Source organism: Acipenser ruthenus, chromosome 13 (genome assembly GCF_902713425.1).
Source record: "Acipenser ruthenus chromosome 13, fAciRut3.2 maternal haplotype, whole genome shotgun sequence".
Lineage (NCBI taxonomy): Eukaryota > Metazoa > Chordata > Actinopteri > Acipenseriformes > Acipenseridae > Acipenser > Acipenser ruthenus.
Genome location: NC_081201.1, coordinates 18,391,021 through 18,510,233, shown reverse-complemented (window position 1 = coordinate 18,510,233; position 119,213 = coordinate 18,391,021). Strand labels below are relative to the sequence as shown.

General features: G+C 40.9%; 1 protein-coding gene and 1 long non-coding RNA gene across 3 annotated transcripts; one reads left to right on the top strand and one right to left on the bottom strand.

The window, feature by feature from the left end:
- Nucleotides 1-3,869: 3,869 nt before the first annotated feature.
- col13a1 (collagen, type XIII, alpha 1) lies at nt 3,870-96,405 on the bottom strand. Of its 2 annotated transcripts, XM_059035696.1 has the most exons (40): nt 91,902-91,956; nt 91,402-91,437; nt 84,103-84,129; nt 79,491-79,541; nt 75,513-75,548; nt 71,011-71,037; nt 70,870-70,896; nt 70,248-70,274; nt 70,138-70,164; nt 69,876-69,902; nt 66,627-66,695; nt 64,316-64,414; nt 62,899-62,940; nt 61,029-61,064; nt 60,616-60,660; nt 59,532-59,558; nt 59,259-59,303; nt 56,439-56,483; nt 55,898-55,933; nt 45,529-45,591; nt 43,808-43,861; nt 35,416-35,484; nt 33,804-33,830; nt 31,233-31,277; nt 30,881-30,958; nt 30,726-30,749; nt 29,959-30,012; nt 29,304-29,357; nt 28,278-28,322; nt 27,344-27,496; nt 26,206-26,256; nt 25,480-25,506; nt 24,889-24,978; nt 21,799-21,834; nt 20,896-20,949; nt 20,437-20,490; nt 19,237-19,272; nt 14,424-14,510; nt 10,507-10,545; nt 6,634-8,556 (listed from the first exon to the last, which is right to left on the bottom strand). In XM_059035696.1, exons 2-40 carry the CDS (start codon nt 91,402-91,404, stop codon nt 8,554-8,556), a joined length of 1,839 nt encoding a protein of 612 aa, XP_058891679.1. In that variant the 5' UTR covers nt 91,405-91,437; nt 91,902-91,956; the 3' UTR covers nt 6,634-8,553. The 2 variants fall into 2 exon arrangements, with proteins under 2 accessions (XP_058891680.1, XP_058891679.1); XM_059035697.1 differs by lacking the exons at nt 6,634-8,556; nt 84,103-84,129; nt 91,402-91,437; nt 91,902-91,956 and adding exons at nt 3,870-4,846; nt 96,401-96,405.
- LOC131740207 (uncharacterized) lies at nt 48,206-49,803 on the top strand. Its single transcript, XR_009330832.1, has 2 exons — nt 48,206-48,279; nt 48,830-49,803. It is a non-coding gene; the product is annotated as an uncharacterized LOC131740207 (long non-coding RNA).
- Nucleotides 96,406-119,213: the final 22,808 nt, after the last annotated feature.

Sequence of the window (119,213 nt, the reverse complement as noted above, 5' to 3'; positions counted from 1 at the left end):
AATAATACACACAATGAAATACTGTGTTTGCAAAACATTCAAGATCAAACAGGGACTTGCACAGTATGCTTAAACAAATTATATGTCAATAGGTTACAATATTTGTAAATGTATGCTTGATGCTGCCAACTATCTTTTTTATTATTATTTTTTATTTGAATATTTTGCATTTCTTTCAATTATAGGCTTTCAATTGTTGACTAGCTTCACTCATACAATAACATAAGAAATGTTTGATAAAACAATAATAATGTTGCTGGATGACAAATTGCGGGACAGAATTAGTCTATCTGTTTGCTAAACTAAGGCTACGTATACACACACTGCGGTTAGCGCTACAGCCGTATTAACAAACTGCAGTCGCTGCGGTTGTTTGTTGTACATACACACCTTTCATTACTGAAGGGAGTGACTCCCTGTTTAAACAAACCACTGAACTCCGGCCATCATTACATGCCGATCGTGAGGTTTTGTGTGAGAACATGGACGCTGTGTTTTTGTTTACGCTTTTTGACGAAAGTACTGTACGTAATCGACCGAGAGCTCGTCAGGCACATCTGTGCTATTTTCTGCAAAACCAGCGGAAACGCAGTTTTGCTTTTTCTGCGCTGCTAAATACAGTGGAGGCGATCTGAAGTACCATGACTGTAGATCGAAACATTTGGGCGACCTTCCGACCAGAAGGCTGGTGGGAACGACTTCAGTGGTTTCCAAATGACTGGATTAAATGTATGCATGTCTAAGAAGTCGTATATGCGTCTTGGTCATTTACTGAGACATTTCCTGGAGTACCAAAACACACAGATGAGACGTTCGGTACCGGTGGAGAAACGAGTTGCGGTCGCACTGTGACGTTTGGGGACACGAATTGCTCATATTGTTATTGAAGTTGCAAAACCAAAAATATATTTTTTTTTCTTACAACAAAATATACAACTGTACTTTGATTAAATAATGCAAAAAAAATATAGTATATATATGCACTATTTACTATTGTTATGAATTTACTATTCATCAACATTACAAAATCAACTTGGTTCATCAGGCCATAGATAGATAGATAGATAGATAGATATTTAGAAATGTTTTTCACACGGAAATGTCTGATTAACAATGACATCGTTAGTTGTGGAGAAATCCACTGAGCACCTGCGGTCGTGTTAGTGCTGTTGTAATACACACACACAAACAGTGCTCATTAACAAACCAAACTGAATTAATAACCGCATTCGATACTTGCTCTGAAAAGTATTAAATCGGTTGTCGCTGCTCTTTGTAACCGAACTGTGTGTGTGTACAAACCGTATTAAGAGCAAAAGGTGAACTCACAACCATATTTAGCTTGTGTGTACGTAGCCTAATAGAACCTAAAGAAATAGTTGAAAATATTATAATGCAGGTTTTTTCTACTTAAGGCATTGAAGTACAGTATACAAGTTTGCCATAGTAAAAGCATAGCAAAGCGTAATAAAGCATAGTGAAGCATGGTCAAGCATAGGAAAGCAATGTAAAGAACAGTGAGGTATGGTAAAGCATATTAATAAACATGGTAAACCAGGGTCAATTATGGTTAATACATGGTATTACCATGGAAAAGCATAATACCGTGCAAAAATACCATGGTAAACTTGAGTAAGGGAATCTAATTGGAAATCTGTAACGGTTGTTCTAAAATATGATTTATATGAATCAAATAGTTATACTGCTTTATTATCAGATTTTCCAAACAGTTATATAAAAGTATTGTTTAAAACATACTGAAACATTTTAAGATCTGACCTGTCAAGAGAAACAGTTTGTATTCAACCGGATTAACAAGGAATCACTTCTGGAATCACTTCAATTTCAACAAAATACAACAGGAACACACATAATAAATACCAAATGAATGCAGGCTGTATCGGCAACATTGCAAATCAAACATGCAACACTTCCTTTCAGACCTCTTACAAGAACTGATAATGATGAGCCAGATACAATGGCAAGAGAGGATTCTTCAGAATGGGAGACCTACATGAATGCGGCCTTTTTCCTCCAAACCCTGCAGTAACCTCAGGGGAGTGAGCGTTGTTGTCATATTCCCTTATCCTTATTCCCTATTCAATAAGCAAAAAGGAAATAACACACATTTTTCCTTATTGCTTACTCAACCTGAAGAGTAAAATGGAAATAAACTACTGGTATTTCCTTATTCCCTATTCGAGTTGAATAGGGAAATAGTGTTTTCCTGCAAATTAGACACATCCGGTCAGTGTTCCAGGCAATAGCTTACATGACCATCATGAAGACCAGGCCTGCAAGGTAAGGTGCATGAAAACAACATTTTCCTGTACAGTTTGAATAATGAATAAGGAAGTACTAGTTGTTTATTTCCTTTTTCCCTATTCAGATTGAATACGGAATAAAGAATTATTTGTGTTATTTTTCCGTTATTATTATTGAAAAGCGAATAAGGAAACAATGTTATGGTTATTTTAAAGACAAGCTTGAAGGTGAAGCGGTGTCATGGTAGGCATCAGTTTTAAAGGCCTTCATCTTGTTCTTGTTGGGAAGAGTTTTAGCAGCGAGTTGCTGAACGCCTCTCACTTCTTCAGTATTGGGTAATAAAAAACAATCAGCAATCCCTTTTGAAATATTAAATACACGAGTTGCTATGAAAACACAAAATATAGGAGGCTGTGTGGTCCAGTGGTTAAAGAAAAGGGCTTGCAAACCAGGAGGTCCCCGGTTCAAATCCCACCTCAGCCACTGACTCATTGTGTGACCCTGAGCAAGTCACTTAACCTCCTTGTGCTCCGTCTTTCGGGTGAGACGTAATTGTAAGCGACTCTGCAGCTGATGCATAGTTCACACACCCGAGTCTCTGTAAGTCGCCTTGGATAAAGGCGTCTGCTAAATAAACAAATAATAATAATACAGCAAGATTATAATATTAAAAACATTCTTGTGTGTGTTCTGTGGAATACCCAAAATTCCACTCCCAAAGCATATTTAAAAACATATAAAAGATATACAAGAAAGTACAAGTTAAACGAAAAGCAAAACACTTACAGTTGCTTTTTACTTCTAAATAACAAACACTAGATTGTTTGAAAAGGGGAAACCGCTGCAGTTCTGTCCGGCCTCCAGAAAGTAAATACAAATAAAGTTTTATTGATTAACCCTTCCATCGCCTGTTTGGGATTACTGGCAACTTTGGTATAGGTCCCTTCAATCGTGATAAATATGAGAGAGAGAGAGAGAGAGAGAGAGAGAGAGAGAGAGAGAGAGAGAGAGATGTGTGTGTGTATTTATTTTTTCCTAAACCAAGATGTTTTGAAATCTAAGCTAACATTACAACATATTCTTTGTCATTAAATTATGTTTTCCTAGACGTCATATTCTTAATCCCTAAAGATCATTTAAAAGTGGTTTAATAAAGTTTGTGATTGTTCTGCAAGTACACAAGCTTCCTGCCACTGAACTAAACCAGCCTGCCCAGTCACCTGCAAGTCATGTTGCAGCTCTAAAAGGAAAGGGAATTATTTTAAAATAGAGATTTGCACAGAACACTACACAGCTAATCATTTTCACATGACCTTGTCCAGTTACAATACTGGTTTAAAGATGGTTTCCTGCTGCTCTGCAGCCTGCACCTCCATTGTGTTCACTGGCACCTTGATGCTTCTGAATTATAGGAGATTCAAAGAGTTTCGATGGAACTTAGAATCAATTAGTCAATAATTAGTCTGGTCTGTAAATACTGTGCAGTCATGATAGCATATATATATATATATATATATATATATATATATATATATATATATATATATATATATATATATATATATATATATATAACAGAAACACAAATTAAATGTCTCAGGGACACAGTCTAGGAGAGAGGTAACTGGGTGGTTTGTCTGGAGCAGTCTGCAATCTGGGGTGGTTCCTATTTCCCTAATGTTATTCATTTGGAACCTGCAAATTCACTGAGCTCATCCAGGCTCTGCTAAACTGAACTGGCCCCCAGTGTGAAACATGATACAAGATATCCGAGAGCTGCAGGAGACTGCGATCAGTGAAAGAACTGTTTGAAATGAGTTCCTGCTAAATAAAAAGATTGTTCATTCCTTTCAAGAGACAACTGGGCCAATCAAGAGTCTGAAGGAATATGTGAAATATTGTAAATCATACAATATTTGGCAGGCAGGTCTCAATGATAATGCATGGCATATCTAGATGTGGCGACAAGAGGGTTAAAATAAAGGAATCATCAAAAGCAATTAACTGATGGAAAATCAAACTCTGAATTGAAAGGAAAATTAAAATGGTGTTGCCTGTTTGTTCTTTGAGCTGCTCTTAATTGAAGGATAATAGTAATCATTATTACTATTAAAAAAAAAACTAAACAAAACAACACAAATATGCTATTAAAAGTTATTATTTTCCTTCACATAGTGAATTAAAAAAAAATGTAATAAAAAATAAAATAAAAATCCATAAAGGAAATGTGTCCATCTACCTCGGGGATGCTTCAAGAGAAAAAGAGTGATATCAAAGTCTTTTAAAGTCATCGCAAAGCCAGCCTGCTCGCTGCTGCCCCCTGCTGGGTCCTTCCAGAATGGCAGTGAGATCTTCGGGCATTAAGAATCCGTCTGAATTAATCAGCCCTCTCCCTACCAGGCAGCCTCCGTCCCGCAGACAGTCCTCTCAAACTCCGATCGGCGGTGCATCGGATGCATTGAGTTTGGTGTAGGGTGTCTCTGTTAAAAAGTACGGTCAAGTCTTCACGCTCGGGTGCCCATATTTTCAGCGTTTGTTTTTTTTTTATTTACTTCTTGGCGAGCTGAAAAGGCGCTTGACCCTTGTAGCAATAAATAAGAACATTTTAGTGAGGATTTTATTTATTTTAAAAATATATTTGTTGTTTCTTTGCAATTTTAGGAAAGCTTACAGCTAATCAGTGCAGCAAGTCAGAACAAATACAATAGCTTTTAAAATTCATGAAACTGCTCTAGGCTGCTATAAAAGAAGCCATCACAAGTTAAAACTGTTTCATGAATATCTAGCAGGATTCTATTCCTAAAATCAGGCTTAAAAAAAGGTATTTTGTAAACGGGGCTCAATGGCTGTTGAGCATTCTAATACATTTTAATTTGTTGATAACAGTATGTTTGCTTTTCCATTGTCTATTTAATTGATAACCACTTTTCAATGTGTTATTTATTCAAATGTGAAAATGCAGAATGTGTTTATAGCATATCCATTTTTAAAGTAACTTGTGGCAGAATATACTGAGTATACTGATGTTGAACTGCACTCCACTGTTTTATGTGATGACTGAGGGCATCATCACCCCCTCCCCCATGTCACGAAGAGCCTGGTATCAGCTGTAAGCTTTCCTATGACGCTGTACGCACACATTGTGAATGCAGATCTCAACCCCCGCTGTATAGGGTCACTCCCACTCTCATCATGCAGTCGCTGTCAGTGCCATGCAGTTTGACAAGGTAGAAACCAGAATAAAGGCCACACACAAACATCATGAGCAGGAAGCCCATCAATAACATGCAGCTTAAATGTCTTTTTCTGTTTGCAAACTCCAGTCTGTACTTCACTGGTGTTCAGTATATCATTGCATTCCTAAAGAGCACAGCACTTTTTTTATGATGTTATGAGAATAAATAAAAATAATAGTACTTATAATAAGATTAAAATAAATATTTTCCAATATTTATTAATCAATATATGTATTTTTTTATCATATGCCTTCCACTGTATTCATACTTCGATGGGGTGGTTTCTATCGCTCCCTAGTGGATGGAGCACTCTTAACTGTTCATGATGTGGGCATGTTTTATGGCAGCTTGAATTTGATTTAAAACAATGCACTGCTCCTAAGCTTGAGATATAAAATTAACTCATCTCTGGATGTTTCAGTGCTGAGATATCAGTGAAGAACCTCAAAATTCAGGGTCTTCAAATGATGCATCAAAGAGCAGTCTAACATGCAAACACATTTTGAAGCGTCTGGGCTAACACCATGTCACGATTCAGAGCTGCGCTCCACCCCATGTCCTCTGCTAATTAAAAAAGGAGTGCTAACCAAGGCTTTCCAATCCACTCTCCTCTTTAACTGCACTAGCATGTTCCCCTTTTTATGGTTATTTGTTTTGGACCTTTTTCAGTTTTTTTTATTTAAAGTTGCTGTTGCTTCCTGGTACCTAATCACTTTTTGTAGGTCATGTGACCTTCAGCACAGGAAGTGACTTAGTACCAGGAATATATGGTTCTGTAGCTTCAGCACAACAGGATGCTAATGGTGAATGTTCTATTTATTTTTAAAGTTCAGCACTCCATTAAGATAATATGTAAGTTATTGGCAACTATGCAAAGCATGTGAATTATTTGATGCAGTTTATCAACTTATCCAGCTTCCCTTTGATTTTAAGAGAAGCAGATTAATAGACACTGGGAGAGTAAACTGCACACACTGCATTCATTTGAAACATAAACTTGAAGCAAAACAGCAGCGCTGTGCTTGGAAACGGAAATGCATATATATATATATATATATATATATATATATATATATATATATATATATATATATATATATATATATATACACACACACACACTGTATATATACACTGCTGTGTAAAGTCTTAGACATGTTGCATTTTTCTACTCTGATGCATTATGAGCATCAACAATTTACTCAAAGCCTCCGCTTGAAAATAGCTCACATCATTTGATTTTCAAGGTGTGGTATCTGAATCATAATCAACAAGTACAGAGAAACATCATCTGTAATTGACAAACCTAGTACTCGAAGACCCAAAAAGCTCTAAGAAGGATAATCAATACTTGAAGATAATATCCTTAAACCTTTGACCTGGTCCGACATTGCGATCAAAAAGCCGAGTGAGTCCGAAAGGAGCCGAGAGAAGCCAAAAAAAAAAAAAAAAAAGGGCGTGTCTCATGAATACAGATAGACCCGGCATCACATAGCTAACACGGACATAAACAAACAAGATAGCTACTTCCGCATCCAGCGCTCAGAGAACATCACAGACATTTGCAGAGCTTTTTTTAGATGTTATAGTAATAAAATAATGACTTGGATCGCATTATTGAGGAGTTTGGTGATAAAATGAGTGATCAAGAGATGATTTATCGATATGTTCTATTATTAAGAGATATTTGAAAAATATAGCGAACGAGGGGTGGGGCGGTGCTGGAGATGCAGTACTGAGTGTCCTGTTGATATGCAGTGCCTTTTAAACCTGTTTTACTGTGAAAAAATACTTTTTTAAACAGCGCATCTAAAATAAACTGCGCGTGTGAAAATAAATTGGACCTGACGCGCCTGAGACGCGCTGAATAAATGGACCACTAACGGTTAAGGAATAGAAAGAAGACAAGCGTTGAATTGACAACAGAACTGGAAGAAGGCACAGGTGTTGTTGTCCATCCATCAGCAGTCCAAAACACCTTTGACCATTGTTCCATAGTCCAATTTCTGTGTTCTTGTGCATATTTTAGCCTTTTAGTCTTGTTCCCCTTTCTTAACAGAGGTATTCTTACTGCAACACATCCTTTAAGTCCTGAGTTCTGTTCAACTCATAATGCATCAGAGCAGAAAAATGCAACATGTCTAAGACTTTTGCACAGCAGTGTGTATACATGTTCACCAAGCCAGAAATAATTCTTCATATAAAATAAGTATGTTACTGGATGTTAATATGTTACATTTAGGCTGGTGGTTCAAACTGATATTTTATTTTTAATTTTTGCCCAACAAGTAAACTTCAAGACACTTTTATAAAGGCACATACAAAGCGATGATTGCTGCCTGGGTGAGAGCCGCTTCAGTATTAGTCAGAGCTCCTCAGTTAAAACCCTTTAGACAGGAACACCTGCAGACAAGGACCTACATTTGCGGTCACATGACTTGTGTTGTCCTGTACTGTATATACATGTCTGTTGCTCTTCTGTATGGTACTGTCGTACCTGCTTTTATCAGCACTGGCGGTGTCAGTTGCCTTTCAGAAAAGGTTACAACTCCCCCCCCCTTTCCACTCTCAAGTGCTCAAGCTCCATTTGACTGAAGGGAGGGATCCCCTTCATTTGTACCCCCCTCCAATATGGAGCTCTCTTCAGGCATTCGTATCAGGTTTTAACAAAGCAAGCTGCTCTTTCCAGCTTCACATATTAGTGCAGCATGGTCTCTCTGTATTTATTATGATACAATAAGTTAATATGCAGCATCCCATCACAGACAGTAATGCACAAATATCATGCAAATGATACAGCGGCATTTCTTAATCGATACAAAAAAACAGATTCCTATCGAAACATAATCCAGAATTCTGTACAACATAGGCACGTATTAAAATAGTACAATTCTGTACAAAATAGGCCCATATTAAAATACTACAATTGTTTGTTTGGTTTCTTCTTCTGCCATAAAACATAGAGAGCAAGCACAAAAAAATCAAATAAAAGAAAAGTAAAAAAATAAATATTCTCTGTACAATCACACATGCCATTCCAGGGTTAAATTCATCACTGCAAAGAGAAACAAAACAAAACAAAAAGGGGACAATGTTAGTTCAACCAGGATGTAAAAACAGGTCTATTCATTCTATAAATTAGTAAAACAGCAGCAACTAATTCATTTTGATATTTAAAAGTAAATGACTCAACATAGCCACTATATGAAAGCAGTAACACACAACAGGGCGCTCAATATGGCCCAGTATCCCCATGCCTAGGGGCTGCTCTGCAGTAAGCGAAGGCATGCACATATCCAAACACCCGGAAGTGTGTTATTGTGCTTAGGAAATGGCTTCTCCCACCCCACCCCACCCCTCCCTAAGTAAGGGGCTGTCCAGTGAATGAGGCAAAGGGCTTCTGAAAGCTCAAGCTGTGCTAATGTGGTGACATATCTACACAGGTGTGAATACTTGTTAGCCAATGACAGCCCTCTATTCTCTCCATTTTAAACCTTTACATGGCTAAACTGATACAGTTCTATTAATAGTAACAGTTACTTTTAAATGTAAGGATGCTGTATATATATATATATATATATATATATATATATATATATATATATATATATATATATATTCTTTCTTTTTTTACTTGGAACCTGTATAACTAATAAGCCCTATTTAATACCCAAAGAGAACTACACTATTCTTTGCTTATGCTTACAGTTAAGTGTAGCGGTTTACACAATACTAACCATAGGAATATAAAATAACTAGCCCAAGATGATTCAAAGTTTAACACATTCTTTGGTTGGCATGGCATCTAAATTTCAGTTCAAATGTATTTTGCAGGTCTTTGTTGTTGTTAATGAACTGTTAATAACTTGTTTACTCTTCATGTCAACAACACATGTGTTTGGTTGTTTGTTAATGGTGAGATAGCCCCCACCAGCTCTTAATGATTCACAATCAGATTGGTGATGGTTTCAAGTTGTCTAAAGGCATTGAAAAGACAACACTACTTATATAGATATAAATATATTAACTACAGTCATTTCTCATAAATACGAATTTCTAGGGACCAGCAAAACAATTAAGTCTTATCCGTGATTTGTATTATCAGGAATCCAAATGGGTACTGTCAGATTGTGTTGAAATTACAGTAACACTGAAATCAAATTTACAGAACAATGAAAAGTATTATACATTTAAAAGTACTGTGCATTTTATTGAAAATTTAGCTGTAAATTAACTTTAAAAAAATATACATTGTAAATGAACACACTTGAAACCTGCATGTCCCATTCTGATTACAGGGTTTTTAAATCCCAAAACAAGACATCCTCAACATCAGATATTGAGAAAATCAGAAACACATCCAGCTTGCTGTTCATAAGCCTGTATTGTATCCTGTTTCTTTAGAATGGCTGACAGTGTTTGTGGGAATGTTGGAATCTTTAGTAACATCTTTCTATTTCTTGTATGGTGGTGCATTATCCACCGTTTTCAACACCCCCACGTTTTCTCTGCAAGGATAGTGCATGCTTTTGCACTGCTTCATGGAAATAGTACTGGTGCCTAAGCCCTGTGTAACTCGAAATGCATCATAGGATCTGTAGTCCCCAAACTGCACTAAAATACAGTGCAGAGGCGCTAATCTGGATGCAAGTTAATACATTTCCCAATATCCTGTACACTCAACTGTTCAATATAGGGCGATTTGTTTCATTCACATTTTTCTTCCCTGGTGGGCTCCAAAATAATTTGCAAATAGGAAATTTGTGTTAAGTGAATTTGCATTATAACAAGTAATTTACCATAAGTGACTGCTAAATTTGTCCGGGACTATGTAGAAAATTCATTCTATCAGGAAATTGGCCTAATCCAAGTCCGTTTTAACAAGAACTCACTGTATAACCAACAAACAATGAAACACACTGCTGGGTATTACTGTCCATCATTGCAAAACACACCCATGCCACTGCAATCAGTCTCCCTGGTTCAAATCCATTTCCAGACTTACTTTATTCCAACATCCCTGCACCGGCAAGCCATCTTCACCCTGCAGAGACAAAGAAATGAAGAGTGAGACACAGATGATATAACAACATGCTCACAGCAGAGCCTTCATCTCAAGAGTCATCACCATGCAGCCTGTTCAATTCACCTTAGAGTCATCACCATGCAGCCTGTTCAATTCACCTCAGAGTCATCACCATGCAGCCTGTTCAATTCACCTCAGAGTCATCACCATGCAGCCTGTTCAATTCACCTCAGTAACCATGCAGCCTGTTCATTTAATCTCACTCATCACCATGCAGCTTATTTAGTTTCTCCCCATTCCCTCCAACCTGGACCCAGTCACTCGACATAGCAGCCGCCATGTTTGCAATCATGCAAAACAACCCATACGGTACACACACAACATGTTTCTATATACATGAGCTGTAGCATGTTTATTTCAAGAAACATTTTACAAACTGTAAAAACAATCCCCTAAACACTGCTGTGAATAATGCATATCCTGTAGTAGCCCTGTTATTCCAGATCACACTCTTGCCATTCTGTCTCGTCACTCGTATCTTGTAAAGGGCTCTCAATCTCAAATTATAAACAATCATTCAAATTACATTTGCTTGAATATCTCCATAGCAGGCTTTGCCACCACACTATAAATTCACTTCCTTCCTGTGAGGCTTGTATGAGGACCCCACATGCTGAGTCTCACACTCCCAGACAGGATGGGTCCAAATACTTGTTGCACAGGTATTGGATTTATAGTGTTGTGGCATGAAGAGTGGACTTGATAAGAGTCAAAGTAGAAATAAAGTCTGCCGTGATATTGAGAACTAATAAAAGGCTTGGTGGATACACCTTTAAGAGCTCAGGTCCCCTTGATCTTGTGGTGCACAGAAATATGAGGCTACAGTACTAAAGCTAACAGTAGGCTCCAGCCAAGTTGGACTCTTCTAGTCCAAATCAAATGCCAGGTGTCCCCTAAGTTACAAAAGCAGCAGCTTTTCCTTCTGATAAAATGATTCCAGGCTTCTTCCACAGGTTTCCATGGCATCTCATTGACCCACTGGTATGTGTGGTAAGTGTGTTTCATTCAGTTCGGAGATAGGAGTAGGAATGGAAAAGAGTTGATAATATACAGCAATGTGTTTGGGAAGACAAAGGTAGAGGGTTGCAGTGAGTTTAAAGCTGGCACACTGGTTGATAATAATCAGCAGTGTGTTTGGGAAGACAAAGGTAGAGGGTTGCAGTGAGTTTAAAGCTGGCACACTGGTTGATAATATACAGCAATGTGTTTGGGAAGACAAAGGTAGAGGGTTGCAGTGAGTTTAAAGCTGGCACACTGGCACTGACACCATTATTTTGGAATTATTTATGGTTATCTTACTTGTACATGGCCAAATCTAAAACTGTGATGTTCTAAAATGAATTGTGCATGCTTCAGTTGACATTGCAGAGAGATTTGCTACATGTGGCTTATTATTGGTCTTGTTTACTGCAGGTTTGGTGAGTCAATAAGCAGCAGCAGTCAGGGCTCTACTAATAACTAAGGGACAAATATGCCATGTATTATTTCTACAGAAAGAAACTGTTTCCTCAAAGAAAAGGGGGCTATTGTGTTCCAGCAGCATGGTGGGGTCTGGGGGAGCACAGATCAGTTCTTCAGATTTGTTTTGTTACTCAGATCTTTAATTATTGCTGTCTCACAGTATAATGTAATGTGGATACATAACAAATTCACACGTGCCTGTGCTGTGCTGGCTAAACTGCACGTACATCTTCTTTCAGTGGGACAGCTTAAGAGTAATGAACAATCAATCCTCACACTGTAATCCATGGAGGCACTGATAGCCATTCTTTCTGGTGTATGTTATTGTATATAAACTGTCTTCTGTGACTGAGTATTACGGATGTTATAAGTTAACACACCTGGGTCTATAATATCATGTAAGGTGTCTGTCTGGTGGGGGTGTGGGGTGGGAGTGTAGGTGAGAGCAGGGAATGTTATTTTGCATTGTTGAGCTTAAGTTATCTGTTGCAGCCAAGAAGGCAAACATGTAGTGATGGGCCATGGCTAAGTGAAAGCCATTGCAACAGAGCTACTGTTCTCCATTTAAAGAACTTGGCACCCTGTCAATAATATACCATACCAAGTGGGATCTCCATTAAATACTGTAGAATGCTATACCTTTTGGTATGGTAGTTAATTGTTTTACCATTGGTATTGCATGAATAACAGTCTATTCAACACCATAAGAATACAGCGCATTGGGCCCTATTAACAGCACTTTAACACACACTTTATTTTTACAAGCCTGCTCTGCTGAATTAAACAAGTATGTCGACAACATGCATAACCCCCTGCAAATCTATTAGTGCCACAGCCTGCATCCACAGCATGTATGTGTGTGTGAAAGACACACAGATGGACTGACTGACTGGCACCTCCATGCACCCTCAGGTTCCGATACTCTCAATAACTTGTGTAATAATGCAATTACCAAGTCTGATCACAATTGCATAGGTGGTTCTGCAGATACATGTACTGTGTACTGTGCTGTACTGTGGTTCTTGAAATGTATTTTTTGTTTACGACTGTAAGTCGCCCTGGGTAAGGGCGTCTGCTAAGAAATAAATAATAATAATAATAATACATGTGTGACATATGCCACAAGTGCTTAACTATACCCCCACTGCTTTGGGTAACACATTTCAAAAGAGGGTTTTATATAACAACCTCTCACCAAAGATAATATTTACAATCATTAAAGTGTTGTCAATAGAGCCCATTATCTTGTTAATTTTGTAAATACAAGTCAATACCATGGCTTTAGCACTGCTTAGCAGTCATTGGTTTATTTCATGAGGATATTGAAAATGGCATACTGGGGATCAGGGAAGCAAAGCAGGACAGCAGGGGTTCGGGAAGCAGAGCATGCAGGGAAGGGAAGGGGTTACCATACCACTGGGCAAGGGGCATCCAAACCATCCAGGCCTGGCAAGCCCGGTTCACCTTTCTCTCCTTTAAAGCCACGGAATCCCTGTTTGTGAAATCAACTGCGTTTGTTATTCAAGAACAGCTGAGCATGACTCGCTGTGCGCCAGGCTGCCCACAGAGACGCCCTGGCGCCTGCAGACTGCGAGGAGTCAGTGTGAGAGTGGGGCAGCGCGGGCAGCACTGGAACGAGGTACTGAGCTCAGCAAAGAGGGTTTGAGGTGCGAAATGCTGAAGGCTTTGGCACCAGTGCACAGTTTTGCTCAGTTTTTCTAGAAGACTAATATAATAGGAGCAGGCTGGAGCAGTCCAATCAGAGTCCTTGCTCTAGTTGTTCCTCCAGATAACTTTTCACGCAGTTTTGCAAAAGCTTTGACATTTGTACCCCACCTCTCAAATACAGTTTCCAGTCTGCCCACTGTTCCCATCAGTCACGTAAAGAATCCCCCAGACAAGAGGCAAGCTTTAGGCCAGTTGTTTATAGAACCGTCTGAGCCGATGCCCTATTTTTACAGCAGCTTCACTTCATAAAAACATATGAAGAATCCGCCCAAAAGCCTACATAATCCAGAGAATGGATTAGACAGCAATTTCAATGACGTGCCTGCTATTCCTGTTCAGTACAGACCTCACTGTGAGCATTTTCCTCACTGTGAGCATTTACCTGCCACGGTGTTTACTGAGTGAACGAATGACATTCAAAACCATTTAGCACAATGCAGATCAAACAGCTGGCCCTAAAAAGCAGCTTACTTGATTTAGGGTATTCTTGTGTTATTGTTTTTGAAACAAAAATAGGCAAAAGGAGGGAGAACTATAAATTACTTTTGTAAGGATTTTTACAGCCTTTAAAGTAAAATATTAGCAATGCACCTGCTGTACACCTGCCCTCCTTTCCCCTGGTGATACAGGTTTGAAATGAGACATACCAGAGGACATGGTGCATCCAATCCAGGTGCTCCTTGGTCTCCCTTATCCCCTTTGTTCCCCCTGTTGCCTCTCTTTCCCCTCTCCCCCTGCAAACAACAGCGCATTTAGAAAAACTGCTTCGGAGGCCTGGCGGCTCACCAGGGAAGAACACATTGGAAAAATACAACACAGTCTGTCAACAAATACAAATATGCACTTTTAAATATTAAGAATTGTTGGTAAAGAAAAATTATATAGGTCTGCAGTATGATATATAATACAACGTATTACACTGTGTAACACATTTTTTTTTTTTTTTTTGGTTCCTGGGTAGTAAGTGTTATTTCCTAATTGCTTATGCCTCAAAAGTATAGAAAATGGCTATTATTCCCCACAAACTTTGCTTTTGTGACCAGGACAGTGATATTTTGAAATGTACCTATTTTCCAGAACATTCCAGATAGATTCAGTGCTGAGTAAACTTGGAGTAACTTCTAGAACTTTCTAGAACTTTCCAGTAATATAAATAGGAGTATAAATACAGGGGCCTTAAGCCCACCAGTTCAGTTTAGTTCCAGCTGCCTAAGTGGATACATATCTGCATTTTTCTGAGATGGCATCAAGAGGCTGCAAGCATCCGGCAGACACATTTTGCTATGTCTGCGGTCAATTTATCAAGACAAGAGCGAAAAAGTACTCTGTGGAAGCATCTGCTAAGATGTGTGAGGCCTACAAGGCATATTTAGGCATGCCTATTGGGTATCAAGACAAACCCTGGGCACCTCATTTCACCTGCGAGCACTGCAAAAAAACTCTGGAAGGTAAGATGGACAATTGTTGCTCGGAATTCTATGTTATAAAATTTGTTAATTTTTAAAATTGTAAAAGTTTTTAATTTTAAAATGTTTTACAATTTTCAATGTTATTGAAAAAATATATCATATATGAAAAATGTTGCGAGAATCTCTTACACATTAGTCATGGGTGAAATAAATGTATTTTTGTAGGATGGTACAGAGGGGAAAAGAGAGCCATGAAGTTCGCTATCCCAAGAATTTGGCGGGAACCCACTGACCACTCAAGCAACTGCTACTTCTGCATGGTGGACCCTTCCAAGCGGACCGAGTTCTCTGTGGGGAGGAACAACGTCAAGTGGGAGCCACTGGTGGACCCCCGGAAGGTGCTGATGCCACCACTGCACATCAAATTGGGCCTTATGAAACAATTTGTCAGAGCTCTAGATAAGGAGTCGGCAGCCTTCAAGTACCTTCAAGACTTCTTCCCTAAGCTGTCTGAGGCAAAGGTCAAAGCCGGTGTCTTCGTCGGACCACAGATAAAGAAGATCCTGGAGTGCAATGAATTCCCCAAGAAGCTCACTAGTAAGGAGAAAGCGGCTTGGAACAGCTTTGTCGCAGTGGTTCGGGGCTTCCTGGGCAATCACAAGGCCGAAAACTATGTGGAGCTGGTTGAGACTCTGGTGAAGAACTACGGCACAATGGGCTGTAGGATGTCCCTCAAAGTCCATATCCTTGATGCTCATCTTGATAAATTCAAGGAGAACATGGGAGCGTACTCGGAGGAGCAAGGCGAGCGCTTCCACCGGGATATACTGGACTTTGAACGACGCTACCAAGGACAGTATAACGAGAACATGATGGGAGACTACATTTGGGGGCTGATTCGTGAAAGTGATTTACAGTATAATCGTAAATCTCGAGAAACTACTCACTTCTAAATCTTTTGTAGTCATTTTTGTATTACTTTAGTATAAATACATGTTAATTTGGATTCATATGTTGTTTTTTTCTGACTTTATGTGAACAAAAAGACACAAATTCGCCCGTTTTCTCATTGGAAATAGGTCAATTTCAAAATATCACTGTCCTGGTCACAAAAGCAAAGTTTGTGGGGAATAATAGCCATTTTCTATACTTTTGAGGCATAAGCAATTAAGGAAATAACACTTACTACTCAGGAACAAAAATTGTGTTACATAGTGTTATCAAGTATATTAAAGGGGGGTGGGGGTTATTGATAAGGAATGAGTGGAGGTGCAGGCAGATTGTACATTGGGAGAGAGGATATTTTTTGTCATTGGTGAGTGGATAACTGCAGAACATTCCAGTTTTCCAGTACTTTCAAACCTATTTTTTATTAATCATTTGCCATTTTCTTCTTAGCTTTATTAACATTGTTGTTGGTACCTCGATTACTGTGTAGAGATTGTTTTGGTTCTTGTTCTTTTATGCTAATTGTATCAATTTTAAAAACAGCGGTCTGGCAAAGCAACCAGGAGGATGGAGTAAAGGAAGGGGAGAGAGAATTTACAATAAACTCCAGATTAAATGTGGTTAAGAAATGTCATCTGTAATTTAAATCATTATCTTCACTGAAGTGTGCTTGAGAAGGCACTGGCTGAAATGTTTAAGTTCTTGACTCAGGAGATTTCCACTCACTAGGGACAGGGGAGTGTAGCTTCAGATTAAAATCAAAATAAAGGAAAAAAGGGGTTTGAAGGTTTGAAGGGGGAGGCAGGAGAGAAGGAGATTAACTCGAAGGGGAGGAGGAGGATGAGGAGCAGAGACCGGGGTGAGAGGGGAGAGAGAAAGGCCGGAGATACAGAGCAGGATGGAGGGGAGGAAAGGGGTAAGGAAGACCTGTGGAAACAAGGAACAGAAAAACGACGAGAGGAGAAAAGAAACGAGAATCTCAAATCCCTTTAGATTTTCACAGTTAGCATTTTCAGTTGGCCCCTCATTTGACTGATATGCCTGGTTGTATTTTACTTAATTTTATATGGTGGCCCAGTACACTTTTAAAGCAGGGATGTCACCTTTTCTGTCATTATTAAAATGACTTTCATTAGCCATACAGTCTGTACTAGGGTTATCACAGAAATAGGATGGTTCCACAATGGTAACATTTTCATAATTTGACATGCTAGTGGTATTGCAATGCTATGAATCTATACACACAATCCATTAACATTCCTAGCAGTGGCTGTGTGTTACTGGGTCAGGATTCCTGTGTTATTCAGTCCCACATTCTTTGTACTGCAGTTGCTCGTAACACAGTGGGCTTGATAACGGTTATCTCAGGGTTTCTTCAGGGTTTCTCAATGGTATTTTTCTATTGTTATGTATTAGCAGCTGCAACTAAAATAACAACTATTGCTCATCAACAATTCTCACAAAGTACTGCTTCTGACACCTAAGAAACCTACTGTATATTAAAGGCTTCTGTTAGCCCTGTCCTGTCCTTGCTTCAGTAGCATTTTGTATGCAAATGTTCCTTTTGAATTCTGTTAGCCCTGTCCTGTCCTTGCTTCAGTAGCATTTTGTATGCAAATGTTCCTTTTGAATTCTGTTAGCCCTGTCCTGTCCTTGCTTCAGTAGCATTTTGTATATGAATATTCGTATTGAATTACTGCTAAATTAATGTTACTCATATATTGCATACGGTTTATGAATCAAACATCCAAAGTTGTTATTATGTCGATATGGGGAGTTATATTGTATCATTAAAATGTGCTAACCTAACATTAACAAAGAACCCGAGGCCAGCTGCTACTGGGACTGCATGACTGTTTTGGTGCTGAGTTTTTAGACAGAAAGAGGCCAACTGAATCTGCTAAGAAATATTTTATTATTATATATCCATCAACGTCCATTTTTTAGCAGCTGAATTGTATTGAAACATTCTGTCCAATTAAAATTGTGTTTAATATTTCTATACTGTATGAAAGTTATTCATAGCTGAATGCTTCTCAGGTAAGAAAAACCAACAACACATTAGGTATAAAATGAGAACCCACCAAAATCTGCTGGCAATGCCTTTATCATATTGCTACAATGTATATCTGATGCACTGCATTGTGCTGGCAATGCCTTTATCATATTGCTACAATATATATCTGATGCACTGCATTGTGCTGGCAATGCCTTTATCATATTGCTACAATATATATCTGATGCACTGCATTGTGCTGGCAATGCCTTTATCATATTGCTACAATGTATATCTGATGCACTGCATTGCATACCTGGCACTGTTATTGATTTGGTCTTGGTTTAATAGGGTCAATGGTGCCAGTTGTGTTGCTGGTTTCCTTTGATAAGAAGCAGTGTCAACAGGGTTCAAACTCCCCCAACCTCATTTCTCCTTATAAGAACAATTTAAACATTGCCTTTTAATGTAAAGATATGTGCATTATCTACGTATAGTATTCATATCTTTATATGAAAAGGTCCTCCTTGATATTGACAGGTGTAGGCACTTAAGGGTTCAAATCCATTCCCATACTCTTCATTAGCTTCAATATTATTTTCACTGCTGCCTTTATTATTGTGCAGCTCAAGTTTTAATGATGAGTTTAGTTTTAACACGAACAAAGGGCACTGAAGTTACAGGATCGTTTTTTCACTCAGGCCCTTCTGATTCTTAGGTAGCCTGGTATTGTTTGAACTGGGTGTTCTGTGAAGAGGTGAGGCTAAGACTTTGTGAACCCCGGGTATGAAAATCATCATGCAACACTGCAGAATACAGGATGTCTTCTTATTCAGACCAGACAGGTTGAAATGCACTTTCCCCTGGAGTACCTAGCTAGACTGCCACCTACCATCCGAAACCTATGGAGCAGGACCATTGCCACAAAACTCATGCTCTGTGCTCCACAGTTACATTAACAGCATATTAATAATACTGACAGGATACAGCAATAGAGGTTTATAAAACATGCAACTAAGCCACTATAAGAAAACATACAATGCTCCTGGCAGCCCTGGACTCCAGTGAAAGGCAGTCATGGCAAGTGAATTAACATATTTGTCTTACCCGGTTTCCTTTCTCTCCCGGTGGTCCTACTAAACCCTGAGAAACAGAAGACAGAATGGATGAGTCAGTGAGTTCACTGAGTCCGGTAACACTTTAGTGTAAGGATCCATTTGATATATATATATATATATATATGAATTATGTAATACATATTATACCATTCAAATGATTTCAAACATGTACTGACATTCAGTGTTAATATTTCTGGTCCTTAGTTTATAACTGTTAATAGCATAATTGATAAAATGTTTATAGATTGTATTTGACTATTTATGACATATCCGTAGAATAAAGACGTGTCTTCACCAAACACTGAGAAATATAATATAGTGAGTTTCAATGGGAAAGTGTGAACTGAGTGAAGTATCTAATGTGTTGAGTAGCCAGTAACCAAAGCATGTACATGATCTGGGGGCTCTCCATAATGTTTGTTTGATCTACCAGGACTCCTTAGAAAGGAATACTTCCTTTTGCCTTCCATTTATTGAATTAAGTTGGTGATAGTCATGACTCTCACATTCCATTTAATTCAAGTATTCCCTTATAAAAGTTTACCATGCTAAATTTGCAGTTTTCCCATACTTTCCTGTGGTTATACTATCCATTTACCGTAGTTTACCATGCCTCTCTGGGCTTTACAATGCTTACCCATGCTTTACCATGCTTACCCATGCTTTACCATTCTTTCACTGTGCTTCATTACACTTTGCTATGATTTTACTATGGGAAGCTTTTATAAGGGTTACTCCTAATTCTACTGAATGAATAAGCGAGCAATGCTAAGTGTGGATTTATGGTTGTTTGAAGTGCATGTGAAGGCAGCTGGGTTGCTGGAGGTAGGTGTTCCTCAGCAGGTGTGAAGTGCATGTGAAGGCAGCTGGGTGGCTGGAGGTAGGTGTTCCTCAGCAGATGTGAAGTGCATGTGAAGGTAGCTGGGTTGCTGAAGGTAGGTGTTCCTCAGCAGATGTGAAGTGCATGTGAAGGTAGCTGGGTTGCTGAAGGTAGGTGTTCCTCAGCAGGTGTGAAGTGCATGTGAAGGCAGCTGGGTGGCTGGAGGTAGGTGTTCCTCAGCAGGTGTGAAGTGCATGTGAAGGCAGCTGGGTGGCTGGAGGTAGGTGTTCCTCAGCAAGTGTGAAGTGCATGCGAAGGCAGCTGGGTTGCTGGAGGTGGGTGTATCAGGAGCTGTGTATTCATCCTTACAGGGATTCCTGGGGTCCCGGCTGGTCCTGCAGATCCAGGGTCTCCCTTGTCTCCCTGAAACAGACATGGGCCTCATTATTCACCCTGAGGGACTATTAGCAACTGGCTTACTAACACATTAACAAATGTTGTTCATCTTGTGTTAAAAGTTATTTGAAAAACGAATAATGTTATAATACAAAAATACTACTACAGGAAATCTTTAGAAGTGCTTTTTAACTAATGTAACCCCAAAATTAACAATATTTTTTTTAACATGTTAATATGCTTGTTGTTATTAAAATAAAGCTTTTCTACTTTCTACATTGCCTGCCTTCATGACACCGTTTACACACAGTTCTGCCCGTTCCCGTCCCCTCACAGCTCTCCTCACTCCTCCACTGGACCCCCAGCTCATAGTGTTGTTGTGCTCTGGTCAGGCGTGGCATTAGCTGTGCACAGCTCAATCTCTGTACTCACCCCCTCTCCTTTTGGTCCTGCTGGCCCTGGTGCACCCATTGGTCCCATAACTCCCTTTAAAATATAACAGCAACCTGGAGTCAACATTTACACAGCAATGTGTTGTAAAAACAATAAAGAAAACAGCAGAATTAAAAGGCTTCTGCTTAAAAAGACAGTAAGGCCTCAGCTTTTATTTTAAATTTCAGAACAACATCCAGCTTACAAGAATGTCTCTGTTCTATCATTTTTCTTATTACTGTAATTAATGGTTGATTTGTATTATGAATAAAACCTGAGGCCCTACATTAAAAAAAATAAATAAATAAATAAAAACATTAAAAAATAACCACATTATTGTTTTGTTCCATTTTGATAAAAAAAAAAATAGTAATAATAATAAAAAAAATATATATATATATATACGTATTTGATCTCAGGCACACAGTGTAGTACTAGCCATGCATTCGTATCCCTCCATGCTCCATTGACAAGGACACAGAGTAATAGAGGGGACTGATACACAGAACTCCTCCTTCCTCAAAGCCCGCCGGAGATCCACTGAAACATCCAACTTACAGTGATAGAAAAGATCATATCACACAGCGTCTGTGGCCATATGCTGTAACTGCTGTTTCTTTGTTCTGAATTAAACCCAGCCTGCAGCACTGCCAGCTAACCAGTTGCTGTCAGGATTTCAATTTAAAAGAAAACAAACTGTTTCTTAGAAGATTTACCTTAGCATTTTAAATTAAAGTAAAATTGCACAAGTTCAGTGATTTCCAGTGTGGGTTTTGATTTAGGGGGCCTGTGTAAACAAGGCTCCAATAGGACAATGAGACAGAGACAGACACAAGCTGGGACGCAGGCAGCAGGCAGGCAGGCTGGGGGAGGTACAAGAGGAATCGGACACGTGCCACTCACCGCTGGGCCAGGCCTGCCGTCTAAACCATGAGCACCCTGGACAGTATGTAAAGGGTTAAAAGAAGCAGAGAGAAGAAACAGGAGGGGGGACATGGTGTGAGTGAAGCAGTGACTCTGGGACATATGCTTTGTCAAAAACATGTCTAATGAAAGGTGATGGTTTCACTATTAAGAGACGGTAACCCTTTTTAAATATATCTGGGTCAGTTCTATGATTTTTTATCATTGCCTAAGAGGGTGATAAAAATCAATGTCCTCTTGGCAGCTGTGCAGTGTGAAACAAACCTGATTTAAAAGCTGCGATGTGTTGTGCTATCTGCTGTCTCACACTGTTGCAATGACCAAACCACATCACTGTTTGTGTGTGCTGTATGTGTGTGAGAGGGAGCTTAAAAGGGGTTACTGTGCCTTTAAAAATGTAACTACAGTACATTTAACAATGGATGAGTTGACCTGCCACACTTTGGGGCTCACAGTGACAAAGAAGCAGAAACACCACTTCTGGATTATTTTTTTGTATTATTATTATTTTTTTTTTTTTTTTTTACAACATGCTGTTATACAAGTGGCTTCACAAATGAAAACAACACTTCCAGACATACTTGAACATTCTCACCCAGGCACACAGTCCCAGGTAGATTATAACACAACGTCAGGGATACGGGTTCGGGGGGGTGGTGGGAGGTGGAGGTTGCGGGGGTTAGTGACCAATCACTCTTGGCAGGTTGCAACAGTAGATCATGCCTGTTATTGCAAAGCAGACTTGCCCGTCGTGTTTGGATGATATGAAGCACTGACCGATCGGTGGTGCCACTGATAACAGACAGCCCACAGGTCCACCTTCCCACCCTGATCACCATGGTCTACTGTTGCTACCTGACCAGTGTGCCAGTGACACAGTTAGTGCTCTACACTGTGCACACTCTCAATGTTGAGCGACTGTACAAGCTGGCATGGACTGGGTTTATACGCCTCCCAGTTTCTAAAACAGCGCTGACACATCACTGCATCTTAACATAGCGACACAGGGCTCTGCACATGGGACAGGGGGAGTGCACACACCCAGGCCAACTGGTAAAGAGACCAAATAGGGGCTCCTGCAGCTACCAATCAGGGTTTGTTTTGCATTCAGGATGGATCTGCTGGGGTGCAACCTCAGGGATGTCCTGTACACAAGGACTGGGAATTGAGAGATGTGCTGTACACAAGGACTGGGAATTGAGGGGTGTCCTGTACACAAGGACTGGGAATTGAGAGATGTGCTGTACACAAGGACTGGGAATTGAGGGATGTCCTGTACACAAGGACTGGGAATTGAGGGATGTCCTGTACACAAGGACTGAGGGATGGCCTGTACACAAGGACTGGGAATTGAGGGATGTCCTGTACACAAGGACTGAGGGATGTCCTGTACACAAGGACTGGGAATTGAGAGATGTGCTGTACACAAGGACTGGGAATTGAGGGATGTCCTGTACACAAGGACTGGGAATTGAGGGATGTCCTGTACACAAGGACTGGGAATTGAGGGATGTCCTGTACCCAAGGACTGGGAATTGAGAGATGTCCTGTACACAAGGACTGGGAATTGAGGAATGTCCTGTACACAAGGACTGGGAATTGAGAGATGTGCTGTACACAAGGACTGGGAATTGAGGAATGTCCTGTACACAAGGACTAGGAATTGAGAGATGTGCTGTACACAAGGACTGGGAATTGAGAGATGTGCTGTACACAAGGACTGGGAATTGAGAGATGTCCTGTACACAAGGACTGGGGATTGAGGGATGTCGTACACAAGGACTGGGAATTGCTATTTTGGTAATTTAGCCAGCCCTGCACTTGGGATATATAGACAAGGCCTTTCTGGGACACTGGGCTGGGTTTGCAAAGCTGTTTACTCCAAGTTGTCATGAGCACATTTTTGTTTATTTCCTTTTGTGTTGCTCTACTGAGCGACTGTGCTTCTTTGGGAAAAAATATAAACCATCCTGAGGTATTTTCTGGAGTTAGGAATGAATAAGAACATAAGAAAGTTTACAGACGAGAGGAGGCCATTCGGCCCATCTTGCTCATTTGGTTGTTAGTAGTTTATTGATCCCAGAATCTCATCAAGCAGCTTCTTGAAGGATCCCAGGTGTCAGCTTCAACAACATCACTAGGGAGTTGGTTCCAGACCCTCACAATTCTCTGTGTAAAAAAGTTCCTCCTATTTTCTGTTCTGAATGCCCCTTTATCTAATCTCCATTTGTAACCCCTGGTCCTTGTTTCTTTTTTCAGGTCAAAAAGTCCCTTGGGTTGACACTGTCAATACCTTTTAGAATTTTAAATGCTTGAATCAGATCACCGCATAGTCTTCTTTGTTCAAGACCGAATAGATTCCATTCTTTTAGCCTGTCTGCATACGACATGCCTTTTAAACCCGGGATAATTCTGGTTGCTCTTCTTTACACTCTTTCTAGAGCAGCAATATCATTTTTGTAACAAGGTGACCAGAACTGAACACAATATTCTAGATGAGGTCTTACTAATGCATTGTAAAGTTTTAACATTACTTCCCTTGATTTAAATTCAACACTAATAACTACTGGGCATGCAAGGAAAAGGTATTTTATTAGTGTTTTACCAATGGCAAACTATTCCAGCTAAACTGTAGCAAGGAACTGGTTGACTGTACTTTTCTGACATAAATTGTTTTTTGTTTTTTCATGTCAGTTTCTACAGCTATAGCCAAAAGTTTTTCATCACCCTCGAATTTTAGGATTGAGACATTTAGGACTGAAACTTAGATTTTTTATTTAACATCATGTAATCAGAGAAACTACAAAATGATAAGTCTACCTGACGCCATAATAGTAGTACAGTATTTCATGTTAGTTTTCGAAATCTCACATTTTTCAGTTTGTCAGTTTTTCGTTAAGTATATGGAAACTACAAAAGCGGTATGTAATTAAATATGTTAATGTGACATTATTCGGCATGTCTCATTCAACTGTATGAAGCAACATTGGTTAATTCTTTAGGGTGATGCAAAACATTTGGCCAGCGCTGTGGATCTCCAGAACATTTCTGATTGTTTGTTGTACTCACGGGCAATCCCAGAGGGCCTCTGTCTCCTTTCTCTCCCTTCTCTCCCAGATCCCCCTTGTCACCCTTCCGGCCATCTCTTCCTGCCTCACCCTGAGGAAACATGCCAGAGTGTAACAGTGACTACCCAGAACTTCACAGTCAGCAGCCTGCAAACCTGCAGGTCTGTTCTGATGACCTGAGCATGCCGATGTCATTTTGAAACATGTAACTCTACTGTGAAGCGCTTGACACTGTTGACCCCATTCTTAGTATTGTATTCAATAATGTTAATAAAGGGTTCAGTGAAACTCCAGGGCAGCAACATTCACATCTGCAGTTGTCGTCATGCTTTCCCCATGGTTATACTGAGCTTTATCATAGTTTTCTATGGTTTGCCATGTTTTTGAATATGCTTTACCATACAGTACCTCCCTGGGCTATACAATGCTTCCTTACGTATTCTTTACTACGCTTTCACTATGCTTTATTACACTTTGCTATGCTTTTACTGTGAGACGCTTTTATAAGGGTTAAAATATATATTTATATAAATTGTCAGCATGCCTGGATAACACTTTAAAATACTGTAAAATATAAAGTAAGCCCTCTTACCTTTGACCCTGAAAGTCCTGGAGGTCCCTGCATTAAAAAAAAGCATAAAAAGCAATTTTTTATTGTATGATAGACATGCACATTATTCTAAGTATTAAGATGCTTCTGGGTTTCAAAGCATTGCAGTGGCTACCCTGCAAGACAATATCCCCAGCTAGTGGTGTGTGGGGAAAAATGCACCAGAATGTTCACATGAAAGCGGTGTGATTGAGCTACAACATGGCTGCATCCGATTTACAGCATGCTGACAGTGAACCACTTTAATAGAAAGGAACCCATTCCAGAGAAACTGTTATTGTCTGCAGGGTCAGTGCAGTGCCTGTAAGCGTCACAGTGTAAATATAGTCCTAGTCTATTAGTTTTAATAGTACTCAATTACATAGAGCCCCATGACACAGCTGGAAAGAACATGCATAGTTACATGAGGTACAGCTCCATGGTAAACAGGGCTATTTATGGATGTCTTTGGTCCTCCATGCTGTGCTTGTGAGATGAGACCAGGGTTTGTAAATGATTCATAGACATGGCTGTGACGATGAAATCCAAGGTTTTTATCCACACTGTCAACAATAGGGAGCGCCCCAGAGCACTAGAGTACAGTACCTTGATTGCCCATTAACTAGCCATGCCCATCACTAAAGGGGGTAGTGGTCTCGCCGTCAGGGCAGTACTGTATCACACGTGGTCTAGCTAGCTTGAACGAGGAGAAAGGAAGGTTTTACTCACCAGGGGGCCGGCTGGTCCCTCTGCTCCTGGGGGACCTGGGGGGCCACTAACCTGGAAGAGCAAGAAAAGAAAGCAGAGTTTCAAAACCTCAGGGAAGCACTAGTGCTCTGCCAAAGACATGCTTTCCCTTATAAAAGATTCCCACAGTAAAGGCGCAGTAACGTGTAATAAAGCATAGTGAACGCATGGTGGTAAGCATTGTAAAGTACAGAGAGGTATGGTAAGGCATATTAAAAAACATGACAAAAGCATGGGAAATGGTAAATGCATAATAGAACCATGGAAAAAGCATGGTAAAGGTGCAAAAATATCATACAAAAATATTGTGGTCAAATTTTACAATTTACAATTTTTTTAATATTGTTACTAACTATTCCACTGCTTTCATCACTTACAATAGACACTTTTGTCTCTGTATGTGGCATTTCAAATTCAAACTCATGACAACATTCCCACAATGTGAGAGACAAACATTTTAACTGTTTGAAACGTAACAAAAGACCAAAAAACAAATCTAATTATCAAATTAACAATCAATTGAATCTCCTTATCCAAATGTGTTTTTACATCCATTTCCATGATTTCACTGACTTTATTCAAATTCATGATTTTCACGATTTCCGTTACCTTGTGTACTAAGTACTTGTGCATGTTAACTTTATTTTATACAATATTAATGGTACAGTAATTGTTATTAATACCTCTTAAGCCCCCTTTTTATTTCCTGGGGGGCTCAAGCCCCTGAGGCCCCCCCATAGCCTGCGCCTATGATTCTAGTTGCCTATTAGTTACAGTTAGAGGCTATTCTAAGAAACAAAATGTTGAGGGATTCCCTTTTAATACAATGTAAAAAAAATAATGAGGGCCATTCAATTTAAATTGGATTGTGGTACAGTGTGTGAGATGTTGAAAACTTTCCATTGGTTCTACAGACAGTCTACTGTTTCTGGTAGAGACTGCGGAAAGAAATGCTTGGAAGTGGAAATGGACGATCACACTGAATTGAAGATCTTGTCTGGTCTGCCCTTCCAGACTGAAAGCCAGTAACGTACAGCATGGGTACTTCTCGGTTCAGGTTGTCAACGGTATCATGGTAATGTTGTGGTCAGTACTCCCGACAGTGTGATGGATCACTTACCGGAGAACCAGCTGGACCGACGTCTCCCTTGTCTCCTTTCGGCCCAGTGAAGCCCATGATTCCTGGCTCCCCGGTCTGTCCGGTTAAACCATCCCTGCCTTTGGGGCCCTCGGGGCCAGGGGGACCCTGCTCACCTGCTTTCCCTCGGGGGCCCTAGGAAACACAACCAGGAGCATGACTCACCAGAAACCAAGAGGTAAAAACGAAACATCCAAAACCTAAAGCATTTGTACTTTTCCATTAAAAACCTGTCAGATACAATAAGAGGTGGGATTTATCTGAACAGCTAGGTACTGCTATAGGAAAGGCTTAGAATAAGACATACAGTGAGCACATGCATAGCCCCTGACAAATGATTTGAAAGGCGAATGGAGCTACTGTAGGAACAATTACAACACCAGCATCCATAAAACCATGGTTTACAGCTGGGCAACCAGCTAGGACAATGAAGATCAGACAGGACTGAGGTTGTGTTGTGAGTGCACAAACCTTAAAACACAACACAGACTGTAGGACTTCTGTCCTGATAATGCTGTTTTCTACTTGGGGTTCCACTAGTGCTGGATGGACAGCAAGCAGTAAAAGGGTATTGAAAAATGAACAGCATTTGTAGCCTCACAAATATAACTCTCACAAATATAAATATAAGAGGCAGTTCACAGAGAGTAAACATACTGGCAAAGGCAACAGAGAACATTTATAGAATCAGTAGATTGTTCCTATACAGTACAATAACTGCCGTTTGTCTATGTTAATGATCTCAGCATGGTTTGACCTAAATGTTGTCTATATTACCTCCTGCTGGAGACTGAATACAATATAAATACAGCGGCAAGAAAGAGGTCTGTAACAGAGTACAGTGTATTTATACACAGCACTGTTCAGATTGTTAACATAGACTATGTGTGCCTGCTACACAGTATTGAACACAAACCTTCTCCCCATCAAGACCTGGTGCACCAGGTAACCCCATTTCGCCCTATGAAAGAGAAGGAACGGGTTCAACTCACAAGCTCATCACATCCGGCTGACACACAAGCATGAAGAGACGGAGTCATGGGAATTATCATCATTTTAAATGCCAACAATTTCTATGACTAATTACACATGTAATTGCAAGAAACTGTAAAACATTTTTTAATTGCATGAAGTTGTGTAGTTTGTTGCAGAGATGCTAGAACTACTGTATATGTGTAATCACAGTGAAGTTCAAATGTTCGGTTTTTAATTAGCATGTGAATTTCTAAATTCCAGCAAACCTGGAGCATGTTCTCAAAGGACAATTTGCAACATTGTTATTGTTTATTAACAGAATTGCTTTTTATTACATTCCTTGAAATAAACACAAATCCCAGATAGAACAAAATGCAAGCTAAAATGTGTAATAATTAGTTCTGAAGCATTTCTCAGGGGGTTATCAGATGTACAGTATGACTGCGTGTGACAAAAGCCCTGCCCTCCTCTGCCCTTCCCTGCCCTGCCTTGCTCTGCTCTGCTCTGCCCTGCCCTGCTCTGCCCTGCACTGCTCTGATCTGATCTGCCATGCCTTGCCATGCCTTGCCATGCCCTGCTCTGCTCTGCTCTGCTCTGCTCTCCTCTGCCCTGCCCTGCCCTGCTCTGCCCTGCCCTGCCCTCCTCTGCCCTTCCTGCTCTGCTCTGCCCTGCCCTGCCCTGCTCTACTCTGATCTTCCCTGCCCTGCTCTGCCCTGCCAGGCCCTGCCCTGCCCTGTTCTGCTCTACCCTGCCCTACTCTCCTAAACCCTGCCTGCTCTGCCCTGCCCTGCCCTTCTCTCCTCTGCCCTGCCCTGCCTGCTCTGCTCTGCTCTGTCCTGCCCTCCTCTGCCCTTCCTGCTCTGCTCTGCCCTGCCCTGCTCTGCTCTGCCTGGCTCTCCTCTGCCCTGAGCTGCCCTGCCTGCCCTGCCCTGCCCTGCTGTGCTGGGTGTGCAAGCATGTCACTTACCTTCATTCCTGGTGTTCCTGAGGGGCCGGGGGGCCCTGGTAGACCAGATGAACCCTGGAAATCAAATATCACTCATTAGAAACACACTATAATGTCATCCCCACATACTCAAGGACAACTGAAGTGGAGGACTACTGTGATCTGCGTTGCCCTGCCCTGATCTGCTCTGCCCTGCCCTCCTCTGCCCTTCCTGCCCTGTCCTGCCCTGCCCTGCTCTGCCCTGCCCTGCCCTGCCCTACTCTCCTCTCCTCTGCCCTGCCTGCTCTGCTCTGCCCTGCCCTGCCCTGCCCTGTCCTGCTCTGCCCTGCCTCGCCTTGCTCTGCTCTTCCCTGCCCTGCCGTACTCTGCTCTGCCCTGCCTGCTCTGCTGTGCCCTGCCCTGCCCACTCTGTTTTGTTCTGCTCTGCTGTGCCCTGCCCTGCTCTCCCCTCCTCTGCCCTGCCCTGCCCTGCTCTGCCCCGCTCTCCTCTGCCCTGCCCTGCCCTGCTCTGCTCTGCCCTGCCCTGCCCTGCTCTGCCCCGCTCTCCTCTGCCCTGCCCTGCCCTGCCCTGCTCTGCTCTGCTCTGCCCTGCCCTGCCCTGCCCTGCTCTGCCCGGCTCTCCTCTGCCCTGCCCTGCCCTGCCTTGCTGTGCTGGGTCTGCAAGCATGTCACTTACCTTCATTCCTGGTGTTCCTGAGGGGCCGGGGGGCCCTGGTAGCCCAGGGGGACCCTGGAAATCAAACAGCACTCATTAGAAAAACACTCTAATGTCATCCCCACGTATTCAAGGACAACTGAAGTGGAGGACATCTATTCTACAGCTTCTAATACTGCCACCCATGAAACTGGTGCATTTACTGCATAGAGTTTAAGGCTGATAATAGTTAGATATGATACTCTTTAAAATAATTGCAAAACAGGTGCATTTCAAAAGAGGAATAATATATTTGTAAAGGTACAAACTAGTAATAAACTGTTATAAAAATGTATAGTAACTGCTTCTTCCTGGTTGCAAATAAGTATGCCAAAAGGTTAGCATCACCTAGAATATTAGGATTGAGACATAATAAAAAAAAAAAACTATATGAACATAATTTAGATATTTTATTTAACATTGTGTAATCAAAGAACTACACAATGATATCGCAAAAGTCTACCGGAAGCCATAATAGTAATGCAACAGTATTTCATGTTCGATTTTGAAATGTCACATTTTTAAATTTTTGTCCGTTTTTCGTTAGGTGTATGGAAAACTATAAAGCAGTGTTTAATTTAATATGTTAACGTAACATTATCCAGCAGGTTTCATTCGACTTTATGAAGCAAAATTAGTTAATTCTATAGGGTGATACGAAACCTTTGGCCAGAGCTGTTCTCACAAAATATTGTGCATAATATATGAAAGAAAGACAATATAAAGTGTCATGCTTTAAAAAACCTTACCAGCAAAGCTAGTGTCCTTATTTCCTGAAAAAGAGAGTTAAAAATAATGATGCACAAGAAAAGCCTGTAGAAGTATGAAGGATACAAGTGAAGCATGTAAATGAACTGGCCGGGCTACACTGTTGCATGCTGTGAAGAGGGATGGAAAGCCGTACCTGCAGCTTCTCATCCACATTGCTGTTGTAGTCGAGCATCTCTGTCTTTCCAGGTTCCCCTGCTGGACCGGGTGGACCCTGCAAAGAAGGATGCGGCGAGATTATAGGGCATACATAACTGTGCAATAACATGGTGATAGCTGGTTAACGATCTCTCTCTCTGCTCTCACATGGTATCTACTGCTGGAATAAGGGAGTAATTACATGTAAACTTCAATGGGCCCAATTGACTATTTTGCAAATATCCAATAATAATTATTTGCATAATTTTGAACATAATCAAAGTTTATTTTTACATAATCTTAGTCTACGGAAGGTGAGGGTAATGTTAATGTTCACAGAAGGTACTTACTCTTGGTCCAGATGGTCCTTCTGGTCCAGGAACTCCAGGGTCACCCTTAAACACAAAAAGGGAACAGTCAGGATCCAACACCAGGGTATAGATATGTATATAGGAGGCATCTGCTGAAATGCAGTAACCTTGATTCCAAAGATCCCGCTTACACAAGTTAAATTGTAATGACATGTAGTTACATAGTTACATAGTGGTTACATAGGACAGCAGTGTGGAGTAGTGGTTAGGGCTCTAGACTCTTGACCGGAGGGTCGTGGGTTAAATCCCAGGTGGGGGACACTGCTGCTGTACCCTTGAGCAAGGTACTTTACCTAGATTGCTCCAGTAAAAACCCAACTGTATAAATGGGTAATTGTATGTGAAAATAATGTGATATCTTGTAACAATTGTAAGTTGCCCTGGATAAGGGTGTCTGCTAAGAAATAAATAATAACAATAGTACATAGTTAAACTGTAATCACATGTACTTACATGGTACATATATAGTTCAAATGTTCATATTGGAAGTGTTAGAATACTTTCATGCTAATTATTTTACTGTCACTGGTGTAGTCGAGCCGGTACTTTTTTCGATGGGCAGAACCTTGACTTAAGAATTAACTTAAGAATCTTTACTGATTTGTTATGAAAATGCTAATATGGTGCCCGACCGATCTAATTCCGGTCCATGGGCACCGATGAAGCAATTTCTTTTCTGTGGGGAAATTAAATTAGTCTTTCTGCAGTATGCAATTGAATAGGCAATAGGAACAAAAAAAATCTGTGTCTGATTCCCTATGTGCCACTTTTGTTGGTACACGAGTCTCCGACAACCGGCGCATACTTTAAATGTTTGCAGAGTCAAGAATGACACACATCTCCTGTTCCTGCACAACTGTCTGATTCAGTCAGTCGTCCTTGTGATGCAATGACGATAACATTAGGACACTATATTACAAACTACAGTACTACTTTAAGAAGGCTAACAATTATTTTGTAAAAATGCTGACGAAGAAGACAGCAAAAGTGCATCCTACGACTGTGGACATAAACACTGGTTTAAAGCTGCTTTGTATATCGGTTAGTGCAGAGGCCCAGGGCTTAGTAAGGCACTTTGTGCCCTGGGAGTAACATTGTAAATTTGCAGGGAAAAAAAGTGTTAAGCTATGATTTGGTGGGAGAGGAATGAGGTGCCTATGAAAAAGTAACCAAATTGTGTTTTTTAAACCAGCCAAAAACTGCTACACATTTATTTAAAATAAAACAAAACACAGAGTAATATTAGAAACTCTTTATTTATTTATCTACTTTGCTTGTTTTTTCACACAATTTACAGTATCAAAACCGCTGCTATTCAGAATGTAGTGTAAAATGAAATTGTCGAGAACTGTCAGCGGATACAGTCTTTAAAAATAAATGTAAAAACAATTCTAATTGTACTGATACAATTAAATTGGCGACTGTGGCAGAGAAAGAATGAATCTTGGTTATAAATCTCTCTCCCGACCTGTGAGGGCGCTGTGTAAAGGGAACAGTGTGGCCCGGACTGGATGGTTTGGCAATTCATCCCACTGAAAGGTGGAAGTCGGCCATCTAGAAAGGGGGAGGAGCCATAGTACACCAAGCCATCGCTCCAGATGGCAATCGTGGATTGAAGGAAAAGTGATTGCACTCGCTAACCAAGGGGGCATGGCTGAAGGTACAAAAGGGGATGTGGCAAAGAGAACTGTTCCTTTGTTATGGTTGCAAGAGAATCGCTGTAACCGTGAGTGTTTTGTGTTTGTTTGTTTGTCGTTTGTCTGTTCACTATAAATCGTATTTCACCACTTGCACGTATAGCACTCACACTGGACTTATGATTGTGTTTGTGTTCTGTGTGTGTTTATATTCTGTTGATTATTTCAGGACTGAACCCTGTGGTTTTTACTGTGCAGCACACATTGCTGTGTATTGCCAGTGACTATTATATACAGTTGCCAAACGACCAGGATTATAAACAAATAAATGATTGTTTGGACCATGAACTTTGTTGTTTGTCATCTGTTTTACACCTGCGCACTGCAAACCACTTTGCCACAGCGACAAATAAAAAATAACCGCTGCGTTTGTGTGATTACTAATGTCATTTGACACAGAGTTTAAAAAAAAAAAAAGACCGGAGGACATGATATACTATACAGGAAATTGTGGTGATTGAAGTTCTGTGCTGGTGATGACTTCATAATCAAAAGGAATAGAAAAAATCATGCACGACAAACCACCAAAGACAGTATTTACCCACTAGATGCATTTAAAACAAGCCAAATTTGGCTGGAAAACCACAAATCTGGCAGCACTGATCAGGGGGGAGTAGCCTATAAATGTCACATGCGAGACGCATGCATTTCCTATTAAATGTTACCTTTCAATGTAGAAATAAAACGTGAATTCATTTTTTGGAAAATTAATAGTGTTAGCAGGACAACAACGTGGTGAAATGACCAATTCAGCCCATGTACTGTATCTCTTCATGATAGCATCTCATTACAGCAGCTGTACAGCCGGAGTTCAATAATAAGCCTGGGTAAGATACTGAGAGTCAAGACTCACCTTTAAGCCCTTGTCTCCTTTCTCCCCCTGCAAACAAACAACAATAAATGTAAATGCACATGTCATGGTTATTTCACACTTCATGGAATTGGACTCTTATTGTCTCATTGCTGCCCACACTGGGAAGGACTGCTGAAGTTTTAGTACATAAAAAGCAGACTAGACTGAGGTTCAAGCTCTGTCTTTTTCACACAGAGTGGTAGGTGTATGGAATGGATCAGAGGGGGTGGGTGTATGGAATGGATCGGAGGGGGTGGGTGTATGGAATGGATTGGAGAGGGTGGGTGTATGGAATGGATTGGAGAGGGTGGGTGTATGGAATGGATTGGAGGGTGTGGGTGTATGGAATGGATTGGAGGGGGTGGGTGTATGGAATGGATTGGAGAGGGTGGGTGTATGGAATGGATTGGAGAGGGTGGGTGTATGGAATTGATTGGAGAGGGTGGGTGTATGGAATGGATTGGAGGGGGTGGGTGTATGGAATGGATTGGAGGGGGTGGGTGTATGGAATGGGTTAGAGGGGGTGGGTGTATGGAATGGATTGGAGGGGGTGGGTGTATGGAATGGATTGGAGAGGGTGGGTGTATGGAATGGATGGAGAGGGTGGGTGTATGGAATGGATTGGAGGGGGTGGGTGGGTGTATGGAATGGATTGGAGAGGGTGGGTGTATGGAATGGATTGGAGGGGGTGGGTGTATGGAATGGATTGGAGGGGGTGGGTGTATGGAATGGATTGGAGGGGGTGGGTGTATGGAATGGATTGGAGGGGGTGGGTGGGTGTATGGAATGGATTGGAGAGGGTGGGTGTATGGAATGGATTGGAGGGGGTGGGTGTATGGAATGGATTGGAGGGGGTGGGTGTATGGAATGGATTGGAGGGGGTGGGTGTATGGAATGGATCGGAGAGGGTGGGTGTATGGAATGGATTGGAGGGGGTGGGTGTATGGAATGGATTGGAGAGGGTGGGTGTATGGAATGGATTGGAGAGGGTGGGTGTATGGAATGGATCGGAGAGGGTGGGTGTATGGAATGGATTGGAGGGGGTGGGTGTATGGAATGGATTGGAGAGGGTGGGTGTATGGAATGGATTGGAGGGGGTGGGTGTATGGAATGGATTGGAGAGGGTGGGTGTATGGAATGGATTGGAGAGGGTGGGTGTATGGAATGGATTGGAGGGGGTGGGTGTATGGAATGGATATTGGAGGGGGTAGGTGTATGGAATGGATTGGAGGGGGTGGGTGTATGGAATGGATTGGAGGGGGTGGGTGTATGGAATGGATTGGAGGGGGTGGGTGTATGGAATGGATTGGAGAGGGTGGGTGTATGGAATGGATTGAGCCGAATGGGCTCTTGTCGTTCGTAACTTTTTTAATGTTCTTTTATTTACCTAAATTATTGCATATGGAAAAAATATATATTGTTGATGTGTTGTTTTCGAGATTAATTGGTATATATATATATATATATATATATATATATATATATATATATATATATATATATATATATATATATATTGATATAAGCTTGGAATACTACTACGACTAATATCAATAATAATACTAATAAACAGGCAAACTGAAAGGGTTGGCGATGTAACAAAGAGCTTCACCTGCATCCCTGGCACGCCTGGCTCTCCTTTGATTCCATTGGCTGCAGTGCTCGGCTCGCCCTTCTCGCCCTGTGGGAGGGATGGTTTGAAATATCAATTTAAACGACACCAAACGGAGCAGCTTTAAAACATACTGTACGTCACAAATTGCTTGTTTCTTAGAAACAGTTAATGGCTATGAGAAAACAAAAACAAACAGGAGTTCTGTGGTCTGAAAACGTTGGTGGAAATACAATATGCAATGCCAATAACACTGAATGCAAGTGTCCCTGTGGAAATGTGCCACTGATTTGCCACTTGATCACTCTTTCTAGTCCATTGTCATTTCTTCACCTCAGTGTATGTTTTTTCATCCAGTGCCCCAGTGCTATTGGGCTCTGTTTTTCACTGTGCTGTAAAAAGTGAGGCAAGACTTTTTTTTAATTTAGTAAAGAAAAATGCTATAATCACACTTTCAGTAATCATGCCCTAGTATTCCACAGTAAAAGCAGAGCAAAGTGTAATAAAGCACATTAAAAGCACGATAAAGTATTGATAATCATTGTAAAGCCCAGAGTGATATGGTAAAGCATATTTTAAAACAATGGGAAAAGCAATGAGGAAAACTGAAAAATTACCATGCAGATGTACTGTGGTAAACGTTTCTAAAAGGCTCCTGTCTCGTAGTATTCTTTTACTCTTATATTATATTTTGATTTCATTTTGTATTGTTCTTAAACTGGAATTTCTGAGTTCCGACATGGCTGTCAGCTTGTTCTGCTTGATAAAGGTTACTGCGACCCTTATCCACAATTTCAAACCTGCAGACAGTCTGTTACTGTAATGTGTGGGTGTGTGGGCACAAGCACTACCGCGAAGAAAAGGACATGCCAGAAATGATGGGTCTGCCTGTATGAGTCAGTGTGTTCTGAATCAACCAGGCTTCATTAATGTTTGAAGATAACTAACAGTGATATATTACTGAGAGGAAAGAAAAACAAAAAACTCCTTATTTAAAACAATAATGGAAATGAATTCACGACAGGCCACATTCTAAATGTTATTTACTCCAACTTGTATTTGTTTTTTTCAAAAAGAAAGAAAGAAAAAAGAAGTCCAATTGCAATTCTGAAACAAACACAAAACTAGACTACTTACAAACCCTCAATGAAATGTTGCAACGTTGCAATGTTGAAATGTTGAAATGTTGAAACGTTGAAATGTTGCAGTGTTGAAATGTTGAAATGTTATAATGTTGCAGTGTTGAAATGTTGCAATATTGAAATGTTGCAGTGTTGAAATGTTGAAATGCTGAAATGTTGAAATGTTGCAATGTTGAAATGATGAAATGCTGAAATGTTGCAGTGTTGAAATGCTGAAATGCTGAAATGTTGCAGTGTTGAAATGTTGAAATGCTGAATTGCTGCAGTGATGAAATGTTGAAATGTTGCAGTGCTGAAATGTTGAAATGTTGCAGTGATGAAATGTTGAAATGCTGAAATGTTGAAATGTTGCAATGTTGAAATGCTGAAATGTTGCAGTGTTGAAATCTTGAAATGCTGAAATGTTGCAGTGATGAAATGTTGAAATGTTGAAATGTTGAAATGCTGAAATGTTGAAATGTTGCAATGTTGAAATGCTGAAATGCTGAAATGTTGCAGTGTTGAAATCTTGAAATGCTGAAATGTTGCAGTGATGAAATGTTGAAATGTTGAAATGTTGAAATGCTGAAATGTTGAAATGTTGCAATGTTGAAATGCTGAAATGCTGAAATGTTGCAGTGTTGAAATGTTGAAATGCTGAAATGTTGCAGTGATGAAATGTTGAAATGCTGAAATGTTGCAGTGTTGAAATGTTGAAATGCTGAAACGTTGAAATGTTGCAGTGTTGAAATGTTGAAATGTTGAAATGTTGCAGTGTTGAAATGTTGAAATTCTGCAGTGATGAAACGTTGAAATGTTGCAATGTTGAAATGTTGCAGTGTTGAAATGTTGAAATGTTGAAATGTTGCAGTGTTGAAACGTTTAAATGTTGCAGCGTTGAAATGTTGAAATGTTGAAATGTTATAATGTTGCAGTGTTGAAATGTTGAAATGTTGCAATATTGAAATGTTGCAGTGTTGAAATGTCGAAATGCTGAAATGTTGCAATGTTGAAATGTTGCAGTGTTGCAATGTTGCAGTGTTGCAATGCTGAAATGCTGAACTATTGCAGTGTTGAAATGTTGAAATGTTGCAGTGTTGAAATGTTGAAATGTTGAAATGTTAAAATGCTGAAATGCTGAAATGTTGCAGTATTGAAATGTTGAAATGCTGAAATGCTGCAGTGATGAAATGTTGAAATGTTGCAGTGCTGAAATGTTGAAATGTTGCAGTGATGAAATGTTGAAATGCTGAAATGTTGCAGTGTTGAAATGTTGAAATGCTGAAATGTTGAAATGTTGCAATGTTGAAATGCTGAAATGCTGAAATGTTGCAGTGTTGAAATCTTGAAATGCTGAAATGATGCAGTGTTGAAATTTTGAAATGCTGAAACGTTGAAATGTTGCAATGTTGAAATGTTGAAATGTTGAAATGCTGAAATGTTGAAATGTTGCAGTGTTGAAATGTTGAAATGTTGCAATGTTGAAATGTTGAAATGTTGAAATGTTGAAATGCTGAAATGTTGAAATGTTGCAGTGTTGAAATGTTGAAATTCTGCAGTGATGAAATGTTGTAATGTTGCAGTGTTGAAATGTTGAAATGTTGAAATGTTGAAATGCTGAAATGTTGAAATGTTGCAGTGTTGCAATGTTGCAAAGTTGAAATGTTGCAATGTTGCAATGTTGAAATGTTGAAATGTTGCAAAGTTGAAATGTTTCAATGCTGAAATGTTGCAGTGTTGAAATGTTGAAATGTTGCAATGCTGAAATGTTGAAATGTTGCAGTGTTGAAATGTTGCAATGCTGAAATGTTGAAATGTTGCAATGCTGAAATGTTGAAATGTTGCAGTGTTGAAATGTTGCAATGCTGAAATGTTGAAATGTTGCAGTGTTGAAATGTTGCAGTGTTGAAATGTTGCAATGTTGCAGTGTTGAAATGTTGCAATGTTGCAGTGTTGCAATGCTTAAATGCTGAAATGTTGCAGTGTTGAAATGTTGCAGTGTTGAAATGTTGCAATGTTGCAGTGTTGCAATGCTGAAATGTTGAAATGTTGAAATGTTGAAATGTTGCAGTGTTGAAATGTTGCATTGTTACAATGTTACAGTGTTGAAATGTTGCATTGTTACAATGTTGCAGTGTTGAAATGTTGCAGTGTTGCAATGCTGAAATGTTGAAATGTTGCAGTGTTGAAATGTTGCAGTGTTGAAATGTTGAAATGCTGAAATGCTGAAATGTTGAAATGTTGCAGTACTGAAATGTTGAAATGTTGCAGTGTTGAAATGTTGCAGTGTTGAAATGTTGAAATGCTGAAATGTTGCAGTGTTGAAATGTTGAAATGCTGAAATGTTGAAATGATGCAATGTTGAAATGCTGAAATGTTGCATTGTTGAAATGCTGAAATGCTGCAGTGATGAAATGTTGAAATGTTGCAGTGTTGAAATGTTGAAATGTTGAAATGTTGCATTGTTGAAATGTTGAAATATTACAATGTGGAAATGCTGAAATGCTGAAGTGTTGAAATGCTGAAATGTTGCAGTGATGAAATATTGAAATGCTGAAATGTTGCAGTGTTGAAATGTTGAAATGTTGAAATGTTGAAATGTTGCAATGTTGCAATGCTGAAATGTTGAAATGTTGCAATGTTGCAGTGTTGAAATGTTGAAATGTTGAAATGTTGAAATGTTGCAGTGTTGAAATGTTGCAATGTTGCAGTGTTGAAATGCTGAAATGTTGCAGTGATGAAATGTTGAAATGCTGAAATGTTGCAGTGATGAAATGTTGCAATGTTGCAGTGTTGAAATGCTGAAATGTTGCAGTGATGAAATGTTGAAATGCTGAAATGTTGCAGTGTTGAAATGTTGAAATTCTGCAGTGATGAAATGTTGTAATGTTGCAGTGTTGAAATGTTGAAATGTTGAAATGCTGAAATGTTGAAATGTTGCAGTGTTGCAATGTTGCAAAGTTGAAATGTTGCAATGTTGCAATGTTGAAATGTTGAAATGTTGACATGCTGAAATGTTTCAATGCTGAAATGTTGCAGTGTTGAAATGTTGAAATGTTGCAATGCTGAAATGTTGAAATGTTGCAGTGTTGAAATGTTGCAATGTTGAAATGTTGAAATGTTGCAATGCTGAAATGTTGAAATGTTGCAGTGTTGAAATGTTGCAATGCTGAAATGTTGAAATGTTGCAGTGTTGAAATGTTGCAATGTTGCAGTGTTGAAATGTTGAAATGTTGCAGTGTTGCAATGCTTAAATGCTGAAATTTTGCAGTGTTGAAATGTTGCAGTGTTGAAATGTTGCAATGTTGCAGTGTTGCATGCTGAAATGTTGAAATGTTGAAATGTTGAAATGTTGCAGTGTTGAAATGTTGCATTGTTACAATGTTGCAGTGTTGAAATGTTGCATTGTTACAATGTTGCAGTGTTGAAATGTTGCAGTGTTGCAATGCTGAAATGTTGAAATGTTGCAGTGTTGAAATGTTGCAGTGTTGAAATGTTGAAATGCTGAAATGCTGAAATGTTGAAATGTTGCAGTACTGAAATGTTGAAATGTTGCAGTGTTGAAATGTTGCAGTGTTGAAATGTTGAAATGCTGAAATGTTGCAGTGTTGAAATGTTGAAATGCTGAAATGTTGAAATGATGCAATGTTGAAATGCTGAAATGTTGCATTGTTGAAATGCTGAAATGCTGCAGTGATGAAATGTTGAAATGTTGCAGTGTTGAAATGTTGAAATGTTGAAATGTTGCATTGTTGAAATGTTGAAATATTACAATGTGGAAATGCTGAAATGCTGAAATGTTGAAATGTTGCAATGTTGCAGTGTTGAAATGTTGAAATGTTGCAATGTTGCAGTGTTGAAATGTTGAAATGTTGAAATGTTGCAATGTTGCAATGCTGAAATGTTGAAATGTTGCAATGTTGCAGTGTTGAAATGTTGAAATGTTGAAATGTTGCAATGTTGCAGTGTTGAAATGTTGAAATGTTGAAATGTTGAAATGTTGAAATGTTGCAGTGTTGAAATGTTGCAATGTTGCAGTGTTGAAATGCTGAAATGTTGCAGTGATGAAATGTTGAAATGCGGAAATGTTGCAGTGATGAAATGTTGCAATGTTGCAGTGTTGAAATGCTGAAATGTTGCAGTGATGAAATGTTGAAATGCTGAAATGTTGCAGTGTTGAAATGTTGAAATGCTGAAATGTTGCAGTGATGAAATGTTGAAATGCTGAAATGTTGCAGTGTTGAAATGTTGAAATGCTGAAATGTTGAAATGTTGCAGTACTGAAATGTTGAAATGTTGCAGTGTTGAAATGTTGCAGTGTTGAAATGTTGAAATGCTGAAATGTTGCAGTGTTGAAATGTTGAAATGCTGAAATGTTGAAATGATGCAATGTTGAAATGCTGAAATGTTGCAGTGTTGAAATGCTGAAATGCTGCAGTGATGAAATGTTGAAATGTTGCAGTGTTGAAATGTTGAAATGTTGAAATGTTGCATTGTTGAAATGTTGAAATATTACAATGTGGAAATGCTGAAATGCTGAAATGTTGAAATGCTGAAACGTTGCAGTGATGAAATATTGAAATGCTGAAATGTTGCAGTGTTGAAATGTCGAATTGCTGAAATGTTGAAATGTTGCAATGTTGAAATGTTGAAATGTTGAAATGTTGAAATGTTGCAGTGTTGAAATGTTGAAATGCTGAAACGTTGAAATGTTGCAGTGTTGAAATGTTGCAGTGTTGAAATGTTGCAGTGTTGAAATGTTGAAATGCTGAAATGTTGCAGTGTTGAAATGCTGAAATGTTGAAATGTTGCAGTGTTGAAATGTAGCAATGTTGCAGTGTTGAAATGTTGCAGTGTTGAAATGTTGCAATGTTGCAGTGTTGAAATGTTGAAATGTTGCAATGTTGCAGTGTTGAAATGTTGAAATGCTGAAACGTTGAAATGTTGCAGTGTTGAAATGTTGCAGTGTTGAAATGTTGCAGTGTTGAAATGTTGAAATGCTGAAATGCTGAAATGTTGCAGTGTTGAAATGCTGAAATGTTGAAATGTTGCAGTGTTGAAATGTAGCAATGTTGCAGTGTTGAAATGTTGCAGTGTTGAAATGTTGCAATGTTGCAGTGTTGAAATGTTGAAATGTTGAAATGTTGCAGTGTTGAAATGTTGAAATGTTGAAATGTTGAAATGCTGAAATGTTGAAATGTTGCAATGTTGCAGTGTTGAAATGTTGAAATGTTGCAATGTTGCAGTGTTGAAATGTTGAAATGTTGCAATGTTGCAATGCTGAAATGTTGAAATGTTGCAATGTTGCAGTGTTGAAATGTTGAAATGTTGAAATGTTGCAGTGTTGAAATGTTGCAATGTTGAAATGTTGCATTGTTGAAATGTTGAAATGTTGCATTGTTGAAATGTTGCAGTGTTGAAATGTTGAAATGCTGAAATGTTGCAGTGATGAAATGTTGCAATGTTGCAGTGTTGAAATGCTGAAATGTTGCAGTGATGAAATGTTGAAATGCTGAAATGTTGCAGTGTTGAAATGCTGAAATGCTGAAATGCTGAAATGTTGCAGTGTTGAAATGTTGAAATGCTGAAACGTTGAAATGTTGCAGTGTTGAAATGTTGCAGTGTTGAAATGTTGAAATGCTGAAATGCTGAAATGTTGCAGTGTTGAAATGTTGCAATGTTGGAGTGTTGAAATGTTGAAATGTTGCATTGTTGAAATGTTGAAATGTTGCATTGTTGAAATGTTGCATTGTTGAAATGTTGAAATGTTACAATGTCGAAATGTTGAAATGCTGAAATGTTGAAATGTTGCAGTGTTGAAATGTTGAAATGCTGAAACGTTGAAATGCTGCAGTGTTGAAATGTTGCAGTGTTGAAATGTTGAAATGCTGAAATGCTGAAATGTTGCAGTGTTGAAATGTTGCAATGTTGCAGTGTTGAAATGCTGAAATGTTGAAATGTTGCAGTGTTGAAATGTTGAAATGTTGCAGTGTTGCAGTGTTGAAATGTTGCATTGTTGAAATGTTGAAATGTTGAAATGTTGCAGTGTTGAAATGTTGAAATGTTGCAGTGTTGAAATGTTGAAATGCTGAAATGTTGCAGTGTTGAAATGTTGCAATGTTGCAGTGTTGAAATGCTGAAATGTTGAAATGTTGCAGTGTTGAAATGTTGCAATGTTGCAGTTTGAAATGTTGAAATGTTGCAATGTTGCAGTGTTGAAATGTTGAAATGTTGAAATGTTGCAATGTTGAAATGTTGAAATGTTGCAGTGTTGAAATGTTGAAATGCTGAAATGTTGCAGTGATGAAATGTTGAAATGCTGAAATGTTGCAGTGTTGAAATGCTGAAATGTTGAAATGTTGAAATGTTGCAATGTTGAAATGCTGAAATGCTGAAATGTTGCAGTGTTGAAATGTTGAAAAGCTGAAATGCTGCAGTGATGAAATGTTGAAATGTTGCAGTGTTGAAATGTTGAAATGCTGAAATGTTGAAATGTTGCAATGATGAAATGCTGAAATGTTGCAGTGTTGAAATCTTGAAATGCTGAAATGTTGCAGTGATGAAATGTTGAAACGTTGAAATGTTGCAGTGTTGAAATGTTGAAATGCTGAAATGCTGAAATGCTGAAATGTTGCAGTGTTGAAATGTTGCAGTGTTGAAATGCTGAAATGCTGAAATGTTGAAATGTTGCAGTGTTGAAATGCTGAAATGTTGAAATGTTGCAGTGTTGCAATGTTGCAGTGTTGCAATGCTGAAATGCTGAAATGTTGCAGTGTTGAAATGTTGCAATGTTGCAGTGTTGAAATGTTGCATTGTTGAAATGTTGAAATGTTACAATGTTGCAGTGTTGAAATGTTGAAATGTTGAAATGCTGAAATGCTGAAATGTTGAAATGTTGAAATGCTGAAATGCTGAAATGTTGAAATGCTGAAATGTTGAAATGTTGTTTATTTCTAGTTCTGTAACTTCACTGGGTGTTGTTTTCTTTGCTGAGGAAATAGAGCTTTGAGAATCTTTCACCCATAACAATAAAAACATTCATAGTTCTAATTTAGAAATACTAAATTAAAGTTATTATAAGAAACTTAAATGTTGAAAAATTAGGCATGGAATTTACTATGTTTCTTTTATTATTTCTTGCCCCATGATTGGACCCAAACCCTTTTCATACACAGCCAGCCATCTATCAGAGTTTAGTACAGCGCTTCTGTATGATGGTTCTGTGATTGTCCTCTCATTAGAACAGTCCAGATATGGAAGGAGGTACTGACCTTCGTTCCAGGGAAACCAGGCAATCCAGGCTCTCCAGGACTCCCTTTATCCCCCTGAGAAAATATTAAATATCTGTTATTTGACGAGCTTTGAGAGAATTCCCAACCCCTGGTGATTCTCCAGCATCCCCTGCATCCTGCGTGCGCCGGATTGTTGAACGAACGTTGGAGACAGTTTTTTGATATACATGTTGTCCCCATGCTCCACGCTTCAATTTAAAGTGTGATGACAATATGGTTAATGAACCTTTGAAATAAAAAAATATTTAAAAAAATGGTTAGGATTAATAGTTAAATGGAAATGTGACATGCTTTAGATTCTTATCGTGAAGGACCCCAACAACAAAGACAATGAATTAAAACAAAGAAAACCTTGTAAATGAAACCCAATGCAGTACACAATAAATACTGAAATGCAATGACATGGAATGGACGTGAAATTGTATAAAGCCAATGCTGACTTCCTCAAAGCCACTGCATACCTGGATTACACTAAACGCATGCAAGTAAACAACAATAAACAAAGAGTAAGTGCAGTTGACCAAATATCTGCAAAAAGGATTTCAAACAATGCTGCTTTTGCTTATATAGTTGTAATCCTTACAGCAGCTTTTAAAAAGTTGCAAAGTGTCATAAATCCTCAGGTCCAGTTGCTTGTTCTGGTATTTTTTAAGTGCTGCTACATGAATTATAGGGTTGGTCGGAAAATGTCAGGGGTGGCAATTTCAGCCGAATGTCCCAATATTATGCCAGTGGTCCAGCCTTCAGCTAGACATCTAGTATGAGTGTGTAGGAAAAAGACAGCAGTCCACATGCTTTTCCATGTGAACTATTCCAGTTGATGACCATGCTGTCAGTTGTTAGCTGAGGATGGCTGGTAAGGATGAAAGGCTATCTGTGGTGGGGAACAAAGACTGTGAGTCTCAAAGCTATTTAGTCCTAATCGTCATTCTACATTTCTAAAACAAACAACTCTGTACAAGCCTGTAAATTAGTTATTTCTGGTTTGGCAAATGAATTAGTTGCTTTTTTCCTTTAGAAAAAAATAACAATGATTTGGAAAAAATAACTTTATACAGCCCTGCCATTAGAATTGAATTTGAATTTACTATGACCATTTCTGCAGTAAAGCCCCTGAAATCAGTGTTTTCAGGATACTTCCTGAGAGGGCATTTACAAAAGATTTACAAATAAATGCATGGATGTTGCTTTTCTCAAATGCTCATAAAGTAATAGCCCACTTGCATTGACGTTTCACTCCTTGTCGGGTGTGATGGATTTGAACACACATGTTTTATGAGTGCAGTATGAGGACAGGATTTAAATCAGGGCGCTGCTTGTTTTCCTAATAGCATAATTTCTTGCTATTATCGGAATCACAATTCTTGCAACACCGTACAGTTGACGGGTGAAGCATGCAGGGGATAGTAAAGGTGGAGTGTGTGTTTGTGTGTGTGTGCCGGTGACCAGTGAAGCATGCAGCGATTGTTAAAAGGTGGAGTGTGTGTTTGTGCCAGTGATGGGTGAAGCATGCAGGGGATGGTAAAGGTGGAGTGTGTGTGTGTGTGTGTGTGTGTGTGTGTGTGTGTGTGTGTGTGTGTGTGTGTGTGTGTGTGCCGGTGACCAGTGAAGCATGCAGGGGATGGTAAAGGTGGAGTGTGTGTGTGCCAGTGCTGATGACGGATAGTAAAGCCATGCCCACATCAGGTCAGGTCTCCTACCCTATAACCTCTCTTCCCAGGAATACCGGGGATGCCAGCCTCTCCTGGTTTTCCAGGGTCTCCCTTTATGCACAAAAAGGAAGAAACGAAGAATCCAGTTACTATTGCCACTGCTAACATTGGATCCCATTCTATCAGGTGACAGCAAACCACCTCTTAAAGAAGAAATACAATGTTTCAGAGTGATCTGGTAGACAGGGTCAAAAAGAGGTCTATCAAAATACTGTATACTGTGTCTGCCCTTGTCTACTAAGGGTTCATCTGAGAACACAAACATTTCATATGTGACCCCTATGTGGTCCACTGGGCCACCTAGCTTCCTATTTGATAGTTTTTTTAATGGATGTATATAGAATAACAGCATGGGTGGGGGTTGGTCTAGACTTTGAGGAAACCTCTCACTGTTCCTCACGTCTTCGGAGCACTAGTGTAAAGCTGGATACCAATCTCCACGCTCCTCCACCCATATCTTCTACAGAAAGTGGCTGGCCTGCAGCACCTCAACAAGCACAATGGGACTGCATGCACGCGATTGCCATCTCTGAGGAACCCCTAATTTCTGTCTGGAGCGTGTCCCTCATGCTCAATCTCACCTCCTGCACACAGTCATTTTTTTTGCAAAAAACTAAACTGTAATCGTTTCCTCTTCTTTTGTTACTAAGTGATTTTTAAAAGCTATCCAGTGGCACTACAATGGCAGTACAATATGGTTGTGTGCTGAGAGGAAATGGCAGCACAAAGACAGCGACAATGATATAACAATGTTATTTTGCATCTGTTGCAGTAATATACATCATGGTTTTTTTCTTATTGTTTGCATTGTTTATTCAGCTTCTAATGAATGCAGTATCTTCTTTTTTAAAGTAGAGTTTTAACTCCTCATTGTCCAGTCCATTTTGTGTTGCTGAGTCACACACACAGACACTGCAAGAAATTAACTGTTGTGTCTGGATTTGCCTAATTAAAAAAGTTGGAAAGAAAATGCCTTGGCTGGAACGCGTCTCGCTTTAGTAAATTCCATCGCTACCGAATGGATCTTAAAGTTTATTAATTCTGAAAAGTCCAAAATCGCTACAACAGTAATATAAATATACAAGAATGAAAGAATAGTTCAAATATTTCCCACCGACTCTGTGCATTGAACAGCTGAATCAACATGCTTCTGTATGTGTATAGATTTTAATGTATATTCCAGAAGCTTGCTATCTGCCTGGACCAGTTCTCTGGGCTCAGCTGGGAAGAGAGCACTTGAGTGCCAGTGCTAATGTGGGGCTGGAACTTCCAGCAGCACACAATACAATCCTGTGTAACCCTGTCACACAGGTACAGTGCAGGTCAGGGGAGTATCCTGTGTAACCCTGTCACACAGGTACAGTGCAGGTCAGGGGAGTATCTTGTCTAACCCTGTCACACAGGTACAGTGCAGGTCAGGGGAGTATCTTGTCTAACCCTGTCACACAGGTACAGTGCAGGTCAGGGGAGTATCCTGTGTAACCCTGTCACACAGGTACAGTGCAGGTCAGGGGAGTATCCTGTCTAACCCTGTCACACAGGTACAGTGCAGGTCAGGGGAGTATCTTGTGTAACCCTGTCACACAGGTACAGTGCAGGTCAGGGGAGTATCCTGTGTAACCCTGTCACACAGGTACAGTGCAGGTCAGGGGAGTATCCTGTGTAACCCTGTCACACAGGTACAGTGCAGGTCAGGGGAGTATCCTGTGTAACCTTGTCACACAGGTACAGTGCAGGTCAGGGGAGTATCCTGTGTAACCCTGTCACACAGGTACAGTGCAGGTCAGGGGAGTATCTTGTCTAACCCTGTCACACAGGTACAGTGCAGGTCAGGGGAGTATCCTGTGTAACCCTGTCACACAGGTACAGTGCAGGTCAGGGGAGTATCCTGTGTAACCCTGTCACACAGGTACAGTGCAGGTCAGGGGAGTATCCTGTCTAACCCTGTCACACAGGTACAGTGCAGGTCAGGGGAGTATCCTGTCTAACCCTGTCACAGGTACAGTGCAGGTCAGGGGAGTATCCTGTCTAACCCTGTCACACAGGTACAGTGCAGGTCAGGGGAGTATCTTGTCTAACCCTGTCACACAGGTACAGTGCAGGTTCAGGGGAGTATCCTGTCTAACCCTGTCACACAGGTACAGTGCAGGTCAGGGGAGTATCCTGTGTAACCCTGTCACACAGGTACAGTGCAGGTCAGGGGAGTATCCTGTCTAACCCTGTCACACAGGTACAGTGCAGGTCAGGGGAGTATCCTGTCTAACCCTGTCACACAGGTACAGTGCAGGTCAGGGGAGTATCCTGTCTAACCCTGTCACACAGGTACAGTGCAGGTCAGGGGAGTATCCTGTGTAACCCTGTCACACAGGTACAGTGCAGGTCAGGGGAGTATCCTGTCTAACCCTGTCACACAGGTACAGTGCAGGTCAGGGGAGTATCCTGTCTAACCCTGTCACACAGGTACAGTGCAGGTCAGGGGAGTATCCTGTCTAACCCTGTCACACAGGTACAGTGCAGGTCAGGGGAGTATCCTGTGTAACCCTGTCACACAGGTACAGTGCAGGTCAGGGGAGTATCCTGTGTAACCCTGTCACACAGGTACAGTGCAGGTCAGGGGAGTATCCTGTGTAACCCTGTCACACAGGTACAGTGCAGGTCAGGTGTGGCGACCGCCACATAAATGATGTTAAAAATACATCATCATCTGTTCTTTAATTAGAATGGATTATACCTGGCCAGGTGTGGCGGAGTGTCCCGCCCCTATTTATTATTATTTGTATTTTTGTTTGCGGCGCGGGTAAAAGCACCGCGTCTTTTATTATTATTTAAAAACCCCGTGAGGATGCATGGCTGATCAGCTACTGATTACTTAAATAGCTGACAGTCATGCATCCTTACCAAACGCGTGCAGACTCTGGCCGGGGGATAATAAGATAATTACCAACTAGTTAATCCCTCGGCCAGAGTATATAAACCAGCAGCTCTCTGCACTTGATGTTGGGGTGTTGGAGTAGAGAGTACGGGGAGCGGAGAGAAGGAATAATATTTAAAAAACAATTGCTAATACGTGCTGGATAATCCAGCACGGCACTTACTTGTTTGTTTATTTATTCGTTTGGCCCTCGTGCCCTTTTGTTTGTATTTTGTTTAAATCTTTTGTTTATTTATTATTAAATACGCTGAGTGCTTTGGCACTCGGTTTCACCCGCCCATCCACTGTTTGGAGTCAGTTACTTCCTGGTCCGTGACGTCATCCACCACACCACTGCGAGCCAGACTGTCACACCAGGTTAGAATAAATTGTTCATTTCTGCCTTGTTTATTAGCCTATCTCCCGTTTGGCTTAGTGGTCCAGGCTTGGGGGGGATTCATCGGGGTTCATTTTATTTCTTTTTTCTATGTGAAGGCTCTTATATTCTGCCAGTTACGGTAATTGTTTTAATTCAAGCCACCTGGTTTCATTGATAAAGAGCGTATTGTGGGAAATGAGAGGATGGCCTGAAAGGAGAGCTGAGTGTCGTTTGCAGTTTTGTTGCGGTTTCTTTTTTGCTTTTTAAATTATTTAAGCTTATCTAGAAACGATGTAACATTTTTTATGGAGTGTCACTGAGCTAATTGTCCCGAATACAGCTTTGGAATACCGTTCGTTTTATATGGATTATTTGAAACTGAAGAAAACAGATTGATTTACGTCCCAGGAACAACGCGCAGCCGGTCCTCGGACACACGGCAGGAAGGGGTGAGACGGTCTGTTAAAACTTTCTTTTTTGTGCTGGACAATGCTGGATTACAATTTTTTTTTTTTTTCTTCATAGTACTATGGGCGTTTATTTTGATACTTTATTTTTCTCTGGAATATGTTTTTTGCAAGTTTGTTTTGTTTTGAAGCACGTTTGACTTTGTTTTTTGGATTGACTTTGTTTGGTTTGTTTTTTTTCTGCAATAAGGAACTTTATAACCGCATTAATTTACATGGACTGGTTAATTTTTGTTAATACTACTTCATTGTGTTTCAAGCTGTTTTTGCGAATCGTTTTTACCAGTAATACCCAGGGTTAACAGGGTCATTTTGACTGTTTACTGTATTACTTGCTGTTTCACTGCCAAAATATTTATATCAGTGTATACACTATGCATTCTATTGTGCTATGAGGTTTCTTAGAGCAATGTTTAAGGTATATTTTGCTTCCTTTGTATCGACATTGTACTGTTCTACAGTTTTTTGCCACTATAAAAAGGTTACTGAAGATTATGACACTCTTACCCACGAACTTTTGGTCCCATTATTTGCTGTCAATCAGTCTTTAATTATCTGTTTTTGAAAACAGTTAGTCTTGGCTTGTGTCTTAAAAGTCTGGTTGTTACAGAATTGGTGGCCCGTACGGGGACCTGGGTTACGTTTAGAGTGGTGTGTTATTGTTTACAGGCTTTTTTAATTGTGATTTAAAAGTAAAAAAAAAGTAAAATGTCTGTATTAGGAAGTGAAACATTAACTCTTGAGCATTTTAATTTTGCTGCGGCTCCGTTTGTAACCAGACGTGAACCAGTGTCGGAACTGATTGATTCCCTAGATGAGCTTTATTTAGATAATTTAGAACGAGCAGAAGGAGAGTTGGAAGGTAACCTGTCCCAATTGGAAAATGAAGGGGTGTTAGATCAGGCCCTTAATTTATCAGTTGATGTAGATCAAGTGCGGGAGAAGCTTGATGATTTAAGCAAACATTTTAAGGAGTCCCAGGAAAGTCAGATTAATAGAGAAGAGTCATTAAGAGGCTATATAGATCAGAGATTTGAGAATGTAGAGAATTATGTAAAATCTGCCCTTGCTAAGCTGGAGAGGTCTGTGGTGAAATGTTTGCGTCGTAGAGAAGAAATATGGCAGGAGGAAATGAAGCAATTAAAGAGACAGGCTAGTACACCCTGCGTGTCATTTGGATCATCGTTAGCATTTCCTCGAACCCAGCCGGTGGCTTCACATGCCAGAGAGGAGGAACGTCAATCTACGTCATCGATAGTACAAAGAGAGAACACCAGTATGATGGCTGGTAAGCTCCCTATTCGAATTAATTTCCCAGAGTTCGGTGAGAAGGCTGAAGAGAAAGATGCGATTGGATACATTGAAAGGTGTGAAGAGTTTTTAGCTCTGCGTCCTTTGTCAGATCTTGAAATAATTGCTACCCTCTCTTCGGTTCTTAAGGGTCCAGCCAAGAGTTGGTGGTTGGCCGAACGTCAGACCATAAAGAATTGGGGTCAGTTTAAAACTATGTTCCTGAGAGCATTTCTACCTGCCGATTTTCAAACCATGATTGAAGACAAGCTCCGTGACAGAGTGCAAGCGCCAGGGGAAAGCATACAAGACTTTGCCTACGATTATCGCGCTCTCTGTATAAAGTGGAAGGCGGATATGGAAGAAACAGAAGTAATACGCAGGATATTAAATAATTGCAATCCAAAGCTGGCCAGCTCACTGCGTGGTACTGTCACTTCTGTTGCTGAGCTCGTAAAAGTTGGAACAATGGTAGAGAGAGATTGGTCGTTTCAAAAGGAATATTGGGCTAAAGTCAACAACCAGTCAACTGAACGTTCAGACAAGAGGGGAGCTAAAAGTTTTATGAAAAAGCAAACTGAAGTAGGAGTGGTGCAAAGCTTGAAGATTCCCGAAGATGATACGAATATTCTAAAGCTTTTGGTCGTTCAGATCAGCATGGGAAACATGCAAAGTCCAGCTTTGTTGGATACAGGCTGCACTTACACCTTGATGAAGAATCAACTCTGGCAGCAGATTCGGAAACCTGGAGAGTCGCTCATACCATGTGAGGAGCAGGCTTTCGTCCTGGCAGATGGGCGTACTTACGGGGCTGTGGGGAAGATCCTGCTGTTGTATAATTTCCATGGCGTCAAATGGAAAATTGATACTTATGTCATGGAGGACCAACATCTAATTTTTCCTTTGGTTTTGGGGCTTGATTTCCTTCAAAGAACTAACACAAAAATTGACATGTACAGAAAATCATATGGAGTTTGGCAGCGAGACGGCTATAAGTATTGTCCATTCCTTGCGAAGCCCGAGTGGGAGGCAGTCTGGGATGCACAACGAAGCTCTATACTACCTAAGCAGTGCATATACTTTGCAATTTCACGGCCATTATTGGACAGAGGGGTTACACTTCCAACTACGTTGCTGACTGTGAGGGAAGAATCCTTGTGCCAGGAGCCGGTACAGGAACTGATAGAACAGTGGCCGTCCGTGTGTACGTCCAGTCTGGGAATGACTACGGTGACTAAACATTCTATTATTACTACTGATGAAGTTGCCATACGTAGTAAAGCTTATCGGGTATCGCCACTCAAGAAAGAGTTGATTGAACAGCACTTGAAGAAAATGAAGGAGAAAAACCTCATAGAACCATCATCTTCAGCATGGGCAGCTCCTGTGGTCCTTGTGCCAAAAAAAGATGGCACTTACAGGTTTTGTGTGGATTACCGGCGTTTAAATGCAAAAACGGTGTTTGATGCCTATCCCATGCCCCAAGTGCATGACATTTTAGAGTCTCTGAGTGGTGCTGGAGTCTTTAGCACACTGGACTTGCGCTCTGGTTATTGGCAAGTTGCTATGGCTGAAAGTAGCAAACAGAAAACCGCATTCATTACACCATTTGGACTTTATCAATTCAAGGTTATGCCATTTGGACTTAATAACGCAGCTGCTACTTTCCAGAGGTTAATGGAGCGTGTTTTAGGAGAACTGAAGGGCAATTGCTGTTTTGTATACATTGACGACATTATCATTTATTCACCAAATAATCAAGAACATGTAAAAGACCTCCAATGTGTTTTTAAAAAATTACTTCAAGCCCATCTTACCCTTAACATGGAGAAATGTCAGTTCTTCAAGAAGTCGTTGAAGTTCCTAGGACATATTGTCTCTGAAGCGGGAATACGGGTAGATGCTGACAAGGTCAGTGCCATTCAAGAGTATCCAGCACCAACTAACATCAAAGAAGTTCAGCGATTTTTAGGACTCGCCGGGTGGTATCACAAATTCATTCCACAATTTGCTGATAGAGCTGCCCCACTGAATAACCTAAAAAGGAAAGGAGTGCTGTGGGAGTGGACACCAGCCTGTGAAGCTAGTTTTGAAGACCTCAAGAAAGCTCTTCAGTCATCTGACGTGTTGGCTCACCCAGACTTCACGTTACCTTTTCGGATTTATACTGACGCCAGTGAGGTGGGGCTAGGTGCTGTTTTAACACAGGTGCAAAGGAACGAGAAAGTAATCGCTTATGCATCACGCCTTCTTAACGGGGCTGAAAAAAACTACTCTACTTCCGAGAAGGAATGTCTAGCGGTGGTCTGGGCTGTAGAAAAATGGAAGCATTACTTGGAAGGTCCTCATTTTGAAGTAGTCACTGATCATGCTGCTTTATCATGGGCTTTTAATGCACCTAAAGCTTCTTCCCGGTTGACCAGATGGACATTGAGATTGCAGCAATTTAATTTTACTGTTCTTTATAGGAAAGGAACGCTCAATGTGGTACCTGATGCTTTATCACGAGGTCCATGTTCAGATAAAGCTATCGTGTCTGTCTGTATGGACAGAGAACAATGTTCTTCTGATATACCTGCCACTCTGGATGAAATTGCAGAGGCTCAGGCACGTGATATTTCTATCAACACGTTGCTAAAGGAAGGACTGTCACGACAAGGTGGGAAACAAGAACGCATTTCCTTTGTGGAGACTCAAGGACTAGTATATAGGAAAGCACTCATGGGTGATGGTGGAGTGCGATACCAGCTGGTGGTACCAACTTCGATGAGGCCAACATTTCTGCAGTATTACCATGATAATCCACTCGGAGGACATCTAGGACGGATGAAAACTTTACTCCGCATTCTGAAAGTGGCGTGGTGGCCGTCTGTGCGCAGCGACACCTGGAAGCATTTAAAACAATGCATGATTTGTCAGAAATATAAGCCGTCCAATGTGAAGCCGGCTGGGTTGCTTCAATCTACCCATGTTTCTGAGCCTGCAGAAATGATGGGTGTTGATTTGATGGGTCCATTCCCAAGAAGCAAAAAAGGCAATACATTTCTTCTAGTAGTCATTGACTATTATTCGAAGTGGGTGGAAATGTTTGCTTTGAAGGACAGTAAAACCATGAAAATTGCTCGCATTCTTATTAATGAAATTTTTACGAGATGGGGAACACCTCGTTTTTTGGTTTCTGATCGGGGACCTCAATTCACAAGTCAGCTTCTAGTTGATGTCTGTAGGACCTGGAGGGTTATTAAAAAGTTGACCACAGCTTACCATCCTCAAACCAACCTTACGGAACGGGCTAATCGCACAATCAAGAGTATGATCGCCTCCTATGTAGGGGAAAACCATCAATGTTGGGATGAGTTCCTGTCAGAATTCCGTTTTGCTATTAACTCCGCCAAACAGGAAACCACGGGTTACTCTCCAGCTGAGCTTGCGGTCGGGCGTTGTCTTAAAGGGCCTCTTGACCGTCTCATTTCTGTGCCGCCTTTGCCTGGTTCAAAACAGTATTCTGTTTTGGAGCGCCAGCATCAATTAGCAGAAGAGGTGAGAAAGCATGTGCAGGGAGCTCAGGCCAAGCAGGCTAAATACTACAATGTTAATAGGAAGCAGACAAGTTATCAGGACAATGATTATGTCTGGGTTAGAGCACACCCGCAGTCAGAAGCAGCAAGTAAATTTTCAGCTAAACTGGCACCTAGATGGTTGGGCCCAGTTAAGATAATAAAAAAATTGGGCCCAGTAAACTATGAAATACAGTGGATGAACCCAACTCAGAAGGTTGATGTGGTGAATGTGGTTAATTTAAAACCATATTTCGGGGGCAGATCCCCCTGTACCCACGGTGGGGGGGGGGGGGGGGGGGACTATGTGGCGACCGCCACATAAATGATGTTAAAAATACATCATCATCTGTTCTTTAATTAGAATGGATTATACCTGGCCAGGTTAGAATAAATTGTTCATTTCTGCCTTGTTTATTAGCCTATCTCCCGTTTGGCTTAGTGGTCCAGGCTTGGGGGGGATTCATCGGGGTTCATTTTATTTCTTTTTTCTATGTGAAGGCTCTTATATTCTGCCAGTTACGGTAATTGTTTTAATTCAAGCCACCTGGTTTCATTGATAAAGAGCGTATTGTGGGAAATGAGAGGATGGCCTGAAAGGAGAGCTGAGTGTCGTTTGCAGTTTTGTTGCGGTTTCTTTTTTGCTTTTTAAATTATTTAAGCTTATCTAGAAACGATGTAACATTTTTTATGGAGTGTCACTGAGCTAATTGTCCCGAATACAGCTTTGGAATACCGTTCGTTTTATATGGATTATTTGAAACTGAAGAAAACAGATCGATTTACGTCCCAGGAACAACGCGCAGCCGGTCCTCGGACACACGGCAGGAAGGGGTGAGACGGTCTGTTAAAACTTTCTTTTTTGTGCTGGACAATGCTGGATTACAATTTTTTTTTTTTTTCTTCATAGTACTATGGGCGTTTATTTTGATACTTTATTTTTCTCTGGAATATGTTTTTTGCAAGTTTGTTTTGTTTTGAAGCACGTTTGACTTTGTTTTTTGGATTGACTTTGTTTGGTTTGTTTTTTTTCTGCAATAAGGAACTTTATAACCGCATTAATTTACATGGACTGGTTAATTTTTGTTAATACTACTTCATTGTGTTTCAAGCTGTTTTTGCGAATCGTTTTTACCAGTAATACCCAGGGTTAACAGGGTCATTTTGACTGTTTACTGTATTACTTGCTGTTTCACTGCCAAAATATTTATATCAGTGTATACACTATGCATTCTATTGTGCTATGAGGTTTCTTAGAGCAATGTTTAAGGTATATTTTGCTTCCTTTGTATCGACATTGTACTGTTCTACAGTTTTTTGCCACTATAAAAAGGTTACTGAAGATTATGACACTCTTACCCACGAACTTTTAGTCCCATTATTTGCTGTCAATCAGTCTTTAATTATCTGTTTTTGAAAACAGTTAGTCTTGGCTTGTGTCTTAAAAGTCTGGTTGTTACACAGGGGAGTATCCTGTGTAACCCTGTCACACAGGTACAGTGTGGAGGGGAGTATCCTGTGTAACCCTGTCACACAGGTACAGTGTGGAGGGGAGTATCCTGTGTAACCCTGTCACACAGGTACAGTGTGGAGGGGAGTATCCTGTGTAACCCTGTCACACAGGTACAGTGTGGAGGGGAGTATCCTGTGTAACCCTGTCACACAGGTACAGTGTGGAGGGGAGTATCCTGTGTAACCCTGTCACACAGGTACAGTGCAGGTCAGGGGGCGGGGGCGGGGGGGATTACCGTACCTTTTGTGCTGGAGGGCCCCGCAAACCCGGCTCCCCCTGGATAGATAAAGGAAGAAAGAAAAGAAAAAAGAGAGTAAAATAATGAAAAGAAAGACAGTGAGAAAGACAGGGGGTTGGTGGTTTGGGTTGGGGGGATGGTAACAGGTTGGTGATTTGGGTTGGGGGTTGGTGGTTAGGGTTGCAGGGTTGGTGGTTGGGTTTGGGGGATGGTAGGGGGTTGGTGATTTGGGTTGGGGGTTGGTGGTTGGGGTTGGGGGGATGGTACGGGGGTTGGTGGTTGGGTGTTGGGGTTGGGGGATGGTAGAGGGTTGGTGGTTGGGGTTCGGGGGATGGTAGCAGGTTGGTGATTTGGGTTGGGGGTTGGTGGTTAGGGTTGCAGGGTTGGTTGTTGGGTTTGGGGGGATGGTACGGGGGTTGGTGGTTGGGTGTTGGGGGGATGGTGGTTGGGGTTGGGGGTTGGTAGGCGGATTGGTTGCTGGAGTTGGGTTTGGGGATTGGAGTGGGCATTGGGAGGGGCAGGGGGGTCACCCTTGTGGAGTACCTTCACTCCTGGTTTCCCTGGCATTCCAGGCATTCCCCGCTCTCCCTAGAACAGGGCAAAGACAACAGTCTCTTTAACAGGGAAAACTGCATCTATCTATCTATCTATCTATCTATCTATCTATCTATCTATCTATCTATCTATCTATCTATCTATCTATTGTTTTTAAATGGGTGTCAGTTTTATTTTTCTTGCACTGCGGTGGGGAAACAACTCCTAATAAAACAAAACAAAGAAAATAAAGCTCGATCTCAGCTGGAGCACTAACTAAACAATACTTCGGGCGGCCACTGTCTGACGTCAGGATGGATAAGCCGTTTACCCAACTAAACAATACAAATCAAAACAGTTCATACATTCCCCTTAGAAAATACACATATACTGTGACTACTTTAATTATTGACAAGTATAGTATTAATACAAACATGTCTCTCATTTTTTGGTTTCTTTCTTTTAGTTTGGCTTCCTCAATGCACGCACGGTTCCACTTCCACTTCCACTTCCACTTCCTTACTCCTCTATACCCCAACATAAAGCTTTCGGCTAAACCCTTTTTATCGAGGTGTTGACCATTAACCTTAATTTGTTAATGAAACAAGCAACGATGGATTTTCCAAAGGCATGCACACATGTGGGAACTCATGACACCTAGTGGTCACTCACTACACTGCAGGGAACAAAGTTCTTCTCATTCTCAAACTGACATAATGATTCTGCAGCACTTCACCAAACTATCCATCTATCTATCTATCTATCTATCTATCTATCTATCTATCTATCTATCTATCTATCTATCTATCTAGCTAGCTAGCTAGCTAGCTATCTATCTCTAACACACTGGTATTGTAATAGCAGCTCTTAAGTGTTAAGCTTTAGAGTTCAGTGGCCTATGAAGTGAAAAGTTCTGCTGGGATGAAGCTCCACTCCTGTTTACACGACATTTCACACAGCAGAAGAGGAGAAAGGGGAAACAATAAAAGTCCTAGTGCCACTAGAAACATATGACTTCATAAAGCTGGAACAAAGAGTTTCATAATAGGAACCTCATGATGGATGGGTGAAAACTACTGGCAGCTTTTCAAATAGCTGGGAGCTTGGGAGCATAGCAAGTGGATTTCCAGATCTGTGCTTTTTATAAGTGCTGCAGCAGGTGTGTGCCGGTCTATGAGAGAGGAGCGGGGCTGACAGGCTGTGCCAGACGCATTGCTGTGAACCTGTTAGGGGGCTCTGGTTTCAGGGTCACGAGGAGATGAAAGGGCTTCTGCTGTCGGTACTTAACTGGAGATGGGCAAGGCTCTCTCCCATTTCAACCCGATCTCTTCCGACTTTCACATTTTATTGACACAAACCCAGCTTATCAGAATTTCATGCTGAGAGCTTTGGATAAAGTAGAATAAATTGCACAAACAGGAAAAGGAAGCAGAGCCCTTTGATCGCAGGCTCCCTTTTCATTCCTCGTGATATCATGTCCACGCACAGACATGGGCCCAGGCACTGAACACACCTCCGAGACGAGAAACCAGAGAGCACCTTCTTCAGGGGGCGCTTTGATCCTCCGCTTGGTGTCTCAAAACACTTTAAATTATTGATACTTTCTTTATGGTGGCGTGAAACTCAAGCAGGGAGTGGGAGTGCAATCTGCAAACCCACATTAGAGTTTACCATGGGAAAATCACACAGTTGTTTTTGCAGTTCACTGTGCTTTATGCAGGTTTTTTTTTTTTTTAATAATGTACAGTGCTTTACAGTACTACAGTGCTACCATTTTACCAGTCTATAATCCATTAATAAGGCTTCACCAATATAAGAACAGGAGATTAAGAATATGTGGCTTTCAAGAAGGCAGTGGCAATGCAATGCAATCTAATGAAATTAGATATTTATTTTCTTTTTTTATTGAATTTTTATATACATTTTGGATATACACATCATAAAGGATATGTGGGTTGTACTATACAAACTGTTGATCTATGTTAGATAAGGTACACTAGTGCTGGTATTTTTGTTTCATATATAATGTGGTGCGCTGGAGTCAAATCATAGTAAATCTGATACCCCTAATATAAATAATTTGGGTAAAAACGAGATATATTTAGTTGATTTGTAGCACTTCAAAGATAAGCTTCATACACTCTGTATCTTGACCTGCCCACACTTCTAACAAGACACCAGCAGGGGGAGTCTTGTGCCACAGGCAAAAGACAGACAACCTCCAGATTCTGAACAACTCAGTCTACTGTGCAATACTGTGAAGTGTTTTTTGTGAGCAGTAATGCTACAAAACTATTAACAACTTCAGTGGATTTCTGAAACAAAATGAACCCCCTCAGTAAACATTGTAGGTTGTATTCACCTTTATAAATAGGCGCCAACAATAAGGGAAGTTACTCATTTGGGACATTTACTACACAGCATGAGGAGAACAAAGGAGAAATCAGTTTAAAGGAATTACTTTCGACCACTGGAAGAATACAAAAACCAAAGTGCACCCCATCCTAACAGCACTGCAGCGTGCAGTAAGGCTGTGGGAAAGCAAACTGTGAAACATGTGTAGTAGAGTATAATGAAATGCAAAATCACCGTTTTCTTTCACAATGTCTACATCTACAGTGCTATACTTCTCTTTCTTTTCTACACAGCACAACCTGTTACTGCACCTTCTCTTTGCTTTGCAAAAAAAGAAAAAACTTTACAGAGTTCTGACAATGCAAGTTAAGATTCTGAATTCCAAATGCAACCAGTATCAGAGAAAGAGCGTTTACACCGAGCAGATGAAAACTAGACATGACAAAACACCAAATGCTGAGCACTGCAAGCTACCTTTTCTCCTCTCTCTCCTTGCTGGCCTGTTTTCCCTTCCACTCCCTGCAGAGAGAAGGATGCAGAAGCAGTTTAGAGGGCAGGCAGACAGACAGATAGACAGACTGTCAGGTGCAAGCTAGTCATAGCAAGCTGAGAGATTATAAGAACAAGGAACAGTTGAAAGAAACAAGCCACTTCTGATACCCTTTGGAAAACAATGAACTGCTGGGTTAAAGCAGCACAGAGACACAGAGTGGCAGCGTGAGTGATAAGCTGTGCAAGGGTTCCTACCTTGAAGCCTCTGTCTCCCTTTGAGCCCTGCAGAGACACAAGAGATACGACATGAGGGACACTGGGACTGGGATACAGTCATGCTGAAAGAAACTTCAGAAATTCAATGACAAACACTTCGACCACAAGTCTTTCTCAGTGTCTACGTTTAGCACTATTTAGTGTTTAATAGTTGTGGATGATATATCTAAAGCAAGGAACTTGTACAGATAGACTGCCTTGTTGTGGATGATAGTACAGACATTAAACCACAAGTCACTTAGGCCAGTAAAACTGTGCTACACACTGGTGCCCAAAAGTATGGACACCTTCTCTAAGTTTCATTGCAAGCAATACCCATGGGTTGTGATTGGATGATTTAGCACAGGGTTGAAAACCTGTGGGCTGTGATTGGATGATTTAGCACAGGGATGAATACTCGTGGGCTGTGATTGGATGATTTAGCACAGGGTTGAATACCCGTGGGCTGTGATTGGATGATTTAGCACAGGGTTGAATACTCGTGGGCTGTGATTGGATGATTTAGCACAGGGTTGAATACCCGTGGGCTGTGATTGGATGATTTAGCACAGGGTTGAATACTCCTGGGCTGTGATTGGATGATTTAGCACAGGGTTAAAAGCATCAGGTTTTCGGAATTCAATCGGGCACTTCTGGAGCGTGCTGAAGAGAGTAGTGAAAAGATGAGAGTCGTTAATTCGGGTACGTTTAGAAGAGTGGCAAAACGCTTATAAAAGTTTACCATGATAATTTTGCAATTTCCGCCCATGCTTTTCCCATGGATATACTATGCATTTACCATAGTTTACCATGGTTTGCCATGTTTATTAATATGCTTCACCATACCTCTCTGTGCTTTATAATGCTTACCTATGCTTTACCGTGCTTTCACTGTGCTTTATTACACTTTGCAATGCTATGGCAAACTTTTACAAGGGAAAACTTGCAGCACCTCTTTTTAAGATTACTTCTTTAATCATACACAGCCCTTCAAGTATTTACGCTAGCTTCCGTAGCTTTGTTACTAGGCCGGCTAACTAATCCAGCAGCCTGGGGGAAATGCAGTACAGGGGCTTCAATTTACCTGTGGGCCTGCAGGTCCAGGGGGGCCTGGCTCACCACCATCTCCCTGAGAGACAAAAAAGAAAAGACAATGGAGACAAGAGAGGACAGGAAAGCAGAAGAACAGGAGAGCTTGTGAAGGAACAGTCACAATACTGAACAGGGAAACAGTCATGTGAAAACTGCAATGGCTCAAACTGGGCCTTCTGTGGCAATCCAGTTTCCATGAGATATAGTGACCTCCCCTTCCAGGGGCTTGATTGTTTAGATTGTCTGGCAGCTTGTAGGTAAGCTGCTATATCCAATTCTTACTGCAGGTGTTAATGCTCACTCCATGCACATCTTTCTCGTGAATCAATAGAATCGTACCCCTTGCCAGTGCATCTCTTTATCCCTAGTTCAGGTATTTAAATCTCATGGCTATTTCGATCTTACCTTTCTCCCAGGTAAGCCTGGAATTCCTGGTTCACCCTGAAAAATATGTTATAAAGTTAATAACAGCATTAAAACAAAAAATTACAAATAGTATTTATCAACACCGTGCCACATATTTATCAAACCTGTTCTCTTCTCTTAAGGTTTGTCATTTTTTATACACCCCTTCAGTCACGTTTTTTAAATTACATTTGTAAACATTTTAAACAATTTGTGTGAACTCTATGGAGTTCGAGAAGTTGCCCTCCCAAAACTTTGAAAAAAAAACCAAATAGGAAACTTAACATGGTACAATTATAGATGCACCGACAAAAGGGCTGTATAAAAACACCCCCAGGTACAATTATACATGCAGCGACTAAAGAAAACACCACCAGAACAATATATTTCCAGTTTTGTCTTCCTTCTGGAGTTAGAAACTTCAATAGGGTCATTTTCTTGAAATACAGCTTTCTAATATTTGAACTGGAATGCCTGTTCATTTGCCAAACTCACACTGTACCGCTGTTCTGCAAGGCACTCTACAGTAGCGTTTCCTGACTGCGCCTGCATGGACTATCTCAAACTCACATTTTGAGCTGCCTCAGTGAGCCGAGACATGGAAACCAGCTTTACAATCCCTGCTGAGACCTGAACTCATGTTACTACTACTGGACAGATGTTACACCCGCCACTGCCTACAGCACCTCTGTGCTTTGGGTCCCTGTGTAAGCTTAACATTCTCCAGAAAAAAATGGCTCATTAAGCAAATTCATTGAGATATCTGAATATCTGAAGGCTGAATGCCCTGTAAAACAAATTATGAATTTTTGAAAACCTACTGCTCAGGTTCCATTCCCATTGAAACAACAGACACAATTCCTTTATAATGGACTGCTTTAGGTTTACACCACCTACTGTACAGCACATTCCCCTTGTACTCAAACCAAGCAGTATATCGGGGAACCCAGGACTAGCTTGCTTTAGCACTGCTAAAACTAAGTGGATATTAGCAAGTTGCCACTGGTGTCCCTCTTAACATCAGACTGTTATATACTATTCTATTAAAGAGAACTTGAATTAAACCCTCTGGAAAATATTGGACTTCAAGCAGGACAGCTCAATTTCAGGTAATCATAATTTATTATGTAATCCTAAAATTCCCATCAGTCCTGGCATGTTCCTTTCATTTCCAGGCTGCTCTGTTACTTTCTGTTTCTGTAGTACAGTCAAACATTTTTGTGGGTAATATAAAACGTCTGTCTTAAAGAGTCATTTTAAAATGACACTGAGAGCGTCAGCAAATGAAAGCAGGGCCTCTTTTTAACCTGTTCAATAGCAGTTATATTAAAATTTCACCTGTCTGAACTCTGTCACTATCAATGATACTTATTGGCTGTGTTATAAAAGTTTACCATGGTATTTTTGCACTGTATTTTTTCAGTTTTGCCATGCCTTTCCTATGGTTATCCTATGCATTTACCATAGTTTATCCTTGTTTGCCACATTTATTAATATTCTTTAGCATACCTTGCTATTCTTAATGCTTACCTACCCTTTACCATGCTTCCACAATGCTTTATTACACTTGCTGTGCTTTTACTGTGTGAAACTTTTATAAAGGTCAAGCCTCTGTATTATAATCAGACAACACTTTCAATAATAAAATGTATTCCAGCATGGATATATCAAGAATTTTTTTTTTAAAAAAGAGCATTGAAGTTTCAAAAATTAAAAAGTTGAGTAGCCCAACTTTACGACTGCTGAAGAAGAAAGAATTAGCGAAAACGTTTTTTTTTTTTATTGTTGTTCTGACCAAGAACTTTACATATCCAAATGAGTAGGTGTTTATCAGCTATGTACACAGAGTAAAATGAAAGAGAAAACTTACCTTGCCATCTTTCCCTGGCTTCCCAGTTTCACCAGGCTTCCCCTGAAACACAAAGTCGGTCACTGTCTTGTCCTTGTGTGTGCCAGTTAAACAGAGAACATGTCACTGTCCTGTCCGTGTGTGTGTCAGTTAAACAGAGAGCATGTCACTGTCTTGTCCTTGTGTGTCAGTTAAACAGAGAGCATGTCACTGTATTGTCCTTGTGTCTGTCAGTTAAACAGAGAGCCTGTCAGTGTCCTGACCTTGTGTGTGTCAGTTAAACAGAGAGCATGTCACTGTCTTGTCCTTGTGTGTGTCAGTTAAACAGAGAACATGTCAATGTCTTGTCCTTGTGTGTCAGTTAAACAGAGAGCATGTCACTGTATTGTCCTTGTGTCTGTCAGTTAAACAGAGAGCCTGTCAGTGTCCTGTCCTTGTGTGTGTCAGTTAAACAGAGAGCATGTCACTGTCTTGTCCTTGTGTGTGTCAGTTAAACAGAGAGCATGTCACTGTCTTGTCCTTGTGTGTGTCAGTTTCCAGGGCTACAGGCTTCATGTGACAGACTTCTAGTCTGTTTGTGGAGTTCATTTTCAGCCAGTTAGAAAATGGGTTTTGTTTGTAGGGAAGCGATGAGGCTTGGTGTGATTAAAGTACAGGTAGTGTATCACAAATAGTATAAGAACAGATCAAATGATGTGAGCCAAGCATCGATCCAGTTCACCCTATTGGTCTTACACTAGGGCTATAAGTTTGGTAAAGGCACATTACACATCTCAAACCAGATCACAAGTATTTGTTCCAAATAGAATCATTCAGAAATGGTTTCCTTGCATCCCAGTTCAGATGTAAGAGTACTGGTACACAGGTATGTTGAATTGGAATTTAGATTTTTAGAATTTAGAAGCTTTAAGGAAAGTTTAAATACCATTTTGTTGCATACTGCACTGAAACATGCACATCCCTTCCATCGTGTGGGTACTATAGGCCTGCATTGCGATCCCTGTCATTGAATTAAATGTCTCCTCTATTCATTCCCACGCATGCAGTTCTAAGCAGGGCATGTATGCCAATAGCGTGTTTCTAGACCTTCTTCACAATACAGCACCTCGGACCATATTTTCAAAGTGTTTCCTCCATTCTTTAATTAACTATGTTACAAAATGATAAATAAAACACATTGAGTGTGTGGGAAAATGAAATTTATAACTTATTTGTTTGGTCCTGGTTTTGTAAAATGAACAGGTGTTTTAACAAAAATAGGAGTTAAAGACAGGAGTAAATAATTGGATTACAATTCCCTAACTCGATTTTCTCCCACACTGTTTAATAAATCATGTGTTGTGAACCGTGTTGGGTGGTGGTCTCAGCCTTGGTTTAGTAGTTCATTAACCTGATTCTGCAAGTCTGGGCTAGCTAAACTGAACCCCCTGTTACTTACCGGAGTTCCGCTGGGCCCTGATGGTCCTGTGGCCCCTAGGGGCCCAGGGGGGCCTGGGGGTCCAGGGGGTCCTTGAATCCCAGCCTGCCCCTGCTCACCCTGCACACAAACACAGGGTTACATTCATAGCAGGTGAGACAAAATGACACACCCACAGCATCACACACATTCACACACAGCATCACAAACACACAGCGTCACACACAAAGCATCATACACACACACAAACAGCATCACACACACACACAGCGTCACACACACAGCATCACACGCACACACAGCATCATACACACACACACAGCATCACACACACAACATCACACACACAGCATCATACACACACACAAACAGCATCATACACACAGCATCACACACAGAGCGTCACACACAAACAGCATCACATACACACACAGCGTCACACACACACACAAACAGCGTCACACACACACAGCGTCACACACACACAACATCATACACACACAGCATCACACACACACAACATGTCACACAAATAGCATCAGACACACAGCATACACACACACAGCATCACACACACAACATCACACACACACACACAGCATCATACACACACAGCACCACACACACACACAGCGTCACACACAGAGCATCACACACACACACACACACACACAGCATCATACACACACAACACCACACACACACAGCATCACACACACACAGCATCACACACAGCATCATACACACAGCATCACACACACACAGCGTCACACACACACAGCATCATACACACACACACACACACACAGCATCACACACACAGCATCACACACAGCATCAAACACACACAGCATCACACACACACAGCATCACACACACACAGCATCACACACAGCATCATACACACAGCATCACACACACACAGCGTCACACACACACAGCATCATACACACACACACACACACACAGCATCACACACACAGCATCACACACAGCATCAAACACACACAGCATCACACACACAGCATCACAAACACACATAGCATCACACACACACACACACACACACACAGCATCACACCACACACCTACATGCACACACACACACACAAAAAGCATCACACACTCACACACTGTCTCTTTGGAGATGAGAGTTAAAGCAAGCTAACATTTGTGTTAAAGAGAATGGTGCTTCAGGAGTGTGCCAGTTTATATGAGTTGATGAAAATACTGTGTTGGGAGACAAATGTATGTAGTTGTTTTTTTTTATTTGTTATTGATAGCTTTCCCTTTCCTGAGCCTCTCAATGTAATTGTGCCGAATCGTGTGGCATTCGTTTTGTAATGGCGGTAATATCCCCTAGGGGTCTAACTGAGACTATCAACCTCAATTTACTTGTGACTAGAGCCAGATTCAAACTCAGGCCTCCATCAGCACGAAAAGCTGGTGCATAAGCCCACTAAGCCACCTAGCTGCATACTAATAATAGTACTAATAATAGTAATAATAACAATCATTATATCATCATCATCATCATCATCATCATCATCATCATCATCATCATTATCATCATTATCAACATCCTTTTTAATATTTATGAAGCTCTTTCCATGCATTAAATCGAATTGACTGCAGTAGCATTCATAATCCACACATGGTCTTCATCAAAATACATTTTAAGCTTAGAAATGAATTACTCTGCTATGGCAGTAGAGAATGACTCATTATAGCTGACTGGTTATATATGTAAAAAACACTACTGAATAGTCTCACATTGTCTCCAAACATGGTATTGGATTCTGGCTGCATTCAGTATGCACACCTGCAATAACAGCATGGACGATGGATGCCAACTATCTGAACATCTGTGCCACAGCATTCGGAGTATCGTTTCATGTAGTTTTTCAGCTGGTACTTTCTTTAAGGGTTTGTTTCTTGCAGCTATCTGATAGAAACACTGCAATACGGGGGAGGAAATACCTCCCCTTCTAAAACTGCCTTTTACCGTGGTTGCATTCGTTTATGCTTGCAACAGCTCATATTGCTTAATAAACTTACCCTAACAGCCTTCAAATGAGGGCTACAGGGCTGGACCGTATTCAAGCTCGATATACTGTCGCTATCACTATAACAACTCATGCCTGTAACATTATAGCATTATCTTTTAGACAATATTGAACTCATCTATATGTTGTAAAGGAGCATTAGCTGCACCTCCCCTCCCCTCCCCTGATCCCACTGATAATGCTTAAACCACAGTTAACTCTGCACCAAGCTTTCCATGAAGGAGACGCATTGTCAAGTGCCGGAAGCAGAGAAGCAGAGATTATACCTGGTACCGCTTTCTGATTACAGGCGTCAGTGGAGACAGCGTGCGCACAGTGTTCAGGATAGGTAATAGCTGCAGAGGTCAGAAGGAGGCCAGGGCAAGATGGAATAAAAAGGACAGGGCCGGAAAAAAACAGAGAGGGAAAAAGACAGAGAGAGACAGTGAGAATAACCAGGGGTACCTGACAGGGTGAGACAGAGGCAGAGATAGCAGCAACACCGATCTGGTTCTGGGAGTGCATTAATAATTTACAAAATTGTAAATATTTACTAAATAAAATGTTGGCTGCTTGAGACCCTGTGGTTGCTCCTCTCTTATGATGCCTGAAATGTAAGACCAGACCAGACCAAACCACATCCCGAAACCCCAAACCCCACCCCGAAACCTCCTGATCATTGTTCAAATGCAGGGAGAGCTGGGAGAGAGTTTAATGTATGCAATGCTCTTCATAACAATCTGGCGCCAATATCTGTATGCAAGTTAAGGGATTCTGTAGTCAGTGATGGTATTTTTGGAGCCACTGCAGTTCAGTCACCACTGAGAACAGTGAGGGCTGACAGGAAACATTACAAGTCTCACTGGCTAATGAACTCCCATCTCCAGATGCTGCTGTATCAAGCTAAGCCTTGATCCAGACTTGCCATAAAGAGAACAGACAATACTGGTAGCATCCAGAACTGGTGCATATACCCTCTTATTGAGTTTGCCTTTCAAACTATAAAAAGTCATTAAAGCAGTGACAATCTCAGAAAATTGCTTTGATTTCAAAGGCATAAAGGAGCAATAGAAGTACTGTGTACTCCCTATGTAGTATTACCCGTTCCTTGCATTCTATTCTGACTCAAGTTAAAGACAGAATTGCACGGTAGCATGTGCAGTCTGAAGCAGCAACACTAACAAACTGAATGCATTACTCCCCTGCATTCATCTCTTTGTGGCAAGACTGGATGCGAGTGACAGTTAGGTAACCACAAACCTTGAGAGCCAGGATCTGATTGGAGTGCAGTGCGGCTAGTGTCACCCCTGGGAACTCCTACAGAATGTTAAACACACAGGAACTGAGTGACTCCCTCTGCACTCCAGCAGGAGAAGCCCAACCATGTCCAATGGGCTTCTGTCTACCTCACACACACAGGAACAAGGGGATCCAGCAATGGCCCCAGATCACACAGTGCAGCAGGGCTGAGTTTGGAGCTGGGAACTGGGAGCTCCTGCCCATTAGACTACATACGCTCTTCATCTGTGTAGAGCAGGAAATCTCATACAAAACTTAAAGAAGCTTACAGGATATCAAAATACAGCTTCCAGGGTGCCTCCCAATCATTAACAAACATCCTCACTGCTTACTGTCACTGTCAACTCACAACCTAAATACTGTCACTATAAATAATGAATATACCAAGGTTATGAAACTCAAACAGCTCGTATTTGTCTCTGTCACTATAAATACATAAAATGCCAAGGTGTAATATATCACCGATTAGAGAAACCTTAGATTAATGACCCAGGGCATGTGGATAACAAATATCAAAACAGTTGTGTTTAAAAAGAAATTTGCAACAATATGTTGCAGTAATCAATGTCAATGCTATTAAAATGTAGGTATGCAGTTACTGCAATGGTCCTTTGAACAGAGTTCGTGATGTTTGAACGCAGGCCGGTGTCACCCACTACCTCACATTGTGGCACCCTATTTATATGTCACCTTGCGCAGTGTTGGACAGGACGGAGCCGGGGCCTGTAGGGAAGCAACTGCAGGCCTTTAAAAGGAATTCCACTCACACAACATTCCAGCTGCATCAGAACAAAGCGCTGTATCTGACTAGTGGTGAAGGGGCGTGCTGGGAGGCAGGAGACTGGGGCTCTGAGCTGCACTGCTGGCATGGGGCACATCACTTCACTTCATTATGCTTCTGTCAGACAAGCTTCCAAACTGAACAGAAGCATGCAGCGCCACACAGGAACAAACACATACTGAGTAGGTACAACAAAATCTGAAACAAAGTGTCCATTGCAATCTACAGAACAGGCTAACCTGCCTACACAATATAGATTTTAAAAGACACTCTCCGAGTTTTGATTGGCACTACAGTATCTAAGATACCAGTCAAGGTGGTGGTGTAGGTATTAACCAGCTCATCTACTGATGAGGACTCAGAGAGTGGTAATGAGCTCAAGACATCAGAAAGCTTAACAGCAGTTGAAGAATTAATTACCCCGGATTTAAAAGTATGGTCCACAGTCTTTGTAGATACTGGCAGATTCAGCTCAAAAAGAATGGCAGGATGATCAGAAATAGTAAAATCTAGGGTTATGATGTTCTTAACAGCTAAACAAAAGAAATTACCAGATCTAAAGTATGGCCACGATTATGCGTAGGACCTTTGACATGCAGGATATACTCTAAGTAATTCAGTAGCCTCAAAAAATTCCAAGGAGTTAGAATCAGAATCAATGTCAACATCAAGGTTAAAATCACCCAATAAAAGAATCCTATCATATTTTATTGTCAATATAGATAGCAGATCCCCAAATTCAGTCAGAAATAGCGCGTTTGACTTGGTTGGTCGATAAATAATTACAATGTGAACAGGTAATGGACTGTTTAATGTCAAGGTTAAAACTTCAAAAGATGAATAACCTTCAACAGTGTCCTGTTTTGATTCTAAGTTCACTATGGAAAACAATAGCGAGTCCACCTCCCCGCCCAGTAGAGCGAGCTTTCTGAGAAAATGAATAGTTAGGTGGAGAAGCCTCAATCAGGGAAACATTGGCATTCGGTCCAAGCCATGTTTCAGTTAAAGAGAGAATATCAATGCTGTAATCCCGAATAAAATCACTAATTAACAGAGCCTTATTAGACAGAGACCTGACATTAAATAAACCTAGGTGTAAATTGGTCCAATCAAGAGCATGTGATTGAGCAGGGGTAATAGGAGTTTGATGAAGGTTACTGTAACACACACCTCTGTGTTTACTCAGCGGGTAGTGGGAATGGCAGGATACTTTAACCTGAATTTTACATTCTGCATCCTAACATTTTCAGCTGTCTTGTTAATGATTTAAAATCCTCTTTCAGAATCTCCGATTTTCTGTTCCTTATGTCATTTGTACCAGCATGTACAATGACCACAGACTCTTGAACTTTGTCTCAGTGCCATGTTTAATTCCACTGCTGTCCAAACCAACTGAATATCAGAACCAAGTTTAGAAATTGACAGTAAATGGATTGGTCAAAACCTGTGTACTTACCCTGTGAGCATAGTCTCCACACACACCCTGGAACAGAAACACAATGATTGTGGATTATTAAAATGTGAATAAAAAGCTGATAGGCGGTCATTTACAAACAAATGGTTTGCAACCATAGCATGATCAACAAACTAAAATAAAATAGATAAAAACACATCTAGTAACAGTCCTTTCAAAGCAGGTAATCAAAGACTTGGAAAGGATCACTTTGAAATGGAATTCGGTACAGAATTTATTATACAAATGTTGAGGTGTGACTCACCTTTTCACCTTTGAGGCCAGGGTCACCCTGTTTAAAACAACAGAGAGGTTGAAATCAAACAATTCAGAGAGTGAGTGAGTGGGATTGCAGTACTGTTAAAACATACTTACATAATCTCCTTTAAGTCCCTTTGTACCCTTTTGAAACACAAAACAAAATATTAGACCCTGCATGCATTCTATAGAAATGTCCATTGCATTGCACTGTAAATACCAAATTACTCTCATTATGGGCAGCAGTAATGTTTAAAGTCACTGGTACAGCAGCGAGTTGTCTGAATAGTTACTGTCATTTTGAGCTCACAGATTCCAGTACAGGGTTCTATTGCAGTAGAAGATGCAAGCTACCTTGTCATAGTTACTCCCTGTAGGCCAATATATTGCAGTGTTTAGATTGACTATTTATCACATATAATGTTAAATTATTTTAAGTGACAAAGCAATTAAAGGACAAAGACACAGGAGAGAAATTACATAATTATAAATCTGTACTGTATGGTATGCTATGCTATGCTATGCTATGGTGAGGTGTGCTATGCTATGCTATGCTATGCTATGCTATAGTATGGTATGGCATTGTACTGTACTGTACTGCATTTTGCCTGTGTTGTACAGGGCAGTATTACATTGTTTTGTATCTACATGCACCATGGTTTTAATGCCATGGCTAATGAAGCGATCCCCAGGTAAACATAGATTCAGTCTATAAGAAAGCACATCAACTTCATCTTACCATGTCACCTTTCAGACCTGTCAGACCCTGAAATCAAATGGAAAAAAGTCAAACTCTTACAATACATGCATAGCATATTTCAAGACTTCACTTTGTATGATCACATTTTATTAGTATTATTATTGCAGTAAGTACACTTACCGGTTTTCCATCCATACCAATTGGGCCCTGAAATAATACAGACGTCCTGTTTACATGTAGCATTGCAATGGGTCAGCTAAAACATACATTTTCTTTTTCATTATAAGTATCTTTCAGCCACACAGCATTAAAGTTAGATGGGATTTGCACTCATGTGATTAATCTTGGTACATTTTGTGGTTTATTTTCTTGCCAGTTAAACTGATTTACAATGGTTTCGAATGCCACATCAACAGATCTGACAAGAACGGCATCTTGCTCAGGCTTCAGTGAACAGTGCACCAGCATTTTTTACTGGCATTGTTATCATGCATTGCAAGCAATGATCTCAGCAAAATATACATAATAGGTTTGATGAGGCAGGACATTAATCCATAACTGTACAAAATGCAGTGGTAGTACACAGGGAAATATTAAGAAAAACTTGATGACAACAATAGTCCCTTCACAGATCGGCTACAAGGTGATTCATAAGGCCATTACGTTTCCAACAGTAAACTTATAATAGAATCCATTGTGAGGCTTGAAACCTTTATTTCTTCTTGGGGTACGTTAGACCAGAAAACATCCTGAAATCCCGTGAGTGGTATATGTAAAAGTCATGCAGGTTACAAAACAGTAGATTCAGCCAATCACAGCGTTTCTGCTGCCTCTGCAGCCTTTACTGTGCTTTGGAAATGAAAATCTTTCTGGTCACTTAATTCCAAAGCTATCCCAGTCACTTCCCTCCTAATCCCCACATCTCCTGGCTCTCTTTATCTGCTTGTTGTACAGTACATGAAATCCCATCTGAACTGTCTCCAGAGCTGCTGGAACAGCTGCCAAAGACATTGACAGAGGCAGGCTTGGCTTCTCTTAAAGACACAGCACCTCTTTACACTTTGCAGACACAGTAAATGTGCACAGTAATTTTGCATTTTTCCCATACGTTTCCCGTGGTTATATGATGCATTTACTACAGTTTACCATGATTTGCCATATTTTTTATATGCTTTACCATACTTATCTGGCCTATGCTTTACCATACTTTCACTATGCTTTAATATAAGCTCTGCTGGGAGCGCTGCTCGATGAAAGGAAGTGACAGTAACGTGAACAATTAAGAAAAAGAGAACTGTTGATACATTACTCCCCTGCAGCATTTACTCCTTCCAAAAATCAGCAGCTATTCAATTCTGAAATGCGTTTATTTTGCTCTTATCAGTCTTGTAAATGCCAGTATTGGAATCTGTGTGGGTTTTGCCCACATCCTTTTTAAAACAGCCAAAGAATTCAGGGGATTTTCCCCAGAGGAGCTTCATTAGCCAAGATCTGACAGCTCTGTGCAGAGCTGTGGTTTGCATGTCCTCATCAACAAGCAGAAACAGCACAGTTATAGTTTGTGACACACAGACACTTGGCCGTCATGTTTTAACATATCTGCTGCTTTACAATTCCATCAATCATTTCTCGAAGCTTGACTTGGAGATGTACAGGAATGTTCAGAATTGAACACGCATACAGCAAGGCGCATCTCTTGTATTCCACCACACTGCAGTTTACTATATAGAATAACATAAACTGAGCATACTGTGCAGAGGTTGCAACACACAACCTGCATAAATATATATATATATATATATATATATATATATATATATATATATATATATATATATATATATACACACACAGTTATCATTTCAGGACGTCTTAGCTGAATATATAGATATTATATTTATTTAAAATAACGTGTGCTATACTCTCAACTTTAGGAAAACGCTTTGCATCAATACCAGAAAATAAATATTAACCCAAAGTCAATGACAAGCCTTTGGTAAGGGATGCAATGTGCCATACAGTAACTTTTTAAATCTCTATTAGTTTGATGAAGCACCCCCTCTATAGACTAGTTTATAAATGTTGCTGGATCAATGCTTGTGGTGGTGCTCTGTTGGGTTATTTCTATTGAGTTTGATTAAACCTACTCATATGCAATTACTAAATGTGACCCATTGGAAAATTTAATAAAGTATCATTGTAGTATTGTATTGCAATAATCTGCTACAATCTGCACTGCACTGCACAGCTTTCCACTACACCTTGTTACAGAAAACTTCACGTAGACACCCACTGGTGCCGTTGTTTCTTTGGTCATACAGGTAGTGTTGTGCATTTACATTAGACAACAGGGAAGAGCCTAATTCAGAATGTAGACTCTGAGACTCTTAAAAAGGTTGGTGCACTATTGCTGATCTCATTTGTTGCCCTCATTGAGCTCTCTGTACACATTATAAGGTATTAGTGATAAACACTGGAAGCCAATTGGAGATGCAGGAGAGACAGGCATCAAAGCCTCTCCCCACATTCAGCCCAGGAATTTGAAATGCTTGGGGCCTGTCCAACATCCACCACGGCTCACAGTGACCTAGGATGACCGCCCAAGCGTCCGAAACATTTCTGAATAAAACACATCCGATTGCTATTTATATTTACTATAATAAAATCCAAAAAGATGGCAAAACCAGAAATGTTATGTACAATTATTTCTATTATTTTAAAATGAAATGATATACTTCATCATGAGTATATTGTAAAAAGCTCAGTATTGACACACTCCTCCTAGCCAGATCCTGGTTAAGCACTATGTATCTATACTGTAAGAGGGGTTCTGATCAAGCTCAGTATTGAAACAGAAATCAAAGTGTGTGTTTCTTTGGTATGGAATCCAGTTCCTATGAACACAAGTTCATGAAGGAAGTGTTGATTTCACGGGTCCTGTGCAACCCGTGCCCAGCAAATAAAAGTGGAGAACTCATTTTACTCAGTTTATCATGGGGATTAGTTTGTGCACGGTTCAGAGACCACTGGGAAAGTGCCAAAGATATTCTTAGAGCATGCAGTCTATTCTGAAGATTATTTACTATTGTTCACATGTGTCTGTATGCAGTAGTTTGTGAAGCACTGGTTTAATCGATCCATGACTGACAAAACGTCAATTTAAATGAAATGCGATTGTGTCGGACATTTTTCTCATGCCAGAAGACAATGAAATGACTCAGATGTTATGACAGTCCCACACCATTCTTCAATGAGTGATGGAAATGCAATTCTTACAATGTTAAACGTAAAACCACTCTTCACTGAAACTGTATGTACAGGTGACCCTGTTTTCTATGGTACTGTGTAAGTGTATGTTTGGGCTCAGCTGTACTCTTGCCCACCCTAAATGCTAATAAGAAAACACAGAGAGTCTATTTAATTGATATACAGAGCAGCAGGCCTAAGTACCAACACTGTTTGATGAATAGTAAAGAACCCACTGCGTAACAAGCAAGGTTAATAAGAATCCTGTAACAATCCAAGCTTACACCAAGTACAAGCAGACCCCAACGTCAACTGCAAACTGTTAGAAAAGTTTAAGAACATTTAAGAATGTAGTCTTATTGGGGAACAATGCAAGATTTTATCATTTTTTCTTATACATTCTAAATATGAGTAGAAAAAATATAAGGAAACAAATATAAGTTAACTTATAAATGTAATATTTGTAATAGTGTAAAAAACGAAACTTAAATACAATATATAATAAAATAAAATAAAACACCAGACAGAGAAGGGACAGTCTGTCCCTCTGTGAAAGAAGCCATTGTGTTTGCTCGTGGTCTGGAGCTGCAGACACAATCCCTGCCCTCTGTCTCCAGCTTGCTTGACCCCCATGCACACCCTCCCCAGTGCTACTATGCTATTGCATGTACCTTTTGTTTTTATTTTACCCCTAGGGGTTTAATTACCTTCAATTATCACCCCACCCCTGGACCTGTTTTTTCAAGTTCTTTTAACCTTTGCTCATGAGTATCTCACACCCTTTAGTCTTGGGATTAGCTTAATAGTTGTCTTCTACAATAATTCACTTTTTGTAATGATGTACACAGTGACCAAAGCGTATATATATAATTGAGTGGTATTTAAAAGTATCTGGATATGATCAGGTAAAACAGCGACAGTCATCTTTTGTTATATTTTAGTCCTGAGTTGAACTGGTTTAAAAAGTGTACCCCTTTATGACACTGGGTTTATTGCAGCATATATCCATTCTGTATTTAATAGCAGGATACAGTACAGACTTGGAATCCCCATTGGAGTAAATAACAGTCAATTCCACTGCTGCATTGAGCTAACATAGCTTGTATTCTACACTGTGCTGAACAATTCAGCATAATGTGGAACAGTGGCATTCACCCGTATATTCTAAAATGAGATCCCGTAGTGTAATCACACAGTGTTGAATACAAAATAGTTATTCAACGCTACAAAAAATATTGACCAAACATATATGCAAACATCCCTGGACAACAACCGCAGCCCAGGAGTGAACATAGTGTAAATGCAAACATGTAAAGTGCGGCTGCATTTTAAGGTTAATATTACCAGTGGCAAAGACACCGTGCAGTGATAGGATTAGCACTGTATTGGATTATTACATTTATTTCACTGATTGCGTTTCAGAAACGGGAACTCACCGGGAATCCAGGGAATCCTCTCGATCCTGGCTGGCCCTGGAATTGGAGAGAAAGGAGATTTAAAATGTAGGCTCTATCCAACAGATCTCAACACAGCCACTCTTTAAATAATGAGGAAAGCTTGAAAAGCAAATAAACAGTCAACATTGCATGGTAGTCTCTTTGCTTTATTTTCTGTCTGGGAAAATATGAAAACAAATCAGGAAGGTTGGTATTTTAATGATTGAAAGGATGGAGGTCTTTAGAGCGGCCTCTTAAATAGATCGCTAGAACTACTTATTAGAACACTTGATTATTACAACTATTAATCCATAATCAATAACAGACCTCATCCAGACACTGTCAATGAATCAAAATCTGATTTGGTTTTCTTATCTGCAAACCAATATTTTATTAGCATGGAAAGAGTGTTCTTTTTTATTTTCGAGTGCAAGCTCATTACTATGAAACCACCAGGGAAGTATCTGAAACCCTCCACAGTGGAGCTGTGATTTCTAAGAAGAGTTCTGCTGTGATTTGATCATTTTATGGTATTTGTAAGTTGCACCTCGTAAACCCCCATGTTCACGCCTGTCTCTTTCACACCTTGCTCCAGTGATTTACTGCTCTGTTGGCAGAAATGTTTCAGCCACCTCTAAGATCCAGCTTTGGATTTAACGGTAAGCAACATTCACGTATTGAAAAAAAAAGAAAACCTGTTCTCAGTAATTCACATTGTTTATCCTCCTTGTAGAAAAAAAGGAATATATTTTAATAACAGGCCCCAAGTTTTGAAAACCTACATTTTCTATTGTAAAGGAAACTCTTTGTTTAAGAGTGACACAGAATCTCTGTGCAACAATGACCTTTGATGTCTTCAATTATTTAACTATAATACCACCTTTTGACGATTCATGCATAGAACTACAATTGGCTATTGGCTTTGCCTGTTATACACTTTCTACAGGGGAAAGGAGAAATTTAGGTGACAATGTTAAGCGTTTGCTTTTCCTTTGAGAAAATGTAGTATAGGAGGTCTCCTGTTAGTTCACAACTTAAGTTCCATTGGCGGCGTGTAAATAGAAAGACCTAGTTCAATCAAAGCCCTCTGTGTAGGGCATCACTACATTTTTATTGTCCTTCATTTACAGTAGCTATTTCAATGAACTCATATATCTGTGCATGAAGGCACAGTGTAGCACTGCTGCTGTACCCTTGAGCAAGGTACTTAACCTAGATTGCTCCAGTAAAAACCCAACTGTATAAATGGGTAATTGTATGTAAAAATAATGTGATATCTTGTAACAATTGTAAGTCTGCTAAGAAATAAATAATAATAATAATAATAATAATAATAATAATAATAATAATAATAATAATAATAATAATAATAATAAAGTGTAAGATATTCTTAAAAACCCTTGCTAAGGTTGGCCATGCTAATTTTTTTAAAAATAATTCTTACAAAGCTTTCTCCAATCACATTCACCATGCACCACGGAAGACCAAAGAAACTTCTTATATTACAGCAGACTAACTTGGACAACTGTTTTACAATAAAAAAAATGGAAAAAAAAGTCTACTGATGTTTATTTAACTTTGACTTTTATTATTGAGAGTTTTACTCAGAAAACTGTTTAATTAAAAGTCAGTTTTTTGTAATAAAATGAAGTTTGTAGTTTTTGAAAAACGTCTTTTCAAGGGTTACAAGTTTTCCAAAGCACTGAATGTTTAAGAACACGCTTCAAAATAACCTTCCTTAAAAAAGCATTTTGAAAAAGTGTTGTGACCGGTCCCTGAGTGTTGAACGATGGATGCTTTAAGATGCTTGGCAGAATGCTTTACTACACTTTTCTATTCTGTACCATTCCTGCCTCTGCTTTATTCAGTGCTGCTTTCTACAGCCATTATTATATCAGGGAGGACCTGTTCAGTAAGACGTTTTCATTCACTGTATATCCCAGCTTGGAAAGTTACAAACATCCAGTCAGTCCAATTGAATACACTGGGAGATATAACGTGGAAATCATATATCATGTGCTCTTCAAGTGCTCTGCTTAGATGGAAGATGTGTTTTTTTATTTGGCTAACATCAGTAGGGTGTGTAAGGAAGGCAATGCTAACTTCCAAACCTGTACATTGCATCTTTACATTCTTTCTGCTCTGACCCACGTCTTCTTGACAACGAATGCTGCATAAGGGAAAGGCATGCCCATGGGCGCACAGACTGTAACTCTGATAAACTAGCTGTGTGCCTGTTTTCCTGTGCTGGTAGTGGAGGTATAGATGGGGTATGTACTGCAGGCAGTTTGACACACAGGCATTTCAAACTGTCTCCGCAGAACGTGGCGACAAGCACGACACGACTCAGATATTCATCTGCTGATGTGTATGGGCTGGTGAAGGACTCTTAAAATAACATATAGCCCCCACCCCCTATTCTAATTACTGCTGCATCCTTCTACTGCACCTGAGTTAAGCTCACTCATCCTAACTTCTTTTTTATTTCCTAACCTCCACAAAATCCCCCAGGATTACCATTCAGTTAGACAGGAAAGAGTAAGGACATCAAGTTTGGACATTATCCCCACTTCATGAAATAAACAGTGCACTCCTGCTCCTATTTAAACAGTGCGATGTGTCACTTTACAGTAAAGTGGAGCAAGATGTTCTTTTATCACACATGGGCCACTTTAGAAAGCGAAAGCAAGGATTTCCTCCAGTGTGTCTGAGAATCCCGTCTCCTAACCCCCCCCAAGCCAAGGGCATGATCATTTGGGTTGGCCTCTTCACCTCCAATACGTGCTACCCTTGAAAGAGCTCTTTCTTATTTGTTTATCATTTATCACACTAAGCCCCCTCCACAATGTGCTCCTCATTAGTGATGGCTTATTACTGCGAGCAATTAGAAAAACAGATGTCAGGGCAGTTTCATTCTTCACGGGGTAATCGCAAAGGAAATTGCACACTTCAGGAGAGAAACACAATCCTTCGATCTTGCTGTTTGTGGTTCCCTGGTATTGAAAGAAGGTGTGTGTGTGTGGGGGGGGGGGGAGTCTGGTCCTTTCTGTTTAAGATATTCCTTTTTAGTGTGTGACAGGCTTTTCTGTTTTATTGTCAAGGGAATTATATATCCTGCAGGATTATTAGTTGCATGTAATGTGTATCTCCACAGTCAAACCCTTCAAGGGTGCTGAGCACAACCCTGTGATAGTTTGACTTTAGACACTGTCGATACTGTAGACTTCTAAACATACACATTGCAGTGCTCTGAATGCTGTATTGTACTGCTCACACCTAAAACTTTTAATAGTATTATTATATTTTGTTACGTGAGGTGCAAATCAGTTGTATGATTGATATATAAATGTGATTGATAATAATAGCCGATAGTGATATTATAAGGAGCTGGTCCCCATTGGCTCCCATTAAGGTCATTTCAATGTGGTGATAGTAAGAGGGGACTGATATTACAGGAATGATACTATGCAGGTTTACCATTAAGACAGACCGAGAACATTTAACCTAAACTCACCTCAGTTTATACATGATAACCTTCAGATTTCTTGGTAAAGTGCTACTGTTGTATGCACTTCCCTCTCCCATAAATGACTATGCATGTATGTTTGTTAGATCCCCAAAATAGTCAATTAAAAGTAAAATACAATTTAAAAAAAACTGCCCTGTTGTCAATCATCCAATTACATTAAAGAAAAGCCATAAATATAATAAGGCCTGTTCCACGACATGCAAGTCACAAAAGGGCCACAAGGAACAGAGTTTAGAATCACTGTATGCTGTACCTCACAGAACCATTTCGACAAGCTGCTTACTCCAGTCTGGGATTTAACTTGAAAGTGCGTGAGAAACCTTGAGTTCAACTGATAGGATGTTTGGTGCTGGTTTTGTAAAATGAAATTGAATGTTTGTGTTGTCTCTATTCTTTGCATTAGAAAACCGAACCAAGCACAAGAGTTTTAAATATAAAAAATTACTTACAGGAGGTCCGCGCGGCCCGATGATGGACATGCCCGGCTCCCCTGGTGCACCCTGTGGAGGAGAAGAGAAGGTGGCATTAAAAACAGAGTGGCACAAACAGAGTGACACACGCACGCACAGAGACAGACACATACACATGCACACATGCATGCGCACACACACATCACACAGACACACACACACAGGCTGTGTCTAATCCATACCCCCAGAGAAGAGGATAATGCACTGAGAAGTGATCACATAATTAGCCCAAACTTTAGTTCACGTCTGTGTAATAAAAAGCTATGGAGACAGGCCCCCCTACAGGGTGAAGGAGGGCAGGGTGGGGTGTGCTCCTCCAGTCCTGCACTGCCCAGCAGCACAGCGAGCCCCTCTCTGATGGGACAGCAGTGAGAGTGACACCGAGGGGGGTTAAAGAGGGCAGGGTGGTTGAGCTCTTTCCTCAGGTCCAGTGGACCCTCTTCACATTTGTCATTATCAACCCATGAAAACAAGGCAACAATTAATTTAAACTGAGGAAACCACTGCAGTCTACATGATGCTTGAGGCTCCATGCACAGGTATCAAAAAGACTATTTGATGTAAATTGTCCTAACAACAAAAATACTGCTAACTGAAACTGTACACCGTTACTATATAACCACTTTGCTCACAGTTCACTCGACAAGAGTGCTTTATGGTATTACAGTTATATACATGTTTACAATTTTTCAAATATTTTCAATATGGGTCAAATATTTTCAGAAATTGGGGTTTACCCAGTTGATCAAAACTGTTGTGGATTTACATACTTTTTAAATCATAAAATAGGAATGTTACAGAATTTAAAGAGCACTGAAATACGATAGAGACTTGCATCTACAGTGCTCCCCTTTTATAAGGCAGCCCTTTATAATAACTGCCATTTGCCCCATTATGCCATTCCACTAGCACTTGTGTTCTTGTTTTCAGAAGTAACACACAGTGCATAGCCTCTTACCTATGGCTCTGTATATGGGACTACGGTGTTATAAGGGTGAGCCCTGGAATAATAATAATGTGACAAACCGACAGATGGTAGTGCTGAGCACCACAAACTTGTCAATGGGAAAGCGAGTGGCAATGCTGATTGGGTATGGTAGGATTCTATACAAATGAGGGGCTGTTGAATGTTGTATTTTTGGGGGGTTGTGGGATGTTGTTGGGGGAACAGGAGGGGGCACTTAGAGAGTTCTACAGGTCTGACAACGGATGGAGGGTTGGAGCCGAACTGGGCTTTTTGTAATGTTGGTTGTTCAGTCACCAGTACGGACTGGCTTCAGCATATTCTGGGTGGCTCAGTTGTTTTAGGAGCAGCCTTAGTAAAGCACTAAGTGCCTAAAAAGTCTCTAGTGAGTTTTATTCTCTGAACATACTCAATAACAACAGTAATAATTTGATAGATTTAAAAGACGGATTCAGACTCATATGATTATTAATTAAAAAAAAAAAACCAAAAAAACATTGATGTCAGTTGAGTTCTCTGCCTGCTTCACACAATGGCTATGCTGTTGAAATAAGTGTCATTTCCAGCTCAAATGTCAACTTCTCATAATGTCATCCAAGGGGTCAGACAACATATTTTCTCCCAGCCTTCAAGACAAGTCTTTCCCTACAAAGCAGCTGATTTATAAAGCACCACTTTCTGCTAACCGCAGTGAACACCATGCCGTGGGCAGCCTGCTCCCTTCACAAACCCGACAGACAGACAAGGGTGTCTCGGATTTCTAGCACTTTTCCTAATTGGTTTCCCTGGAAACCCAATCTCTGCAAATCTGAACTGCTTGACAGCCATCAATATATCACACATGGCTGATTTTAATTTGAAAAAAATATCATTTTGGAGGAAGTATTTGATATCATATATATTTTCTATACCTCCTTAATATGAAAATACAATTAAAAACAAAAGTTCCCTAAGTTCAGACTTATAAAGTTACCCAGTGGTTGTAATCTTAATTAATTGACAGAAGGTTTGAAGATTCAGAGATAAGTTCAAGTTACGAGTGGGGGGAGAGGAGGGAGAAGAAGAAGAAAAAAGTAGTGAGTATTTGAAAAATGAAAGAAAATCAGGTTTTCTAAAGGCTCTATCAGAACATGGGAAAGATTAGAATCACTGTTAATTTCTTTTTGAGAGAAAAAGTAGGATGACCAAGAGCAGCATATTGCTCTGTATGTAAAGAGGACGCAAAGCACTTTCTCTTGGATTTAATTTTAATTAAGTTGCTGTTATAGCAGCTTTTTAAACCAATAACACTGTAACACTTCCCAAAACGGCATCTTATTAGCTGCTGTCAAGATAGTAAAACTGACCAAGTGCAATTGCAGCTACAGTGCAGGCTTTCCTCGAGAGAGCAATAGTGCTGCCATTCCTAACCCCAACCAGCTTCCCCACTGAGGTTATTAGTTTCAGCCAATAGTGTGCTTATAAACTGCCACTGTTCTTCCCAGTTCTCACATAACCCTTTTCACACCTACTAAACATCAGAACTACAAAGAACTAAATTATTGCCAGATTACCAGATAAACACTTTCAGACAAAATGTAGATTTCTGTCCTTTTTCTTTATCTACACAAAGTATGGAAACGCCACTTGAAGAAATCTCCAATTCTACGACTTCTGCTCCCAAGTCCATTCACCTGACAGACAGTCTTTACTATTCTTCCAGCCTTCCAGACACAGTGTTTAATAATGTGAGCGACACTAGCCATAACATTGAGCTTTGGAGAAATAAATACATCTTTGTTAAAGTTAACTGCAATTCTGCTACTCCAAAACCCTGACTTTCTTCACCACAGCTTTTCGTTTGTTTTGTTAATTGGTTTGTCTTTCATGCTGTACAGCATTGACAGTCTGGCAAGTCATTCTGAAACCCACTGTGACCACCTGCTTTCTAAACTGCAGCTCCTTGCAAGTTTCTTACGGTTAAAATGGTTCCTGTCATTGCTTGATACAGCCCAATAAGTTCAACATAATACTGTTCACTTCGATTGCAAACTATCCTGATCAAACTTACATCAGTGAGTTGTAAGATTGTAAGGACCGTATGCAATTTGAAAAGGGACCTGGAGACTGACACATGACACAAGACCTGATCTTATAATGGTGGCCTGAGCCACCTTGCTACCTTGAGTGGTTGTGGCGGAGTGTCCCGCCCCTATATATATTTGTATTATTATTTGAATTTTGTTTGCGGCGCAGATCAAAGTGCTGCGTATTTGTTATTGTTTTGTATTTAAAACCTTGTGAGGATGCGTGACTCATCAGCTACTGATTATTTAACTAGCTGACAGTCACACATCCTTATTTAAAACAAGTATATTTAAAACAATTTAAATATACTTGTTTCTGTTTATTTGTTTGGCCAACATGCCCTTTTGTTTTGTGGTGTTTTGTGTTTGTTTAAATCTTTTGTTTTTGTTTGTTATTTAATAAAATCAGCTGACAATATAGGACAGTTCAGCAACTATCAATGAACAATGAATTTCATTAAAAACTCTAAGTTTTTTACACACTCACCTTAAACACTCAGTTAACTAACAGTTCAACAAAGTATCTTAAGAGTTGATGAGAGCATATTGCAATACCATAGACAGTTCCACTGTAGATTCATTACATTTAAATACTCAGTCGTATATTCTGAATGCACAAACAAAAATGTCAAACAGTGCCTCTTGACTTATTGTTCAACCACACAATCACAACTATTTGGCATATAGCCTCGCCCCCTTGGTGACATCACTGGGGGGAGAGGTTGTCTGTGATGGAACAGAAAGTATGTGAGTTTAAATATAGCTGGGTTCTTTCTGATCGCTTTGCCTGTCTGAAATGTCATGTCAATTCTTCTATATATGTATATTTTTTAGGGGTGTGCCGATTCTCGTATTTTCCAAGTAATTACCTTTAAGAAACTGGAAGTTGTTAAGTATTAATTAAATGGAATAAAACGTGTTAATTACTCAACACTAAACAATGTGGTTGCTCCCAGCTTTGCACAATTATTGAGTATCAATCAATAACAATCAGTGTTATTTAATATAGAACCTGTTGTGATCAAACTAACAAAAACTCATTTATATTTAAGCAATTATTTGTCTTACCTTTATTTTATACGTTTGCCATGAAATCATTTTTATTTCAATTTCCTTAGAAATGTGGAGTCTCTGCAGTGAGTTGTGGGATTGTACCCTGGGTAAGATGTTCTCTGATTAAACTCAAGGTTCTACTGTGGTAGCTCATGTTAGGGTTAAGGAAAGGTCACGAGTAACTTGCATTTGCTAGTTTTGCATCATCTTTTCATTATCAGTTAATGGCCTCAGCACCCAGGATGAGAGGAAAATTAGCTTCCAATTGGCTTCTAAAACACTCAATGCAGGAATTTGTTGCCATTGATTAGTACTCAATTGTAAATGGGATGGAAAGTCAGCTTTTCTTGTTTTTAAATCAACACATTAATGAATGGTATTATTTAATACCTGCCAACAAATACTTCTTAAAGGTAATTGCTCTGAAAATGCAAGTATCAGCTCAGCCCTAATATGTATCTGTACATACATATCTTACTTTATACATATATCTATATATCAGACTCACCTTCTCACCAGACTGGCCCTTTATGCCCTGGGTCAGTCCCAGCAGACACAGTCACATGCAAAGGTTGAGGAGAGAGACACAAAGAGAGGATTGGGGTTAAAAAGGAGACACATACAGTACTGTAAAGACACTCAACGTGCACACACAGAAGCAGCGTCCTCTTTGAAACAGAGATTTCAGACTCCGTGACTCCACTCATTTTGTGAGTTGTGAGAGCAGGTTATTTTACAGTAAGGTAGTTTCAATATTACCTCCGTGGGATCCAACACAGGAAGGGTGCTGCATTATTCTATTTCGATCGTGTTTCAATGATTGAGATTCTGTGGCCATTAAACTGGTCATTTTGTAAAATGTGTGAGTCAATGGACCATTTACAAAGCATTTCCTCCAGTCTTTCATTAACTCCTAGTATTTGAAAGGAGAAAAGAATCATGGCGGTATTACAAAAAGCAAACACCTTCTAAATGCTTAAGAGAACCTAAATTATATTACTTTGTTTTTTGGTTCTAGTTTTGTAAAATGAAAAGGCGTTTTACCTCTTTCAATTAAAGACTGGAGTAAACGCTTTGAGAAAATGGCCCGATATAACTTAAGTCTTTTCTAGGGAACGCAATCTGGAAAACTATTCTTTGTTGTCAATCTCATCTTCATAGTCATTGTGTAAAACAAATATCCCATCCAGCATTGCTGTAACAGGGTGAAGACCCTGCACATACAAACATGTAGAAATAGTGTTTAATGTGTTTAAACCACAGCTTCTTTGAAAGCATAGATACTGGCAGACATTCATTCAGACTCTATTCCTGACAGGTGTGTGTGTGTGTGTCTATATATTTTTGTGTGTGTGTGTGTGTATGTGTGTGTGTGTGTGTGTGTGTGTGTGTGTGTGTGTGTGTGTGTGTGTATGTGTGTGTGTGTGTGTGTGTGTGTGTGTGTGTGTGTGTGTGTGTGTGTGTGTGTGTGTGTGTGCAACATTCCATCATCCATCAGAACCTGCATTGCAATAACTTGCTTTTTTTGTTTTGTGTCAGTAAAAATGGGTTACAAACATGTGAATTAAACAAAGGGGTATTGCAATTGTTTGTAAAACCCCTAAAATGTGTCTAAATATATCTGTGTTATGATTGTCACTTCAGCTAGACAAGTATTGCTTTGAGATTCATTATGGATTGGGTTTGGTTATTTTAAATGCCTATTGTGTATAGATAAATATAAGTTAACATGTTTTATTTTTGGGTTAATTTAAATGTGATTTCAATGTGTATTGTATATTTGATATGTTAAAGAGTAACAATACCACCCTAAGAATGTACAATGAATGTTTTAATTAGTGTGTTAAAAAACTTGCCTCAGTGGTTTCCATTTCTTTGAAAGCTGGTTTGTTTTACGGTACCACTGTACTTATGGGACTGCTTGCTCATTCAAATCTTTTGCCTATATCTGAAGAGTGTATTCAGGTATACCAGGATGTATGATAAGTAAGCGGTCAGACAGGGTGATACAGGCAACACACTGCCCACACGGCAGCGCCACACGCAGCCCAGGAGTTTGTTTAGTTTAGTTTAGTCTATTTTTTAATACTTCTCAGTATGTATTGTATTGCGGTGTATGGAATGTGGTCCAGAAACTCTCCAATGACTACTCTACAGTTTACAAGGCTAAAAAAAGACTTGGAAATGATCAAAGCAGCTCTCAGCTGCAGTATGTGCTCCGCAACTGACTTTACTTCACATGACCAGACCGGCTGTCTGGCATCATCCACCAGTCTGAGCAAGAAACAGAGGCATTAACTGCAGTGAAAGTACACTTTAACTGCACCGGATCCATATTATACAAATGTAAGTAGAAACTAGCATCTGAAATGCATGAGCACTAGCAAGATGAGCACTGCTCTCCCTTAGCTTAGTGTCGGGGAAATATCCATGTATCCATATGCATTGCTGTATTACATATCTACATTTATATGTAGATACTTTGAAACATCTATTAAAGCTGCTTGTAACTGTAATGCAATGTGGTTATCCAGTGTTGGAGACGGGAGAGAAATAAATAATTTAAGTAGACAATCCTTGCCATTCCAAGACACCTGTAAATGTAAAATAATTCAATGATCTATTGTGACAAAGTAAAAGGTAGTAACATTTCATCCCAGTAGAAGACATAACAGACCCTTTCTGGAAAATGGAAATATCCCACTTGAGTGCAATACAGAGTTACTAAATATACCGGCACAGCTTACTTGTTTGGGACAATATACACATTTAAATACTGCACCTGCTTTTTGTGCTATGGCTTTGACTACATTGCAGTTTAAACTTGTAATACACTTTATTTGAAATACCCAGGGGGAGGGGCACCATCTGAGTTCAGTGGAATAGAGTTGAAGATCATTAACTATGCCCCCTTTATTTAATAAAAGAAACAAACAAAAAAAACTACTGTTGAGTGTGATTTGGGCTGTGATGAGAGTGATTGTACAGAGCCCAGCACTTTGTTACCCTCCCTAGTCAATTGCTCACAATGCGCACAGCTTATGAAGGGTAGCTCCCTTTCAATTCGAAGACGACCAACAACAATACGCCTGCCACAGGTCAGATATTTACTGAGCATTTTATGTCAGAGCTGTCGATAGGCCCCTCCACAACTGCACTCCATTTAAAAAAAAATAATCTTTCTTTTCAATAGTCTACATCGCTTGGTGACTGTAGTCTGCTTTTCTAACCTACAGCTCTGCTGTTTGTGTGCATTTTTCCTATGCTTTTTGCAGCCAAAAAATAAATAAATAAAAATAAATAAATAAAATAAATAAATAAAAGAGAAAAAAGAGAGACGCATATTCCTCCACCAGGTCTCGGCTCTGCCACGCATGCTTTTGAGTTGACGCCACTGGGCTGACTCGGCCCGCCCACTCAGTGTGCGCGGCCCAAAAATAAATTAAAAAAACCCTACCCATTAGCTTCTGCTGTGTGTGAGTGTGTGTGCTGTCTCACTGCTTTGTAGGTTTAAAAAAAAAAAAAAAACCAACAATGTGTGCTTCCTCCAGTGGGCCTGATTCCAGCCCTACTGTAGAGTAGATTCCACGGATGCATTGACCCACCCACCTTGGTGCGCTGGGTCTTCAAAAAAAAAAAAAAAAAAAAAAAAGCCTCTCTTTCTTTTTCTCTATACTGTCTGAAGGCTGTGCTCCACTCCGCTGTAAGCTATGCATTGCTTGGGTTGTGTGACACCCGGCCCAGTACCCTTGGTGCTTTCGCCCTCGGTGCCCTCAGCGCCCTCTGTGTCCTCAGTGCCTCTGTGCCCCCAGAGCCTCTGTGCTTCGGCGCCCTCTGTGGTTAAACGTTCTGTGCCTCGGCGCCCTCGTGCCCTCTGTACCTTGGTGCCTCTGTGCCTTAGAGCCTAGGTGTCTCTGTGCTTCTGCGCCCTCAGTGCCCCAGAGCTTCAGCGCCTCGGTGCTTCAGAGCCTTCAGTGCTCAAACGCTCCCCACATTGGTACCCTCATGCCCATGGTGCCCTCGGTGCTTCGGCGCCCTCGGTGCCACAGAGCTTCGGTGCCTCAGTGCTTCGGCACCCTCGGTGCCACAGAGCTTCGGTGCCTCAGTGCTTCGGCACCCTCGGTGCCACAGAGCTTCGGTGCCTCAGTGCTTCGGCACCCTCGGTGCTCAGATGTTCCGTGCTTTGGTGCCCTCGGTACCTCAGGGCCTCAGTGCATTGGTACATAGGCACCCTTTGTGCTCAGACACTCCATTCATCGGTGCGTCGAGATGTCTAAAGTGTTAGGTGTCTGGGTATGCAGCACACCTCCTCCGCCTCCACAATCTGCACAGCGTACAAGCCACAGACCCGCTCGCAGAGTTCACTGGTGTGGCTTCCTCAGCCAGTCCAGCTGAGCCCTCTGGATGCGATTTTAATCACGGCGTCCTGGGATGGTGTGGCAATGTGCCCCACCCCTGTGTGCATGTGTGTGTTATATGTTGTATGTTACGTGTTGTGTGTAAATGTTGGTGTATAGAGATGGCTGCACGGGATATAAATGGGTTTGTGCAGCACGAGTTATTTAAGATGTAATTGTATTTAGGCACGGGATTGCACTTCACGGGCATTTAAAGTATAATATGTGAGCACGAGGTTGCACGTAATTAATTCGCGTGCTGGGATTCAAGTGAATAATTAATTAGTAATTGAATCCCAGCACAACAGTATATATAGATGCACGTTTCATTCACTCGGGGTTGGGTGTTCGAGAGTGGAGAACGGGTGAGAGAGAAGGAGAACGTAAAATTAAGTAAAAGCGTAAATAATAAGTGTTTTTTTACTCACCGTGTTTGTTTGTCTCCGTGCACCGTTTGTTAAGTGTTAGTTCGTTTTGTTTGTCTGTTTATTTTGGCTACAAGTGCCGTGTCCTGTTTTGTGTTCTGTTTAAACCTTTTACTTTGTTAATAAACGCTGAGTGCTACCATTTGCACTCAGCTTCTCATCACCACCGTCTGTCTGTGTGTTTCTCTCTCTGGTCTGAGTTCCTCCCTGCACCAGCCTGTCACAGATGGTGACAGAGGTCCAAGAATTTACTCAGGAGACGGGCCCTGAAATTACCTCAGAGATTGGTACTACCCCTCCCTCAAGCTCAGTTTGGGCGCTTATGGAGTGAGCCTCCAAGTTCCTCCAGGTTCCCTGGAAGGCAGCGCCTGAACAGCACCACTCTGTTTTCAGAACGGCACAGGCATGAACCCCCCAGCCATTCCTGGTGTTTCTGGATATTCTGGAGGAGGTACAGTCTCCTTGGCACTGACTGGCATCGGCGCCGAGTGTCTCAAAGCAAGCAGCTCTGCTAGCTTCCTTGGAATATGCGTGGGGTGCTGGGTCTAGCAGAATTCCCACCGGTGGGAACGGTCAATGCAGAATAACAGTGGCCCACCTTAAAAAGGCATATGCAGCTGTAGCGCAAGTAATGCACCGTCCAACACGGCAGGTCTCCTCACGTCCTACCTGGATGGCATCTTACAATCGGCACCCCTCCCTGAACCAGTAGCTTCAGAGCTGCGCTTGGTTTCAGGCACGCTGCTGCAGGTGTCAGGCTTCCAAGGACAAACCCCGGGCTGAAGCCTGGCAGGCCTTATAGTGGCACGCAGACAGCTTTGGCTGTCCCAGGCAAGGGTCCCAGATACCTTGCTGGACGTACCTATCTCCCCTGGCCATACATTCGCGCTTGCACTGGTGGGGATCCTGCAACACTCCCACCGAGAACGGGAGGCATCCCGACAGGTGGCCTCGATGCTCCCTTCCTGTGCTCCGGTGCGGGAGAGGATGAGATGCTGGTGTCTGCTCGTGACACAAACTGTGACACGGATGGTTCAGATCCCCACTGCGCCGTGTGACGACCTGAGGCATCGCCTTCAGGCTTCCGCAGTAGTTAATAACTGGGGCCGACCACAATGACGGGGAAACGCCAGACGTAGGGCCCCAGCACAACAGCACTCTGGGAGGCAGTTCCAACGCCGCCCTATGCAGCCTCCAAAGCTGGTTCCACCCCAGTCTCAGCCGCCCCAGCAGGGCCCCTGAAGGCTTGCAGCCTCAGACCCACCGCTTCTCACAACACCAGCTACAATACTGGCGCAATTGCACTTCAGACTCATGGGTGCTCGCCACCGTACACACCAGTTACGCGCTGCAGTTACACGTGGGCCCTCCTCCCTTTCGAGGGATCACGGTTACATCCGTGACCGACCCTCTCCAGGTCTTGGCCCTCAGGCAAGAAGTAAATGCATTACTTCTCAAGCAAGCCATCCACCTCGTAGTACCCACCTCTCAGGAGGAGCGGTTCTACTCAAGGTATTTTGTGGTGCCAAAAAAGGACGTTGGCCTTCGCCCCATTCTAGTCCTAAGACATCGCAACGAGTTCTTGAGGGAGAGGAGGTTCCAAATGGTCACACACCGTCACATCCTCCAGTCTGTCCAGCAGGATGACTGATTTACCACTGTTGACTTAAAGGCCGTGCATTTTCACGTCCATATTTGTCCCGCACACAGGAAATATTTCCGCTTCGCCTTTCAGGGAAGTGTCTTGAGTTTTCCGTGCTGCCATTTGGCCTCTCCTTAGCCCCTTGCACGTTCTCAAAGTGCGTAGATGCCATCCTAGCCCCTTGCGGCTGCAGGGGACCAGGGTGTTGAATTACCTTGATCTGCTCCCAGTCGCAGGAAGGAGCAGTGGCCCACACGGTGATTGTGACGGAGGATCTGGCGAGACTGGATCTCATCCTCAACGATGCCAAAAGCCAATTAATACCGGAGCAAAGTACGGTTTACTTGGGTCCCTGGATGGACTCCCTTATAATGCAAGCCTACCTGTCAGACGACAGAGTGGCCATCATTCACAACTGTCTAACCCTGTTTCAACAGGAATCCACAGTACAACTGGTGTTTTATCAGAAATTACTAGGTCGGATGGCCACAGCTTCATCAGCTATCTAGCTGGAATTACTCTATATGCACCCAATTCAAGCGTGGCTCAATGCCTTCCAGCTACATCCCAAACGCGACAGATAACGTCGACTGACCATGTCTCGCGTATGCTGGGAAGCCCTATGCTGGTGGAGTCAAGCCTCTCACCTGCACAAAGGTGTAAGGATGGGAGTGATCCACAGCCGTCAGGTGGTGATGAGAGACGCATCCAACTCGGGTTGGGGTGTGGTCTGGGCAGGCAGAGGTGTCTGGACATCCATGCACATAAATGTGCTGGAACTGTGAGCGGTTCACCTCGTTCTCCCGCATTTCCTTCCAGTGCTCCAGTACAACATGTCTGTAGTAGCGTATATCAACCGCTAGGCAGGACTTCGGTCCCCGGTGTTGCACCGCATAGCCTTTTGACTATTGACCTGGGCAAAGAGATACCTGCTATCTCTCTGGGCTGTTCATCTCCCAGGAGTGTTAAATTGGGCAGCGGACCAAATGGTATGCTCTGCTCCAGTAATGCACTGCTCTAGCTGTCTAACATTGTATTAATGGTGCTGCTCCAGTAATGCACTGCTCTAGCTGTCTAACACTATATTAATGGTGCTGCTCCAGTAATACACTGTTCTGGATAACATTGCCAGATCTATTTTTTTGGCTGTGAAAATCAGGGGTATTGTGAACGGAAGTACTAGGCCCAGTGAAAAACAAAAAATACAGTAATAAGAAGATAATACAATATTATTCCTTTGTCATTTGATGTTTCTACTGCATCGCTATACTTAACCCCTAAACCCTTAGGCACCATACATTATCTAATGCATGTTTCTTTTAATGTGGACATTTACAACTCACCATTCTTCCAGGAATTCCCAGTGATCCTTTGTCACCCTAATAATCAATGCAAAGTCAAAAGGAAGGTTGTAAAAAAAAAATTCAATTATAATTACAATCATTTTTTCTAATGACCCACTCGGAATGCTTGCTGTCCGTTTGCACTGTATGCAGTTTCACTTCACTACTTTTTGTAATGCAACATCAGCAGCCAGTTGTTCATTCTAAAGAGCAGCTCAACACTCAGGCATTATAAGCAAGAACAGCACAGTTATCTGGCTTGGGCACTGCAAGCAGTCAAGCTGCCCTTTCAGATCTAACTGAAAGCAATACATTCTCCAAGTGGTTTCAACTACTGATACAGGACCATGTATGAATAATCAAGCTGGCACTGCATAGTCAAGCCAGGACCCTCTTGTAATATCTCTTTTCAATAAATACAATTCAAATAATCTAAAGAAACATGGTGCTTAGCTTCTCTAGTCTGTATCATTCTACCAACATATTTGAATACATCTTACATCTTCTTCATCAGTAGTGTGTCTGCTCTCCCCCGCTCATCACCACACATTGTTCAGATGCTACAACGTGACGTTAGTGTCAGATCTCATTAACATGGATGCATGCCGGATCAATGTGTGTTAGCATTGGGCTGTGGGGATAAAGTTCATTCACCATGTGTTAGTAGAAGACATTACTAAGAAACTACAGACTTCCTGTTCCAAAGCTGGGAGGAAGTGTATTATTCTAGTGAGTAAGATCAGTTTTTAATTCATTAAGCGTTCATTTTTTGCAATTTCCCTAACTGATTTCAATGACAGAAAAGGAAAATAGAAAACTAAAATGTATGATTGTGTGGAGCAATACATAGAATGAAGTACTGTAATCAAAGCCATGGAGGGTTTTGAGTAAATATAACATCTTTCAACGTATTCATTGATTTCACCACCTTGTTGAGTTCTTGGGTAAATTGTACTCCATACTGACTACTCATTAGAAATACCTTTTAGACACATCTGAACAGACCATATGAAGAACCTTTAATAGACCCTTTTCTAACCGAAGCCTGTTTTTTGTTTTAGCCAAGTTGCAGCACAGCATTGCACTGAATACGGAATGACTTTAACCACATTACAATCCAGGGCATCACTGCACATTGAGTTCTAGAGTGCAGCTCAATGCCTTATTAAACCAAGCATAAATCAACCACATGCTGGCTTGCTTAAACCAAGCTTGTATGGAGGCCAGCTCTTAGATGAAGAGCTCCTAACTGTAGTTTATTTTTTCAGAACTCAGAAACAGGATTTGTATGTTTATACCCTCAAGTCATGCTTCTATTATTATTATTATTATTATTATTATTATTATTATTATTATTATTATTATTATTATTTTATTGTCTTATTATTAATTGTCTTATATATATATTTAAATTAAAATGAGGCATTTTCTTTTCACAATTGGACTCTAATGTATTAAACTGTGGATATTGAAACTTATTATAACAGCCTGGATATTGTTTGGTGCCGGTGTATCCAGCCAATGAAAGCGCAATATTAATTCAGGGCTGAGCGCAGGACGCAGCAGGAGTCCCATGGCATTCCAAATAGAAGCTGGAAGTGGAAACTGGTACTGAACACTGCCATGAGTCTGAGGGATGCCTACATGGGAAAAAGGAATGGTACTTAAAGATAATGATAGATATGTGTCATTGGCCTCTTAGATGGAAACTGATAGCAGTGTTCAGCACGGTATAGATGATTTGTAGCTGCTTTCAACTGAAATCACAGCTTGATGCAGTTATTTTTTTCCTGCTTTTCAATATAAGCACAGTATGATGCACTCTGAATCTCAGTAAGGTGCAACATATTGTTCTGCTACAGTTTGCTCACAACAGTTATTCAGGACTTGTGCTGCTAACTTGTAGAACATTGCTCAATACTGAAGATCAGTTATATTAGGTAACACACATGCCAGAAATGACAGGATGCTTCACAAATATAAATGTGCCTTATGTAGACTGTAAAATGGTGCTGGCAATAATTCCTACAAATTATTTTTCAAATGTGTAAACAAGTAAATGCCATATAAAAAAGCCATGAATCAGCTTGATTAACTCCAAGCCCAAACAGATCTTGGTAGGCTTGCCCTTTTTTTCCAGACCATGTGTTTAATGCTGTGCTGTACAGATACCTGTTACCACAGTATAACAGAGTCTTGAAGTGGCATTATTAATTGGTGCCTGCTTGAAGCAGCAGAGTGTAGCTGTGCAGCCAACCAAATGGGAAGCAGGTTTCACAGAGAAGGCTGTGTTCAGCACATTGTCACGGGTGACCCCGAACTAGAAACGTGACAACATCACAATGACTGTGGGGAACAAACTGGAATGGGAAGCAGGTTTCACAGAGAAGGCTGTGTCCCTGCACATCACAATGACTGTGGGGAACAAACTGGATTGTAAATGCAGTCTTCCTTCAAATGAAGGCTAAACTCTGGAAGACTGCAGTAAAACGACACCAAAGAATAAAGAACAAAACTGAAATGGGGGCTCTGCAGTTTCCATGAGCAAACTACCACCTACTGTATTTCAGCAAAGCATGGAGTGGAATGAATGCTCATCCCTGCATGAGTTTCATTTAGGCAAAGGATATTCTTCCTTCTTGTTTTGCTATTAAAAGTTATCTCACCCTTTAAAATAATCTATTTGTTTCAATAACAAGTGTGCCCCAGGTCCCAGCCCTTGGGAAATGAAGGTGGGTGTGCTTGATGGTTAGTACTAATAGCAGCATTCACCAGAGCAGGTGAGAGACAAGACATGAGCTGGAATGAAAGCACTGGGGAGGGCAGACGCCATACAGGTATAACATGCACTGGACTGGGCAGCCCAGCATATAGGGGCTTTCTGCTTAGATATGAGCCAACTAAGACTCGCTATGTTCTCTGTGTCCCATTTATTTATTTACCTTAAGTGACAAGCTAAAAAAAACTGCGAAAAACAACTAATATTGACAGTCTGCCGGAGATCTGTGACGATTACTGTGTAAATGAGCCCATGATGCCGGTGTCTGCCCTGCCCCTTTTAAAATGGGCTCTTCTAGAGTTCTGTCTTTCTTTCTTTCATCTGGGTATCTTTACATTGTACCAGCTGTCGTTTCTGTCTCAGCCTGAACATTGAAATATTGGGTTTTATATTTGTCACCACCGATAACTGGATTCATTTGGAAAAGATAGAGTTCCATCAAATTGTAGCATTTGCTGTGTTACATCCAGAACAAACAATCCTGCTACAGTAACAGGCTGTCATATGAGTGTGCTCCTTCCACAAGTGCATGGTCTGTGCCCTAACTAGCCTTTAGAAAACACTTCCAAAATGAAGCAGCCCGAAAAAATCTCTATTTAAACGGATTTCTGGATGTAACAAAGCACCAATCACCAAAGGTTCAAATTGTCAGAAGGTACCCAAAATGCAAGACTGATCCCCAGAAGAGTCCAAGATCAAAAGAGGTGAAACAAAGTCGCTGCTACCACCACCAGCAGCATTACTACCAGAACAGGGACAGAAGTGAAAAGACAATTACCGGAAAGCCAGCTCTCCCAGGGGGGCCCTGAAGAAAGGGTGAGAAAAATCAATACAGTCCAACACAGAGAGAGTCAACAGCATCTAAGCACTTTATACAGTATACTTAAAGAAAACGCACGCACACGCACACACCAAAAAAAACACAAAGTTAAGGACATTGTTACCAAGCTTAGTGTACAGTAGCTGCTAGAGAGAATAAGCAAAGCCAATGGGTAGCTGCTCCTGCAATTTGACCACTCCCCTTAGTTCTCTGATGCCAGGCTAAGTTTTATTCAGCAGTTTTGTGACTGTGTTATACATTTCTAAGAGTTGGCTACCTATCTTTAGTTTACTTTACACTTACAATTGTAGTAAGTTCACCAGTAAAGTGATTTAGCCTTGGTTACACAGTAATTCACCAGGTTTTTAATATGTGTGTTCTCACTTGCTTCTGAAATGTCAGTCACAGCGCTTCTGACAGGACTGTCATTCATTCAGTGCAGGGAATGGCTGCCACACCCTATGCCTGCAGGCTGATTAATGTCACAGTCACAGCACAGGCTTGGCCAGTCCTTGCCGTGCTCACTGCAAGCAGCAGCTGCCACATCTGCTCTCAATTTGAGGAAGGGGGCTGCTGGCTTTCATGGGTCCAGGAGGATTTGGGGTTAGGCAGGTTAACCAAAGTCAATGGATCACACAGACAGCGTGGACGCACATGAAACCGAACAGGGGGGAACATGAACCCTGACCAGTCCCGTCTTGGAGTTCGAGTTCCAATCCCCCTGCTGGAAGTTTAAATCTTCAAGTTATTTTTAGTTGAAAGTGGAAATTTGATTTCAATTCCAACCTACGGGTCTGTGTGCATTAGAAAACTACAGAGCCTGCCAAATACCTTACAATAACATCCTGAAGTAAAAGCATATAGATTCATGGATTTCTTTTTTTTTTTACACAAATACTTTAGACACCCTGATGGTTTATTTTAATGACCTGAACAGTGGCGGATCTAAATATGGGCTTCTCTTTAATTCTGTATTAATCCTTCTTTTTTTGTTAGTTTATTGAGCTACATGTTAATATTACTCCATAGTAAAAAAAAAAGAAAGTGAAATGACGTCCTTAGGCAATCGGGTTTAGAAATATAAGAACACTAACATAGAGCCACCTGTATACTTCCTTAGTGAAACTGATAGTGGATGGATTGAATAATCACTTCCAAATTAAAACACTTAACAAACCATCAAAAGAAGAGTCTTGAGGAGGATTACCAATTTCATTTGCTCTATTTTCACCATATCCCAAACCCACAATGTAAGCATGGGTAATGCAACCACACAATAGTATTAATGATTTAGCGCCACCTGTCCTGCACAGCAAACACATACTGACAGCATACAGAATCAACAAGCTACTTTACCACAACCTCATGAGAGAGCCACAGACTTAGATTCTTCTACTTACAGGTGGTCCTGAAAAACAAACACAGGAGAGATAGAGAGAGAGAGAGAGAGAGAGAGAGAGAGAGAGAGAGAGAGAGAGAGAGAGAGAGAGAGAGATCGTTAAGGAATGCACACACATACCATTTAAAAGACAGCATTACATTAATTATATGCTAAGCAAAACCAAGTTAGTCCAGAACAGGCAGAGGTCACTCTTAACCTGTGATTTACTGAATATTTCCATTGAGGCTTTATTGTGATTGCTGCGCTGTTTTTCGTCGCCAGTTTCTAAGATCTCCACCAGTCCTACTAACCTGTGAGAGGCTGCTGCTGGTTGATCTGAACTGTATTGGGTCCAGAACAGGGGTAAGGCACTTGTAACCTATGCTATATTTTACCTTTTGTTTTTATTTTGTAGTTCTCACCATTTTTCATCTGCTCTCTTCCTTGTTAAATTATTATAAATCCTATTTATTTATTGTCCTCCACACACTATGAATTCCGAAATGCATTCTTTGATCTGTATCTTTTGTGAAATGTATATATTGGTCAACACATCTGAATTGAAGGAAGACTTTATTTGCAAGAAGTGCTCTGTCACGCATTCTTTGATGCAGAAGGTTGCCGAACTTGAGAAACAAACTGGAATATGAAAAATGAGCAGTTCATTGAAAACAGTTTTAACAAAATGAATAACACTTGGTTAGTTTTGGATACTGAAGGTGAGACTGAAAACGACTGACTGATTTTAGCTTTATAAATGTGCCTGCTCCATGTGACGTTTCAGTGCCTCAGCATGACAGTGGAACTGTATGTGCAGAGGGACCTGAGAAGGTAAATATGGATGAAAGGCAGGAAGTGAGTGGGTAACTGTTAGAAAAAGTATGAAGAGGAGGACGACACCGAGCCGTCAACATAGAGAGGAGATTGATCTAGCTAATAGGTTCCAAGCACTGAGCAATGATGAACTAGTGCTGGATGAACACAGGGGTGAGGTAGTGTTAGTAGGTGATTCAATTCTACGCTATGATGACCTAGTGCAGGATGAACACAGGGGTGAGGTGGTGTTAGTAGGTGATTCAATTCTACGTTATGAAGAACTAGTGCTGGATGTACACAGGGGTGAGGTGGTGTTAGTAGTGATTCAGTTCTACACTATGATGACCTAGTGCTGGATGAACACAGGGGTGAGGTGGTGTTAGTAGGTGATTCAATTCTACGCTATGATGACCTAGTGCAGGATGAACACAGGGGTGAGGTGTTGTTAGTAGTGATTCAGTTCTACGCTATGATGACCTAGTGCTGGATGAACACAGGGGTGAGGTGGTGTTAGTAGTGATTCAATTCTACGCTATGATGATCTAGTGCTGGATGACCACAGGGGTGAGGTGTTGTAGATGATTCAATTCTACGCTATGATGACCTAGTGCTGGATGAACACAGGGGTGAGGTGCTGTTAGTAGGTGATTCAATTCTACGCTATGATGATCCAGTGCTGGATGAACACAGGGGTGAGGTGTTGTTAGTAGGTGATTCAATATACAATATGTTGACAGTGATTTTAGCTGTAAAGATCCCGTAAATAGGGTTGTTACCTGCCTCCCTGGAGCAAAAGTAAAGGATATTAAATCAGGAGTGCACAGATTATTAAATCACAAAAAATAGTCTGTGGTCATTATACATGCTGGTGCAAATGACATGAGGAACAGAAAATCTGAGATTCGGAAAGAGGATTTTAAATCCTTAACAAGACAGCTGAAAAAATTAGGATGCAGAATTATTCTCTCAGGTCTACTACCTGTTGTTAGTGGTGGGGATGAAGTATTCAGTAGAATTAGGGCCTCAAATACTTGGCTGGCTGGTTGGTGTGTGCAAGAAGGGCTGGGATTTATAACAACTGGGATTGCTTTTGGAAAAGAAATAGATATTATTAGGAAAGATGGACTGCACCTAAATAGGTCAGTGGCAAGCAGGCTAGCTGATAACATTGAACATCACCAAGCAAGGTATTTAAACTAGGAACTGGGGAGGGCAGGGAATCTAAAGAGGCATGTAAAATTCAGGTTAAAGTATCCTGCCATTCCTGCTACCCGCTGAGTAAACACAGAGGTGTGTGCTACAGTAACCTTCATCAAATTCCTATTACCCCTGCTCAATCACATGGTCTTGATTGGACCAATTTACGCCTAGGTTTACTTAATGTCAGGTCTCTGTCTAATAAGGCTCTGTTAATTAATGATTTTATTCAGGATTACAACATTGATATTCTCTCTTTAACTCAAACATGGCTTGGACCGAATGCCCTGATTGAGGCTTCTCCACCTAACTATTCTTTTTCTCAGAAAGCTCGCTCTACTGGGCGGGGAGGTGGACTCGCTATTGTTTTCCGTAGTGAACTTGGAATCAAACGGGACATTGTTGAAGGTTATTCATCTTTTGAAGTTTTAACCTTGACATTAAACAGTCCATTACCTGTTCATATTGTAATTATTTATCAATCAACCAAGTCAAACCCATTATTTCTGACTGAATTTGGGGATCTGCTATCTATACTGACAGTCAAATATGATAAGATTCTTTTATTGGGTGATTTTAACCTTCATGTTGACATTGATTCTGATTCTAACTCCTTGGAATTTTTGAGGCTACTGGATTACTTAGATTATATCCTGCATGTCAAAGGTCCTACGCATAATCGTGGCCATACTTTAGATCTGGTAATTTCTTGTGGTTTAGCGGTTAAGAACATTATAAACCTAGATCTTACTATTTATGATCATCTTGCCATTCCTTTTGAGGTGAATCTGCCAGTATCTACAAAGACTGTGGACCGTACATTTAAATCCCGGGTAATTAATTATTCAAACTGCTGCTAAACTTTCTGATGTCTTGAGCTCATTACCACTCTCTGAATCCTCATCTGTAGATGAGCTGGTTAATACCTACAACACCACCTTGACTGGTATCTTAGATACTATAGCGCCAATCAGAACTCAGAGAGTGTCTTTTAAAAAAAGCTCACTGTGGTTCAATGATACAACTCGTAAAATGAAATATGAGGGTCGTAAAATAGAACGAAGATGGCGGGAATCTAAACTGCACGTTCATTACATCGCATGGAAGGGACACCTGGTTAAATATAGGAAAGCTCTTGCGTTGGCTAGATCATCATATTATTCTAATTTAATTGAAACAAATATAAATAATCCTAGATTTATTTTTGCTACCCTAGATTAATTAATCCTTCCCCTAATAGTCCTACCCTTGACATTGGCTCCTCACACAGCTGCAATGACTTCTTACATTCCTTTAAAAACAAAATACTAGACATCAGAACTGAGATTCCACAGACACCTTCTATTAAGGAGGACTCCAGCACAATTTTACCAACTACACCTATTAAGCTACTATGGGGGGCTTTTTCTTTGATTACCTTGCAGGAACTGACAGAGCTAGTTCGGCATGTGAGAGCTGCTACATGCTCTCTTGATCCTATTCCTACAAAACTATTAAAAGATTTTCTTGGTGTTATTAATACCCACATTTTAAAAATTATAAATGGTTCACTTTCCTCCAGTATAGTTCTCTCAGCACTTAAGGTAGCTGTGGTAAAGCCTGTGCTTAAGAAACACAATTTGGACCCTAAAGTCCTCAATAACTATAGGCCAATCTCCAACCTACCATTCTTAGATAAGGTTCTACAGAGTTGTTGCAATTCAATTACAAAAAATATGTTGATGATACCCAGCTATATTTGTCCCTAAAGCCAGGAATTTCTTCTGCCTGGGTGTATTAGCTACTTGCCTTACAGACATCAAGCATTGGATGTCACAGAATGTTCTAATATTGAATTCAGGTAAAACAGAGGTTATGCTAGTGGGCTCACAGAACCAAGTAAAAGGAAATGTGGGATTACATGAGCTCTACCCTTGCAGTCTCTCATCAAAACTTAAACTAGAAATTAAGAGTTTGGGGGTTATTTTTGGTCCTGATCTATCATTTGAGACTCATATTAGGGAAGTTACTAAAGTATCTTTTTACCATTTGAGAAATATAGCCAAACTTAGATCAATTATTTCCGTATCTGATGCCGAGAGACTGATGCATGCCTTTGGTTAATCTAGAATTGATTATTGTAATGCACTTTTTTCTGGTGCCCCAAAACGTGTGGTATCCCGCTTGCAGCTTGTTCAGAATACCGCTGCTAGAATTCTGACGAAAACCAAGAAAAGTGAACACATTACCCCTGTTTTGGCCTCTTTACACTGGCTCCCTGCGCAACATAGAATTGATTTTAAGATTTTGCTGTTAACTTACAAGGTCCTGAATGGATTAGCACCTAGTTATTTGCAGGAGTTACTGACCCCGTATCTTCCAAACCACACTCTAAGATCACAGGATGCGGGGCTGCTGGTTATTCCTAGGGTCAACAAAATCACCACGGGAGGTAGGGCTTTTTCTTGTAAAGCTCCTAAATTATGGAATGCTCTGCCTTCGTTTGTCAGGGAAGCTGGGACTGTTACAGTTTTCAAGTCAAGACTAAAACCGCACCTTTATAACAATGGCTTTCTTATCTTAGTGGGTTTTTTAACTTTAAAATCCCTGCTTTGTATTGTGTGTATACTATTATACTATACTATTATTTAAATGGTCTGACTAAATGGTGTGACATGCTATACAAATGTATAGTGCTTTGTTCTTTTTTTCTGCTATGTACTGTACAGTGCTTTGCGATACTGTATCAAAAGCGCTATGTAAATGCAATAACTATATATATAGTGTGAGACAGCAGGGAGGGGGTTAAATCCTCCCTGCAGAAAACATGTGCAAATGCACATTGGTTGATGTAATTGTTTTGTTTTATTATTTAATTATCCCCTGCACCTGGTGATCATTGTAAATCAGAGCCAGGTGCAGGGTATTTAAAGAGAGCAGCCAGTCTGTTCTAGGCTGCTGAGAGAGAAGGAAGCAGGATAGGTGCTCTGCTTCCGAGCAGTCGGGTGAAGAAAGGTAGTGTAAACCTGTGTGGTTTGTTTCGGGGTGAAGATTTTGTTTTGTGTTCCAGGTAAACAGCTTAGCTGTCCTGATTTATAGTTTAGGTTCCTGTGTGTGTAGTTAGTGCTCGATAAGAGCTAGGTGTTTATTTGGTTTTGTGTGTTTGATATTTGTATTATTAAAAATAGCGCACCAGCGCTGAAAAATCCATTTCATTGTTCTGGGTCGTATTTTTAAAGGGGCAACGAACCCGAGTGAGTTGTGCTTTGTCACATATGGTGGAGAATGCGGGCAGAGTGTGTGGGCACCCCTACGACCCAGAAAATGGATTTTAAAGAATTGATCGCAATGATCAATCATAACACCGCTGCTCAGAAAGAGCAGACAAAGAAGTGGAGACAGGAGTTGGGGCTACCGGATCCGGAGCCGACGGAGCTGGACCTGCTGCTCCAAAGGTGGGAGCAGGCAGGGGGTGCCCCACTGACTCAAGCCCCAGAGCCCAGAGGCGAGGAGCCGCCGCTTCCAGAGCCCAGAGGGGAGGAGCCGCCACTTCCGGAGCCCAGAGGGGAGGAGCTGCCGCTGCCGGAGCCCAGAGGGGAGGAGCTGCCGGAGCCCAGAGGGGAGGAGCTGCCGGAGCCCAGAGGGGAGGAGCTGCCGCTGCCGGAGCCCAGAGGGGAGGAGCTGCCGCTGCCGGAGCCCAGAGGGGAGGAGCCGCCGCTGCCGGAGCCCAGAGGGGAGGAGCCGCCGCTTCCGGAGCCCAGAGGGGAGGAGACGCCGCTTCCGGAGCCCAGAGGGGAGGAGCCGCTGCTTCCGGAGCCCAGAGGGGAGGAGGTGAAAAGCATACCTCCACCACAGCCCCGACCACCACCCCTACAGTCCAGTTCGGCGCCGCTGCGTCCAGTCCCTCACCCCTTGCTCCTGGACACCCTGCCGGTCTTCCTGGACCTCCCTGTGCTGGACCTGGAGCCCAGGAGTCTGCAGCACTGGCCACAGCTCTGCCCCTGGTTACCTGCTCCGCTCTCCCCGAGCACCCAGACGTCGCTGGGCTGCTGCCAGACGTCGCTGTTGCTCCCCCTGTTAGCTGCTTCGCTCCCCCTGGGTGATCGGACATCACTGCGCCAGTTCCCAGGGGAAGACCTGTGTCCACTGCGGCATCCTCCAGTGCCCCGGCCTACGCTTCGGTCGGCCCTGTTAGCCCGGTGGGGTCCTGTGTCGCCGGTTTGCGGTCCCTTCCTGGCAGCGCCGGAAGGACCGACCCATCCTCAAGCCCGCCCGTGGAAGAGGGCGGCAATGGACATTGCTGGACTTGAGGCTGGGTGGTCTTTTAAGGGTGGAGGGAGGTGGCCGTGGTATGGCCGGTGTCTTGAAAAGACATGGGGGGGGATGTGTGAGACAGCAGGGAGGGGGTTAAATCCTCCCTGCAGAAAACATGTGCAAATGCACATTGGTTGATGTAATTGTTTTGTTTTATTATTTAATTATCCCCTGCACCTGGTGATCATTGTAAATCAGAGCCAGGTGCAGGGTATTTAAAGAGAGCAGCCAGTCTGTTCTAGGCTGCTGAGAGAGAAGGAAGCAGGATAGGTGCTCTGCTTCCGAGCAGTCGGGTGAAGAAAGGTAGTGTAAACCTGTGTGGTTTGTTTCGGGGTGAAGATTTTGTTTTGTGTTCCAGGTAAACAGCTTAGCTGTCCTGATTTATAGTTTAGGTTCCTGTGTGTGTAGTTAGTGCTCGATAAGAGCTAGGTGTTTATTTGGTTTTGTGTGTTTGATATTTGTATTATTAAAAATAGCGCACCAGCGCTGAAAAATCCATTTCATTGTTCTGGGTCGTATTTTTAAAGGGGCAACGAACCCGAGTGAGTTGTGCTTTGTCACAATAGTTTACCATTTCCTTACCCACCCTAATAATTGCTATTTTGGTTTATAGACCGCAGCATGTCAGTCCTAAAGTAGTTCAAATCAAATTAGCAAACAGTATTATTGTTCGTAAAAAATGTTCATACTCAGCTACCGTCTGCTGTTGTTTCTGTTTAAATCTCTCTGTACCAGAACAACTTTCTTGTAAGTCATCTTTTTTTCCTGTAGACGACCCCCAGTCCATTTATCCTGCCAGCACACTATAGATTTACATCCTGTGCATCATGTATTAGGCCCCCCGAGTAGCAAAGACAGGTGCTGCACAGGGCATGCATCTATAGTGTGGTGGTAGACTACATCTAATTGATGTAAGAAAATGACACAGAAATTGCGAGAAAGTTAGTGTGCTAAGGAGTGGTAAGTTGTGTTGAAAACCTTGATATGACTCCATTGAACCTGAGAAGTGTGTCGTGACAGTGTTGGCGTCAGGCTCCTGAACTGCCGCTCTGACACGTCTTCGTGAAATGCTTTACTAGCCGAGATCTCAGAGAAAGGAGATAGACATGCAGACAGCCATGGCCACGTTTCATCAAGACACGGGCTGTTGTTTATGGATTTCAGCACTGAGAGCCAGCACTCAAATGAACTGCATTAAATGAAGGTAGTGATGTGAGCCCATCTCCTTATAAATGTTTACCATGGTAAATTGGTATTTTTCCCATGCTTTTCCCATGCTTTATACTATGTGTTTACCAGGGTTTATACAATGTGTTTACCATGGTTTGCATGCTTTATACTATTTGTTTCCCATGCTTTATACTATGTGTATAAAGCATGGGAAAATCTCAAATCTCGGCTCAGCCGCTGATTAATTATGTGACCCTGAGCAAGTCACTTAACCTCCTTGTGCTCTGTCTTGTGGGTGAGATGTTGTTGTAATGATGCATAGTTCACACACCCTAGGCTCTGTTATTAGATAACCGAGCCCCTGTGATCAGTGTCTGTCAAGTTCTGTCAAATCTACTGTCTAGCCCATTGTGACCGAAACTTACTTGCAGTAATGCAGCCTTTATATATTAAAGAATGTGTGTCAGGGATACAGTACCATTTGTATGGATCAGTCTGTGAGGGACTGGCCAGTTGCACAGAAGTGTGTTCTACATATTGCTGGTTTTTCCAATCCAACTGCTACAGATTTCATAAGTATTGATAATGTCTGGAAGTAGGTGAACTGCTGGTCTTCCTCAATGTCATGTTTTATTTTCTATCTCTCTTTGAGAAGGAGATATACGACCTGTCCAGCAGGCCCCCTTTATTAAAACATCAGCTGGAACTCATGAGACTAATCTGCTGAAGCAGCTGGAGCTCATTGTGATAAGTGCCCAGCCTGGCAGAGAGGTGTTGGGCAGGAGAAGCATACCTGGATCCCCATTGCGACCTCGTTTTCCTCGTGCTCCTGGTGGCCCTGGGTTAAAGATATCCGGCAGTTAGTCAGGTGTTAGACTACCGGTTCCAGAGAGCAGTATCCCTTCATACCGGCTGTGTTACTACAATACTACAGAGCTGGCTTGTGCATCTCTATGGAGTCTGCCGTGTTTGAAATCTCAAGTGCACATTCAGTGAACACAGCAGAGGGTATTTAATTTAAGGCAGAAGTTAGGGTGTTTATTTACTATTCTATAACGTAAAAGGTTGTTTTATTTTCAGTTTGATTTGGTCACACCTATATATCCTGCCACAATAATATAAGTTCACCTCCTTTACAGCAGGCATCCCACACTCACACATGGGCACGCTGAAGGAATGCTCAGAAGGGAGGGGTTAGGTGTCTCGCCTGGGCGTAGTCCAGCACCATGGCAACTGACCAGGTCACACTGAATTGAAGACCTGCTTCTCTCTGCTCCTCCAGGTTAACAGGTGTAGTGAGGTGGGTTTCTAATTCCTGCTGCACAGGAAGTAAGTGTGGTGGCAGGATACTTTCACTTTAGCAGAGGGAAAATGGAAAACTAAAATATCTTCGACAAAGTTCTTATACGAAATAGAAAAACATATAAGCCTTACTTAGGATCATTTGCACCATGGGAGCAAAAGCTAAGTGAATCTGGTCCAATAAGCTACCTTGGAAATGGAAATGCACAGTCATATATTTGTTGAATTCTTGTCAGCCTGTAGTGTGCCGTATGTATTAGAATGGACTATGCTAGCAGAAGACCAGCTCTTGTTACCTTGCTAGCAGTGCTTTTCTGTTGAAAATTCTTCATTTCCGCTTGAAAAGGGATACTGCCCCCTGTTGCTGAAATATGCTGCGGCTTAATTTATAATGACTCTGTTTGTCATACACAAGTAAACCAGTGAATGGGACATGCTCATGCCAAGCAAGCATTGAGAGCTGTGCAGTAAATTAAAGGCATGCAGGAATGCTCACATTAAGTATAATATTGAGGACTCCAATAACTCTTCAACAGGAAGGCTGCGCATGCAGTGACACAGGGTTTCAGAGATTACTCAGGCTGCAGACTGTGGGGGCTGCAATATCACAGGCTAGAGGCAGGAGAAAGGTCCTTCTAGTGGGAAATGGTTAAACCAGGTTTCTAGAGACAAAGAGTCCATTGCAGTGCTATTCACATCTATTAGAGAACACTGCTGCTTAATCACACCCCACTTTAAAATGCTATTTTGTAACTTTAAATAAAAGAGACAGCTGCTCAGTATTTTAGGTTCAAAGCACACAGTTTAGGTATTTGTAGGTTGTCTGACTATTGAATCAAAGATGATGAGCGCGTGACTTCATATCCACTCACAGCAATTATGTTGAAAGGTCTAAAAGGTTCAGCCCAAGTCTGGATGTTTTATATATTTACATATATTTGTTTTTTTTAAAAACCCTCGGTGGAGGAACCAGCTGCCGGAGAACTTCAGGACTGCTCCATCTCTCTCTGCCTTCCGCCTCCTCCTCAAGACCCCCCTGTTTAGACTGCATTGTAGATCTCTTGATCTACCAAGCATACTCTGCACTGGACTTGCCTGACCTCAGAACCATGTTACTGGATCATTATATTTATAACTTGTTGTAATCCTAACTTGTTGCATCTTATTGTATTTTAGTAGTATTATTGCACTTACTGTAAACCATACTGTATGTAAATATTAATATTGCTGGTAATTATAATTGTAATCTAGGGCATTAAATCTAGACTTGAGAATATAAAGTAGCCTGTAACTCAAATGTAATTAGAATCCCCCATACATACATAACTTGAACACATTTCTTAATTAGAGTACATTCATTATTTAAACAGTTTTGCTCTTCGCAACACCATCTTGAGTGGTTTTGGTATCAGGTTGTGTTGTGCCAGTAATAGCCTGTGGTATTCAGAGCTGTAAAGAAACCTGAATGATGCACATTCCCTTCTCCCTGAGTCCTCCTCACTCAACTGTAAACATGGAGGTTCCCAAACAGAACATGAATCACATTCAAATTCCCATTGAAACTTGAATACAACTTTACTAGGAACTGTTAGATAATAAATAATAATAGATAATAAGTGTGTCATATTACAGCATGCAAGGGAGCTGGAACACATCACCGGCCTCATCATAGTGCAGGTTTCAGTTCTAGAGCAGGTGGCTGTAAAAAGGGTAGAAGTAAATGTTTGATAGTGGGACCAACTGTATCAAAAGTTCAGATGTGAGTGATATGGGAAGGCCATGGCTGCAGAAAACCATGACATTCCTGAGCACAGTTGGGCACAGTTATTTATGTGACTGTAGTCTGATATTAAAACGATTTTGAGTTTTACAAACACGTTTTATTGTGTAGATGGAATCGCGACCTAACAATATTACAATCTATCTACCATGTACTGGTGACTCTGCATGCTGGTGCACTTCAAAGGGGCATTGGCAGGGTTTGATTGCTTTCAGTATCCAAGATCCAGCCTTCAAACCCAAATGTAAACATTTGGATTGGCTACAAGTACATGTAGCTTATAGACATGGTGTACATCTAGTTTAAAACAAACTGAATGTTTCAGCCAGCAATGTGTCTATGCTTACTGTACATCTATATTAGCTGGGACTTGGAAAGTAGCAAGGCTGTCAGCTGCAATGTACATAAACAACCTGTAGGATCATAGTGCCCAAACAGATGAGCTAAAACCATACCTTTGTGTAAACACATGCCTTGTTTTCATCTTCCACTCAGACTGAACGTGTTTTAAAATCAATCCTGTATGTTCCCATTGGCTGAGATCAGACTGCTTTCAATTTGGAATCAGTGAGCCCCAGTTAGCATCACAGCTCGCTGGCAGAAGTTGGTCTCTCCAAGACTCTTTGAGTTTACAGACAAAAGATTATTTTTTACTACATCTATGCCAGCAGTTTTGTATCACCTTATAGAATGAACTAATTTTGATTCAAAAAGTTGAATGAAACCTGCTGAATAATGTTACATTAACATATTGAATTACATACCGCGCGCTGTAGTTTTCTATATACTTAATGAAAAACTTTTGTGGTACCATTCTGTAGTTTCTTTGATGAAATTATGTTAATTAAAAGATCTAAATTATGTTCATATGTTTTTTTCCCATTATGTCTCAATCCTAAAATTCTAGGTGATGCAAAACCTTTGGACATGTGTCCCTATCACACGTTTGTGAATTCAAGTTTAAGTCACTTGTTCACGATACAAAGTGTATTAAGAGCGAGATGAAAGTAGGATCCAAAGGAATTAAATGTACAAAAAGATGGTTCTAAGAAGTGATCAGTAAATACAGGAGTGTTCCGTTAAGGCAAGTGACAGGTCCTTTGAGATTCAGACATTGCTTCTGGGGTTTGATATGAATACAATCGGCCTGACATTGCCATTGGTAGCTACCACTGACTGAACATTGACATGAATGTGAGAGTTACCTCCTTTGTCCAATGTCTGCTTGACTCTTGATTATGGTTAAAAGGACTGTCATGTCAATCAAATTATCATGTTTTCAGGTGTTTCCTGCCTGAAACGTCTAAGAACTTTACTGTTTACATTCAAAGCTTTCGATGAACTAGACACAAGAAGAAATATAGGGTGGTCCTTGTTTGGTCCATGGGGGGTAGCCCAGAAAAAAATGACATTTCTGGGAGTTAATATTTTACAATATGCCCTTCATAATCATAGAAGCTTCATGAGAAGAATGACAAGATCTCTGTGTGACAAGATGTGAGCAGCAGCCCCTGCTGTGTGTGTCAGCCTCGCTCTCACAATCTGACCACACCACTGCCGCTCCTCGCTCTCACAATCTGACCACAGCACTGCCGCTCCTCACTGTCACAATCTGACCACAGCACTGCCGCTCCTCACTGTCACAATCTGACCACAGCACTGCCGCTCCTCGCTCTCACAATCTGACCACAGCACTGCCGCTCCTCGCTCTCACAATCTGACCACAGCACCGCCCCTCCTCGCTGTCACAATCTGACCACAGCACTGCTGCTCCTCGCTCTCACAATCTGACCACAGCACTGCCGCTCCTCGCTCTCACAATCTGACCACAGCACTGCCGCTCCTCACTGTCACAATCTGACCACAGCACTGCTGCTCCTCGCTGTCACAATCTGACCACAGCACTGCCGCTCCTCACTCTCAAAATCTGACCACAGCACTGCCGCTCCTCACTGTCACAATCTGACCACAGCATTGCTGCTCCTCACTGTCACAATCTGACCACAGCACTGCCGCTCCTCGCTGTCACAATCTGACCACAGCACTGCCGCTCCTCACTGTCACAATCTGACCACAGCACTGCTGCTCCTCGCTCTCACAATCTGACCACAGCACTGCCGCTCCTCGCTCTCACAATCTGACCACAGCACTGCCGCTCCTCACTGTCACAATCTGACCACAGCACTGCTGCTCCTCGCTCTCACAATCTGACCACAGCACTGCCGCTCCTCGCTCTCACAATCTGACCACAGCACTGCCGCTCCTCACTCTCAAAATCTGACCACAGCACTGCTGCTCCTCGCTCTCACAATCTGACCACAGCACTGCCGCTCCTCGCTCTCACAATCTGACCACAGCACTGCCGCTCCTCACTCTCAAAATCTGACCACAGCACTGCTGCTCCTCGCTCTCACAATCTGACCACAGCACTGCCGCTCCTCGCTCTCACAATCTGACCACAGCACTGCCACTCCTCGCTCTCACAATCTGACCACAGCACTGCCGCTCCTCGCTCTCACAATCTGACCACAGCACTGCCGCTCCTCGCTCTCACAATCTGACCACAGCACTGCCGCTCCTCACTCTCAAAATCTGACCACAGCACTGCTGCTCCTCGCTCTCACAATCTGACCACAGCACTGCCGCTCCTCGCTCTCACAATCTGACCACAGCACTGCCGCTCCTCGCTGTCACAATCTGACCACAGCACTGCCGCTCCTCGCTCTCACAATCTGACCACAGCACTGCCGCTCCTCGCTCTCACAATCTGACCACAGCACTGCCGCTCCTCGCTGTCACAATCTGACCACAGCACTGCCGCTCCTCACTCTCAAAATCTGACCACAGCACTGCCGCTCCTCACTGTCACAATCTGACCACAGCATTGCTGCTCCTTGCTCTCACAATCTGACCACAGCACTGTCGCTCCTCGCTCTGACAATCTGACCACAGCACTGCTGCTCCTCTCGCAAACACACTGCAGGTTTGTTTATACGGATCAAGGCTCCTTTAGTGTCAAATCTTCTTGTTTGACAGAACAAAAATGGATATCAGGAGACAAGTTTTGTAAAAGTGTATTCATTTTTAGTCATAAGTCTCTATTCTCAAATTTAAAATTTGGGGTGAATGCTTACTGCTGTTCAACTGAGCTACTTTAATGATCTAATGGGGTTATTTTAATTACCTTTAATATCTTAATATCTTCACAGACCTCACTTCACTGTATTTGTATTGTATGTTGTATTCATAGTTAATGGGTCATCCAATCTCCCCTAAGGAAACCCCAGCTGGATTAATACAGAGTTAAAGAAGAGTGTTTTTTTAGATCCGTCACTATTTAGATTATTAAAATTAGACCACTTTAGGGATTAACTTAATCAGCATCACTAAATACAATTGAAACAGAGATATGGGAAATAGCTGTTTTTTTAATTTCAGTAGGGCTTCAGACCTGCCAATATTTAGCTTGTAATACCAAAGCCCAATACCTTCTATTCTAATCGCACTTTGTTTTGCTGTCAGTAGTGACACAGTGACACAAAGTGTTAAGTGTTGATATGGTGCGTTATTCCAATAATACAGCTCAGTTAAAGCACCTGGTGGGGATGGATCACTGTTTAGCCTCTCCACAGGCTGCTGTTTCCAGTGTGCTCTGTGTTTGCAGAGGCACACCAGGTGGGGATGGATCACCTTTTAGCCTCTCCACAGGCTGCTGTTTCCAGTGTGCTCTGTGTTTGCAGAGGCACACCAGGTGGGGATGGATCACTGTTTAGCCTCTCCACCGGCTGCTGTTTCCAGTGTGCTCTGTGTTTGTGGAGGCAGTTAGGGTAAGGTTAGGTGGTACTTTATACAGACTGGAGCGAGGTTTATGGGATGAGAAGCAGCGTGGTATGGAAGTGTTAAAGTGCTTTGTACTGCGGAGGCAGTAAATGTCAGTTTAACGACCCTGAGAACCAGCTGTCTTCAGAAGCTGCTGGTGACCCAGGAGGGACAGTCTTGACATGGAAACCTCCGCAAATTGCTTAATTTATATTGAACACCAGACTTCAAGGGAACTTTATTATGAAAAGGGTAGAATACAGCCTGTAAAGACACTGTCTGTAAGCGAGTGGTTTGTATCGTTAATATGGTCAGAGGATTCTAAATTACAGGGGATGAAGGAGAGCTCCGTGGTCTGGGTTTTGAATGGTGGGGGGGGGGGGGGGGGGGGTATTTGTATTGCATTAGCAGACTTTCATATGAGGATTCTTTACAGTAGGGGAATATGGAATATATGCATTTACTCTCAATGTTGCAAAGCTGATGTTTTCTCTGTGGCCTGGCCATTGACTCTGGCTGTTACAGTATTTAATACTGTGGCATTGGCACTGACACATCATCAGTACAAGCCCACAATACAGAGGAAAGAAGATGGGGACTTCTCTCATTTCCTCAACAGAAGAAAAAAAAACTTTCACAATTACAGTTTGTGCTCCTAGAAACCCAAACCGCACTCTGTCATAATTGCCAAAACAGAAGAAAAAATAAAGAGACAAACATTTTTTTTACTACCAGCCCCTGGACCAAGAAAGTACTTAACAAGAGATTAAGTAATTACACTTTGCTTTTTACAGGAATTCTGGACAAAGACTTCTTTGTCCCCATGCCAAAGAAGCCACCATTGATTTGACTTTGCTTTTATCCTACTAAATTGCTCTCTGAGGGGAGACATACATTGGAAGCTCAAAGTGATCCTCAGTTTGACAAACATTGTGGCTTCTCCACCTCATTTCACAGCCTGCACTGGGAGATTCATTTTGCCATGTTAATCTAAAGCTTGTGTAAAAGTGAAAACCCCAGGAATCAGCAGCAGTACAGTAGCAACTGGGTTGTGGTTGCAATTCAATCCAGTTGTGATTATCTACTTGTCACCAATTCCAACCAGGAAATCTGATCTTAAAAGAGAGTGTCCCTGGAGTGAAGTTTGTTATCTCGAAACCCAGCAAAAGTGAATCATGCTTTTTTCCCCTTGTATATAAACCAGACAGTCAGGCTACTGCAACTATATAAACGTCTCGTTCTGATAGCTCTATATAAAACGTCTCGTTCTGATAGCTCAAGCCAACTTCAGAATTCTGAAAGAAAGAATACCCTAGGATAACTAATTAATAAACACAATTGTCTTGTACTAAAAAATAAATTAAAACGCTTTACCATAGCCTATGTTTAGCCACACTTTCTCTGTGCCTGTCCCTATACTTTACTACACTTTGTAATGTTTTTACAATGCATTACCACAGGGAAGCCAATATGACATTAAACATAGTCCTTGGTAAAGTTGAGTCAAACACCCACGATGTAAAGAATCTCTGTGTTGTGCTGCGTGTGCTGTGCGTATTAGCAGGTAATGAGTCAAACAGAAATGAGCAGGACTGGGCCTGTGCAGAGTGCAGGGAATGAAATGAGCAGGACTGGGACTGTGCAGAGTGCAGGGATTGAAATGAGCAAGACTGTGCAGAGTGCAGGGATTGAAATGAGCAAGACTGTGCAGAGTGTAGGGATTGAAATGAGCAAGACTGTGCAGAGTGCAGGGATTGAAATGAGCAAGACTGTGCAGAGTGCAGGGATTGAAATGAGCAAGACTGTGCAGAGTGCAGGGACTGAAATGAGCAAGACTGTGCAGAGTGCAGGGATTGAAATGAGCAAGACTGTGCAGAGTGCAGGGACTGAAATGAGCAAGACTGTGCAGAGTGCAGGGATTGAAATGAGCAAGACTGTGCAGAGTGCAGGGATTGAAACGAGGAAGACTGTGCAGAGTGCAGGGATTGAAATGAGCAAGACTGTGCAGAGTGCAGGGACTGAAATAAGGAAGACTGTGCAGAGTGCAGGGACTGAAATGAGCAAGACTGTGCAGAGTGCAGGGACTGAAATGAGCAAGACTGTGCAGAGTGTAGGGATTGAAATGAGCAAGACTGTGCAGAGTGCAGGGATTGAAACGAGGAAGACTGTGCAGAGTGCAGGGATTGAAATGAGCAAGATTGTGCAGAGTGCAGGGACTGAAATGAGGAAGACTGTGCAGAGTGCAGGGACTGAAATGAGCAAGACTGTGCAGAGTGCAGGGATTGAAATGAGCAAGACTGTGCACAGTGCAGGGATTGAAATGAGCAAGACTGTGCAGAGTGCAGGGACTGAAATGAGCAAGACTGTGCAGAGTGTAGGGATTGAAACGAGGAATACTGTGCAGAGTGCAGGGACTGAAATGAGCAAGACTGTGCAGAGTGTAGGGATTGAAATGAGCAAGACTGTGCAGAGTGCAGGGATTGAAATGAGCAGGACTGTGCAGAGTGTAGGGATTGAAATGAGCAAAACTGTGCAGAGTGCAGGGATTGAAATGTGATCCCATACGGAAAATAAATATATTTTTAATATATGGAATTATATATTTTTTAAACCTGAAATGTATTTATAATATATTTTCTTAAACATGACATGTTGCTTAAATATATTTATAATATACTATAAATGTATTTTGTAAATCAACAGATTCACATTTATACATTTTATTTTTCGATATTATATTCAAAAATACATTGTAAAATATGTTGTAAATACATATATTCACATTAATATATTTAAAAGTGTATGCAGTGTTTTCAAACAATATATTTATATATTGCATATAATAGGAGACTGCGACTGTCAGGCAGCACTAAATTTAAAACAAGAAGGCTTCATAAATTTATCCATGTACAGCAGATAAAAACACAGACACTGTGATTTTAATTCGGTAAATAAGTTTATTCTTGACGGAACAAATATGGTCGTTAATCAATCTTTCTGCAGATATCGAAGTGTTACAGATACCTCATAAAAAATAACTGGGCTAAGCCTAGTATTTAGAAGAAAAAAAAGAGAGGTCAATAACAATCAAGGACACAATAGGCTGTTCATATTTTAAGTCACCTTATATTTAAACTGTATGCCCACCAATATGAAAAAAAGAATGAAATTGTAAAAATGTATTTCCAATTTATTAGTGTTTTTTTTTTTTTACTTTCATAGCTCTATTTTCAGCAACAATTCCATAGCTATTAATGCATTTTTAATTGGAATCGGCAGTTTTTTGTAACGTCTCATAGTTTCAGAAGAACAATGTTAGCAGGTCTACAGAGAAGCAGCCCAAACACCTGTTGTAATGCAAACAGCCTTTTAGCATATGTTGAAAGCTTTTCATTTTTGTACTTGAATGTTTTATATACACTGAATTTTTACAAAATGTTGATATATTCCATTATGTTTAAAGATAGTAGTTATTTTTTAAGTGAAATTGCGGAATTCCATTCCTTTCTTATTTATTTGCTTCATATCTGTTTGGTGGAACACATGCAAAATATGGTGTGTGTCCAGGTACTTTACATTATGTAATATATTGAGAATACATTATATAATACACGTTTAGTAAATATATTAAATAATACATTTCTAAAAAATACATGGACAATATAATTGATGTATTGTTACCTGAAATTATATTTTAAATATATTTAAAATATGTTTAAGCAAATACATTGTAAATATATTTTCCATATGATGAAAACGGGCCAATTTTGTAATATGTTAAATATATTTTATATAACGTTACATACATAATACATATATTTTTCCATATATTTTATCATTCCCAAAGACTATGAGTTTTATATGAATAATATGTTTACAAAAATATATTTAAAATATATATTTTGTTAGTATGGGATACTATTTGGTTTGTCAAAATATAAAATAATGTTATCACTGTGGTACCATTCTCCCGATGGCAGCCTCATCCCATTGTAGCTGCCCTTGTGTTCTACCTTTGCCCCATTCATATTGCAATGATAGTGCCACAGTACTGCCATTGAAGGCCATTTGCTTGCTAAAGGTGACATTAAAATCATGTCATTGCCTCTGGGTGTGTCAGTGAGAGGGAGGTGCAGTGATACTAGCAGCATTTTATAGAAATCCTGGAATGTCGACACCAATGGGTTTAACATGTGTGCCTGGAAACTGGCCAGCAAACACTGTGCCTCGTCCAACGGCTCAGGAATTCAGGACCAGTGATGAATTAAGCAGACCAAAGGAATACACGGGATCCCACAAGCGCTTGGTCTATCAGCCCGGAGAGTTCACTTTTACAATGTGAAGATACAGCCCTGCTTTACATTCACTTGGCCTCTGGTATTCCCATTTTCTAATATATTAGTTTGTGAAAATAAAACCCATCAAATCATACAGTAGTCAGGTCAATTCCATGGGCAACCAGATTCTGAAGTGTTTGAGTCAGTTAGAAATATGTTGAGCTTTCAGCAAAGATTTATGAAACACATTCAAGTGAAAGAAGCTTGAACCCAAGCCTTTTTCAAAGTGCAAACGCTACATTATGTTAAGGTAACCTGTGTGGGTGCTAAGCAGACGAATTGCACAGGCGTGAGTGCTGAGACACACAGATTGGGAGGCAATATTCACTGTGGTATGAGCAAAAGTCATCCAAAATAACTTGAGGAAGCCTCTGACCCTGTCACTGTGTTTTTCCTGTCAGAAATGAACGTGTGCCGAGTCCTTGAAGTGTTCTCACAGAAAGATGAGCCCAGGATTGTAACCAATCGCATGTGTGGCAGTCAAATAGAGGGGAACTAGAGTCTCAGGAATCTGGAAATAATGCCCCCCACCCCCCTCGTTCCTCCCACACCGCATTATTGCAGTGTAGAATCAGTCTGCTTTTCTCAGGCATGTAAACTTGGATGCCATTAATATTGCATTACCTTAATACACATGGTTGAGCCGAAGTTGTTTTATTATTGAAGTGCACGAGCAATCAAAAACACCTTTTAAACAGTGTGGAAAACAACATAGGTTCTTTTATGCCACTGACTCCTCAAGTGATTCTCAGTGGTCCCACCCTTGGCTTTGATCCCTGCCTGGCACTCTGTCTGCCTTGGCATGAAGGCTGTTCTGTGCAGGTTTGGATATTCTGATTGCCAAGCTGTCGTACTCTATGTCTTACTGAGACATATTTAGGTGTTAAAACTAATATAATTGCTTTGTAGCATCAGGCACTGAAACACTGCTTAAATAATAGATGCTAGATATATACACACAATTTATACAGAACTAAATAAAACACAGTAACGAACAAAAAGACTACTGACTCAGTAGGCATAGGTCAATCACTAAGAGTGATGCATGAATAACTACAATATGGTGATAAGACTGGCCTGCCAAATAAATAATGGGGAATGCTGGGGATCAGTGAGTATTTGAGAAGTCTGGGCTGAGATTCAAGCTGGGTTTTTGTTTCCTGCTGTCATTTCTAATATTCAGCACAGACTTGGCCAAAAGATTTCCAACGCCAATTTCTTGATTAATTATCTAGTGACTCTAGTAGACTACAGATTGCACCTAACACTGGCTGCCAAAAGAAATACAGAACAAAATAAAATGTGTGTTTTGTTGTCGGTTCTATCGCTACTGTGCCACTTCTTTAAGTGGGGATATGGTGTCTGTGTTTATATTGGGGTTAGTGCCTCTGTTACTCATAGAAGGGGTTTTTAACTACTATTTCACTGTTGATGCAATATAATCTTAACACTTTACGGTCTCCTTGCTTTCATTTCACATTATGTATATTGCTCAATTCACCTTGACCCCAGCCTAGGCTTAACTCTCCAGAATGAGATAGCAGAATCTGCAGCACAGGAATGCTGTTCAAGGAAAGCAGAATCTCCAGCACAGGCATGCTGTTCATAGGAGAGCAGAATCTCCAGCACAGGCATGCTGTTCATAGGAGAGCAGAATCTCCAGCACAGGCATGCTGTTCATAGGAGAGCAGAATCTCCAGCACAGGCATGCTGTTCATAGGAGAGCAGAATCTCCAGCACAGGCATGCTGTTCATAGGAGAGCAGAATCTCCAGCACAGGCATGCTGTTCATAGGAGAGCAGAATCTCCAGCACAGGTATGCTGTTCATATAGCCAGGAACAATCTGAATATGAACAAACTGAATATGAATTTTGATCTTTTATTTAACACCATGGAATCAAAGAAACAACTAAATGATATTGCAAAAGCCAAAAGCCACAATTTTTGTCAGTATATGAAAAACTACAACACAGTGTGTAATTCAACATGTTAATGGAACATTATTCAGCACTGTTTCATTTGACTTTATGAAGCAAAGTTAGTTAATTCTATAAGGTGATGCAAAACTTTTGGCCATAGCTGAAGTTTCTACACAGCTTGATACACCGGACTATCAACCCACATGATGGGAGCTAGTTAGGGTTCAGATAACATGCTTTTTCCCCTATTATTATTATTATTATTATTATTATTATTATTATTATTATTATTATTATTATTATTATTATTATTATTATTATTAATAAGTGATAACATGTTTGTGGTATTACACAATTGATGGCATTAATAAATGCACACTGTTGAAAGCTGGTTAAGATGCTCAGATTGTTTATTTACACCAGCACTGGAGAGTGTAATATCAGAACTAATACAGTGTCATATCAGAACTAATACAGTGTAATATCAGAACTAATACAGTGTAATATCAGAACTAATACAGCATTGTTTCCAAATCCCTGCCTTGTAAAAGTTTCCCATAATAAAAGCATAGCAAAGTGTAATAAAGCATGGTAAAAGCACGGCAAGCATAGGTAAACATTTTAATGAACATACTGTATGGTAACGCACATTTTTAAAATGGCAAACCATGGTAAACTAGGAAAAGCATGGGAAAACTGCAACATGAGTGGCATACTTTTCTAAGGGCTGCCCTGGCCTCCCTGTCACTGCCTTGTTTTGCAGTGAGCCCGGCAGGTAGAGTCACTGCCGGCCCATAACCCCACACAGCAGTAGTGCTCTCAATTCCACAGTACATGGGGGAGTGACAATATCAGGGGGAGAGAATGAAGCGGCATTCCACAGAGTCGCTGAGAGAGCGGCCTGCCTTGTCATGCTCTCTGTCAGAGAGGCAGCCTCCATTTCTGTTAGCAGCTCACAGTCGGACAAAGAAGACAAAGACTGTGCTCCCTTCAAAACTGTGCCTGATTCACAAAAATACCAGGGGCTGCAATTCAACACACTACAGTGTGCTATCCTGCACAGGATACGGTTACAGGAAACAATGGAAATGGCCGAAGTGAATTAATAAACCATGCTTTCATAGAGGTGTACTGATGTGATAATTATCATGCTATGCAATGCATATCGCCCTTCATGTTACGCTTCTAATGGGCTAGAATGTGTAACACAAATTGAATGGCTATTAATCATGGGCAGTTAAAAGACAAAGATCAAATGACAGAGCATAGAGGGAGTATGTACTATATTGATACCAACTGTAAATCATATATTCGTCATTCAATAACTATTTGGTGAACTATGTAAAGTTTCACAATACATATCATGTAAGACAGATTACGATCTTATCAGTACAAAAAATATCCACACAGCCTTTTGAACTTTTACCTGAATTCTCACATGGTCGTAGTGTGTCTAGAACTGTAGAAGCAGATCACCTTGACTGAGATTCTAAAAGGGAACTCCTATACCAAACCCCATCCTTACTGGAGGAGTGGTTTTCAAGAACGTCATATGCATGCATTGCAATGAGCTCTCAATTGTCACGGGAGACCAGCTCTAAGCTATTTTTCACAGCACATCATTACTGAAAGCCAGAGAGTTATTTGAACCCTAACATGTCTCAGTATGCTGCAGAAATCCAAGCTCACCAGTTGAGGAAGAGCTAAGGCAATGGAGTACACAGGGGCTGAGTATCAAATGCAACAAGTGCAGAGTAACTTCCTTTCAACACGGCGCCAAAGCTGCTGCTACTGCCTGGACAACTGGCACTGAGCTCGAAGCTGCAGTGTCCCACAGTCAACTTCAATTTCATACAGAAATATACATCTGCCTGCAGCATTCTCCTATAGCTGAGTTCAGTTAAAGCTACAGTGTCCCAAAGTCGAGTTTAGTTTGATATCATAATATATTCCCTTGGTGTCTGTTTCATCCATTCCTCCAAAGTTAAGTTTAATCAAAGAGTACAACATATGAAGTGATTATGTACCATTATATTCCAAATTGTATAAAAATACATGCAAGGGGAATATGTGTTAATATTCCTAGTGCAAGTAAAATGTTTCAAATCTTGCTTTTGAAGATCCTCAGGCAGATTGCGGTGGGAAAGCATATCAGTGACCTACTGGGTACAGAGAGGTTCGGGGCTTTCTCCTGGTTT

What these genes read in the sequence shown, in the direction of transcription:
- col13a1 (XM_059035696.1), bottom strand. An exon ending in AGGGAGACAGAGGCTTCAAG is followed by an intron (nt 59,304 to 59,531) that starts GTAGGAACCCTT and finishes TTCTCTCTGCAG; the next exon opens with GGAGTGGAAGGGAAAACAGG. An exon ending in AGGGACCAGCCGGCCCCCTG is followed by an intron (nt 25,507 to 26,205) that starts GTGAGTAAAACC and finishes TTTTTAATGCAG; the next exon opens with GGACCTCCAGGACTTTCAGG.